At 38.9% G+C, this 144,179-nt stretch overlaps 1 protein-coding gene and 1 non-coding gene across 2 annotated transcripts; one reads left to right on the plus strand and one right to left on the minus strand.

Moving 5' to 3' along the window:
• Positions 1-11,720: 11,720 nt before the first annotated feature.
• Positions 11,721-11,926, minus strand: LOC118622093. The gene has a single exon (XR_004957920.1). It is a non-coding gene; the product is annotated as a small nucleolar RNA SNORA73 family (small nucleolar RNA).
• Positions 11,927-19,188: 7,262 nt separating this feature from the next.
• Positions 19,189-99,071, plus strand: ENPP3 (ectonucleotide pyrophosphatase/phosphodiesterase 3). Its single transcript, XM_036248369.1, has 25 exons — positions 19,189-19,313; positions 22,464-22,539; positions 29,516-29,638; positions 30,996-31,121; positions 34,495-34,555; positions 38,574-38,671; positions 49,475-49,554; positions 51,693-51,812; positions 52,355-52,464; positions 53,685-53,750; positions 54,467-54,539; positions 58,481-58,589; positions 60,681-60,809; positions 61,184-61,215; positions 65,704-65,831; positions 72,366-72,432; positions 74,182-74,269; positions 75,741-75,919; positions 77,409-77,460; positions 78,567-78,721; positions 86,703-86,838; positions 89,536-89,613; positions 90,174-90,306; positions 91,912-92,068; positions 98,901-99,071. The coding sequence occupies exons 1-25, from the start codon at positions 19,236-19,238 to the stop codon at positions 99,069-99,071; spliced, it is 2,625 nt and encodes an 874-aa protein (XP_036104262.1). The 5' UTR covers positions 19,189-19,235.
• The last annotated feature ends 45,108 nt before the right edge of the window (positions 99,072-144,179 follow it).

Below are 144,179 nucleotides of genomic sequence, written 5' to 3' on the forward strand. Positions count from 1 at the left end.
GCTGACCTGTAGCTCTGTCTGCAGCCTGGAGCCAGGAGTTGAATCCAGTTTTGATCACAGGGACCATGTCTTCTCAACTACGGTAACCCCAGTAGAGTGCTGAACTAGAACACTGCAGGTTTTCAATGAAGGTTTAAAACAAACCACCAACCCCCCCCCCCCGCGTCACTGCTGCTTTATAAGTAGAATAATACAATTTTAATTATAATAATCTAAAAATAAAAATATTTTTCAGTTACTGAATACCTATAGCCTATTTGGTGGGAGTAGGGGCTGGGAAGGATGGCAGAGGGAGGCGGATCCCCTGGCATGGTCAGAGCAGATGCCTACGGGCACTGACTGCTGTGCCCCACACCGGTTTATTTCTCCAGGCGTCAGGGTGACATATTTGGGGAACCTAGCCCGCCTTTTTCAAGCTGATTTAGAGGACTCTCTTTTATTGCCATGTAACTAGTAGAGTACATGGCATAACTAGTAGAGTACTTCATCTATGGAATATTTTTCCACCGTGCTAGACACAGTGTTATGTATTTGATGAACTATTGCAGCAATCAGTTTTGCAGAATGTCCAAGCTAGAAGGGTGACAAAGCTAGAGTTAATAAAATGCAAGTTCCTTGCCCTGGCCGGTTTGGCTCAGCCGTTGCAGCGGTTCTCAATCTGTGGGTCGCGACCCCTTTGGGGGTCAAACGACCCTTTCACAGGGGTCGCCTACGACATAACACTAGCAAATTTACAGTTATGAAGTAGCAACAAAAATAATTTTATGGTTGGGGATCACCACAACATGAAGAACTGTATTAAAGAGTCCCGGCATTAGGAAGGTTGAGAACCACTACGTTAGAGCTTCGGCCCTTGAACTAAAGAGTCACAGGTTCGATTCTGGTCAGGGTCAGGTACCTCAGTTTCGGTTCATCCCTGGCCCTGGTCGGGGTCTTGCGGGAGGCAACCAGTCGATGTGTCCCTCTCACAGTCGATGTTTCTTTCTCTCCCTTCCCCACTCTATCTGAGATAAATGGAAAAATATCCTTGGGTGAGGATTAAAAAGTAATAACAATAAATAAATAAAATACAAGTTCCTTAACAATCTATTGTTGTTTTGTATGCTAAACAAATGATCTTTATTGTGGATTATCTTTAATTAGATACTCTTCTAAAACAGTTTTCATCTACTACCAAGCAGATTTTCATACTTTCACTCTGTTTCCAAATCCGTGTATTCTCAGCAAATGCTAGCTAATTGAAAAGGTAAAATTAATTAAAAGTAAAATAGGAGAGAATGATATTTTTGCCATAACCAAATATACATTAATTAATTAATTTTTAATACCCACCCAGGGATATTTTTCCACTGATGTTCTGTTAGAGTGGAAGAGAGGGAGAAAGAGAGAGAAAGAGAAACATTGATAGGAGAGAGACACATCCATTGGCTGCTTCCCAGACAACCCCAACCAGGGCCAGGGATTGAACTGCAACCAAGGTATATGCCCTTGACCGTAACTGAACCCAAGACTCTTTGGTCCACGGGTCGACAGCCAGGACCATATTAATTTTTATATCACGCCTGCTGATGCTTCATTCATTCAATACAAATTGACCATTTTTAGAACGTCTTAATGTGTTTTCCCCCATATTAATTTTTTTAATGTTTTTATTGATTTTAGAGAGAGAAGAAGGGAGAAGGGGAGAGAAAAACACCAACGAGAGAGAGAAACATTGATCAACTGCCTCCTTCATGCCCCCTACCCAGGGTTGAGTCTGCAACCCAGGCATGTGCCCTGACTGGGAATCAAACCAGTGACCTCTTGGTGTGTAGGACAATGCCCAACCAACTGAGCCACAGCAGCCAGGGCTCAATATTATTTTTTTTAATTGATGTATAATTTACATACAATGAAATGCATAAGTTTTAAATGTACAGATTCACAGATTTTGAGAAATGTTTACACTTGTTTAACTACACCTCCATCGAGATACGGAATACGTCTATCACCCCAGAAAGTTTCTGTTGTCTCTTTGCACTCAACCCTCCTCTCAGTGGCAAACACTGTTTAGTTCACACAACCATTAACTAGTTTGCATGTTCTTGAAGTTTATAAAATTAGAATCAAACAGTATATACTTTTTTGTGTCTAGCTTCTTTCATACATTATATTTTGAAATCCATCCATGTGTATCATTTTATTGTATAAATATACAAAGATTACTTATTGATTCACCAGTTGTTAGTGAGGACTTATAAAATCTTTAATTTCATAACTTGTGGGCCAATATTTGAATTTTTTACAAAAAGAGGTTCTATGAAAAGTAAACCTCAGAAGCTGATCTGATTATAAATGCCTAACCGGGAAGGTCATGGTGGGTGGGTAGTCATGTTCCAGCCTATAACTTCTTCTTTTATTTATTTTTTAATAGATTCTCTTTTATTTTTATTTTATATTTTGCAACCTTTTTTTTTTTAAATCCTCATCCCAGGACATTTTCCATTTTTTATTCAGATAGAGCGAGGCGGGGGTGGGGGGAGAGAAAAACATCGACGTGAAAGGGACACATTGAGTGGCTGCCACCCGCATGACCCAACCAGGGCTGGGGACAAACTGCAACCGAGGTACATGCCCTTAGCGGGAACCAAACCCGGGTCTCTCTGGACCACAGGCCGACGCTCTAACCACTGAGAAAACCAGCCAGGGCATATTTTTGCAACTTTCATTTATTTATTTTTGTTACAGTTGTTTCTCCTATTTCCCCCACTGACACCCTCTTCTCGATCCTCCCCACCCCCCACCCAGCATTATTGTCTATGTTCATTGGTTATGCATACACCCATATAAGTTTTGTGGTTTATCTCTTCCCTCCCTTCGTCCCCCTTTCCTCTGAGGTTTGTCAGTCTGTACCCTACTTCTTTGTTTCTGGGTCTATTTTGTTCATTATATTCCACAAATAAGTGAGGTCATGTGATATTTGTCTTTCTCTGATTGGCTTATTTCGCTTAGCATAATACTCTCCAGGTCCCTCCATGTTGTCTCAAAGGATAAGAGATCTCTCTTTCTTACAGCTGCATAGTATTCCATTGTGTATATGTACTACAGCTTTTTTATCTACTCATTTATTGTTTCCAGATCTTAGCAATTGTAAACAGTGCTGCTATGAATATAGGGGTACATATATTCTTTCTGATTGTTGTTTCGGGCTTCTTAGAATATATTCCTAGAAGTGGGATCACTGGGTCAAATGGCAGTTCAATTTTTAATTTTTTGAGAAAACACCATATTGTTTTCCATAGTGGCTGCATCAGTTTGCATTCCCACCAGCAGTGTACTAGAGTCCCTTCTCCACACCTTCGCCAGCACTTGTTGTTTGAGCCATTCTGGCAGTTGTGAGGCGATACCTCATAGTTGTTTTAATTTGTATCTTTCTGATGATTAGTGATGTTGAGCCATTTTTTCATGTCTCTTGGCCATTTGTATGTCCACTTTGGAGAGGTCTCTATTTAGGTCCTCTGCCCACTTTTTGTTTGTTTGTTTTTTTTAACTTCATCTGAGGACATTTTTGCATTTATCTTCAGATAGAGTGAGAGGGAGAGAGGGGGGGAAGAGAGAGAGAGAGAAACATGAATGTGAGAGAGACACATTGACTGGTTGCCACCCACATGACCCCAACAGGGGCCAGGGACAAACTGCAACCAAGGTATGTGCCCTTAGTGGGAACTGAACCCAGGACTCTCTGGTCTGCAGGCCTACGCTCTAACTGCTGAACCAAACCCGCCAGGGCCCATTTAATTGGATTCTTTGTCTTCCTTTTGAGAGTTGTATGAGTACTCTATATATTTTGAAAAGTAACCCCTTATCTGATGTATCATTGGCAATAATACTTTCCCTTACAGTGGGTTTCCTTTACATTTTGATGCTTGTTTCTTTTGCTGTACAGAAGCTTTTTAGTTTGATATAGTCACGTGTATTAATTTTTTCCTTTGTTTCTCTTGCCTTAGGCATTGTATCAGTGAAAATTCTGCTACAGTATGATGTCTGAAATTTTGTTGCCTACATTTTCTTCTAGAATTTTTATGAATTCATGAGTCACATTTAAGTCTTTTATCCATTGAGTTTATACTTGTGTATGGTGTAAATTGGTGGTCTAGCTTCATGTTTTCTCATGTAGCTGTCCAATTTTTCCAACACCACTTGTTAAAGAGGCTGCCTTTACTCCATTGTATGCTCTTGTCATCTTTGTCAAATATTAATTGAGCGTAATGTGTTGGGTCAATTTCTGTGTTCTGTTCTATTGATTCTATGCCTGTTCTTGTGCCAGTACCAGGTTGTTTTGATTACTATGGCTTTGTAGTATAGCCTGATATCCAGTAATGTGATCCCTCCTACTTTGTTCTTGCTTTTCAAGATTGCTGTGGCTATTTTGGGTCTTTGTTGGTTCCACATAAACTTTTGGAGTGTTTGGTCTAGTTCCATGAAATGTATTATTGGTATTTTAATGTGGATTGCATTGAATCTATAGATTGCTTTGGATAGTATGGTCATTTTAATGATGTTAATTCTTCCAATCCACTTTTTTATATTTTTCTTTATTTCTTTTTTCAATGTCCTGTAGTTTTCCGAGAACAGGTCATTTACTTCGTTGGTTAAGGTTATTCCTAGGTATCTTAATTTTTTTTGCTGCAATGATAAGTGGGTTTTTGTTGTTTTCTTTTTAGTTTCTCTTTCTGTGAGTTCATTATTGGTATATAAGAATGCCATCAATTTTTTTATATTAATTTTGTATCCTGCTACTTTGCCAAATTCATTTATTAGTTCTAGTACATTTTTGAAGGGGTCTTTAGAATTTTCTGTGTATAATATCATGTCATCTACAAATAATGACAGTTTCACTTCCTCCTTTCCAATTTGAATCCTTTTTATTTTTCCTACTTGTCTAATTACTATGGTTAAGACTTCCAGTACTATGTCAAATAAGAGTGGTGAAAGTGGGCATCCCTGTCTTGTTCTTGTTCTTAAGGGAAATAATTTTAGTTTCTGCCCATTGAGTATGATGTTGGCTGTAGGTTTTTCATATATGGCCTTCATTATGTTGAGATATGATCCCTGTGTTCCCACATTGCTGAGCATTTTTATCAGAAATGGGTGCTGGATTTTGTCGAATACTTTTTCAGCGTCTACTGATTTGATCATATGGTTTTTATCTTTCATTTTGTTTATGTGGCGTATCACATTCATTGATTTGTGAATATTGTGCCAGCCTTGCATCCCTGAGATAAATCCCACTTGGTCATGGTAACTAATTTTTTTGATATATTGCTGAATTCGATTTGCTAGTATTTTATTAAGGCTATTGGCATCTATATTCATCAGAGATATCTGCCTTTAGTTTTCTTACTTTGTAGTACTTTTATCTGGTTTTAGAATTAGAATTATGCTGACCTCATAAAATGAGTTTGAAAGTCTTCCTTCTTCTTGGATTTTTTTGGAATAATTTGAGGAGAATGGGTGTTAGATCTTCTTTGAATGTTCGGTAAAACTCCCCTGTGAAGCAGGGCCTGGGCTTTTGTTTGCTGGGAGTTTTTTGATTACATCTTCAATTTCCTTAGTTGTTATTGGTCTGTTCAAGTTTTCTATCTCTTCCAGGTTCAGTTTTGGGAGACTGTGTGTTTCTAGAAATTTGTTTGTTTCGCCTAGATAGTCCAATTTGTTGGCATATAATTGTTCATAGTATTTTTAAACGATCCATTGTATTTCTGTGGTGTCAGTTGTTATTTCTCTTTCATTTCTGATTTTGTTTATTTAGGTCCTCTTTTTTTGTGTCTTAGTGATTCTGGCTAAGAGTCCATCAATTGTTTATCTTTTCAAAGAACCAGCTCTTTGTGTCATTGATCTTTTGAATTGTTTTTTAGTGTCCATGATGTTTATTTCTGCTCTGACCTTTGCTATTTTTTTCCTTCTACTTGCTCTGGGTTTTTCTTTTTGTTTACTTTCTAGATCTTTAAGTTGTAGGGTAAGAAAGTCAATTAGGAATTTTTCTTGTTTCTTGAGGTAGGCCTGTAGTGCTATAAACTTTCCTCTCGGGACTATTTTCATTGTGTCCCATAGATTTTGTGTTGTTTTGTGTTCATTTTTATCGGTTTCCAGGAAATGTTTTCTTTCTTCCTTGATCTCCCTGGTAACCCATTCATTGTCTAATCACATGCTATTTAGCCTCCATGCATTTGAATGTTTTTGCATGCTTTTGTTGTAATTGATTTCTAGTTTCATGCCATTGTGATCTGAGAAGATGCTTGATATAATTTCAATCTTCTTGAACTTGTAGAGACTTAGTTTATGTCTTAACATGAGATCTATCTTTGAGAATGTCCCATGTGCACTTGAGAAGAATGTGAATTCTGCAGTTGTGGAGTGTAATTCTCTGTAGATATCTATTAAATCCATTCGATCTAGTGCATCATTTAGAGTCTTTGTTTCCTTGCTAATTTTTTGTCTAGAGGATCTATCCAGTGATGTCAGTAGGGTGTTGAAATCCCCTGCCATGATGGTATTGCTGTTGATTTCTTCTTTGAAGTCCTCCAGACGTTTTTAATGTATATTGGTGCTTATATGTTAGATGCATATATGTTTACCAAGGTTATATCCTCCAGTTGGATAGATCCTTTCAATATTATGTAGTGGCCTTCTTTGTCTCTAGTTAGAGCTTTCATTTTGAAGTCTATTTTATCGGATATGAATATTGCTACATTAGCTTTATTTTCCTTTTTGTTTGCTTGGAAAATTTTTTTTCATCCCTTCACTTTCAACCTAAGTGAGTCTTTTGTTGAAGGTAGGTCTCTTCTAAACCATATATATATATATACACACACACACACACATATATGTGTATATATGTGTGTATATATATATATATAGATAGATAGATAGATAGATAGATATGTCATGCTTTCTTATCCTTTCAGCTACTCTGTGTCTTTTGATCTGAACATTTAATCCATTTATATTTAAGGTTATTATTGATAGGTACTTATTTATTGTCATTTTTGTTTATTATGGTTATGTTTCTCTTCCTTTTCTGCTTATTTTTTTTAAAATATGTTTTTATTGATTTTTTTAGCGAGAGAGAGGAAGGGAGAGTGATAGAAACATTGATGTGAGAGAGAACCATTGACCAGCTGCCTCCTGAATGCCCCCTACTGGGGATTGAGCCCGTAACCTGGGTATGTGCCCTGACCAGGAATTGAACTGGAAGCTCTCAGTCTGTGGGACGATACTCACTCCACTGAGCCACACCGGCTGGGCTTTTCTGCTTATTACAGCAGTCCTTTTAATATTACATGAAGTGCTGGTTTGGTCCTAATATATTCCCTTAGACTTTTTTTTTTGCCTGGGAAACTCTTTATTTCACCTTCCATTTTGAATGATAGCCTTGCTGGATAGAGTAGTCTTGGATTCAGATCCTTGTTTTTCATTACCTTGATAACTTCATGCCATTCCCTTCCGGCCTGTAGTGTTCCTGTTGAGAAGTCAGCCGATAACCTTATGGGGGTCCCTTTGTAGGTAACCTGTTGCTTATCTCTTGCTGTCTTTAGGATTCTCTCTTTTCTTTAATTTTTGGCATTTTAATTACTATGTGTCTTGATGTGGGCCTCTTTGGGTTCTTCTTACTTGGGTCTGTCTGTGCTTCTTGGACTTGTATGCCTTTTCCCTTCACCAGGCTAGGGAAGTTTTCTGTCATGATTTCTTCAAATATATTCTCAAACCCTTGCTCATTTTCTTCTTCTTCTGGCACACCTAGGATGTGGATGTTGTTATGTTTCATGTTGCCCCCACCGTTCTCTTAGGCTGTTTTCCTGTTTTTTAATTGTTTTTTTTTCTTTTTGGTTTCCTGATTGGGTGATTTTATCTACCCCGTCTTCTAATTTATTGATCTGGTCCTCAGCTTCCTCTACTCTTCTGGTTATTCCTTCCAATGTATTCTTTATTTCTGCTACATCATTCTTCATTTCCAATTGGTTGGTTTTCACTCTTTCTATAACTTTACTGATGCTGTTGAGCTTCCTCTTGATTATTACTCTGAACTCTCCTTCTGATATTTGCTTAATTCTATGTCATTCATTTCTTCTCCTGCAGAATTATCTTGTTGTTTCATTTGGGATTTGTTTCTTTGTTTCACCATTTTGGTTGTCTCAGTGGGTTTCAGACCCTGCCAAATTTTCCCTGTGGGTATTGGTGTTCCGCTCATTGTGGCTCCCTCTACTTGGTTTGGGTGAGTGTGGGCGGACCCACGTTAAACACCACTGTCAACCTAGGTAGATTTGAAAGCCAAGGAAAAGTTCCGTTATCCTCTAGCTTTTTGCCTGGAGGCTATTAGTCTCAGTTACTTGATGAGCCTGGATTTGTAGCCCTCAGCTGAATGAAAAATTCCTCAGCTGTAAGATAATTTCCAATGGGTGGGGTATTTACTTACTATCAGACTTGAGATGTTAATGAGCCTCAATTTGCAGTTCTTTGGCCTGTCCTGGTGATGTGGAATCCCTGTGGGAGGGGCCATTGCTTCTCCTGAGGCTCTGGGAAGGGGATTTTTGAGTAAGATGACTACTGTCCTATGAGGGGGGGGATTTAGTATAAGACTCCTGGTGCCTTCCCGTCCAGCTCTCAGCTCTCTCCTGAACCAGGAGCCCTAGACTCTCTTCATATAGTTCCAGTCCTGTCTGCCCTCCCTCTGCTGGAGCTCAAGGTGAGTGGCTCTATTTGATTTGGTGCTTTTTAAACACCTGCTTTCTCAGTGGGAAGTGCACACAGCTCATACAGCCCTCGTTGCTGTCCATGGGCTCTCAGCCTCCCCCATGCACCTCCACAGTTCCTATCAGGCTCAATTTGGCTTCTTCTTAGTCCCTGCTTGTACTGGCTTTCTTCCAGCTGCTCTTCAGTTGGATTTTCTCAATGTTTTGTCTTTATTTTAGTTTTAATTCCAGTTTGGTCCCGGGAGATGGTCTGTGTAGCTTCCATTCACTCCACCACAATCTCTTTTTAACAGATTCTCTTTTAAAATAAGGAGTGTTGGTGATAGGTGCATTCTATAGCCCAATAATTTTTTTAAAATGCTTTAAAACTGAATTCTCCTCTTGGAGACTCACAATGTATATAAGCACATTAAAGGTTCTGAGGACTTGGGCATGGACAACAGTGTCCAGGCATATAACTTCTTTAGTGAATGGTTTTAAGTTAGACCTGTTCATTCTTCTTGTGCATCTAGGTTAAGACTCCTTTGAAATATCAGAAGTAATACCCCTGGAAAGGGTCATTACCACTCAAAAAAGCACATAGTTTTGGTAACTATCCTGTAACCTAATCCCCACCCTGCTTTATTTCAGCCTCCATGTCACCTTACTTATATTCCTTCCTTAATTCCAAATGCATAAAAGAAATTGTAAAACTGTTATTCTATGGAACATGTGAGACTTTTCTCCTGGCATATGTCAACTTTTATAGAAATTATCTATGAGTTTGGATATTTCTTACATCAATGTTTACTTGATATAATTGGCAGTGTTCTGACAAACCCACCCAGGACCACCCTGAGGACCCAGACCAGGTGCTAGGTACAAGCAAGGGCCCATTGTACCCCACTGGCTTCCCACTTTGCATTGGGTAACCTAGGATTTTTCTCTTGGAATCTCAGACCTTCTTGATTTAAGTAGAAGGCCAATACTTTATTTGAGCCCTTCTTAGAGAATCCTCGAGTGGATAGTGGTCGTGATAAACCAGTGATAGAAAAAACATAAAGGTTGTTGCCTTTAATTTCTGGATTTTAATTGAATTACTTAATGAAAGTGAACAAAATCTTTGTAGGTTAAATGAGATACTGAGCTCTCTTGAGCTCCAAAAAAGAAAGGATGCTTGCTCCCCGACTTGAATAATGGGGGCAACAATAGTTATTCAGATCCTGATTCTGAAGTGATGGAGATGTGTGCCATGAAGTGTCCACTGCATAGTGCAGCCAAGCCTGGAGAAGCGAGAGGGAGCCCCAAGTTTCCCTGGAATGGGTGCACCCAGAGAAAGGGGCCCAAGAGAGGGGCCTGTGCCTTGGAAAGTGTCATAGTTTGGGAGGTGTCAGACAAGCTTTCACCTTGCTCAGGTTTTCTTAGGTGACTTTGAATCTGCGAATTTGCCTGAGGGCATAAAGCCATCCAACAGAGATACAGAAGGACAGATGTAAATTGTAAATGCCTTCAAAAGAACATTTGGATCCAGCTGGTTGTCTGTGTCTGTCTATATATGTATGTTGCAAATGTGAGATAATTTTTTACCTGTGGATAGTATTGTTAAAATTAATTTAAAAGCAAGCACTTGTAAGGATTGGATATTCCAAAGTTATCAGAAATGTAGAAACTAATTCAAATGCTTTTCAAGTTCACAAGTTCTAAGATTAATCCCTGGTAAATAAAAGCTAGCTTAAGGTTGTTGGTTTAAGAAAAACAGATGTGTTTATTTTGCCTGGGCTCTACAAAAATAAGTCCATGTTAATAATGGACTTTTATGTCTATGAAAAATGTTTCTAGAGGTTATAAAATATCCAAGCTGAAGTATGCTAATTAATAACTTCTTAGTTTTTATTAGACATTGAGGTCTTAAGGGTTAAAATCTCAATATATGTAGAAAAACTAGGGTATATTGTTTGAGTAAATAATGGTTATGAATTAAATGAATAGCTGGGGCTTTGGGAAACCTAAGATGACCACTTATTTATTCTCTGTTCCCTGAGTCCCCAATTTTCTACTTTTGCATCCCTCTCTACATCATAGTGCATTGCAGCTGGACTTAGATGAAGGAACATATGAGCTGATTTTACCGAAAAGAAGTATCTGGCCTGATGGCCAAGTTCTGATCAAGGCGAAAACGCCAGCTTGGTAATAGCTTCTTTTCACAGTGAGCTCCCAGGAGGCCAAAAGGCTGGTTATGGAAGCATTGGTCACATTCATTTATGACAAAAATGTGGAACTGTGGACACAAAAGTGGTTGTACAGAAAGTAACCTCACAGGATGATCTGACAACAGACTTCCAACTGGGCTGGTCATGGTGGGTAGTCATGTCCCAGGCCTATAGCTTCTTTAGTGACAGCTCTTCAGCTAGCTCTGTCCATTGTTCTTGTGCATCTTGGATCAGACACCTTTGAAATACCAGAAGAAATACTCCTGGAAGAGGGTATTATCCCTCAAAGGAGCACGTACTCCTGCTGACTATCCTGTTATCCCGTTCCTGTCTGGCTCTCCCCACCTCCGTCATCTTCCTCATGTTCCCCTTAATCTCAAATGCATAGGAAAGGCTGCAAAATGGTTGTTCTCCAGAGCATCCGAGATCATATTCCTCAGTATATGTTGCCAGTTTGACTTAAATAAACTTATAAAAATTCTCTACAGGTTTGGATGTTTCTTACATTGACGATCTTGGGCTCCGAAGCTGCTCGTAGGGTATACTGTTGCCCCTTTGGGCCCCTATCGAACGAGCAGCACCCCTTATGCTGACTGTACTATTTGATAAGTTGTAATCCTTGCAACACTGTTAAATGATGGTGTCTGTACTACAATTGTGTGACCAAAGACAACTTAAAAAAAGTTATTTATGTATTTTCACTTCAACATTTCTATTTATTTAAATTTATCTTTATTGTTGAAAACATTACGACGTCTCTCCTTCTTGCCCCCCATTTTTTTTATTTTTATTTCTTTCTAGATGTTTTCTGCATGGTTTATCTCCTCAGTCACTGTCCACAGACTCTGAAAAGCTGTAGGAATATGCAGGTGTCGACTGAAGGCCGGCTTTCTGTCCAACGCTGGGCAAAGGACTGGACACCACGGGGCAGGGCAGAGCCCTGTGCTCTCCTGTGGCACCTGGACAGAGCCTTGGGGGAGTGACCTCTCCAGGTATCCACGTTGGACAGCCTTTTTGTTCCAGAAGCCTGGGCTGACTAGGGCTTGCTAATGCTTAATCATATTACCCATTATTTTCACCTCAAAACCGTACTTGCTTGCCAGCCAAGCCTTGAAAGTCTAGTTGCCTCCACTAATCAGAAAACAAATGATGTAAATTTATGGTCTTGTTAATCCCTAGCAACCCATCTCTTTGATCAACTCCTTTTAACGTTTTCCTTTGTAAACCTGCACTAATCCGCCACCCCCTTTGGAATGTATTCTCAGTTCATGTTGAATACAAATCATAATTCGAATAAACACTCTTAACATTTTTAAAAAATTTAGCCCCATACTTTTGTTTACAGAGGATATTTCTTTTCTTTTCAATTTTTAACTATTTTGAGTAGAGTTATTATGAACATTCTCAAACAAGTTTTCCTGTGGACATGTTCTCTTTTTTGTTGGGTAAACACATAGGAGCAGGAATTTTTGGGTCATATGATAAGTATATATTTAGCTTTATAAGAAGTTGCCAAATAGGTCTTCAAAATAGTGTTACCATTTTTACATTCTAATACTACTAATGTGTGAGTTCCCATGTTCCACATCCTTGTCAACAAATGGTGTTAATCTCTTTACTTTAGCCTTTCTAATGGGTGTGCATTTCCCTAGTAACTATTGATGTTGATGTTTTTAGATGCTTATCTTACAAGCTATTCAGATAACTTTTGTGAAGAGTCTGTTCAAGTCTTTTGCTTATTATTAATCAGGTTAATCAGGTGGTTTGTTATACTCTTATTTATTTGTAGTAGTACTTATTTACTGTCAACACAAGTATATCCAAACGTAGATTTTTTTTTGTTTCAGTCATTGTATTATTATTATTATTTTTTTGTAGAAAGTTTTTATAAAAATTTATTTGAGCCAAACAGAGGAAACACCTGGAAGCAAGATCTAATCAGACTGACATAAATGCTTCAGACAATAACAGTTTGCAATTCTTTTTATGCATTTGAAACAAAGGAGGGAAGGTAAGAAAGATAACCAGGAGGTGGGAGAAAGCAAGGCAGGGAATCAGGTTACAGAATAGTTAAGGTTCTGTGCTCCTTCAGGGTGGTCACGCTTTAGAAGGAGGGGTCACATGATAGAAGTGAGGTCTGAAAACAGGCATTTCAAAGTTGTGTCCATCTAGATGCGCAGAAACAATGGACAGGGCTTCCTCGAGGCAAAGATAAGCTTTTACCGAAGAAAGTTATATGCCGGGGGTGTGACTATGCACATGACCTGCCCAGTTAGGAATTTATTTATGTATGCATTTATGTATCTATGTATGTATATATGTATTATTATTATTATATTTAGGAATTTATGATCAGATCATTCTATGAGCTTTTTTCCATAGAACCCATTTTTTGTCCACAATATTCTGCATACATCTTTTATTAGAAATATGTATGTATGGTGAATGCTTTCTCCCTCTCATGGCTTGCTTTTTTATTTCTTTTTTTTTTTTTTATCCTCACCTGAGGATATTTTTCCATTTTTTGTTCAGACAGAGCGGGAGGGAGAGAGAGGAAGAGAGAGAGAGAGAGAGAGAGAGAAACATCAACGTGAAAGGGACACATCGAGTGGCTGCCACCCGCACGACCAACCAGGGCCAGGGACAAACTGCAACCGAGGTACGTGCCCTTAGCGGGAACCAAACCCGGGTCTCTCTGGACCTCAGGCCAATGCTCTAACCATTGAGCAAACTGGCCAGGCCAGGGCTGCTTTTTCATTTCTCAAATGATATCTTTGATTAGTAGAAAATTTTAGTTTTGATAAAGTACAATTCCTTATTTTTGAAATTTTATGATTATCACTTTAATAGCCTCTGAAATTGGTAGAGTGAACGGATATATTTGGAATGAATGAATAAAGAAATATTGAAATTCTAAACAAAGCTGTGGATAGTGTTCTGGGTTCTGTGTTCTGAACAGATAAGAACTTGTCTTATGGAATCATCGACAAGATGAAAATCACATTGATTGGGAGATCAAGGTTTAGGTTTTGTTTTTGTTTTTTAATATGTTTTTATTTTTATTTGTTGTAGAGAGAGAGGAAGGGAGAGAGAGCTAGAAACATCGATGTGGGAGAGAAACACTGATGTGAGAGAAACATCAATCAGCTGCCTCCTGCTCCCCTCCTACTAGGGATTGAGTCTGCAACTGAACCTTTCAGTCCTTGGGATGAAGCTCAATCCACTGAACCACACAAGGTGGGTGGGTGGGGTTTAGTGGGTTTTGAGAAGGGCAACTTTGACGTAGTCCTGAGAAGTGAACCACTGCATGGTGTTGGCAGAGCAAGCTAGAGGATGGTGTGGGGATGAGGGTCCTGCCTTCATGGGAGACCAGGGATGCTGGAAACCAGTTCTATGTGGATTTGCGAATGAGATGTCAAGTGTACTAACATGAGTGGTTTCCCCAAGGCAGGGGCTAGAGATGATGTCCATAAATGAACTGGAGATGACACAGAGAGGGAGAGTCTGATAAGCACCTGTGTTAAGCTTGCTGGTGACCTGAGTCTATGTTCATAGTTGTAGTTAGACACCCCCACACACCCCCACACTCATATGTGTACTCACACTATTAATATAAGTATTATTTCCCTTTGCTGTTATAATTTTCAAAGTACTATATGTAAGTGTTAAAAGGTGACTCATTCTCCAAAACTCTTATTAAAATATAAAAGTCCCACCCTGGCCGGTTTGGCTCAGCAGTTTGGCTCGGTCGGCCTGCAGTCCCGAGAGACCCGGGTTCGGTTACTGCTAAGGGCACGTATCTCGGTTGCAGTTTGTCCCCCGGCCCTGGTTGGGTCATGCGGGTGGCAGCCACTCGATGTGTCCCTTACACTCAGGTCGATGTTTCTCTCTCTCTTCCTCTCTTTCCCCTCCACCCTATCTGAACAACAACAACAACAAAGAATATATATATATATATAACAGTCCCCCACCTCAATCCTTCCGATCTTCAACTCTCACTCCCTGGAACTCACTGCTTTCAATTATTTTTCTAAATAACCTATTTTATCCAACTATCTCTTGCTTTTTCAGTTTTAGGTGTTACATATTGACTTTTGTGGGGAAAAAAGGAGTTCTGGAATAAGTCATAAATTCCTAACTGGCTAGGTCATGAGAGGGAGTCACGCCCTAGGCATATGACTCCTTAGTGAAAGGTTTCAAGCACCCTGTTCATTGCTTTTGTGCAACCAGATCAACACATCTTTAAAACACCAGAAATAACATCTCTGGATGGTGTGAACCGTCCTTAAGAAAGCACATAACCCTGTAGTACAATCCCTGCCTTGCTTTCTCCCACCTCATCTACTCTTCCTTACATTCCCTCCTGAATTGTAAATGCATAAAAGGAATTGCAGAACTGTTCTTCTCGGGGACATTTTAGATCTTGCTTCTGGGAATTCTCAGTTTTGGCTCAAATAAACTCATAAAAATTCTCTACAGGTTTGGACATTTCTTATGTCAATACTTCTTACTAAGAAAAATGAATACTCAGTGTTCCTGGGTGTTCCTCATGTTCCACCCATGTATCAAAATTTGTTGGTTAGATAATTACAGAGAATATGGATGCTATGGCTATTATTTACATGTTAGCAACACAGTGCCTTGTAATTTTATTTTTCTTTTCTGTCCAATGTTTTCTTTTATTTTTGGTGTTAATAATGGTCTAAATTTTTTTGTTTATTTTATTTTATTTTTAAAGTGATCTTTATTGAATCCTAACATTACATAGTAATTCAAAGTTCTGCCCTTTTATTTTTTTATTATTTTTTTTAGCCTCACCCGAGGACATTTTTCCATTTTTTGTTCAGATAGAGTGGGAGGGAGGGAGGAAGGGAGAGAGAGAAAGAGAGAGAGAGAAACATCGACGTAAAAGGGACACATCGAGTGGCTGCCACCCACTCACACGACCAACCAGGGCCGGGGACAAACTGCAACCGAGGTACGTGCCCTTAGCGGGAACTGAACCTGGGTCTCTCTGGACCGCAGGCCGATGCTCTAACTGCTAAACCAAACCAACCAAGGCTGTCTAATGTTTTTTTCTTTGCTTAGTTTTGAATGTGTTTATCATGAATTCATCCAGAAACCTCTGCTTGAGGTGTTAATGTCCTCTTAGGAAGTTCAGAGGGGACACCACTCCTGGAACCTCTGCCTTCCTCTGCCTGTCTGGACTCGCTGTTTTCTAAACTTGCCTCATGGCTACTGTCCAGACATAGCATCTGGCAATTCTCTTTTTTTCGTCCTATATACATCTTTTGTTAGCTCGGTTTCACGTCTTCCTCTTCCTCAGTTTACCCACTTGTTTCGGGGAGGAGGAATGTACATTTTCCATCAACCTCCTCAAAAAGACTATTTCTTCTTCCCCCAAATATTTTGTTTTGAAAAATACTGAACCTAGAGGAAAAGTGCAAGAATTTTACAATCAACACACATAGTTTAAACATTTTTACAACGTTTGCAATTGCTCTGTCTCTTCTCTTTTTTGCTCTTCTCTCTGACCTTCTCTGTGAATTGAATCTCCATGTGAACTGTTTGAGAATTATTTACAAACATCATAACTTCACCCCTAAATACTTCATCATGAGCCTTCTGAAAGTTACGCATGTAGAACCTGACTTTCATAACCACAGTTCACTTACCACACTCAGGAAATTTAACATTGATACAAGGCTACTATATAAAATAAAATATATCTATACCGCACTGGTTGGTGTAGCTCAGTTTGTTGAACCTCCTTCTGTGCAATGAAAGGTCACTGGGTTAGATTCCGGGTTGGGGCACACACTCAGGTTTCTGGTTCAGTCCCTGGTCAGGGTGTGTATGGGAGGCAACCCATTGATGTTTATTTTTTTCTTTCTTTTTTTTTTTTGTTTGGTACGTGCCCCTAGCAGGAACCAAACCCGGGACTCTCTGGTCCACAGGCCAATGCTCCAACTGCTGAGCCAAACCGGCCAGGGCCAATGTTTCTTTCTCACATTGATGTTTCTCTCTCTCTCTCCCTCTCCCATCTTCTCTCTCTAAAAAATCAATAAAAAATATTTAAAAATAAAATAAAAATATCTGTACTCACATTTCCTTAATTGTTCCGATAACATCCTTCACTTATCATCTTAAAAAATTTTTTTTCTTTATTGATTTTAGAAAGAGAGGAAGGGAGCGGGAGAGAGATAGAAACATTGATGAGAGAGAACATTGATTGGCCGCTTTCTGCATGCTCCCCACTGGGAATTGGGCCCACAACCTAGGCATGTGCCCTGACCAAGAATTGAACCGGCGACCTCTTAGTGCATAGGTTGACAGTGAGTCACTGAGCCACACCAGCTGGGCCACACGTTGTCTCTTTAAAAATCCTGCTGCTATAGCCTTGGTTGGGTGTCTCAGTTGGTTAGAGCATCATTCCCATATGCCATGGTTGTAGGGTTGATCTCTGGTCAGGGCATATAAAAGAATCATGAAGGTATCTGCTTCACCTCCACCCCCACCCCCTGCAGTGTATCCAGTTCCTCTGAACTTTCTCAGTTTGGTTTGTTCAACTACCACCCAGCTCTAGTGCTAGAACAAGGAAGGGCAGGTTCATGAGATAGTAATGAGTGAGTTTTCTATGATTTTAGAAAAGTTTCTTGAATTCAGTGGACACGGGGATGTTTATGATTGGTGGGGAATGTAATGTAAAAATAGCTGCCTTTCGGAGCACAGGTGTTCTAGGCCATTAAACATTAAAATACGCAGAGGGGCCCTGGCCAGTTTAGCTCAGTGCATTGGCCCGCAGACTGAGGGCATGTACCTTGGTTGCAGTTTGTCCCTAGCCCCGGTTGGGGTCGTGTGGGTGGCAGCCACTCAATGTGTCTCTCTCACATCGATGGTTCTGTCTCTCTTCCTCCCTTTTTCCCTCCTGCTCTATCTGAAGATAAATGCAAAATAATAATAATAATAATAATAATGATAAAATATGCAGAGGGAAGGTTTCAGAACCCAGAAAGTGCAGATTATTTTAAAGTTAAGGGAAAAAGAATCGCGAGACTTCCAAGATTCAAGTAACTTAGAAATTGTAGGTTCAGATCCAGGTGACACGGGCAGTTTATTCCAAAGTCTAAATTGCATGGAGGCTGCAGATTTGGCTGGTGTCCAATGCTCAGCTGAACTGTTAGGAATAAGATTCTAAGACTTGAGAGACTCAAAAGAGGTTGGGGTATAGGATTCAGTTAAGGGAATTGCTATAGCAGAAAATATGACAAGATGCCATGTTTTCTATGGTATCTTATGTAGATTCTCTGAGGTTTACTCACATCAAGATCTGAAGGACTAGGGTATTTCTTCATTATAATAGAAATAATCTGAGATCACCTTAGAAATGAAGAATTTATTATCAAGAGTCAGTTAACTGGTACAGTACAGAGATAAGAGTTTATCAGAGGTCCCATAACTTCCTTTTTCTTTTTTATCTTCACTGTTGAAAGTATTACAGATATCCTTCCTTTTCCCCTCCACTGACACCTCCCTCCCCGCTCCTGCCTCCCTCCATAACTTTCTTATTTAGTGTTTTATGTGTGTGTGTGTGTCCCCTCAGGATTGAATGGGGGTGAGGGACATTCTAGCAGTGTGGGAGGCAATGAATTATACAGTAAAAACATAGAGCCCGAGTCAGTGGTGCCCTGGTCAATGGAGCTGGTATAGAACTAAGTGACACTGTGGAGAGTAACAGGAGCCAGCATCTCAGAGTGTTGTTAGGGTATCAGAAATTAAGCATTTTGGAGTCAAGTCACTATATCAAGGCAAGAAATTAAAAATCAAGAAGACAGTCTGGGTAGTGTTGCTCAGTGGATTGGGCGTTGACCCATGGACTGAGAGGTCCCAGTTTGATTTCCGGTCAGGGCACAGGCCTGGTTTGCAGGCTCAGTCCCCGATGGGGGTGTGCAGGAGGTGGTCAATCGATGTTTCTCTCTCACATCAATATTTCTATCTCTCTCTCCTTTCTTTTCTCTCTAAAAAAATCAATAAAAACATATTTTTTTTTAAAAAAGAGTAGATTATTTTTTAAAAAATCAAGAAGACAGTCAGAAACTAAGAAAACAGATCCTGGAAATAAACATTTATATCTCAGTGCTATTGTTACACACTTTTTTTCTTCTCTCTTGATTGGCCAATCACTAACAGGCTGTAATGTTCTCAAACAGTTAAAAGTCAGTCACTTGTAACTCAGCCGTAGTCTCTTTGCCAGACTAGAAAGACAAAGGAGTGATCTGTCTCTGCTAGAACAGACGTATGCTGCTAAAAAACAATGGATTCTAAGCTGACCTTATCAGTGGAAGAAACTGTTAAGAAGAGCACTCTTAAAAAATATAAAATAGCTTGTATTGTGAGTACAGTTCATGTTTATTTTGATTTTACTTCATTGTAGCTTTGTATCAAATGTTAAATGTATACCCTTTATATTTGTGTTACTATTTAAATGCAGAGTTGTAAGTAATTGTGTTCAGTTTTATGAAACTTTAGAGTTGTTAATATTTGTAATCATATTTTACAAGTAAAAAATTTTGAGCAACAACCAATGCATAGTTGATCAGCCTAACAAGTCGGGATCTGTGGCAGAACACTTTGCAGAATTTCTTTTAGTATGATTACAATGACTTTCCAAGTCACATTTTTATTGCATGAATATTTTAAGACCAGAAAGTGAGAAATTAAAATCACTCTTATATTCTTTGTTGAAAAAAAAAAAAAAAAAAAGCTGTCCTTGATTTTATTACATTCTCTTTTCTCTACTATCAAACTTTCAATAAAAGGGGAGCTCTTTCTATTGCTTTGACTTTTTTTTTTACCACTCAGCCATTCCCTGTTCTCTAGTTGTGTTTTTACCATACTGAAGTCACCCCTTGAAAGTCAGTCTTCCCCTGCCCTGCCCCTTAGTCTTTATAACAATAGATAGATATTGCTGAGTATTTTCTCATTTTGAATTCTTTTCTCCTTTTGTTTCCACGATGGCATTAAAATTTCCATTTTTATGATTTCTCTCTCTCTCTCTCTCTCTTTTTGATCCTTACTCAAGGATATTTTTACATTAATCTTCAGATGAAGGTGGAGGGAGAGAGGGAGGGAGGGAGAGAGAGAGAGAGAGAGAGAGAGAGAGAGAGATGCAAGAGAGACACATCGACTGGTTGCCACCCACATAAGCCCAACCGGAGCCAGGGATGAACTGCAACTGAGGTACATGCCCTTGGCCGGGATCGAACCCGGACTCCTTGGTCCGCGGGCGACACTCTTACTGCTGAGCCATACTGACCAGGGCTTTATGACTTTTCTCTTGATCTGCATTCTTGGTTGACAGCTTTCTCTCAGTGCACAACAGTTTTTCACCAAATCCTCTAAAGATCTCTAGACGGTCTCATCTTCTTTCATCCTTTTAAGAGTTCTATTCTCAACCAATAATTTCAAGTGACCCCCTAGCTCTGGTCTCTCTCTTAGTTTCTGTCACACAATTTCAGGGGTCCGTTGGCTGGCTCCTCATCCAGGACCTCAAGCCAAAACCTACTGCCTACTTTCCCTGCACCTTTCCCTGCTGCTGTTTTCTCCTAAATTCCTTACTCTAGCTAATGTCACCACCATTCTCTGTCATTCAAGCATTGTTTCTAGAAATAGATAAACAATGTGTGTAAGCATTGAACCCAGTGATTATAATGTAGTAAATCTTCAAGATATTTTATTGATTCATTATCCTTTTGGGAACTTTTGAGTAACTCTTTTTTAGCTCTGTGTTATTTATTCATTGTATTTATCATATCTTATAAACTCAGGAAATTATAAAGTCCTTGGGAGCAAAACTTATTGTTTATACCACTTTGTATCCATCTCATGGTTTGCTAGTATATATAATAAAGGCTCAATACTTTATAATCATAGTTCCAAATGTACCTTAGTGTTTCCAAATTTTAATATGTTTCGTTAAAAAATTTTTAGGGTATCTACCTGTGTTTTCAGCACTCTTTATTTAGCCAAGCGAAAGCCAAATGTTGGGTTCTTAGTCATTTTTGGAGTCCCCTCTCCACTTTGTAGATAGCATAAGATAGTTTAAGATATATCTGCACCTCAACATCAGGAAGCTTATTCAGAATTACGTATTTAGAGTAAATAATTATATGAGATAAAAAATGAACCTTCCTACTCTCAAGAAACTGACAGAACAATGCATACAGCAAGTCATAAATATATAGAACAAGTACGAAGTCAGCCAGATGTTGTTTATTCTCCAGCAAGTTTGAATTGCCAAGAACTAAAGATAAGATAGGTTTACATGGAAATTTGTCAACTTGCAAATCTATAACAGGTGAGGTTTATCATAGGAAAGTTTCCTAGCGTTTTTGTTTCTTTGCAGTTTTCCTGGTCTTGGTCATCGGTGGCTTTTGCACATCATAACAAGGGACTAAGTGCTAATGATGTTATTTAATAACTGTTTCTGTTCACCTTGTCCTTTCCATCCTCCTCACTGAAAGAACACCTGCTGGAAGGCTACTGACCCTTCAACGAACTTGGAGACCCCATATGAGAATTGTTTTCATAGTATTTTAACATATTTTCCTAATTGTTTAATTCACTTCTATTGTAAACATTAGATTTATTAATTTTTTCAGTTGATTTTCAAAATGCAAATAAACAAAAAACCAATAGTTTATGTAGGTCTTCATTAGCTAAGCAAATTTTGATGTGTGTGCTTTTTTATGAAAGTGATTTGTAAAAAAAACTATATTGTATTGTAAAATACTTTCCTATATGATCTGTACATCTATTGCATTCACGTTCTTTACGGCACTATACACAATTCATGCTCTGTCATCCAGCATCCTTATCATCAGACTTCGTGGATGGGGAGAGACGTGAGTAGGAAGTACTCTCTTCCAATATGTCACAGTCTAACTCTAGTCCAAATACAAAGTCCACTGCATTGTCAGCAGCAGTGATAATGGGTGACACGCACAGTCTGGTCACACATCTTCCAAGTTACCCTTTTTTGTTTGAACTGTAAATCAAAGCAGATTATATGCCAGCTAGATATTTGAACACTATATTTTTGCATATGTCATTGTCCTCTGATGAACAGAGTGTGGAAAAAGAAAACAACCCTGCACATTAGAATGAGGTAGATAACAATTTCACAGTTTTGGAAGGTTTTTAGATAAATAATCTTCAAACGGGTATCTGGTTAAGAAAGAAAAACGGGCAAAGGTAAATGGCTCCCTTGGTTTCATGTGTTTAACTCAGTTTGGGATTAAGCTAAATGGGACTAATGTATTTCCATTGAAAGATCTGTAATAAATGGTATTTTATGTTCTTCCTAAATATTTTTTTAATGGTCAGGCATTAAATAAAGTTACATACCTTTATCGTTGTTGGATTTCGTGTCACGCTTAACTAGAACACTGTGTGCCCTTAAAATTCACTGAGAGAGGCAGTTATCTGCACCTTTGTGTATGTATTTTTAAATTGTAAAGATCACTTTTTATTTTTATAATAGGTTCTTCTCGCTTTGTTGGTGATTGTGACACTTGGATTAGGCCTGAGGCTTGGACTCAGGCAACTAGACGAGCAAGGTAGATACCTCAGCATGTTCTCAAGACATTTTCTTATTTCTTCTTTCTCTTCAGCATCACCTGTCAAAACTTGTACTTGCCTTTGCCCCGAGTCTCCTCTCTCGTACAGGTTCACCTTCCTACCAGGTTTTCCTTCTCTCAGCTCCACGTATCAGGAGCCCACATCTGTAATTAGCTGAGTCACTGCCATTTCTGGACTTGACTCTTTGCCCTATTCCCTCTGCTTCTTTGAGAATCATATTACTCTAGTGTTTTGGTTTCTTTTTTTATCCTCGCCTAAGGACATTTTTCCATTTTTTGTTCAGATAGAGTGGAAAGGAGAGAGAGAGAGAGAGAAACATCGACGTGAAAGGGACACATCAAGTGGCTGCCACCTGCACAACCCAATCAGGGGCCAGGGACAAACTGCAACCAAGGTACATGCCCTTAGCGAGCACCAAACCTGGGTCTCTCAGGACTGCAGGCCAACGTTCTAACTACTGAGCCAAACCAGCCAGGGCTACTCTAGTGTTTTATCCTTACTTTTCCTTACCTTCATAGAAGACTTTGATATTACTATCTGATAATGCACTTGGCCTCCAGTCTATGTGCTCCTTCCCAGGACCTGCTGCCACCTTTCCTGCATCTTTATGTCACATGAATATTGCTCTAACCTTGAAATCTCGTGATTTTTTTGGTTAGGTGGTGCCACATTATTGAAATGTAGTGCAGAATAAAAGCTTCACAATTTTTATTCTTTTTTAAAAACATTTTTCTTTATTGATCTTAAAGAGAGGGGAAGGGAGAGGGAGAGAGAGATAGAAACATTGATGAGAGAGAACATCGATTGGCCGCCTCCTGCATGCCCCCCACTGGGGATTTGGCCCACAGCCTGGGCATGTGCCCTGACCGGGAATCGAATCAGCAACTTCTTGGTGCATGGGTTGATGCTCAACCACTGAGCCACACTGAGTGAGCAACAATTTTTATTCTTAAGAAGCAAAGACAAAATAGCAGATACATTCCCCCAAATGTCAAAACACCTCACATCTCTTGCCATATCTCATTAGTATGAATAGTTAACAAGCCATTTACAAGTGACTCTATAAAAACTGCCTTCTATAATCTTGTTATGTATGGTTTTGGCACTTTTGGTAAGGGGAAGTATGAGATCAAATGTGAGATAATTTATCCCCCTTTTAATTTGGTTGATTAACTTTTGGTCTGACTCCAGAGGGAGACCCTAGGTGAGGTTAACCAATAATTTTCCAGTTGTGTTTTCACTTAAGAATGAACAAGCACACAGTACCTGTAGGGTAACGTGGAAACGCAGCGGAACCAAAGAGGTGGACATTACCTGCAAAACTACTGTCTTTTCTTAGGCACTTGGATGTTGTATTTCTGAACTATAGCACCAGTCTTAGATGTAACAAATGTTGGAAGGCCATTTTAGTAGTATTATTCTGATGTTAGTGCACACAGGTGGGCATCATTTTTTAGTTATTTTATCCCCTAAATTACAATTTCATGGCAAGAGTCATACTAATCTCTGAACAAAATCTCCAGCTCTGACTCTCTCCCTTCCTTTAGTACTACACCTACTGGCCTGCTTCCCAGTTATTGTTCCGTGTTCATTTCCTCATCTCAGGAAATGTGGCCTCGCTCCCTTCCCCTCCCACCCAAGGAATTGGTGTTTAACTTCAGCCCTTCTTTGTCCGTGTCCATGACATACTCATCCCTCATTCTTCGACCACAACGGTCTCCTAATTCTCAACCCTGGACCATTTTCACCATCCTGTGCTCCAATAAACCCATTATGGGCAATATATTTTTTCTAGTATGAGTTTTGTTTTTTTTTAAGTAGTTTAGTTTGAATTTGTATGTGTTCTTAGAAATTTATTGTTTTATGTGCACATATTTTTTTACTTATTCTTTAACAATGGAGGACTGACTATGTGTTAGATATTATTCTTTAAATTTTTTAAAAAATTCTTTATTGATTTTTTTAGAGAGAGAGAAAGGGATAGGGAAAGAGAGATAGAAACATCGATGAGAGAGAACATCGACTGGCCACCTCCTGCATGGCCACCTTCTCCACCACCACTGGGGGTTTGGTCCACGACCTGGGCATGTGCCCTGACTGGGAATCGAACTGGTGACCTCTTGATACATGGGTTGACGCTCAATCACTGAGCCACACCAGCCAGGCTATTTTTTTTTTTTTTTTTAAGAATATTTTTTATTGATTTTTAGAGAGACAGGAAAGGAGAGAGAGAGCGAGAGAAACATTGATGTAGGAGCACAGCATTGATGGGCTGCCTCCTGCATGACCCCTACTTGGGGATCAAGCTCACAACCCAGGTATGTGTCCTTGACCAGGAATTGAATCAACAACCTCCTAGGACATGGGATGATGCCCAACCCACTGAGCCACAACGGCCAGGGCTAGCTACTCTTCTAATTAATATAATTCTAATACAGTGAGTGGTAAAGAAAAGAAAAAAAAGTTCTTCAGAGAGTTTACATTCTAGCAGGGAGGAGAGACAATAAAAATATAAATAAGCAAAAATTTATCATATGATAGGGAAACTGCTAAGGAATAAACAAAACTGTAAAGGGGAATATGAACTATTGAGTCAGGCTGGGGTGGGGCATGCACGTGAAATAACTTTGGAGTAAAGAGCTGAAGGAGGTGAGGGAAAACCAAGGTACTTTGTAAACAAACTTTCAGGCAAGAGAAAAGAACAAGTGCAAAGTCCTAAAGCAGTAGCTTGCCTGGCAAGTTGCACTTCAAGAATGACAAGGAGAACACTGAGCTAGAACCAAGAAGGCTAGAGGAAGGGTAGTCATAAATGAAATCAACTGAAGAGAAGCCAGGTCAAAGCGGGGTTGGTAGGTCTAAGTATGGTATTCAGCTTTCATTTGAGTGTGATGGGAGGTGATTGGCGGTTTTGAGCAGAGGAATAAAATGCTGTGGTTTGCTTTTCAACATGATTATTTAGGCTATATCATCAATAAGTGGCAGAGTGAAACCATGAGAAGTAGAGAGACCAATGAGGAAATAATCATAGTAATACAGACAAACCTTATGTCTTGGACTTGGGTAGTAGCATTGTAACTAGTGGCATATAATTGGATTCTGAATATCTTTTTTTTACTTGTTGACACTATTACAGATATTCCACATATTCCCACTCTTTGCCAGCCTCCACCCAGCCTCCACCCCACCTCCCCTAGCCTTCACCACATTGTTGTCTGTGTCCATGGACTACACATACCTGTTCTTTTTTTTTTTTTTTTTTTTAAATATGTTTTTATTGAGTTTTTAGAGAGAGAGGAAGGGGCCCTGGCTGGTTTGGCTCAGCGGTTAGAGCATTGGCCTGCGGTCCGGAGAGACCCGGGTTCGGTTCCCGCTAAGGGCACGTACCTCGGTTGCAGTTTGTCCCCGGCCCTGGTTGGGTTGTGCGGGTGGCAGCCACTCGATGTGTCCCTTTCACATCGATGTTTCTCTCTCTCTTTCTCTCCCTTCCACTCTATCTGAGCAAAAAAATGTCCTCGGATGAGGATAAAAAAAAAAAAAAAAAAAGAGTAGAGAGAGAGGAAGGGAGAGGGAGAGACAAAAACTGATGAGAGAGAAACATCCATTGGCTACCTCCTGCACACCCTCTTCTGGGGATCGAGCCAGCAACACAGGCATGTGCGCTGACTGGGAATTGAACCAGTGACCTCTTGGTGCATGGGATGATGCTCAGTCCATTGAGCCACACTGGCCAGGCACATATATGTTCTTTGGCTAATCTTTTCACCTTCTTTTATCTAGTTCCTCCCATTCACCTTCCCTCTGACATCTGCCAGTCTGTTCCATGTAGTGATACCTCTAGTTCTATTTTGTTTGTTAATTAGTTTATTTTGTTCATTAGATTCCACATATAAGTGATATCATATGGTATTTGTCTTTCTCTGACCGGCTTATTTTGCTTAGCATAATAACCTCCAGATCTATCCATGCTATCCTGAAGGATAAGAGTTTCTTTTCTTTAAAAATGTTTTTTTCTTTGTTGATTTTAGAGAGAGAGGAAGGGAGAGGGAGAGAGAGATAGAAACATTGATGAGAGAGAACATCGATTGGCCGCTTCCTGCATGCCCCCACTGGGGATCAGGCCCACAAACTGGGCATGCGCCCTGACAGGGAATGGAACCAGCAACCTCTTGGTGCATGGGTCAACGCTCAACTACTGAGCCACACCAGCCAGGCAAGAGTTCCTTCTTTTTTACAGCCATGTAGTATTCTATTGTGTAAATGTACAACAGTTGTTTTTTTTTTCTTCTTTTATCCACACATTGACTTGATGGGCACCTGGGCTATTTCCAGATCTTGGCTATGTGGTAGGTAGATTTTATTGACAGACTGGATATGGAATGAGAAAGGGAGGACCCAAGAATGACCTCAAAATTTTTGGCATGAACATCTGAAAATATGGCATTTTTATAATTAGTTGAGGAAGACTGTAGAAGGAGCTGGTTTAGGGAAAATAATTGGGAATTCTGTTTTGGATATGTTAAATTTAACGTATCTACTAGATGTTCAGGTAGAGACATCAAGAAGATAGTTGGATATATGAAGCTGGTTTTAGAGGGAAAGTCTTGGATGAACGTACAGTGTGGTGGTTACCAGCATCATATGTGGGATTTAAAGCAATGTGACTGGGGTATACTAACCTTAAAGGGTTGGGAAGATGAAGGGGAAAAGCACAGAAGAGTAGGAAGAAGTAGCCAACAATGTGGGAGGAAAGGCACATGACTCTTGTATCCTGGAAGCCAAGTATGGAAAACGTTTCAAAGGAATAGAGTAAATGTAAAATGTAAAGGCCTTTTGTGTAAGTGGTACATAAACTTTTTTCTTACTTTTTCACCAAACATTTTTAAAGATTTATCTAAATGTCTATGCATGCATCTATTCACATGTGTCTGTTTACTTACTACATAGTATTCTCTAAAATGTATTCAACCTGATATTTGACCTATGCCCTCTCCCAGTGCTAGAAACTCAGGTTGACTTTAGTTTCTTAATACTACATAAATTCTGCAGGTTCTCTTAGATGTGTGTGAGGTTTACTTTGTCATATACTCAAGAATTGAATTCCTGGATTTTAGGGTTTACATTTTAACTTGGGTAAATAGTCCCAGAAGATTGCTTTCTAGCCTGCCTTCACCAACCCTTGGAATTATCTGGCTCTCTCATTTTTGGCAGTGTAAAGTTGGATATAGAATGATATCTTTTATTTTAATTTTTGTTTCTCTGTCCTACTGTTCCAATCAGTGTTGGCTGCGGTTTTTGTTTGTTTGTTTGTTTGTTTGTTTGTTTGTTTGGTGTATTATGATCGGTGTTTCCATAGCCTCTCCATTGTACTGGATCTTGTATTTTTTAAATCTGTCTCTCTGTCTCTGTCTCTTACTGCCTGATTTTGTAAAAAGCATCCTGCGTTAGCTCCCTAAAATACGATGCATGCAATATATAACTTGAGTTCTGGACAACCTCATTATCCTAACCTAACACTTGATAGTTTGGCTAGATATTGAATTCTAAGATAAAAATAATTCCCATCTAGAAATTTGGAGACATTACTTTCCTGTCTTCTAGCTTCCAGTGTTGCTTTTAAGAAATTTGGTACCATTCTGACTTGTGATCCTTTATGAACTGCTTGTGAGCTTTCTCTAGAAGCTTTCAAGATTTTCTTATCCTAGTTGATCCCTTGGTGTGAGTTTTACCCTGGGAAATTTGGTGGGAATTTTGAGGTAATAATCTATGCTTTTCTGTTCTGGGAAATTTTATAATATGATTCTTTAAATACATCATCTCCATATTCATTGTTTTCACCTTCTGGCACTACCTCCTTGTTTTAAGGTCAATTAAATAGTAGCCTTAATCACATCTACAAAGTCCCTTTGCCATGTAAGGCAACGTATTCATGTTCTCAGGAATTAAGGCATGGAATCTTTTTTTTTTTTTTTTTTTTTTTTTAAATATTTTTTCTTTATTGACTTTAGAGAGAGAGAGAGAGAGAAACATTGATGAGAGAGAGCATCGATTGGTTGCCTCCTGCACGCCCCCCACTGGGGATCAGGCACACAACCCGGGCATGTGCCCTGAATAGGAATCAAACCGGCGACCTCTTGGTGCATTTGTCAATGCTCACCCAGTGAGCTACACTGGCCAGGCAGGGCTTGGAATCTTTTTAGGAACCATAATTCTGCCCGTCACACTTTTCTATTGAATTTTTTATCACCACCTTTACATTTTTATTTCCAAGAACACCCTGAATGTTATTTCTCTTTTTTTTTTAAATTGTAGCTTGCTTTCTTATTTCATGGATGCAGTATCTTCTCTTTTCTAAGAATCTCAATATTGGTTGTGCATGTGTGCGTGTATGTATGTGTTTAACTCTTATGCTTCTTGCATTGTTCCCTTTTCAACCACGCTTTTATTTTTCCTTGTTTGTTTTGGTCTTTGTCTTTTATGGTGGGTTTTATTCCACTGTGCTCAAATGTCTGATAACCATCTGTTCACACTGAAGAGTAAGGCTTGTTCATCTTTTTTCATCCTATCCATCCTCTGTGTCTACTGTCTCTGTGATTAAATCTTTTCCTCCTAAATTCCTCCAGGTTATGAAGCTTCTATTCTGTAGTGGGAGGTTGGGTGGATGTAGTCACTGCTCCATACCCAGACTTTCAATCAATTCCACTATAGTTAGCCTCTGCCTGTCCCTCCTACCCTCACCTAATGGTACCTAGTGTCTTCGAGTCTGGAATTCAATTTTTCTGGGGGAAAATTATTCATTATTTATCACTGCACTGACAGATCATACAAAAAAAAAAAATGATCTACTTGTCTGTCTGTCCTAGTCTGTGCTAAGTACTTCTGTGTGCTTTCACCATCTAGCTATGAGATATCGGATAACTTCCAAGCATTGATTTCCTTCTTTTCTTCACTCTTCAGGCAGCTGCAGGAAAAAATGCTTTGAGTCTTCCTACAGAGCACTGGATGGCTGCCGGTGTGATGTGGGATGTAAAGACCGAGGAGACTGCTGCTGGGATTTTGAAGAGACCTGCGTGGAATCAAGTATGAATTCCCAGCATAAGTTTATTATCATGTTGGTTGTGCTATTAATGTCCAAATGCTCGCCATACACCTTGTATATTAGTTTACCAGGGCTGCTATAACAAAGTACCACAGACTGGGTGGATTAAACAACAGAAATTCATTTTCTCGCAGTTCTGCAGGCTAGAAAGCCAAGACCTAGCGTTGGCAGGGATGGCTCCTTCTGGAGGCCGAGCGGGAGAGCCCGCTCCATGAAAGTCACCGGCAGTCTTTGGAGTTCTTAGAATGGAGGTGGAGGAATAACAGTTTTCAGGAGATGAAGTGCTATATAATTATATAAGTTTCAGTGGAGTTTTACTGTAACTGAAGTTCATCATCTTGTTTAAATTCATTAGCAGTCATGCTCAGATCTCAGGTGCATAACATTCACTTGGAAAGCTGGGGATTCTCAGCGATTCTGATACCAGTGTACCAGCCACCACAACTTGAGAAACAGTGCTCTCAGTCTGCAATGTTAATTTTCTAAGAAATCAGGGAAGGTGGAGGGGGGTGGAGCTCCTTATATTATGCTCTCTGAAAAGGACAAGAGGGAGGGGAATAACTTAGTATAGATAAGATTTGTATTCCCTTCACTAATCTCCAAAAGTCCTTTCTTTGTAAATAACGGGGAAGGGAAGCACACCGCAGTCATCTATTCAACATATTTTTCTAAGCACAGGGCTGATGTTGAGTTTAGTCGTTGTTTCTTAGCAGGTGTCACTAGGAGGCAGCCCTAGTCTGGCCTCTTGTGATTTTTGGCAGTGAGATTTGTTTAAACTATCTCATACGTAAGTGTTTAGGTTGGGAGACCACCGGTGGCATGGTCGGGAGCTGATCTACCATTTCTGTCACTCTCAGCTGGGAGGTCCCCTGACGTGCCTACAGTCTTACGGATCTGACTGTGTTCCCCTTACTTCCGTTGTCACTGGCTCTTCCTTGCGGCCTGTCCCTAGGCAAGGTGGGACAAAGCTTCTCTTGGGTGACAACAATCACTCAGGGTTAGTAGTACTGTACCATCGGGAGCTCCTACCCTTGGGTGGGAAGAGGGCCAGTGTTTAGAGTTCCTCCAAACTCAGAGGTGTGTCTGCTAAGTAGACTGGAGCTGCAGTTCTCTCTGCCTCCCACACCGAATGAAGAAGAGTTGTGGATTGCCCGTTGTTTGTACTATGTATTTTCATTTATTAATGCAGATAAATGAAGAATTTGATTGGACAATAATACAGAGAGAAATGCAGGACATTTATAATTTTGGGAGACCACCGGTGGCATGGTGGGGAACTGGTTGAATTCTAGTATTGGGTACTTAAAATGCTCAGGACCAAACTGTGTAATTTTACAGCTCGAATATGGACGTGCAATACATTTCGCTGCGGGGAGAGCAGACTGGAGCCCAGCCTTTGCTCTTGTTCAGATGACTGTTTGCAGAGGAAGGACTGCTGTGCGGACTACAAGAGTGTCTGCCAAGGTGAGCAGAGGATGTAGACCCATTTCCTCTGTGAGCTTAGTGGCCCTAGAGCTGGCCTAGGCTGCAAAAATTAAAACAAGTCAGACACGTACACCATCTAGAGAAGAAGACAAAATGTGTTCACTGTGGGGAGAGATGGGTTTTGTGCACTGCAGAGGGAGGGAACTCATAGCACAGATATTACAGGAAAGAAGAGAAAGTTTCAAGTTTCATATTTGTCTGTAGGGCAAGGTTTCTTTTAGTCCAATGATTATGCTGGACACATTTGTGGATGGAGACACCAAATGGCAGATCCTATGGATAAAACATCGTGAAAGAGGTTATTTGGCCCAAATATGAGTTTGTTAAACCAATGTTATTGTTGAAACAACTGTGTCCTGAATAGTTAAATTACATATTAGAATCCGGGTTATTCAACTCCTGATTGCACCTGCTTGCCACTTCATAAATGATGTCAATTTAAAAAAGAACCAATCCCTTTGAACACATGATGGGATTTACAAAAATGCACATATACACGTACAAAAACTTTCTTCAAGCCATACCTCCCCCCTTTTTAATAACACCACACCCAACTGAACTAACTTACACTTTTAATACTTTTGGACAAAAATGAGATTAGGTTAAATTCTAGTTTTTTTAAATAGGAGGAAAATGTTGAAGCATAAACATTAATTATATATTCCCTTAGTAGAAAATAAGTTTTGTACTAATAGATGAATTAGTTTTTACATAAAATATAATTGAAAATCAGCTAAAAAGGGCAATCAGAAAGGAAAACATAAGCCTGAAATGGGAACTCTGTTTTTAAATAATAATTGTTTGATATAGTGAATATTGTATCATTAAAATTTTGTCCAAATTCACAAAGGCAAGTGTACTTTCTAGTTTGCTTATTTCTCTAGTCAGTTCACTGACCATATTGCCTCTGACCTCTATATTCCCCTGCCTTTGACCCAATTTTGTAACTCTTAACTTTTATCTCAAGACTGATCCTCCGGTTATGTGGTAAAATTTTTCACCGAGTTCATTGCATAATATTACACAATTTCACAGGAACAGAAGTAATTGTTATAAGCAGTGTTGAAGTTTACTATTACCACTAATTGAGTAATTTGATAGAGTTAATCATTTTAGTTTATTTTTTAAACAAAAGTAAATATTTTCTCACTCTGGGGATTAACACATTATATTTAAAGATATTAAGTGATTCTTGCCAAAAGTATATCTTCAGGCTGTTATTTGAGGGGATTTTAATAATTTTTGTGTATGAAACCAGCTATTCACTTTTTAAATCTAGGATTTTAAAGAACTTTATGATAAATTTCTAGCATAAAAAGAAGAAAATAGCATGATTTTTTTTTTCATATGTTCATCACCTAGCTTCAGCAATGATCAACTCCTGGCCAGTCTTGTCTCATTGACACAGTATAATTTTTAAAAAGATAAAAACATGAATCTCATGAGCATGTAAAGTGAACACGTCAAAGATTTATTAACCCATTGATGAGATAACCACCTGGGATGTTAAGCTTGCTCAAAGAGAGTCAAAGAGACTAAGTATATATGAAACTAAAAGAATGTTGGAATAAAATGATTAAAACTGTAACTTGATGAGACAGAAATGATGTGCAATTCTACAGAACAATTTATTTGCTGTCAAACAAGAATCAGTTATATTGCTAATAGTTTCTACCAGTTTACTGCTATCTTTAATGAGTTGTAAAATGAATGCCAAAGAATAAGCTAGATAAAGTTATATACTCCTACATAATCAGATAATTCATATGCGAGCTTGGCTCAGCAGTTAGAGCATCGGCCCTCAAACCAAAGGCTCGCAGGTTGGATTCCCAGTCAAGGGCACTTAAGTGAGTTGCAGATTCTATCCAAAGCCCCGTAGGGGTTATGGGGGAGGCAACTGATTAATGTGTCTCTCTCACAGGGATTTCCCTGTCTATCTATTCCCCCACCACCCCACCCTCTCTTTCCCTTCCATTCTGTTTAAAAACAAAAATAAAAAACAGTGGGAAAGTCCTCAGGTAAGGATGAACAAGAAATAAAGAAATAAGAAATACAAATAAATAAAATGTAGTTGATAATCATTTGCCGTCAAATATCTATTGTGTTCAATGTTTTTTGTTTGTTTCATAATATTTATTTAAAATATTGTTTGAAGTATGATCCAAATAGATTCCATACATAGCTGATATATTTCAAGTCCTGTTTAAATAGATTCTCCCTTCCTGTTTTTTTCCCTTGTAACTTACATTTTGGAAAAATGGGGTCGTTTGTCTTGCAGTTTCCATTCTGGCTGTTGCAGATTGCATCCTCAGTGATAGGCAGTCTGTCATTCCCTATATCCCCTGCGAAGTGGTAGTTAGAACCTGAGGACTGTTCAGATTCTGGTGCAATTTGTTTGTTTATTTTGCAAGAATACTTCATTGATGGTGTATTACTTCCATTAAGAGGCACCTCTTATATGCCTGTCTTTTGTAGGGGAGATATTAGCTATTGATGATCATTTCTTAGATCCATTAGGGGTTGCAAATGATGACATTCCTATTCTATCATTTATAGTTTATTTATTAGCTGGAAAGTCCCATAAACAGAAACATCTATGGAATAAGAATTTTTCAAGTTAAGATCTTAAAAATTTGTTCAATTTCCCCCAATTTATATCAATTATTATCATTGGCTGTTTCTTCTTTAATGATTTCTTTTCTCTCTGTCTCTCTCTCTTTTTTTAGATTGAATATCTATATTTATTAAACTTACTTTTTATAACAGAAAAATATTGTCCTTGAGGTAAAACCATTATTAATAAAAGAAAAAGAAATTGTCCCTTTCCTAAAGCTCAAGGAATCCCCTTTGTTTTTCTTGGTAGAGACAGGCTTCCTGGCATTCAGTTAGTGTAGATTACTGAGCTGTGCAAATCACCAGAGGCACTGACCTTGCCAACATATAAAACAACACTTGAGCCCTGGCTGGTTTGGTTCAGCAGTTAGAGTGTCAGCCCATGGACCAAAGGATCGGGTTTAATTGCTATCAACGTACCTCGGTTGTGGTTCAGTCTTTGTCCTTGGTTGGGGTTGTGTGGAAGGCAAGCAATCGATATGTCTCTCTCACATCAATGTTTCTCTCTCTCTCTCTCTCATTCCCACTCTACCTGAAGATAAATGGAAAAATACCCTCGGGTGAGGAATTGAGAATAAATAAATAAATAAAATAAAATAGCACTTGACATGATCTGGAAAAATTTACTCATTGGAGTAACACAAATTGTAGTTTGGAAAGATCATGTCCATTGAACATGTGTTTGTCTTTTCCTGTCTCTGGTGCAGGAGTCTAAAGATTTTGATCTTGTGCTTTTCAGGAGAGACCCCTTGGGTGAAAGAAAAGTGTGCCACAGCGCAGACGTCTCAGTGTCCAGCAGGGTGAGAATGATGAGGGGAATTGTCTTCCTCGTTAACAGGTGGCACATGGGAGCATTGTGAAGAGGCAGGATGGAATTTGCTCTTATTTCTACACAAAAAAGTTAAAACATTAGATTCCTTGTGACTCAAACTCAGAAGCGACTTCTGTTTGCTTTATTGTTTACAAAGCATTTTAATATTACTTTATTATATTTTTGTCTTTAAAATACCTTTAAAAATGGTTGAAGTATTTACACTAACAGGTCCAAGATCCTATGGTCAGGATTAGAATTTAGATCTGAATTATTCAGCCAGAACTTATTTCTATCAACATCCTGACACCTCAAATCAACTCTTACTGAGGGAAAGGGAAGAGGTTTGTCCATGAAGGCCTCACAAGAAGAGGCGGACCTTGAAGAATAGATGAGGAGGACTTTGTCAGGTGGGCATGAGTGCTGAACACGTGAGGTAGCACCTCTCATTCTCATTCCTCCCATGCATCTCCTCCGCAAATTATCATGGCTACTTCTCCACCTGTCCAGCCCTGGAAACATGCCCCCCATCACCTTCCTGAACAGGTGGATTTTCTTTTCCTCCAGTTGTCCCTTCTGCCCTTGACCTAGATCACTCTTCTGGCCCAAGCAGTGGGAGGATGTCAGTGAGGTAGAGGAAAGAGAAGGAATATCTGGCTATAGAAAGACTTGGTAGAGGCATTTTAGATAGCTTTATTTAAAAAAAAAAATGTGTGGATACTGCCTTTTATTGTACCATGATACTTTGGTCTAACCCAACCCTAGATCTAGCTGCCCTCTTCTTCGGCAACTTCTGGGTGGAAGAAGAACAATTTAGAATAGAAAAGAGACTTGAGTATGAGTCCTGGTTTTGTCTGTGGAACTTTGCACTAGTCATTTCTCTGAGCTTCATCTAGGAAAAAAAAAAAAAATAGAGTTAAGTAGATTTTGTGTAAGAATTGTCAACAAAATAATGGCCAGCCTATAGATAAGTTTTGCAAGTTTATGTGAGTCAAAGTTTGAGGACATACAAGGAGACAAAATCTCAATAGATTGAGAAAATGCTCCAGAGAATATGCAGTCTTGCAGCTTATTTTATACATTAGAATCAAAGGAGAAAATGTAAGGAGAGTTACATGAAATCCATTGGTGGTAGATTAAGGAGGAGGCGGGATGTTTGGGTAAAAGGCAAAATGGAGAAACACATACTTCTACATTGGTGGGTACTAGGTAGTTAATAATTGACATTTACAGCATTTAGAGATGGTATTCGGGACAAGGTTCAGATGTTTTGTGCTCTGGGGTCTGCGGTTGTACCTTCAGGGACCTAAAAAAGAAAATTACTCTGATATTTCAAAGATATTTATCCTGGATGCTTACATGGGCAGGGTGCACTGAGGGTGAAGACTGACCTTTGTTTAGGAAGCTATAGTCCTGGAATGTGACTACCTGATAAGGCCTGCCCAGTAGGAATCAGTGATCAGACCATCATGTGGTTACTTTGGTCACTGAGCTTGTGGGGCCTGCCATGTGTCCCCCTCCCCCCTCTACCTTGTCAGGTTGTCAGGATTATTACATAGCTGCTTTTTCATTCATAGAAATAAATCAACACTTTGATCTCAGAGATATTGGACCCTGTTTACAAGATACAAGTTTATTTTGATGGTATATTTAAAAACAAAATTTTAAGTTAGCATTATGCTAACAACTTTATAAAAATAAGCATTTTCCAATGCAAATTGCAATACACTATCTTAATTTTTTTAATTGATTTTTTTTAGAGAGAGAGGAAAGGAAAGGGAAAGAAATAGAAACACTGATGAGAGAGAACATCAATTGTCCACCTCCTGCATGCCCTGCACTGGGAATTGGGCCCACAAACTGGGCATGTGCCCTGACCAGGAATCGAACTGGCCACCTCTTGGTGCATGAATTGATTCTCAACCACTGAGCTACATCAGCCAGGCCCATCTTAATTTTTTGATGAATTTTATATACATTGTTGTTAAAACAGTCCCAATTTTCCATTTTTACTTTTGAGGTGTAGTTCATAGACATTGAAATGCCTACACTTAAGTGTAGAGTATAATGAGATTTGGAAATTTAGAAACCTGTATAGCCCACAGATATAGAATATTTCCAAGATATGGAGTATTTCTATGACCCCAGGAAGATACCTCACTATCACTATAGATTCCTATTCTTAAATTTCATATAAATGGAATTATAGCATATGACCTCTTGTGTTTTTTTAAATGTTTTTCATCACCATTTATTCCCCCTACACCTATACTCTTTCACATCTACCCACCCCACTCCCCATTTTTATCTGATTTATTTTTGTGTATGTATGTTTTTATCTTAACCCAATATTTCTGAGACTTATAAAAATGTTATTGCATTTGTCAGTCTCTCCCATGCGCCTTTGCACAGCATATTTTTCTCAGTTTCAACATTGGTCCTATCGTCAGAGGCCCCTCGCACACACAACTTAGAGGTGTTATCAGACAACCCACTGAGTCAGAGGGAGCGGGCTGCCCCTACCTCGATTCTTGTCACGCTCATTGGAACAAATTCAAACAAGTGACATTGATTGCATTACGATAAAGCCAATTTATTTAAGAAGCAAGCCAATGGGATCTATTTCATCCGGTTTGGAGTGCAGATGGGCTTTTCCTGCTAACCCAAAACAGCCAGTGCCTGGCTGGGGCTCGAGGAGTTATATACCCCCCTGTCTATACATTTCAAAATTCCTCTGCCAAATATCTTGGTTCAGATGAATTCTCAAGGTCCTTTTTACCTTGTTGTGGTCTTCCCAGACTTCATGAGAGACATCTGGTAATTTTATCTTGAGACTGCTGGCTTCTCCGCTTAGGGAGTAAAAAATAAAACTGCCCTTTTCCCACGTTCTCCTTCCCCACCCTGAACTCAACTGTAGCCCTTGGCCACTCCGTTTATTTATCAGTTTCATTCCCTCTCGCCCAAAAAGAGAAGACAATTTCATTCCGTAGTTGAGAACTGTAATTCCTTCCTCCCTTTGTTCTCAGTGTAAATGAATTATTCTACAATAAATTCATAATCTGGGGAGGCAAACGGACTTGTCCTTCAGGCTGTCCTCGCGGTTTCTCTTACATGTGACGGTAGAGAGGATGCTGCTGTTTTTTCCTAGCTTTACTCAAGCACATTGAAAGGAATTGAAATTATCGTTTTTTTCCCTCCAATGTACTTATTTTATCTACTTAACCATCTCTAGAATGGAGAAAAGATGGGAAGCACTTGTTCTCCAACCCCTCACTGATAAAAGAAACAAATGAACGAACAAAAAAGCCCCTTGGGCATTTCAGTGCTGAGCATGGAGTGCTCCTCCTTGGAGGAGGGTGGACACTGCAATTTCTTTCTTTCTTTAATTAGCTCCATGTATATCTATCCGTGTACAATACTAAATATATTTGAAATGACACAGTGTACTAATGTGCTATGTTATAATGATGCCAAAATATTGGGTGAGTGGGTTAGGATCAAATTTTGAGAAGTTAAGAAACTGCTTAGAGTTAAATAAATAGTAAAGAATGAAGCTGAGAATTGAACTTTATGTCTTTCTGAAGCCCAAACCTTTCCCTTTGCTCCATAGCACACTGCCTTGTCATAACTTTTCAGGGCTAGAGAAATTTCACGCATGGTATACCAGGGTCATAATTAGCCTATGCCAAGGAGTAAATGGAAATAAAGTTAGCCATACTAATTTAAACTCTAGAAATCAAAGGGTAGTAGATCTCAAAGGAGAAAGGCCCAGATAATTTATGTAATACTTGTTTTTAAAAGATATCTTCCATTTTATCAGATTACTAAAATACTGGAAGTACTGATTATTAAGGGAAATTACTATTTTTAAAAATAGTAAGGAAAACTTGACTTATAAGTGTTTTTATTCCAAGAATTTTTTAATTTAGAGAATTGTAAGTAATACAGAAAAGTACCTTTTTTTAACAATCAAAATAATGAACTAATTTTTTGTTTTCTATTTTTAGGTTTGACCTGCCACCAGTTATTTTGTTTTCAATGGATGGATTTAGAGCTGAATATTTACAGACATGGAGTACGCTAATGCCTAATATTAATAAAATGAGTAAGTCTTCTATAACCAGAGGCATGCAATCTCTAGGTGGTGTACCTCCCTTTCTGACCCTCAACATCAGTGGTTTGTATTAGCCTAGGTCCTCTCAGGATCCTGATGACTTTGCTACATGATATCTATTTTCATCCTTGTTGGCTCCTCCTTCCGGTGTTTTTGTAGCATGTTCATCTGTTCGTTTATTTGTATTTGTTTTGTATTTGAATATATTTTCTGCTCTATGGAAATCTGCTCATGTATATTGTCTCAAAACTGGCATTTGTCAGACCTGGGTTCTGGGTCCTAGCAAGGTGGATCTGGCCAGCAAGGACAGGATCCTAAAGAAGCCTAAGTAGCCCTGGCCGGTTTGGCTCAGCGGTTGGAGCATTGGCGGGCAGACCAGAGAGGCCCGGGTTCAGTTCCCGCTAGGGGCACATACCAAAAAAAACCAAAAGCAAAAACAAAGAAGCCTGAGTAGACTGGACAGAGCCGGCCCATGCCAATACTTTAGTAGGTAAATAGTCCAGTATCTGTGTCTGGTTTTAGAATCAAAATACCCAGGATCTGACTCTACCATTTACTAGCTGTGAGATCATGAGCAAGTTTGTCTCACCTGTTGGGGCTGTCATCTCTTTATCTGTACGATCGTCACTTCCTACCTGAAAGGAATACAGTGAGAATATGTACGTACAATGGATGATTTTAACTTATCGCTGTAATAATCTTTATCTTGATTATGATAATATACTTCTGTGTTAGGACACTTAGCCTTCCTACAATTTTATAAAGGTAATAGTAAAGAGAAACCGAATACCAAGAACACAGAGTCAAGGAGTATCAGAGGGTTGGCTCCAGGGTCTATACTCTCATTGCCCCCAATTCCTGTCTTTCTTCCACCTTCTATCAGCCCCCACCTTTTTTTTTTCTTTTTTTAACCTCCAAGGTTCTCAAATTTTATGACAATTTTACTGGTTCCCTGTTTTTATTATTCTCCAAATTAAAAAGTTGCTGTTTGACCCCGAGTAAGGCAGTGCTCTTTCTGCGCCTCCGTTTCCTCATTTGTAAAATAAGAAAATTAGATCTAATGATTTTTACTGATAATTCCAGTTGTAAAATTTCATGATTGTAGACAGACAAACTATTTCCACTACAATGCAAGGTGTTTCATCTCTTTAGCTTCTCTCTCTCAGCCAAATCTTTTATTTATTTATTTATCCTCACTCGAGGACATTTTTGCATTTTTTTGCTCAGGTAGAGTGGGAGGGAGAGAGAGGAAGAGAGAGAGAGAGAAATATTGACGTGCAAGGGACATGTCGAGTGGCTGCCACCCACTGCCACCCACATGACCAACCAGGGCCGGGGACAAACTGCAACCGAGATACGAACCCTTAGTGGGAACCGAACCCCGGTCTCTCTGGACCGCAGGCCGACGCTCTAATCGCTGAGCCAAACCTGCCAGGGCTCTCAGCCAAATCTTTAGCAAGGAAATTAAGAGTTTATACTCATCCTGGCTGGTCTGCTCAACAGTTAGAGCATCAGACCGTGAACCAATGAATCACAGGCTTGATTCCAGTCAAAGGCACATACCTCGGTTGCAGTTTGTCCCCAGCCCTGATTGGGGTTGTGCAGGAGGCAACCAGTTGATGTCTCTCTCTCTCTGTCTCTCAAATTGATGTCTCTCTCTTTCCTTCTCTCCCTTCCTCCTACTCTATCTGAAGATAAATGTGGAAAAATTTCCTTGGGTGAGGATAAAGAAAAAAAAAAAGAGTTTTGTACTCCAGCAGAACTGGCTCAAAATTCAGGACTAGTCACATGTTGCTGAGTTACTGTGGCCTGAAAAATTAATTAGTCCTCTCAGTTTCTATTTCCTTATCTGAATTTCCTTTGATAATATAGATATCAAATTCTGTGTCCAAAAAGAAATTTAACTATCCAGGTTGAACTGAGAGCCCCCTTGAAGTAGAATTATTTTATGTTCTCATGCCATTGAGATTGGAAATAATGCTAATGAAATATTGGGCCATTGAGAGCTTTCCCCTAACATTTATAATATTTTTTAAGTCAACCAGACAACATCTTGTGTGAAGACATTACTAACTAGGTCAACTAATGCAACATGGGCTATTAGTTTCTAGGAGGCCCAATTAAGAGCAGATATGACTTAAGAGTTAGGATTAGGACCTTCCCGGAATGGTAGGCTTGAGGTCAGGTACGTGACAGTAGGTATCACTTTAAGGAAATCTAGAACCCATTTCTAATGTCCCATTAAGCTGCCTGGGTTGGGTTGGGCTACAGTGGCTGTGGAAACTGAACATGAACTAATACCACAGCTCAGTGAGTCATATCACTGACTACCCAGGGGACTCTTGGGATTCAACTTTAGTGAGGAGGTGAGGTCATTGTCTTGTCTCAGTGTGAGTAGAAACAAAAGGCCAGGCCCAAGATCAGAAAATGCCAGGTGAGATAGAAGGGATTTGGCTTGACCTGGAAATTAGACTTCCTAGAAAGTTAGGTAGGAAACCAGGGATAGAACAAGACTAGGAGTAACAAGTAGGTCTAGCAGGTAACATATGCAGAGTTTTGAAGATTAATATTAGCAAGGTTTACGTTCGTGAACAGTAGAACACTTAAATTTTCCACCACAGATGCTATTTGCTGTCTGCCTTCTCTTCTTCTTTTAAAGTTTTATTGTGGTAAGAACACTTAATATGAGACCCAGTCTCCCAACAGATTTTAAGTATCTAATGCAGTATTGTTGTGCATAGACATGATGTTGTACAGTAGATCTCTATAATTTATTCATCTCGTGTAACCAAAATTTTATACTTACTGATTAGCAATTCTCCATTTGCTTTTCCCTATAACCCTTGCCAATCATCATTCTATTCTTTGCTTTTAAGAGTTTGACTCTTATAGATACATCATACATACAGTACCATGGAGTATTTGTCTTTCTGTGATAGGCTTATTTTATTTAAATGTCCTCAAGTTTTATATAGTGGTTGCATATTATAGAATTTTCTTCTTTTTTAAAAGCTGAATAAAGTTCCATTGTATATCTATATCACTTCTTAAAAAACCCAGTTTTTGTTTGTTTATTTTATAATCCATTTCTCTGTTGATAAACATTTAGGGTGTTTCCATATCTTAGCTATTATGAATAGTGCTGCATTGAACATGGTAGCGTCAATTTTTTTTGAGATTCTGATCTCAATTATTTTGGATAAATACCCCAAAGTAGAATTTATGGATCACATAGTAACTGTACTTTTAATTATTAGAAGAAACTACAATTTTTTTCCACAGTGACTGTACTATTTTGCAATTTTTTCACATCCTCACCAAAATTCTCCACATTTATCCAAAAAACACTCACCTTTTTATTTTTATTTTTATTTTTAGAATAGCCATCCTAACAAGTGTGAGATGATATTGCATTGTGGTACTGATTTGTATTTCCCTGATGTTTAGTGACATTGATCATCTTTTCTGATACCTGTAGGCCATTTGTATGTCTTTGAAAAATATTCATTCAAGTCTTAGCCCATTTTTAAATTGGGTTATTTGTGTTTTGTTTTTTTCTATTGAGCTTTAGGAGTCATTATATAGTTTAGAAACTAATCCTTTATCAAACATGTGGTTTTGAAATGCTTCCTCCCATTCTATAGGTTGCCTTTTTACTCTGTTAATGATTTCCTTTGCTGTGCAGAAGCTTTTCAGTTTGATATAGTCCTACTAGTCTATTTTTGCTTTTGTTTCTTTTCCTTTGGTGTCACATCCATGAAATCATTACTAAGACCAATATCATGAAGCTTTCCCATTATGTTTTCTATTAGAAATTTTATAGTTTTAGGTCTAATATTTGAATCTCTAGTTATTTTGAGTTGATTTTTGTTTATGGTATGGTAAGGGTCCAATTTCATTCTTTACATCTGGATCCCCAGTTTTCCAGACACCATTTGTTGAAGAGACTAACCTTTCCCATTGGGTATTCTTGGGATTCTTGTTGAAGATGAGTTGCCCATATATGTGTGGATTTATTTCTGGGTTCTCTATTCTGTTCCATTGGTCTATATGTCTGTTTTTATGCCATCATCATCACATTAGTGTTTTAATCACTGTACCTTCATAATGCATTTTGAAATCAGGAATTGTGATGCTTTAGACTTTGTTATTCTTTCTAAAGATTGCAATTTTGTTGTTCCACAGGAATTTTAGAATTTTCTTCTATTTCTGTAAAAAATGCTATGGGGCATTTGATACATATTTCATTGAATCTGTAGATCTCTGTGGGTAGTATGGACATGTATAGAATATTAATTCTTGCAATACACAAACATGGCTGTCTTTGCATTTGTTTATCTTCTTTAATTTCTGTTACCAAAGTTTTATAGTTTTCACTTCTTTAGTTAAGTAAGTCTGTTTCTTTTTAGTAACCCTCACTCGAGGGTATTTTTCCATTGATAGAGTGGGAGGGCGGGAGGGAGAGGGAGGGGTGAGAGAGACACATCGATTGGTTGCTGCTGCAGTCCAGCTGCAGCAGATCCAGGGGGTCCCGAAGGTGGTAAGGCGTCGGCGCTGGGAGACAGATGACTATACGACTCAGAGGAAGTGTGACACTGTTGCGATTTATTGCAAGTTTCTGTGTGCTTATATACTTTCTCTTTTGGCATGAGTTTAACATTTGAGGTTAAAGAAGCAGGGAATTTCATTCCATAATACCAGGATGTTAGTTTCATTTCTGTCAGAATTAATTTATAACATCTTTGTGTTTATAGATACTATCAAAGAAGGCAGTAGAGTAACCTGTAAGGTGAGACAGTTTTCTACAGGCCCTTTGTCTGAGATTAATAGTTGACCTTTATTTAAAATCTAGTTCTGAGTTTTTAGATCAGCTAGTTTTTGATTTACCTCCCTAACTAACTCAGAACAGCATTTCTTATAAAACCTATTCAATTGCAATGATTGAGATTTCTTTTGTTCCTTTGTGCGTAAGCACCAAGGGGGACCTTGGCGTGCCCATCGTTCCATGAAGGCAAGTTTGCATAAGGAACATGTAGTCCGTCTTTGTTAACTATTCTTATTCCATCTTCGTTATATTCTCCTGTAAAGGGCAAGGGAGGGTCAGGAATCCTCTGCATACTTCTAGCCCCTCTAGGTGGATACCATAGTTTTCCTTTTAGCCAATAAGCTGTATAAGGAAACCCTTGAGTAGTGGGTAGGGGTCGATACAATTTTCTTTTATTCTCTTGAAATACTCTTTCTGTCTGGGGAGGAGGCACAGGAGTATAGGGTGCCTCCATTAGTTCTACCTGTTGCAATTCATCCATGAATTGCTTATTAGGGACTTATTAAAACAGTCTGGACACGCAGTGGTAACTGTTTCAGGGGAAGCTGAAGTTTCGTCAGAATTTAACTGAAGAAGCATGATTTCAGATATCTTGTTTGCTATTCCCAGGTTAGTGATATAGTAAAATAACAATTCCCAATATTATAATTCCCGTCATACCGATTACTCCCACCCCCATGCTACATCCTCTTCCTAGAAGATGCATTCCTTGAAGCTTTCCTCTCCATATCCGGACTTTGTCAGATGATATGGTTGGAAGAGGACGTGGCAGGTTGCCTCCTGCACACCCTCTACTAGGGCCTGGGATCAAACCTGAAACCCAGGTACGTGCCCTTGACTGGGAATCCAACCTGTGATCCTTTGGTCTGAGGGCCGATGCTCTAGCTGCTGAGCCAAATCGACCAGGGCTAGTTAAGTTTATTTCTAAGTATTTTATTCTTTTTGATGCCGTTGTAAATGGGATTGTTGTTCTAATTTTCTTTTCAGAGTTTGTTTTTAAAGTACAGAAATACAACTCATTTTTGTATCCTACAACTTTACTGAATTCATTTATTATTTCTAAACTTTACGTCTGGACTCTTTTTTTTTTTAATGTTTTTATTGATTTTTTTTTTTTTTTTTTTTTTTAGAGAGAGGAAAGAAGAGGGAGAGAGAAAAACATCAGTGAGAGAGACATTAACATCCATTGGCTGCCTCCTGCATGCCCCCTGCTGGAGAATCAAGCCTGCAAACCAGGCATGTGCCTGATCTGAACCCAGACCTCTCAGTCCATGGGACAATGCTCAACATAGTAAGCCACACCAGCCGGGCTATGTCTGGACATTTTAGGGTTTTCTATTTATAATATTATATCTTCTGCAAGCAGAGACAATTTTGCTTCCTTTCTGATTTGAATGACTTCATTTTTTCCTTGCTAATTGTTTTGGCTAGGACTTCCAATACTGTAGTCAAATGAAGTGGTGAGAGTGGTCATCCTTGTCTTGTTCCTAATCTTAGTGGAAAAGCCCTTAGCTTTTCATTGTTCACTATGGTGCTAGTTGTGTGCTTTCTGTATATGACTTTTATTATGTTGAGGCAATTTCCCTCTATTCCTAGTTTGTTGAGAGTTTTTGTCATGAAAGGGTGTTGAATTTTATCTAACACTTTTTTCTGCGTCAATTGAGAATATCATGTGACTTTTATCCTGCACTGTGTTAATATGCTTTATTGAATTAATTGATTTTCATTATGTTAAAACATCTTTGCATCCCAGGGATGAATTCCACCTGGTCACAGTATATGATTCTTTTAATGTGATGATGAATCTAGTGTGCTAGCATTTTGTTGAAGATTTTAGTGTCCGTGTTTATCAGGGATATTGGCCTGTAGTTTTGTTTTCTTGTGGTGTCTTTGTCTGGCTTTGGTATTAAGGTAATGCTGACTCCATAAAATGAGTTTAGAAGTGTTTCCTTCTCTGCAGTTTTTTGAGAGAGTTTGAAAAAGATTGGCATTAATTCTTCTTTAAATATTTGGTGGAGTTTGCCAGTGAAAAAACCCTCTGATTCTGTGCTTTTTTTGTTGGAAGATTTTTGATTACTGATTACATTTCCTTATTAGTTATAGATCTGTTCAGAATTTTTATTTCTTTATGATTCAGTTTTGATCAGTTGTTTCTAGAAATTTACTTTTCTCTTCTAGGTTATCCAGTTTGTGGCGTATAATTGTTCATAGTAGTCTCTTATAATTCTTTTTATTTCTGGGAATTGATTGCAATGTTTCCTCTTTCATTTTATTGAAGAAATAAATTTTATTTCATAAAATTTTATATTTATTTATTTATTTATTTTATTTTATTTTTTTTTTCATTTTTTTTTATCCTCACCTGAGGACATTTTCCCATTTTTTTGTTCAGGTAGAGTGGGAGAGAGAGGAACAGAGAGAGAGAGAGAGAAACATCGACGTGAAAGGGACACATCGAGTGGCTGCCACCCGCACGACCGACCAGGGCCGGGGACAAACTGCAACCGAAGTACGTGCCCTTAGCGGGAACCGAACCCGGGCCTCTCAGGACCGCAGGCCGACGCTCTAACCGCTGAGCCAAACCGGCCAGGGCAAATTTTATATTTATTTTAACAAATGTATTTAATGTTGTGTTTTTAGTGTTGATTTTGTTTAATTTTGTTCATTTTTTGAAGCAACTAATTGTTTTTGATTATCTAATTTATTTATTTCTGCTATAATCTTTATTTTATTTGTCTTATGCTAACAGTTTTGTTTGTTTGTTTTTTTCTATTTTTTTTAAGGTGCAAAATTAGGTTATTTGAAATTTCTTAAAAACATTTTTTTTTAATTCTTTATTGATTTTGGAGAGGAAGTGAGAGGGAAAGACAGATAGAAACATTGATGAGAGAGAACATCGATTGGCTGCTTCCTGCATGCCCCCCACTGGGGATCAGGCCCATAACTTGGGCATGTGCCCTGACAGGGAATTGAACCAGTGACCTCTTGGTGCCTGGGTAGATGCTCAACCACTGAGCTACACTGGCTGGACCGATTTTATTTTTATTGTAATATGTTTTTATTGATTTTTTTGAGGAGAGGAAGGGAGAAAGGGATAGAAACATTGATGTGAGAGAGAAATATCAATTGGTTGCCTCCTGCATGCCCTGCACTGGGGTTGGAGCTAGCAACTCAGGCATGTGTCCTGACCAGGAATCGAACCGGAACCTCTCAGTCCATGGGACCGCGCTCAATCCACTCAGTCACACTGGCTGGCTAGGCCCCATTGGTTTTTAGATAGAGTGGAAAAGAGAGAGAGAGAGAGAGAGAGAGAGAAAGAGAGAGAGAGATCGATTGGTTGCTCCCTACACGACTAGGGCCAGAGATAGAACTTGTAACCCAGGTAGGTGCCCTTTACCTGGAATCAAACCTGCCACCCTATAGTCCACAGACCAATGCTGTAACTTCTGGGCCAAACTGACAGAGCACACACAGTAAAACTCTTAAATGCCTAAAGACACAGAGTATTAAATAAAATACAAACTAAGCTACCAATAATGTGAAAACATGACACCTCCCTAGTTTAGATGTCTTAAGTAGAACATACCTGCTGACTATGTACAGACTTAGACGACCATTCTGGATCACCTGCCTTCGAATCAGAGCTATAATAGAACAGCTCACAGAAAACAAGATCTTTTATCATTGTTTCTTCCAGATGTTAGGGATCTAAATTCTGACTGAATAGAATAATTCTGAAAGAACACAGCAAATCAATGACAGTAGTTGCTTTTGCAGAGAAAAACTAGGAATATCAAGAAAAAAAATTGTTGTTGTTGGTTGGTTGGTTGTTTTTTACTATATACAAATAGTTTGTATAATTTACTCTTTAAAAAAAACCCAACATTTACTAAATGCAAATGGTTTGCATAGTTTACTGCTTAAAAAACATTTTTTAAAAGTACCAACACAAAATTTGAAAATATAAATAGAATAAACATATATCCATAGTAACTATGAACTAGAAGAAGGAATAGAAGACTACAAGGATGAATAGGTGAAACAGCTGGAGACTGTATACATACAGTAGAAGTATGTTTATAGTAATGCACACCTACATTTAAAAAGAAATTTCAGCCCGGCCGGTGTGGCTCAGTGGTTGACTGTCAACCCATGAACCAAGAGGTAGCCAGTTAGATTCCCAGTCAGGGCACATGCCCAGGTTGTAGGTCCAATCCTCAGTGGGGGGCATGCAGGTGGCAACCAATTGATGTTTTCTCTCATCGATGTTTCTCTCTCTCTCCCTCTCACTTCCTCTCTCACTAAAATCAATGAAGAAAACAAAAATAAAAACAAAATCAATGGAAAAATATCCTCGGGTGAGGATTGACAACAACAACAACAACACAAAAAAGAATTTTACTGTGTCATTCATATATCAAGGAAATAAAAATAGAAACTGACCTTATCTCTCTGTTATTGTACGATTTTTCCCATGCTTAAATTCTTTTAATTATAAGTGGATTATATTTTATTTCCTTTTCTTATCATATGATGTCTTAACAATTTTAAATGTGTCTTTCCTTGATTGAGGAGATTTATTTATTGGCAGTAATGACTTAAAAAGAAAACGTATTTTAATCTTTACTTATGCCTTATGAGTCCATTTCTAGGGCAGGCCTCAAACTTAAGTACATCAAAACCACTTGGGGGCCTTGTTAAAAATGTAGATTTTTTTTTGAACTCCCTTTTCTTCACTTTCCACCCAGCCCCTCATCCCTGCCAAAGTCCTGTTTAGTAGACTTGATATGGATCCCAGGAAAGCTCTGAAGGAGGGAATTCCTGGATCATATTGGAAACACTGAACTAGCGACTAGGAAGGAGACTAACTCCAAACGCACTGGAGAAAACATTACTTATTTCAAGCTGCAAAGTTTGTTACTCTCTGAACAGCAATCGTTTTCACCGTTTGTTTTAATCTAAATAGAACCTATAATGGTGAAGCTTTCTTTTAGAATCAGAGTAGACAGGATTTAGGGTTGTCCTTCGCAACTGCAGAGGAAATGGCAAAATGCTCTAATGGTTCTGACCTTGAGCAAGGTGAGTGCACAGACAGAAAACAACAGAACAACTGAAAACAAAATTAATGCCATGCTTTGTGGAAAACAGATTACAGGAAACTTTGCTCATTACATGGAAACTACTGAAAGTAATGAGCAGCAAAGTTAGCTCATTTTGTAAACATTACTACAGGACATGGGCTTATACATTTATACAAATCAAATTCCTTTTTAGTTACCTAGTAGCTGTGTTGACTTTTGTTATATTGGATACTTTACATATAAGAAGGATTAGTTGAGATGCAAATGGTACATAAAAATTCTGATGTAATGACCTGGGTCAAACAGAAGGGAACAGCAAAAGCAAATGAAACTGGCTGTGTATTATTTTGGGTATGATTAGCTCAGGGGTTAGCAAGCTGTGGCCCATGGACCAAATCCAGCCTACCCTGCCGGTTATGTATGACCTGCTAAATGCTAAGAATTGTTTTACGTTTTTAAATGGTTAGGGAAAAAGAAGAGAATATTTTGTGACATGAAAAAATTATGTGAAATTCAAATTTCAGTAACTATAAATAAAGTTTTATTAGAACACAGCCATGATTGTTTGTGTATTGTCCATGGATGCTTTTGGGTCTTAAGAGCAGAGTTTGAACTGTTGCAACAGAGATTATAGGCACTTGCAAACCTAACATATTTATTATCGGGCTCTTTAAAGAAAAATTATTTTACAGACCCTCGACTTAACCCACTCTTCTCCTAAAAATGGACATTCCTTGGAATTGAGGAATTCTAGGTGTCAGAATTTCAACTTCTTTCTATCTTCCATCCACTCTTTAGTTAGTTTTCTATTTCTCTGTTCAGATTTTTAGTTATCCCAAAAACTGAGGAAGTAACAACTTCTTAATTTCTCACTATACTTTGTTGCAGAAACATGTGGAATTCATTCAAAATACCTGAGATCTGTCTACCCCACCAAGACCTTCCCAAATCATTACACCATAGTCACGGTAAGTACTGGGCCCAGTGGAAAACTTGACAGGACAGACAGGCAACTGATCATAGCACCAGACGTGCGTAGGCAGGAAATGGGAGGAGGAGCCCGTGGCACACACTTTACAAGCCCGTGTGATGATAGTTCATGGCTTAATTCAGGATGGGAAGGGTCAGTATGAAGGCAATCCAGTACTGTGACGTGATAACTATGAGTCTCCAGGCATTAAGTTAATTCACCTTTGTCATAGGCCTGGGAGACTTTTGGGTGTGAGAAATACCCTTCTCTGATCTTTTGATGAGCCTCCACTTATCTGAAAGGTCTGCTAGGAATGGTAGGATATAAATGAGGACAGCCACTTTGATGTGGGGAATTTCTTTCTTTCCCAGTCTTTTATTATATTTAAATTGATAAAGTTGTTTTATAAAGGAATTAATACTGGCTATGTCTCTTTAGATAAAGAAAGTAAAGCAAGCAACCTCAATGTATGAAAAGACATAAGTGAAATGATCAAAATGAACTCAAAGGAAAATTAAGTTATTTAACATTTATAGATTTAGAGCACTTCTTTTTTTTTTTCCTTTTTATTGATTTGAGAGAGAGAGAAAGTGAGAGGGGGAGAGAGATAGAAATATCAATGAGAGAGAACATTGATTGGCCGCTTCCTGCATGCCCCTCACTGGGGATCGGGCCCCCAACCTGGGCATGTGCCCTGACCGGGAATCAAACCGGTGACCTCTTGGTCCCTGGGTCGACGCTCAACCACTGAGCCACACCGGCTGGACTAGAACACTTCTTAAAAGGAGGCCTCTGCCTCAGCCTTTATTGCCATAGCCTTAATTATGTCTTTACTACTTTGCATTTAGTTTTTTATTGCTGTAGAAAAGTAACTATAACTTATTTGAATTTTAACCCTTAAGTAATTAGATATGTATGTGTGTGTATATATGTACATATATATCCACATATATCCACACATATATGCATATATGTTATGATTTGCAGATTCTATATTTGCAGATTCACCTACTTGCTAAAATTTATTCGTAGCCCCCAAATCAATACTTGTGATATAGTCATGTTCACTTGAGAACATTCATGGAGCAGAAAAACATTCCAACTGTCCAGCTCACATGCTTCCAACTGAGGTCTAGCAAGGCGACACTCTGCCTCTTGTTTGAGCTCTCACGCTGTAAACGTTATTTTCATGGTCTATTGTCAATTCAGTGCCATGTTTTTTGTATGTCTATGCTTTCGGTGGTGATTTTGCTGTTTAAAATGCCCTTTAAATATAGTGCTGAAATGCTGTCTAGGGTTCCTAAGAGCAAGAAGGCTGTGATGCATCTTACAGAGAAAACATGTGTTAAATAAGCTTCTTTCAGGCAAGAGTTATTGTGAACCAACAACATATATTAAGTAATGTATCTTTAAACAGAAATACACATTAAACAAGATTATGTATTGGTCCATAGATAAAATTGTTGTGACCAGAGGCTCACAGGAACCTAACCTTATGGTCTCCCTAAGAGCAATGGTATAGTTATTTGGTGTTGGCAACAAATGTATATACCATGAATAACAAGAATTGACTGTATGTATACATAAAAACATAAATATTCATATGTAGTATATACATGTGTGTATATAAATAAGAGATTATATATTATAACAGCTATTGATTGGAAGCATGTATTCATATTCATATATATATTAATGTTCTGAAATATCTGAAAGTTATTACAACTGCATGAGTTATAAACATTCAGTGAAAATGTGTGGAACGATTGAATGAATGTGACTGGATTAAAGAAATATTTGGATGGATGGATTGATGGATGGAAGGAATGAAGGGAAAATGGATGGAGACTTGGCAGACTCCCTTTTGATATGCTGGTGACACACTTTAACCTGTTTAGCCAGGAAATTTGATACTTAAAAACTTCTATGTAGCAAATTTCTTGATACATGCCATGGTAGAACTAGATATTATATATATATGTATTTGGATTCAGATTCAGGTGGTTTTTTGCATTGAAGTGTATATGACATTCTTCCGAGATATGAGTTACAGATCTTAAGCTATTTCAATTTAAATAATATGTTTTATTGATATATAATTTTATCTTAAATCTTTTTTTGAAATTATTATTTTAGGGCTTATATCCAGAATCACATGGCATCATTGACAACAATATGTATGATGTAAACCTCAACAAGAATTTTTCACTTTCTTCGAAGGAGAAAAACGATCCTGCTTGGTGGCAAGGACAACCGGTATGTAACATTCCGCACGGGGCACCAATGTCACCTCCATTTCCAGTGTAACAGTAATCCCTCTTCTCTCTCCACTTGGAGTTTTACATTATCTTTCTAATTCTAAGGACGGGGGTTAGAAGGTATTTAACCACTATTTATAACCTTTCAAATTTATGATTATTCACCTAAATGACCTTCTGTTGAATCTTGGATGTTGTATAATAAACATATCAATCTGGAAGTTACTTGGAAAGATTATCTATTAATTTTTTTCCTCATTCTGTTTTATAGTTCTTTGAAAGGGAAAGAAAAACCAAAATTTACTAATTAAAAAAAATCTTCTTTCTTACTACTTTACTACATTTAAAATTTTTTTTCAGGTGGATCCCTGGATCATTATATTTTTTAACTGCTACAAAGATAATTTTTTAATAATTTAAATACATTTTAACAGCTAAATACAATTTAAAACTGTTAATATCATTTAGTTTCTAATAAGTGGCGCCATTTCTACCCAAACTGATTATTCCCTTGACTTCGACTTGACTTTTCTCTCACAGATCTGGCTGACAGCAATGTACCAGGGCTTAAAGGCTGGTACCTACTTTTGGCCAGGCTCAGACGTGGCTGTAAATGGCTCCTTTCCTACCATTTATGCGTCTTACAACAGGTAGTGAAGCACATGCAGATATGGTCCCATCTCAGCAAAGAATGATTAGGATTTTTTCTTCTGTGGTTTTAATCTTGATAGTAATTCTATTCTTCCAATGGTGGGTTCCAAATCTTGAAGTCATCATTGATTGCTTCTCTTACCTCCTTCATCCAGTTGTCAGTAAATGCCTGTAGCTCTAATTCAAAATGTGTGCTGCCTGAGACTTTTGATCGCCCCCAGCATTAACACTCTGGCTTGAGCTATCATCATCTTTTGCCCGTATTACTTTGGTGGCCTCTTTATGCATCTCCCTGCTTCTATTCTTGTCCCCTATAAACTATTCTCCATCTACCAGCCAGAATGATTAAAATCCCAAACAGGTCCAATTATGACACTCCTTTGCACCCAAACGTTCGGTGGCCCCTGTTTCACTGAGTGAAAGCTTACAAAGCCTTACCCCATTGTGGCACGACCCCTGTTGTCTCCCAGCCCACCTCCCAGGCCTCTTCTCCCACTGCTGCCCTGGGCGCTCACCCTGCTGGGGCCAGCTCACCTTCTTAGGCCCAGAACCCCGGGGCCTGCTCCTCCTCTTGGGTCTGAACTGCTGCTCTCCCTGTCTGAGCTCATCTCACTCCTTGTATCTGCACACTTGTTCCCCCACCTCCTTCAGGCCATTGCTCAAAAATTACTGTCTCAATTTTGTCTTAGCCTGATCACACTAAGATTTTAAATTCCAAGTCACCCCGCCCTACTTTCTCAGTGTCCCTTTCTCTGCTCTTCTCTCATTTTTCATAGCATATTGTTTTAGTACTCTATATAATTTATGTGTGAGGTTTATTGTTTATTATTTGTCTTCCTTCAAGAGGATATAATCTCTAGAAAGAAAAGCATCTTTGATTTGCTCACTGATTAATTCTTTTCAAAGTGAACAAATAGTGCTTGGCAACAGGTGCACAAACGAATGAAATAAAAATAAACAAAATAAATGAAGGGATAATAATTATTGGGGGACATTGAAGGAGACAAAGATAAGAAGGGAAGAAAACGATATTTAATTTATAGTTATAAATATTGAAAACAGGAATCCTTTAGGGAATACTGAACCCCCTTTCAGTATTTGGACCGTATCTGAACGCAAAATGTACACCCAAAAATATCAACCCGCCTTTCTGAGTACAAATCGAATGGAATTCTTCTTGATTTGGTTCATTGAAAACTGTATTCGCTCTACTTTGCAGTAGTGTCCCATATGAGCAGAGGATCTCTACACTGTTGACATGGCTGGACCTGCCCAACGCTGAAAGGTAGTATCAGAGATGTGCTGGCACAGCGGGACATTTGTGGGCATAAAAGAAAATCATTTCTTTACTTTAAATCATTTTGTTTGGAAAAAAAAAGACAAAAAAACCACAACTTGACATTTCTTTTTAATTGGCACTTTTCAAGAATTATTCCCGAGGGCTCTCGACTTCTTGCCCTTGAGAATGTGGCTGACACGGTAGGATGACAGAGAGAGAGCAGGGGCTATCCCAAAACCAGATGTGGACTGAGAGGGGGGCTGAGGCTGCAGCCGAAACCCAGGTGTGAGGACCGAGGCCAGCAAGGCCATGGCACCAGACTGGGGTCAGAGCATCTGGAGCAGAGCTCCAGGTTAACAGTGCGGCAGAAACCTGACCTTTGGAGTGAAAACCAGAGCGGCAGAGCAGAGCCAGCGAAGAGCAAGAACCCCAGAAACACACAGTGCTGAGGCACACCAGGAGAGGTCTTAATGGCAAGGACAAGACAGATTTTTGTTACTGAGTCAGACCCACGCTTAGATCTGGAAGGTCTTATTTCATTCTCATTTGGAGACTATCCCGCTGGGGCCAAGTGGAACCTCTGGACCCGAATGAGTAGGAGGAGGCCAATGAGAAAGAGAAGAAAATTGCCACAAAGTTGTGGATTCACAAACTTCCCAAATCCAACCTATAGGTTTATCCCAAATCAATAATGTTTTTCTCTGTTTCAATTTTACTCTTAGACCCAGTTTTTATACACTATATGTCGAACAACCTGATTCAGCAGGACATAAATTTGGACCGGTCAGTGCTCAAGTAAGTCATTTTTAAAAAAATATATAAATGTTAGATCATGTAGCCATAACCCACGAAATGAAATGGTATTCTTTCATTCCCACCGAATACAAATGTATTTGATATATATACATGAGGAGATAAAAGAAGTTAAATGTTTGAAAAGACTAGCTGCCTTTTTAATCGTAAAATAGTTAAACGTCTAGAAAGGATATTTACCGTATTAAGCACATCTTGGTTTATTTAGTAAATACTTACTGAATGCTTAGATGTAGCCCTGTTATTTTGTGTAATGAAAACACCTAGGTGAGATACTGCATGTGTCAATCCAACTTGTTAATGTAACTATTTTATTTATTTATTATTTTATTTAATTTTTTTATCCTCACTCGAGGACATTTTTTTCATTTTTTGTTCAGATAGAGTGGGAGGGAGAGAGAGAGAAACATCGATGTGAAAGGGACACATCGAGTGGCTGCCACCCGCACGACCCAACCAGGGCCGGGGACAAACTGCAACCGAGGTACATGCCTTTAGTGGGAACCGAACCCCGGTCTCTCTGGACCGCAGGCCGATGCTCTAACCGCTGAGCCAAACCGGCCAGGGCAATGTAACCATTTTCAGCTGAGTCCCCTGCAAGTTCATTGTGGGCTACCCAGCTATCTATTCCTGCCCAGCTCCGTTTACATGGTTCTTATAATTGGACTTAATATGTTATTGCCTCAGGCAGAATTAGTCCCCTCCTGGATCCCCATTATAATTGAAATAGACTTTTTAATATTAGTTTCTTCATTATCTAAACTATTTTGTTATGCTTTTACAACAGAAATCTAGTTCTTCAATGTTACTTTTTAAAAAAAGTTCTGTCTTCTAAAATCTACTAATACAAAGGCTGTTTGAGTATGGCATTTCCCCACGCCATGGAAACTGTTTAACAGCTATCCTCCGTTGCCCTCAATCGAAATGCAAGCATATTTATTCCAGCAGCATGACTTTGCTATTTATCAGAAATGCCTTTTCTTTTTCTTCTCATTAAAACAAAATGATTTCTAATATAAAGCCGGGCTCATTCTCTCTCTCTCTCTCTCTCTCTCTCTCTCTCTATATATATATATATATATATATATAACTCCTCACCTGAGGACATTTTTCCATTTTTTTTGTTCCGATAGAGTGGGAGGGAGAGAGAGGAAGAGAGAGAGAAACATTGACGTGAAAGGGACACATCGAGTGGCTGCCACCCGCACGACCAACCAGGGCCGGGGACAAACTGTAACCGAGGTACATGCCCTTAGCAGGAAGTGAACCCAGGTCTCTCTGGACTGCAGGCTGACACTCTAACTGCTGAGCCAAACCGGCCAGGGCACTGGGCTCATTCTTACCACTTGAATACTCCAGTCTCTTCGTATTTTAATACCACTCGAAACTGGAGCACAGAATTTAACACTTAATCAGGTTATTCTGACAGTGAATGGATCAATAACTATCTAAAGCATATTCACCATTTCTCCTTTTCTGTTTCAACTGTTATCCATATTTGATATGATTTAATCACTTGAGAGAGTATGCTGTAATCTGCATTTGTCTGATCCCTAGAGTTGACTTAATATTAGGCACCATGTCCTTTTTCTTGTAATCAATGCTCTAGTTTAGCATCCAAGTAAATTTAAGTGTAATTATGAAAACTGCTGCAAAGGCAAAGATCAGGATGCCCTGAGAAGAATTTGAAGCGGTTCCACGCTAGTTGGATGGGATGAGGGCTGGGGCTGGTTAGAAAATTCTCCTCTGAATAACCAAGGAAAAAAGTTCACACACAGCCTGATCAGGGGTGGAGCCGCCCACATTAGAGGATCACACAGAATGAGCAAGTAGACAGACAGACAAAAGGACAGATGGCTATACAAATAGATACCACGGTAGTGGTAAGAATAATAACAGCAGCTAACCCCGTTGTCTGGGCTAGAGTGGGGGCCGGCATCCAATCACTTCACGTCCAGTAACATGTGCCATCAGTGAGTGTGGACTTTGGGAAGGACTGTGCTTCCGTAGCCTGTGAGGGGTTGGGTTGCACAGCCCTTTCCTGCAGGAGCACATGCTCTCCTGGGGAGGCAGTCACACGCACAGACGATTTCAAAACCGTGGCGAGTTGAACAGCAGCAGAATGCCGGGTGCAGGGGCTCTTAGTGTGGTAGGGGGGAGTGAATAGGGTGACTAGGTGAAAGGGAACATAATTATGCTACAACAATTTTTGGAAACTGTGACTCTCACTGGTAGACCAGAGTGTATGGTCACCGTAAGAATAAGGATCAGGAAAATATCTTGGAATTGACGGATTTAGCAATAGATAAGGATGGTTTGCGTTCAAGTGCTGCTCTATCCCTTATTAATGGTGGGGACATGAACATGTTACTTAACTTCTTTGAACCTTGGGTTTCCTGGTCTCTACTACAATTGGAAGTTCTAATAGCACCACCTGCGAATGTTTGCTGTGAGGATTTCATGAGATAAACACCAAAACTCTGAACAGAAATTGGCTAATAGAATTCTGTCTCAAAAAAGAAAAATGAGCAATCATTGTTATTGTACAACTAAGAGAAAGTAAACATTTCTCCCCAAATCCATGGCTATTACACTTTCTTATTCACTGGAAAAATAAATAAAAAGTGATGTCAGTTAAAAGTTTTTCATTTAAAACTTAAATCAGTTCAGCCTGGCCAGTTTGACTCAGCAGTTGGAGCGTCGGCCTGTGGACCAGAGAGTCCCAGGTTCGGTTTCTGCTATGGGCACGTACCAAAAAAATAAATAAATAAAATAAAATAAAACTTAAGTCAGTTCAATGTACTATATTGATAAAGTGTAGAAAAATTTAAAAACACAAAATGTTATAGACAATAAAATACTCCAATTCACTATTCAGAGAAAATCACCATTAATAATATCTTGATATATATATATACACACACACACATATAAATTTTCTGTTCATGTGTGCTTACTAAGAAATGCTAACTATATTCAAAAGCAAAATTAGGATTATGCAATAGTATTAGTGTATATACAGTTTGGTTTTAATTTTTTATGTTTGACCTTGTAATGCGAGATTTTCCTATGCCATTGTGCTTTACAAATATTTTATAATGGCTGTCAAGTATGCCTTCTTTTTTTTTTTTTTATCCTCGCCCAAGGACATTTTTATATTCATCCTTGGATAGAGCAGGAGGGAGAGAGGAAGGAAGAGAGAGAGAGAAACATCAATGTGAGAGAGACACATCAACTTGCTGCCACCCACATGACCCCAACCGGGGCTGGGAACAAACTGCAACCGAGGTACATGCCCTTAGTGGGAACTGAACCTGGGTCTCTCTGAAACACAGGCAGATGCTCTAACCGCTAAGCCAAATCGGACAGGGCAAATATGTCTTCTTAAAGCTGTGGCAAAATTTATTTTTTGTACTTAGATTCTAAATAAATAATGTGATGAATATCTTTGTGTGTAAATCTCTATTTCTACTGTAAGTGTTTATTTAGGACAAGTGCCCAGAAGTGGGATTTTTAGGTCACCGGATGTGCTCTTTTGTAAATCTCTGTTTACACATGACCGTCCATAATGTGTGTATGCCTTTAGAAGTTTCTATGGATTCCCTTCCCCAACAGTGGGCATTATCATGAAAACCGCTGCAGCTGAGTAATGCTTGCTGAGGTTGAACATTTTTCTCAACATTTACTGGACAGTAGTTTATCTTTCTTTGCAGGGGACACAATTTAAACTTTTTGTTTATGGAAATTTAGGGAACTGGTATTTGGTAAATGTGGTAGCCTGGGTGCTGGCCTCTGATTTCCTATTTAAAATGCCAAAAATTTAAGAGAAGAAAATGTGTTTAGTTTTTATTCGATTAAATAATGATTTGGGTAATTAAGCCTTAATTCATGAAGACAATCTAAACTTCCGTTTTCTTCCTCAGGTAATTCAAGCCTTACAGTTAGTAGACAACGCCTTTGGAATGTTGATGGAAGGTCTGAAACAGCGGAACCTGGACAACTGCGTCAACGTAATTCTTTTGGCTGACCACGGTATGCTTTCAAAAATCATGTCTATCATTCATCATCTCGTACAAAAAGAAGAGAGATGTTTTAAATTCTAGACCTAGAGGCTGCTGAATAAACAAAGAATGAGTTTTGGGTAGGCAGTGATGAATAGAGAACTAAAATGTAAATTTCTAGTTTAATTATTCCAATATTCATTCTAAAAATCCACCATACACTTTTTTTTTGGGTAAAATGGAGTCAGTAGTCCTTAATGGATATGGTTGGATTGCTATTCAATCATATAAAAGTGTTTTTGGGCCCTGGCCGGTTTGGCTCAGCGGTTAGAGCGTCGGCCTGCGGTCCGGAGAGACCTGGGTTCGGTTCCCGCTAAGGGCGCGTACCTCGGTTGCAGTTTGTCCCCGGCCCTGGTTGGTCGTGCGGGTGGCAGCCACTCGATGTGTCCCTTCACATCGATGTTTCTCTCTCTCTCTCTGTTCCTCTCTCTCCCTCCCACTCTACCTGAACAAAAAATGGAAAAATGTCCTCAGGTGAGGATTAAAAAAAAAAAAAAAGTGTTTTTGGGGGCTTCTTACCAGCGGGTGATTCATTGATATAGATTGCCTATAGTTTACAGTATTGGCTGGTTTCGCCACGCCCTGTGGATTTTTGTTTTAGTTATGTGAATAGAGTTCTATAAAGTCCCTGTCACTTCACATTTGTCTACTTGAGTTTAACTCTTTATTTCAGTCGACCTGTCTGTCATTCAACAGTTTTTTTAAGTGCTTGCTTAATGCCGAGTACTTTACTAGATGTGGAGTGTTCAAGAGTACAGAGAGCAGAGATGGACTTCTAGGTGCGCTGGTCAGAACTGTGTTCTCGGAAGATAGTCGACATCCTCCAGCAGCTGCGAAGGAGCCCGGTGCGGGGCGAGAAAAGGAAAGGGAGCGTGTCTGCAGAAACTTTATGTTTTAGGGCTTCAAGATAATATGAAATACAGAAATTTATTTTAAAAATTTCTACAAAGATTCCCTAATTGGCCTACTGTTTGAAAATTAAAGGAAATATTTTAATGCACGTTTGGTTAAAAGAAGTTATAAGATGTAAAAATAAATATTAAAAATTAAAATTCAGAACCTTGGCCGTTTTGGTTCAGTGGTTAGAGTGTCAGCTCTCAGACCGAAGGGTCACGGGTTCGATTCTTGGTCAAAAACATGTACCTGGGTTGCAGGTTTGATTCCGGCCCCAGTCAGGGTCGTGCAGAAGGCAACCAATCGATGTGTCTCTCTCACATTCATGTTTCTTTCTTTCTCTCTCTCTCTCTCTCCCTCTCCCTCTCCCTCTCTCTCTCTCTCTCCTTCCCTCCCACTCTATCTTAAAAATCAGTGGAAAAATATCCTAAAGTGAGGATTAACAACAACAGCAAAAAATTAAAATTTAGATGTAGTCTGAAGAATCTTTAAACACAATAGTTAACTATAAAATTGTTTTCAGAGCACATGCTGCTCATATAAGTTTAAATAATACACTTATGAATAGTAAATACCCACTAGCGCTTATTCTCTTCAGGTATTATTTCATAAAAATGCATGTTACTTTTTTATTTTAAAAGGTATCATGTTCCCAAACCACAGAACTTATATGCCTGTATGTATAACCGATGGACATGGACAACAAAGCTGGGGACCAGGTGGGGGGGGGGGAATGGGGAGCAGGGTGTCAATGGGGAAAAAAGGAGAAACAAAAGTAAATTAATAAAAAAAAGAAAACAAAAAAATAAATAAATAAAAAATAAAAGATATTATGTTCCCTTAGGTATAAATCAGATATTATAAAATCGAATTCGCTTCCTACAGAGGATTTTCTTCAAAATTACTCTAATTGATCCACATTGAACAAATGATCTGTTTACAGTTCCTGTCAAGTCTTCTTTTATAAACAGGACCCTTCTCATCCACTGCTAGGACATTGGAGGTCTGCTACTTGGAGTAAAGCGATAGGGTAACCTGCAGAGGTTCTCAGTAAAACTTGACTTGAAATCTATAACATAAAATATCTCCTAGTTGGCAAGATTAAAGACAACCAGTCGTTGCCATCTATATACATTCAGTGAATACCATCTATATTTTTACATTTCAGGAATGGCTCAGACTTTCTGTGACCAGAAGGAATATATGACTGATTACTTTGCCCAAGTGAACTTCTACATGTATCAGGGGCCTGCGCCACGCATCAGAGCCCGAAATATACCTCATGACTTTTATAGCTGTAAGTATGAAGATGCCCATACAGGGGGAAAATAGGTAAAACTGAAAGTAAATAATCATAGCCCCCTATTCTGAAGAAGTAGGGATTACCAGGCCCCTCTTCTGACTTCTTGGGAAGACCACACAGAAGCAAATGAGAAATCTGTTCAGTCAGTCTGTAAAGGCTATGGTAATACCTATATTGTTGGGTTAAAATACATTCTTCTCCATTCTTAAATGCTTAAATAATTTTTTGCGTGAAATAATTTTTTATTTAATTTTACCAGATCATAGTCATTAATAAATGTATGTGTCGAATTCAGACGAGTTGCTCGCATTTTTTGCAGTTGTCAAGTATCAATTGTAATGTGATTTATATTTTTTCTTTTGGAACAGTTAATTCTGAAGAAATTGTCAAGAACCTCAGTGTAAGTAGTCTCCTAACAAATATATTTAAGTGAATGTAACACTCTTAATCTGGGTCTCAAGAAATTTATATTCTATATTTCTGAGTCCAAGCCACGTCACTTGTAATTTATTTTTGAAACCTTCTGTTGACATTCTCTGACATGCATATCAGTCGCTTTTATCCCAGTTGTTTTCATTTTGGAGTTGACACCACAACAGGAGATTAGTTTGGGGGGACCATGGCACTGACTCCTAGTTTTCACTGAAGGGCGACGTGTCCTTCAGAGGGGCCGTGCCAGTGAGTTTCGGCAGCTTCACCTTTCATGTTTCTGTGTTTGTGACTTAGTATCAGAACATCATGAATCACGGAGTCTTACAGAACTTTCTGTACAGGTCAGAAAGATCATCTTTTAACTTCTGAGTGTGATTGCCATTGCTTTTTTTTTATCCTCACCCGAGGACACAGGACACTTTTCAATATTTTGTTCAGATAGAGTGGGAGGGAGAGAGAGAGAGAGAAACATCGACGTGAAAGGGACACATCGAGTGGCTGCCACCCACACGACCCAACCAGGGCCAGGGACAAACTGCAACTGAGGCATGTGCCCTTAGCGGGAACCGAACCCGGGTCCTTCCGGGCTGCAGGCCGATGCTCCAACGCTGAGCCGAACCAGCCAGGGCGCCACTGCTTTTTGTTGGTCCTATATCCCACTGCAAGAAAGTGAGCAGGGCAAATTCCAGACAGCTTAAAGCAATCTGCATTTTTCAAGGTGGATTTCACTACACCAGGAAAGACCTGAAAATAGTCTTGTGTGGTAATTTTAATAGCTCTATATTTAAAGTGTAATTATAAATATATATATCTACTGTATCTATATATTTCAGCTACTGTATTCATGAGTTTACCGTTGCTTGGGATGGGGCTAGATTTTTTAAAAAGTATAGGTGATGTGCAATTATAATAAAAACTGTTGTGATAAAATGTGAATGATTATGGATACACTGGGACCCATTGCAAGTTTGAAGAAGGAATGACCACTAGAGCAGAAATCCAGTTCAGAGTGTTAATCACTCCTTTTTTCTCTTCCACCTTCTGATCTTCTGATCTTGACTAAGCATGCTAGACTATCTCACCCCCTACAGGTCAAGGGTATACCTGCAGTATGTTCGTGCTCATTGGATGGGCAGTTGAGATTTTTTCAATTTGTGGATTCTCTAAATCCATGTGTTGTTTTCCCTTTTATCCCTCACCTCATGATCTGTATAACTGAAGTGCTGTTGGTGAGGTGTGGGAGGGAAATCTCAAACAATCCCACTGGTACAGGGATTGGATGCCATAGGCTTCGGAAATCCATTACATGGCATGACAGATATGCACTGGACCAAGAGCTACAGAGCCCTGGAAAAATGGACTACCACTATACAAAGCAGTCCGTTATTCCCAGAAAAATGTTTCTTGTAGTAACACAACATTCCCAGGACTGCTGCTTTGGGGCCTATGTGGAGCTCATGTTAGACAAACATAACCAAATACAATCTGGCAGCTCCATGAATTAATTGCACAACATTCTAGCTGCACGGTAGACAACAGCATCAACATTTTTCTTAGGATAAAATGACTGAAATTTCATCTCAACTTTAGTGTCTTCATCTCAAATTCTCAAGTGCTGAAAGTAATCATGCATTTCTGCAGGGGTTAGCAGTGTACCTCAGATCTCCTCTCTATTTCCTCTGGCTGCGTACTCGTCCAGGTAGGACAGTGACTTGCCAAATGATCTGTGGTCCTTAAGTGCACATTCTTGTCTCTTGTAACTGAGGAAGCTGTATATTCAGCAACTGCCATCGCGTGCTTGTCTGGAAGGTACAAAAATATTGGCTTAAGAAGGAAGTAATAACAAACACAAAAGTAAAAAAAATAAACATAGAAAAGATAACAAACTAAGCAAGAAAAAAACCTGTGCAATAAAGATTTTTCTCTTCCCCCTTTCATCCTATAACATGCGTTGCTTTCTTACTTTCTACATTTCTTTTAAAATTACTCTTGTTTAATTTCATAGTCTCTTATCCTTTTTTGTATAAACTGAGCATGAGATAATAGTGATAGACTTGAAATATTTATGAAATTATCGAGGCTTAAAATAAATGAGAAAACGAGGAAGTAGAAAAAAATCATTTTCCCACATCTACCTAAGAAATATCCAAACCTGTAGAGAATTTGTATAAAAGTGTTTTGAGGCAAAAGTGATAAGAGTTGCCGAAAAGGAAAATCTCAGATGCCTTGGAATTCTCTTTTATGTATTTGACATTAAGGAGGGAACTAAGGATGATTACAAGAAGGTGGGAGAAAGCAAGGCAGAGATTGGATTACAGGATAGCTAACCAGATTATGTGTTCTCTTGAGAGTGATTTTATGTTTTTAAAAGGTGTGTTAACCTAGATGCACAAAAACAATGGACGAGGTTTACTTAAGACACCTTGCACTAAAGAAGTTATATGCCTGGGGAGTGACTACTATCATGACCTACCCAGTTAAGAATGTATGATTTATTACTGTACCATTTACGATCAGATGAACCTGTGAGGTTACTTTCTGTAGAACTCCTTTTTCATCCATACTCATATTCTTACGTGTATTGTTTTTTTCTCTTCTCAAAGAGGTCATATGGGAGAAAAAGTTCTGTCATAGTCTATTTCTCACTTCCTCACTTTTTTTTTTTTTTGTGCATAAATAGAAACCAGTTTGACTTTTGTTTTTATATACTTTTAAAAAATGTATCTAGGTACAACAGCAATAATTAAAGAAACAACAGCAATAATTAAAGAAACAACATTACTTTCCAATTTGTGAGAAATCTATGAATATTTTACAAATAGAGAGACTATACTAGGTTTCAAAAACTACTGACTTGAAGATTAAGCAAATGTGGATTGTTTAAAGTGTAAACTAAATCTATTGTGAAGGGATTTTGAGTGCAAAGTGATTTTGAAAATTTTTATTCATTCTACTAATGTAGTATATACTTTTCATATATAAATTTAAACTCAAAAGCACCATTCTAAATGTAGACTTACATCTATTATTCTATCTCAAAAAAGGAAGGGAAATTTATTGTGGGTAAACAGGAATAAAAACTTAGAATATCAAACAATGTAATTTACATCATATTTTTAAAGCATTTTTTATTTTTCAATGATAGCTGATATACAATATTATATCAGTTTCAGCTGTACAGTCTAGTGATTAGACATTATAAAACTTATTAACTGATGGTCCCCCAAAATCTCATACCTATATGACACCATACATAGTTATTCAAATATTATTGACTGTATTTCCTATGCTATACTTTACAGCCGCATGACTACACTATAACTACTAATTTGTACTTCTAAATCCCTTGACCTTTTCATCCATCCCCCAACCCCCTCCCATCTGGCTACCATCAAAATGTTCTCTGTATCTATGAGTCTGTTTCTAGTCTGCTTGTTTATTTTGATTTTTAGATTCAATTATTGATAAATATGTATTTATTGCCATTTTATTGTTCATATTTTTTACCTTTTTTATTTTTATTTTTAAAGAAGACCCATTAACATTTCATGTAATACTAGTTTGGTGGTGATGAACTCTGTTAGCTTTTTCTTGTCTGGGAAACTCTTTACCTGACCTTCAATTCTAAATGATAGCTTTGCTGGGTAGAGTAATCTTGGTTGTAGGTCTTTGCTTTTTATCACTTTGATATTTCTTGCCACTCCCTTCTGGCCTGCAAAGTTTCTGTTGAGAAATCAGCTGACAGTCGTATGCTTTTCTCTTGTTGCCCCTGTGTAAACCAGTATGGAGTTTCCTCAAAAAATTAATAGTGAAACTGCCTTTTGACGGAATGCTTCCACTTCTGGTACATATTTGAAGAAACTCAAAACACTAAAATAAAAGAATATAGGCACCCCTATGTTCATAGCAGTGTTACTTATAATAGCCAAGATATGGAAACACCTCAGGTGCCCATCTGTAGATGAATGGATAAAAAAGTGGTAGTACCTATATGTAATGGAATATTACTTAGCCATAAAAAGAAATATGCTAAGTGAAATAAATCAGACAGAGAATGACAAATACCATATGATTTTACTTTTATGTGGAATCTAAAGAACAAAATAGAAACAGATTCATAGATATAGAGAACAGACTGATGATGGCCAGAGTGGAAGGGGTTTGGGGAGCTGGGTGAAAACAGGTGAGGTGAGGGTGTTAAGAATTACAAATTGATAGTTACAAAATTGTCATGAGGATGTAAAGTACAGCACAGGGAATATAGATAATGATATTGTAATAACATGTAAGGTGCCAGGTGGGCACTTGAAGTATCGCGGCGGGGAGGGGAATGCTTTGTAAAGTATATGATTGTCTATCCACTCTGCTGTACACCTGAAACAAATTCAAAGTGATACTGAATGTAAACTGTAATTGAAAAATAATATAAAAAAATAATAATTTATCTGTTTTTCAGTGCCGAAAACCTGATCAGCATTTCAAACCTTATTTGACTCCCGATTTGCCAAAACGACTACACTTTGCCAAAAACGTCAGAATTGACAAAGCTCATCTTTTGATGGATCGACAGTGGCAGGCTGTGAGGTTTGTGTGTCTCTTTACTTATCTCACAGTAATTTTAACAACCATCTTTCACTGTACATTTACTTGGCCTTACCCTGCTGTTATGATCATATACATTTTTTGAGCATGACATTTTTTTGATCTTGTATATGCTGCCCAGCACTTCTGTATTTTGAAATGGGTGTTATTAGGTTGCTGAGTTGAGCTTCCTAATCTCCAGGATATAGATGAGGATGAGGAAGAAGTGCCTTGACCGTTCCAGAGACTGTCAGTATCAGCACATTCCTCCACCCCTCCCCCACCCTCTGTGGGCTCTTTCAGATGGCAGACAGAATACAAAGATGATATCAGTTGTCTTCCAGGCTGGCTCTTTAAGATCTTCGTCATCTTTGTGGTTTTTATAAAAGAGCACGTTAAGACCAAATCAACCAATGGGTTGTCACACTTCTTTTTTTCTAGTTGTGACTGTAATTCATGTTGATTATTGAGCCTTTGCAAAATTTAAGTGTGTTTAAGGAAAATAAAAATTACTGCACCCCCAAATAACCAAAGAATTCATTGACATAAAAAGATTGCATTGACGTTTGGTTGTGCCCAGACCCTGTTCTAAGTGTTTGAGATACAGAAATGATCCCTGCCCTCCTTGTCAAATGGAGAAGACTGATCATCAGCCAGTAAACAAATAAATACACACTTTATGGTAGTTTGTTTCTTATTCTAGCATTTTTTCCATGTGTGTAAGTGGATATGAACAGAATCAGGATCAAATTATGTTTTCTGACCTATCTTATTTTTATGCTTCGTAAAGCCAGGGACGTAGAGAGGACAGTCAGAATACAGTGGCTGAAAGATATGTTTGACAAAGAAAGAGGGGCTGAAGAAAGATGAAGGAGTTGGGCTCTGATTAATATAAGTGTATGCAGGACAAGGAACTGGAAATTTGGCCTAGCATCTTTTATAAGGTACTAAGAAAGCCAAGGTACATTGCTAGACCAGAGAGTGTGCAGTTTCACACCAAGTCACTAGATGGCACTGGCCTCTCCTTTTATTTTTTGTTAATCCTCACAGGAGGATATTTTTCCATTGGTTTTAGAGAGTGGAGGGAGAGAGAGATAGAAAAGGAGAGAGAGAGAGAGAGAGAGAGAGAGAGAGAGAGAGAGAGAGAGAGAGAGAGAGAGAGGTGTCTTGAGAGAGACACATTGATTTGTTGTCTTCTGCATGACCCAGGTCAGGGCCGGGGGATTGAATCTGCAACCCAGATACACGCCCTTGACCAGGAATCAAACCTGCAACCCTTTGATCCGCAGGCTGACTCTCTAACCACTGAGCCAAACAGGGTGGCACTGGTCTCTCTTCTTGAGATTGGAGTTTCATAACCTTTGTGTACCTCAGTCGGCTGTCCCATGGGCTCAGAACAGCATTCTCTGAAAGAAGGTTAAAATATATGAACAAAATTAAGCTTTATTAATATTAAACATATAGGATTATTAGTAGTGTATGTGTATAATATATAAATAAATATATGTCCAAATGTGGGAGCACTAACGTTCTCCAAATAGTTATTGTTAAGAGTATGAGATCAAAGAAGTTAGGAGACCGCTGGTACAAATGAGAAAGTGCCCGTCCATCCCACAGCATGACCTATGGCTTATAAGAGTCCAGCCACCAGAATACCTGTGGGTTTCATGCACCAATACCCAGTCCCAAATTATGAGCTTTGTACATTTAACAGCTAGCAGCCAGATAGAAGGAAAGCAGCCGCTGGAGAGGTCTGGACCAGGCTCTGCACCCAGCTTCTTGGGAGAACTTGGACAAATTGGTATCTCAGGACTTTGTTTTTCTCATCAGTAATGCATCTGTAATGTAAAGCCTGGTTTTAATTTTCTCTTGCTATTAGCATACGAAAAAAACTAAGTTACATCACAGGAAATGTTGACTATCACCCTAACCAGAACAACTGAGGAGTCTCATCTGAAGAAGTCCTGGGGTCACTCTATCTCCAACGGTTAACACCTAAGTCTCAGGCTACCTATTTTCTAAGTTAAAGTGTGCTGACTTCATTTCTAGTGTTTACAATCTGATAACTAGATTAGATTTGCATTTCAAAATTATTGCAAATTTTATCATTTTAGCGTAATCAATTTTTTTAAAATATGTTTTTATTGATTTTTTAGAGAGAGAGGAAGGGAGGGAGAGATAGAAAGATCGATGTGAGAGAGAAACATCCATCGGCTGCCTCCTGCATGTGCCCCACTGGGGATCAAGCCTGAGACCCAGGCATGAGCCCTGACTGGGAATCAAACCAGGACTCTCAGTCCATGGGACGTTGCTCAATCCACTAAACCACACTGTCTGGGCTAGCATAATTCATTTTCATTATTATCCTTATTTTGCCCAAAATGTGTTAGATTTTATTAATTTGGAGAAACTCAATAATTTGATTTATTTTATAAATACGTTTTTAAATTATTTTTTAGAGAGAGAAAGGGCGTGGGAGAGGGAGATAGAAACATTAATGAGAGAGAGAAACATCCATCTGCTGCCTCCTGCACGCCTCACACTGGGGATCAAACCCGGGCATATGTCGTGAATGGGAGTAGAACCGGTGACCTCTTGGTGCACGGGATGATGCGCAACCACTGAGCCACTCCAGCTGGGCGAGAAACCCAACCATTTGAAACCATAGTTGAAGTGGTGTTAAAGTGCGCTTTCAGAGAGACATGAGTAATAACTTTTTATTTTATTGGGAATATTTATTGGAAATAAGCTTTATATTTATTAGAAGCTAACAAATACGTCTCAGGCACCTTTCTAAGAAATGGAAATAGACACAGTTCCCACCCTAAAGATCTTAGCCCCGGTGGGGAGGGAGACGGCAATGTGATGGGGTATAACGACTGCTGTACTGGGAATCAAGTACAAGGCGCAGGTGTGGTCAGAGCCCGCAGGGAATGCCTCCTGGTGAGCATGAGTCCTGCTCTGCGTGGAAGACTCCGGGTGAGTTAAGCTACATGCTACCGCACACAGCGGCCCCTCCCTGTGCGGCAGTGCAGTCTGCCAGAGGCGCTCAGCCAAGACGAGTAGGAGCAGAAAGGTAACCCTCTCAGCTCACCAAGCCCTGACATGGGCAGTGTGTGCAGGAAGAAAGGAAATATTTCTTTGCCGGGAGGCACCCACCTGCTTGCCAAGCAGGCCCTATCTTCTCAGAGCTGCTTCTTCCTGAAATTCTCCTCCAGGTGCAGTGGGGGCACCTTTCAAAAGCCAGCAGCAGTCCTGGGGCAAAAACATGGCAGAAAGAGTCTGGTTTCAGGCAGAAGAACTAGATTTCAGCAACTGCAGGTAGTCCTGTATCGCTGAGGCACTGGGCGAATTCTGCATGAAGGACCTGATCTGCCATGACCAAGGAGTGTGACTTTGATCCGGAAGGAAGGGAGAGATTACCAGTAAAAACAAGGTGGCTGGAGGTGAATACAGTGGGTTATGCATTTCAGAGAGCCTGCTCCAGCTGCCGCGTGGAGGAGGAGGGTCAAGTGAGTGGCAGGGAGGACACTTAGGAAGATGTGGAGGGATCCATTCTTCAGTGTTGTAATAGCCCCAACGGAGGCTGTGCAGCAGGGGGGAAATGATGGTAAGACCAGTTGGGTAGCACATTACCAGGAAAGCAGTTATCCTGAACTCATAACTCAGATTTTTCAGGATAGTACTGGTTCATCGTATTTTTCCCACATTTGTATTCATTAAGACACAAATTCCATTTCCAGCGGTGATAAATAGTGTAACACAGGATTAGGGGGTGTACGTGTTTATAGGAAGATTCTGAAGTTCTGAGTCAGATAACCAATTAGGAAGGGTGTTCAGCTCAGAGGTGATGAGGCTCTAGTTTAGGATGGTGGCAGTTGGGGTGCAAAGCAAGGGGAACATGCGGAAGACACTACAGAGGAAGATAGGACTTGGCAACTGCTTGGGCATCTTGAAATAAGTCTTGCTCATCTCCCGTTTGTGTCATTACCCAGCTGTGACAGAGAGATCTGGCCTTGATCTCGATTTTATTAATTAGACATGAAGAAGATAAAAAAGAATTTGTTCCAAAGGATTTCATATAGTACTTGGAAGTTGCTCTAAATTATGACACATAAAATCAACACATCTTTTCCAAATGACAGCTTTCATTTTTCCATATGTAGTTTCCAGAGCCAAATTAATGGCTGGAAACATGAGCGGAATAGTTAGAAGAGCAACTTTCTCAAGTTTTCATTTGCAATAGGAAATAGAACTTTTTCAAACAATCTTTTTTATCTTTTGGTTCCAAATAAAGATTTGCAATCCTTACTAAAGTTTACTAACTAAGTTGGGTTAGGAGTCATATTTTTTAAAAAAAAACAACACAAAAAACCACAGAGATTATTCTAAAAATGGAAAGACAAATAAAATAGACAAATAAAGGATCACTTTTAGAAAATTTTACTGACAAGTTGGTTCAAAAGACCTTTTCTTTCTTTCATTAATGAATAATCTACAGATTATGAGTAATCTTCCCACAGAGAATTAAATACTTAATTATCCCTAATCATATAGTTCCGTAATGTTGGGGAAGGAAATATCTCTGCAGTAAAGATAAAAATAGTTTTTAAGCAACTCTTACCTTAGACCAACAATTTTATTGGAATTAACTAAGATAAGGATGTGAACTGGAACTTCAGGGTAATCAACTTGAAACCTCTTATAAACAGGAGTCCTGTTTCCTTCTTTCCGGTAGTACTTAATCTCTTCTTTCTTTTCTGTTGGGTAGAGTGGGGTGTGGCCCTCTCAGTGTCATGATTTTTTTTTTTTAATCTTATGATTTATTTTTATTTAAGCTGAGTGAGACTCACTTATAACTTTTTTAAAAGTTGATTTTTTTAAGACACAAATTAAAGTCCTGCTTTCAGTTGAGCCTACAATGTAAAAACAAACATAAATGTTGTGTGTGTGTGTGTGTGTGTGTGTGTGTGTGTGTGTGTGTTTGCCTTGGGGAATGGGGAATGGGGAGGGGGGAAGCAGATGAGAGAAATCTTTGAAGGCCAACCTTTAGAAATAGGAGTCTTTTTTTTTTTTTCCTTTAGAGACTTAAAATTTGAACCAGTATAATGTTGTTGCTTTTTGTAAAAAAAAAAAAAAAAAAAATCAAGGTTCATTGATTGCTATTTCGTTTTCAGTATAAAAACTGACTACATATAAAATACCGATATTGCTCAATTAAAAGATTAAAATATAAAAAGTAGACAAAAAAACAAATTAATTACATTTGAGAAGTGATTCAAGTAATAGAGCAATAACCTATGGAAGAAAATTCCAAAAGTTAAAAAAAAACCCTCTGAATTTACAGAATATACTGCTTGTCCTTACCAAGTGTTAATAGAGGAAAATTGTGTTGGGCTATTTTTAAATATACTGCCTCTTAATATTAACTTGCCTTGAGTACTCTTTATTCATACTTTTATATTATTTTCCTAGACCTCTCTGTTGTAAAATAGGAATCAATATTTTTTTCCAGTTCAAGTAACATATTAATCAAACTATTCTTTTTTTAAAAAAAGCTTTATTGAGAGATAATTTGCATATCACTTAAAGTGTATAAGTAAATGTTTTTTTAAAATACATTCACAGAGTTATGCACCCACCTCCCTAATCAATCTTAGAACATTTTCATCACCCCCGAAAGAAACTCTATACCCATTAGTAGACATTCTTCATTTCTCCCCAATCCTCCCTTAACCCGGGTAATTTACTTTCTGTCTCTATAGATGTTCCTGTTGCCTATCATATGGCCTTTTGTGGAAGTCTTCCACTTAGCATAATGCTTTTGTTCATTTGTGTTGTAGCATATATCAGGACGGCTGGCCCTTGAACAAGCTGTGCTGTTTTTGATCTGTGGTTGGGAGTCGATGGAGGCAGAGGGCCAAGTGTATGCACTGTTCTCTGCCATGTTATCAAGGGACTTGAGTATAGTGGATTTTGTTATCCACAGGGGGCCCTGGAATGAATCCCCTTCAGATACGGAGTATAGTTAAGTTGTGGGGGAGTCAAAAGTTATATGCAAATTTTTAAATGTGCATGGGGAGGGGTCAGCACCTCTAACCCTCCCTTCCTCCCACATTGTTCAAGGGTTAACTGTAGTTCATTTCTTTTTATTGATGCATAATATTCCATTGTATGGATATACCACATTGTATTTATCAGTCATTCACAACACAGGCATTAATGTGAAAATATACAGGTAAGCATGAAGACAAATTCTTTTTTTAATCTATGCTTTTGTTATTATCCTTTAGTCAATGTCTAAGAGTCGAAGGCTTTTGACTTCTTTTTGTAAACCCTGGAATTCTCCTTCCTTCTCTTCTACCATTCTATTTATTCCTCTGGGACTGTGAATTTGAGCATAAAAATAACTATATGTATGCTGTTGTTGACAGAAAAATGTACTTACATAAAAGCAGAAGCTACATAAAAATCTACTGAAGCTTAGTTTGCAATAAGATCTTATATCAAAAGATTGATAATATTATTTCTTTATAGGAGTAAATCAAGTTCATCCTGTGGAGGAGGTGATCATGGCTATGACAATAAGTTTAAGGCCATGGAGGTAACTTAATGCTCTATTTTTTTTAAACAAATATTTATTGAACACCTACTTTGTGATAGGCACTGTTCAGGACTCCTGAGCACAGATAAATATCCCTGCCCTCAGGAAGCTTTCTCTCTAACAGGGGCATATAGACAATTGACAATAATAAAGGAATCTATTATTTGGTATGTTAGAGGATAAGTGCTATTGGAAATAAAGAGAAAATAAAGCAGAGTAGATGAAAATTGGGGGTGTTTGATGGTGCCATGGGGGCAGTATGAAACTTTAAATAAGATAGAAAGGATAAGATTTATTGAGCTGACTTTGAGCAGAGACCTTAAAAAGGTAAAAGAAATAAGCTTTCAAGGGACAAGTGTCTCAGGCAGAGGGAACTGCAGTGCAAACCCTGTTAGGTGGGAATGTGTCTGATGTATTGGGGGCGTGAGAGCCTTCGCAGACCACTGAAAGGCTGTTCCACTGTGCCTGAAGCTGGGTGGAGGGGAAGCAGTGAGCATCCAGTTGGACATGTTAAATTCAAAATATTCATTAGACACAGAAGTAGAGAATATTATATAGGCAACTGAAAGGAGAGTCAACCTGGAGATAGAAAAAAAAAAGAATTTTAGATATGTAATTTATTTAAAAGGCATGTGACTAGATAAGATTGTCAGAGATTAAGTGTAAGTAGAGTGGTGGACCAAAAACTGAGCCCTAGGCATTTTGACCTGAAGAGGATAAAAAGTCACTGACAGAGAGACTGTTTCTAGAACACATGTGGTGTTCTAGAAGCCCAGGAAAGAAAGTTTGAAGGAGTCTATGAGTAAGTTTAGCCGATATTTTCCCAAAGGCAAAACTTTATGATGTTTGTGACCTGATTGTCTTGACTAGTTCCATTTGTAATACACACCACAGACCACACACACACACAAACACACACACACACACACACATACTCCTTTCCAAATAGAGGAAAATTGTGTTAGACTATTTATGAATATGCTGCCTCCTACCACTGTCATGATGAGTTATATGTCTTGGTAAATATTTTAAAACTCTCTGGAGACGGAGTACTTCTTTATTAATTAGGGTACTATTTGATAAATAAGTTAATTACGGTAAGAAAATCTTATGTTTCCAGTTCTTTGCTGATTATCTTAGAAAATTGTGTATATCTCATGACCAGAAAAGAACTGTTCATTTATGCTTGATACTTCTCTTTGAGTTATTTGCAATCTAAAATAATGAGGCTTGTTATGAATAATATGATTATGTTAACATTAATTAACAGAAATGAAAATATTTAGATCTTTTCATCCTAAAAATAAAAACGGGTAAATATTTGAGAAATCAGTGGGTTCATACAAGTTGTGCAAAAATCCAGTGCTCAGTATCTTCAACATTTTTGTCCAGAATTAACACATTTGAGCAATGATGGGAAAGGAACATGAAAAGAGTATATAATGGTGTATGATGAATTTCTAATTGATATTGTTCAGCTTTGGACATTCTCCTGGTCTGTTGACACACGAGGTGCGGTGGAGGCAGGGAGAGTCAGAAGAAGTAGACACAGTGTGGATTACATTTGACTGGGGTTGGTACAACCTCAAGGTAGAAACGATATAAAAGTAATTTTTGGATCTGAAAAGAAATGCTCACAGAGGCCTAAATCCAAATAGAAGAGCTGTCACAGAGAGAACATTGTGTCACTTCCAACATCTGTTCTGAGTTTAATCGACATCGAGTAATAGTGGGATCCTTACCATCCAGGCTTTCTTTTTGGCGCATGGACCCAGTTTCAAAGAGAAGACTGAAGTGGAACCATTTGACAATATTGAAATTTATAACCTAATATGTGGTAAGTATATCTACATAAATCCAACAGCAAAATGTGGATATAATTTAAAAATATATATATTTTGAAATTGGCGCTAAAGAAGACAGAAAGTGAAAAAGATGAGGGAGAATTATTTACTATTCAGAATTATTCATCTATAAGAGTGAATTATTATTATTATTTCTAGTAATGCTAAACTTTAGATCTCAGGAGACCAGCTTTTCTATTAGTTAGATACTCTATGAAAATTTAATTTCATAAAACTCAGATACACAAAATTACTCTTGCAACTTTTCAAAGCGGGAATAATACACCCAGAAACAAGTATTGGCCTGTAATTACAGAGAGAAACTTCTGGCATAAAAGGAGGGTAAGAACATCCTGTTTAGAGAGACACTGGTTATTACCCTCAATGTTATAAACCTTAAATAATTAGAATTTTAGGGAATCTAACCTATATTTCTGCTTACATGCTTACCTCAATCATTGCATTAACAAATTATTTCGCAGGCAAGGCAATGAGTAAGTTAACTTTAGGAATTCAGACATCAATATGCTCACAGTTGTCACTCTTCATCTTGCCAAGGCCTATGGTAATTGAATGCGACTTAGAAACCAAAGAGTATCCATTGAAAAATAATGTGTTGTCGCCTTAACAATTTAAGTTTTTGGTTCCCGAGGTGAGTATGTGGTCAGAGCTGCTGGCCCTTCGTGGGGAGGCTCAGAAGGATTCCAGTCTAGGAGACATTTGTTTGGTCGTTCCCCGAAGGAGCCACTTAAATGACTACATTTGTAAAAATACTTGTGTATTTTGCTTTTATGGGAAAAAAAATTAGAGAAAGCTCTCTAAATATTAAGCAAAACTCACTAGTTTAATTTTTAAAAAGTACCCGTCCTTAGACAATTTTCACATGATTAAGTAAATATACTAGAAGTAAGATTATTTAACTTCTTTAAACTTGTTTTTCCAAAAGTATCGCTTTGTGTGCTAGTAAACTGTCACATGCTTAAGGAACAGAATGTCATTGTAGCAGCGATGCTTTTCTCTGGAGGAACTGAAACAGCTCCTGCAAGTTCCCGCAGCCCGTCCGCCGCAACCACCCCTTGCCATCCTCCCGTGGCCCTCAACCTTCCTAATGCCACACCCTTTCATGCAGTTCCTCATGCTGTGGTGACCCCCAACCATAAAATTATTTTCATTGCTACTTCATAACTGCAACTTTGCTACTATTATGTCTTAGGCGACCCCTGTGAAAGGGTCGGTTGACCCCCAAAGGGGTCGCGACCCACAGGTTGAGAACCGCTGCAGGATGGGGTGATGGAAACTCTGGGGGAAGCACGGCAGGAAACCGAATGGCACATGCAAACTGGGACTGCAGCACAGCAGAATTTATGGAAGGAAGTGAACAGTGGGCGTTTGTTTTCTTCCGTCTCCTACTAGATGTTGTTGCCTTCCACTTTAAATCTACTTTGAACTTATTTTTTAAAACAGATCTTCTACACATTCAGCCAGCACCAAACAACGGTACCCATGGTAGTTTAAACCATCTCCTGAAGGTGCCTTTTTATGAGCCGTCCCATGCAGAGGAAGTGTCCAAGTTTTCTGTTTGTGGTTTTACTGTTCCATTGCCCACAGATACTCTAGATTGTTCATGCCTTAAGCTACAAAATGTAAGTAATAATTTCATGTGGCTATAAGAATGTAAAGGGAGCAAGCTAATCTATGAGCAGGGTGGCTGACAAGCAGGTTTGTGCTCTAGCCTGGATATTTACTAAGTAAGTATACGTGGGTTCATCTGGAAATGAGAGACACATCATAAGATTAAGTATGTGAATTTGCTTTGAAAACTGGAAAGCACTATTTGAAAAGTGTTAATTCTCTTGTGAGTTAACTGTCCCTAACCATTCAAATCAGTAGAATCTTGGCACTCTCTTGATTTCCTGCATAAACCATCTCTCTTACATCTTAAGAATGAGATGGTTGTGGGTGGTTATTGAGAGCAGAAACAGCTGGGAGGGTGCAGGGATTGTGATCCAGGGTCAGGCATACCCACTAGGGTAGGTGCTGTGGTGTCTACTCAGCAAAAATCCTAGCATTCAAAATGGGAGGTATTCCTCGGGTAACAGTGAAAGGTCTCCTGGCAATGTTTGGAGGCTGGCTGACAAACAGTATTGGGAAGTTCATTTTAGTGGGCTGTGTGTCTTGCTGAGTTCAGGGGCAAAACTTTAGATCCCGGGAGACATTCAGCAAGGTGAGATTCCGTGTGAGGAAGGGCCCCCCAACAGCCAGGAAGAAGGACCCCCAACAATCAGAACAGAAGCTCATAGTGCAAGGACTAAGCGTACCTGTGAGAATTAGAGCACACGGGTGGGGCTGGGATTCGGAATGTAATTGGAGCCCAGTTATTAGGAGTCTATGAATCTAAAACTAATGTCAAGGGGCACTTAATGCCAAGTTCAAAATGTGGTTGTAGTGCTAAATAAAGCACCTGCTGCTTCAAGTAAGAATTATTCCTTGTAACCAGGAGTCAGCAAAGACTTTTCATTCTCTGATCCTCAAAATCATATTATACCACATAAATAAACAAATACATACATAAATAACTAGCAAAAAGAGACTTCCAGGGGCAAGAGTCCAGTCAAGCTTCCTAATGAAAAGCAAACACACAGCACATATCTGAGTAAGAGTGTGGATCTCCTACCTACTGTTCCAGATGACCTCAATGGGACCGCCATTTAAAATAATAGTAATAATGAAACATTACAAAGTGGTTGCTTTAGTCCCCATTTTAAAGATAAATTCTGGCTTCTTTGTTCAGTAGTAAAACATTCATGTGATTACTGCAGAAGTGATCTTTTTTAAAAAAATATTTTTTCTTTATTGATTTTAGAGAGAGAGGAAAGGAGAGGGAGAGAGAGACAGAAACATCAATGAGAAAGAACATTGATTGGCTACCTCCTGTATGCCCTACACTGGGGATCGGGCCCACAACCTGGTCATGTGCTCTGACCAGGAATCAAACCAGCTGCCTCTTGGTGCATGGGTCGACGCTCAATCACTGAGCCACACTGGCCAGGCTGCAGAAATGATCTTGATCACCTTTAAAACATGTGTTATTACCTTGACTGACTTTCTTCCCCCTCCCACATTATCTTGCAGAATATTGCTGTAGAATGGGTGAATCAAAACCTAAACCTCACTCAAGATGAAAGTAAGTCAATAAAATACATGTTAAGTCTTTGATGTTTTGACCTAACAAAACACAATTTTACCTTTTTGGAATTCTTTAAATAAGCTCACAGGAACTTTTGCTCATAAAGATTTTATTGCCAGTGTAAGCAGGAAAAAGCAACAAACAAACAAACCAATTCAAACTAACAACAGTAACAAGTCCAGGTTAGTTACAGTGGTTCCAAGAACATAACATTTCATGAAATGGTTGTGCTTCGTCTATGGTCCCCTATTTCCTTTCTTAGATGTGAACAAACCAAACTGCCTGGGTTTAGTCCTACTCGTATTGCTTCTTGGCTGTGTAACCTGGGCCACATCATTTAACCTCTCTGTGCCTCTGTCTCCTCCTCTGTAAGAACAGAGTCTACCTCATGTAGTTATAAAGATTAAAAGAGTTCATCCATGGAAAGAATTTAGAACAGTGCCTGGCCTAGACCAATGTTAGTATTACCTAGCATCTTTTAAGGGTTCTTGTATTACATTCACTAGGCCTGTTTCATCACTTATAAAATGGAGATACCTACTCTATAGAGTTGTTTTAAAGATTAAATGAGTTAACATATGTGTGCCCTTAGAATAGTGCCTGGCACACAGTAAGAGTTCAGTAAGTATGTTGGTTGTTTGATAACCTTTTATAATCTGTTGAGCACAGCATAAATACCCCACAGATTTTAAAACTATCAATAATTGATATATTTTTAGATTTTAATAGCAAATAAGTAAAAATAAACACGTTAGAACATATCTATTATAAAATTGCATTATCTTTCTTGAGAAAATGATTAAAGTAGATCATCTTTGTTATAAAGTTTCTATTTTTAATTTTGAAGTTTTAGCTCTTTAAATCTGTCCTGTGAACTATTAACTGTTTGGCTAAATTACGTATCTAAGTCTTAATTTTGTAATCTGTAGAATGGAATAATAACGTCTACCTCATAGGGCTGTTGTATGTATTAAAAGAGGTTACATATGTAAAATATTTATCAGAGTGACTGGCACATAATAAGCCATCTGAGAACGGTAGTTATTATGCATAGAAGCATTTGCTAATTTCACAAACATTTTTATTTTTTGTTTTTATTTTAGTAACAGAGACAGAGAAACTAAACTTGCCATTTGGGAGGCCCAGGGTCATGCAGAAGAACAAGGAACACTGTCTTCTTTATCACAGGGACTATATCAGTGGATTTGGAAAAGCTACCAGGATGCCCATGTGGAGTTCCTATACAGTCCCCAAACCAGTAAGTTCCTGTGTCCTTTGATCAACACAAGTTGGAAAAAATTTGTAGTTCTCTAATATTTTAAGACTTGAATTTTGATTTTTGGTAGAGTTCCCAAAGGGATCTTATTGGCCTGTGTCTTGTAAGAAAATGTCCCAGGTATTGCTTAAAAGTATTTATAGGTGCTGTGTGGGTGCAAAAGAAGGACACATTGTGTTTTGACTGGAGAAATTGTTTATGGGCCAATTGGCCAATTGGTAAGGCAGGTAGAAAAGAAGATTTCAAAGAGAAGCAACAGGAAGTCCAGAGACACACTATTCATTTTGTATATTCTAAGTACAGGGAAGGGCAAAAGTAGGTTTACAGTTGTTCCTGTGGAAAATACTGCAATAATGAATAAATAATGACACAGAATAAACTCTGTGTAAACCTGCTTTCCCCCGCCCTGTATATGGTGGGTGTGCCTGGAAGATGATGGTAAGTAGATTATAAGGACCTTTGTCTTTATTTGATTATTTAACAAATACTTGACCATCTGCTGGGAACTATGGCACAAGGAACACGGTGCAAGGAAGAGGTAGTTCTTCCCTAACGAATCCAGCATACTGGTAGGTCATGCTAGACTTACCTGTATAGGTGCTCTACGTCACGGATCTCTCCGAACTGAGGGTGAGAATCCAGTTGTTCAAATCCTCTTCCCTCTTCACGATCTGGCAAACTCAGTTGCAACAAATGACAGGGACATTTGACTACCATAAGAAAGAAAATACTAGATCTCCATCTCACACTGTACACAAAATTAAATAGCTGGTAGATTTATAGACCTAAATGTGAACAGTAAATCTATATTTTCCTTTGTGCATATCTTTATAACCTTGAGATAGAGAAGGATTTCTTAGGATACAGAACAAAAAAAAAAATACAGAGGAAATGGATTCGTTTGAATATATCAGCGTGCGACAAAAAGGCAAAGTTATGGATAGGACAATATGTTTGCACTGCGTATCAGAAACAAGATGAGAATCCAGGATAGTAATTAGGATCTAGAATAGCTAATAAATTTCTATCAATAAACAAGAGAATGACAAGAATCTTAGTTAATAAATGATCAAAGGGTATAAGCCAAGCAAGTAAACCTCACTGACGATCAGAAATGTAAAAGCAAAAGTTAAAGTCTGCCAAAAATTAGTTCAAACACTACTTCAGAACAGGGATGGTTTTATTTAATATATCCCAGCACCTTGGACTTGCCCCAGTAAGTGCTTAAGGAATGAATGCGTTAAACGAATTCATCCCAACCATCATTTTTAAAGACATAGAGACAAAGCCCTGCTTTCAACCAGGAGGGTAAATACATAGTCAGGAAGCTGTTTGTGTGTTTTGTTTTGTTTGTTTGTTTTTATAGAGAAAAGCTTAATATTTTAGACCCAAAGATTCTTATGACAAACCTCAACCTATTACTGTTCTTGCTAAGGGTACAGATGTTCTACTTCTTTTATGGAAAGGAAGTGATTGGTTTTATCTGGTTTATTTACTCTTGTTCCAACTCAAGATTCTTGGAGAACATGAGCATGGCTTCCCACTACTAATTAGAGCTTTGTGTGTTCTGAAAGCCAGCTGTGCTGCTGACAATGGCTTAACTGTGGTCCGCAGAAGAGCACTAATGTTGATTCCCAGTGTGGGCAAATATTCTGCAGTTACCTGAGTTCATCTGTATGGGTCATGGTGAAGGGGTTTAGGACAGGCCTCCCCAAGATATACCACTTTGGCATGTGAATTATTTTGAACTGAAGGCAATAGCTACCCTGCAGGCTTATGAGAAACTTAAATTAGGGGACTTGTCCGTAATAAGAGTCATCACCAGAACTTTTTATGACCTAGCTATAGAGCAGGGCAAATTTCTAATTACCGAACATCTGCTCTTCCCATCCTGTGAATGAGCGTCTTCCCCTCTGAAGCCTCGAGGTGCCTTACCTCATCCTGAGCTCAGAATGCCACGTGCACCTCATTTTCCCTTTCTGCCTCTGAACCTCTCGAGGATGTGGGGTCCCCATACTGATGTCATTAGATTTGGTTTTTTCTCTTGTTAATCTGCCTCATGAAGATTTGATTATTAGATCAGCTGCTAGAACCTGGAGGGTAAAGGAAGGTTCTCCCCCCGCCCCCCACAATGGCAGCGCCACTCTCTTAATGGGCACAATGTTTAGTTGTTTGGGATTTTCTTCAACAGACTGTGAAACGCGCTGCGAAGCATACTGAGAAATGACAATATGAAGTTACTGACTCCTTAAAATAATATCTGTTATGTTTTTTTGAGAGGGGCAATCTATTCAAGCCCAGTCTTACTATCCACATCTCTGTTCTGAAAGGTCTAGGTACCAGGAACTGTGTGGAATGTTTATGATTTTACTACTTTCTCCTGCTGTCTCACATTCCTGAATTTCCATGAGTTTCAACGGAAACCAAGGGAGGGGAGAGTTTAAGTGGACTCAGACTGGGAGTTCAGTACAATTCTCTTTTGTTATTGTTTTAAAACTAGCTTCTTTGTTACCAGAAGTTCCTGTCCTTTCTCGGAGCCCACAGAACCCCTTGTGTACTTCTCCCTACGTGCGACAGGATGGAATTCTAGCAATTTTCTGCTTTCTATTTCAGAAATTACTCTGTTAGTATGTTGTGGCTCAAGAAAATTACATACAAGGATGTTTTGAGATTCACATAAAAATGTTGTAAATCAGCTTTGTGTTTGAAAAATCAGACTTTCAATGAGCACTTTTGGGAACATGGACCTAATTGGCTTTGTGCTTTTAAGTTTTATGGAACTTTTGTTTTTCTGTGGTTTGGGTGGGCTTTTCTAATTGTTGTTGTTGTTGTCTCAGAAGAGTTCTGGAGAAACGGCTGTGATTTGTAATCACGATTCTACAACTGTCCCAAAACCATTAAGATTGATCAGACGTACGTGGGTGTTGCTTCTGGGTTAACTTAGTCGGAAGATGTGAAGTGTTTTTCTTGTTGCTAGATGAAAAACTGAAAATAAGAGCAAGAATATAGATTATTATTTAGAATCTATACTTTATATATATTTTTGCCTTTTCATTTTTTATTGAATATATTGGGGTGATATTGGTTAATTAACATTATATAGTTTTCAGGGGCACAATTCTATAAGATATCATCGTATATTATATTGTATTCACCACCCCAAGTCAAGCTTCCTTCAGTCCCACCTTACCCCCTCTTATCTTCCCCCTACTAAGGTTTATAAGTTTAATATGAAATTAAAGGACTTTTTCAGAGAAGAAAATCTAGCATACTTTGAGAAATGTATCCCTTTCTTTCTCTTTATCTATATATGTATATATCTCCCATGTCATTGAATTTTAAAAAATATATATGTGTGTGTATGTGTATATATATATATTTGTGTATATATATATATATATGGAGAGAGAGAGAGAGAGAGAAAGAGAGAGAGAGGGAGAGAGAGAGAGAGAGAGCGCGCGCCCTTTTGTTTTTGTTTTGTTCTTTTTTTAGAGAGATAGAGAAAGGGAGAGAGAGAAAAAGAAACAATAATTGGTTGCCTCCTGCACACCCCTTTTGGGGATCAAACCCCCAAACTCGGGCATGTGCCCTGACCAGGAATCAAACCAGGACCACTCAGTCCATGAAATGAGGCTCAGTCCACTGAGCCACAGTGGCCGGCCTCATTGAATTTTTAAGTCTTTCTTGTTCCTAAAGCTTGTTAGCTCCAATATTATAAGTTATGACCCAATTATGTTTTATGAGTTTTTAAAAACTGGAGACATTATTGTGTATTTTAAATGTATGTATATATGTATGTATGTATTTATTTATTTTTATCCTCACCTGAGGACTATTTTTTGTTCAGATAGAGTGGGAGGGAGAGAGAGGAAGAGAGAGAAAGAGAAAAACATTGATGTGAAAGGGACACATCGAGTGGCTGCCACCTGCACAACCAACCAGGGCCAGGGACAAACTGCAACCGAGTTACGTGCCCTTAGCAGGAACCGAACCCGGGTCTCCCTGGACCGCAGGCTGACGCTCTAACGGCTGAGCCAAACTGGCCAGGGCAAATGTTTTTATTTTTAACTATAAGGAATATTTTCCCTGTAGAAAAAAGTCACATTACATGACCAGAAAAATAATTTTAAATGCATATAGTTTCATTATCCTACCATAAGGCAAGATCATAGCTATCTAATCATCAATAACTTTTAGCTTTTATATTTAGTCTACAGGTAAAGAGAGTCTATAACTTCATTGGAAATAATTTTATCCCCTGTTCAAGTTAGAGTTGATCCTCACACCAGACAAAAATGAAAACATCTCAATTTCCTGTCTACACTCATCTCCTACTTCTCTTGAAGGATTTTGAGAGAGTTTAGATTTTATCCTAGTGTATAAGTTGTATTTATTGTTTTCTTGACTTTCTATCTCCTGGCTTAAAAAACTTCAAAGAATTCTGAAAAGATGGCAAGATTGGAGCTGTTTATATGTGTGTGGGGAGGAGCGGGGTGGGGTAGGGAGTTGATGGGTAGGGAGTTGACGGAAATGATGTGACCTTACCTCCTCGCCACCTTTCTAGAGGGCTGCCTATTACAGTCTTACCTTTGTAAAGGAGGCCACATCCTGTCTGTCTTAGTCTTGATGCACTTATATTCAGGGGTTGAAGTTTGCTTTGTAAGAAACAAGATTTTCAGTTAGCATAAAATGTGTAAACTTTCTTAGTATTTTCTGGCTAATACCATCCTGGTCCATTTTCCCCAATCCCAAATCTGTGCCATTTTTGAGAAAATAGCAAACATTTTGCTCAACTGATTGTTTGATCCCAACTTTCGCAGCTGCAGACTCATTAAAAATTGTAACAAACTTCCTTCCTTAACATTTTTATAATTTTAACTGTTGAATACAGCCATTTCATTTCTCTTCCATTATGGAAAATACATCTATAGCTACATTTATATACTGTACATTTCTTCAAGTAAAACTTAACTAAACATGTGAAGTGTTAGAGTAAAATGATAAAGATGTGTGGAAGGATACATCGACTCACTGTATTTTGGACCTCCACAGGGCTGAGTTAGGAAGCGATAGTCCTGGTTCTCCCATTTCATATTTTTATGTGTCCATTTATGCCAACGGAAAAAACTTAGCCACGCAGAACTGTTTGCTATGATGGATTTTTTTTTTGAAAGAATATAAACACATGTTTTTAGCTTTCCGGTGTCTGTCATCAGGAGAGTGAAATAAATGGTGAGAGCTAGTCCACTGCCTCTAAAACAAATGTCTTCATTTTTCTTGGTTTACTTCTTGTTTTAGTGGATTATGTCACTCAGGAGCTTGCTGAGAAAGGAAGAAGATACATTTCTGAGACTGTGTGTCTCAAAAGGTTCTTATTCTATCTATATGCTTAATTAATGGTTTAGCTATAGAATTTTAGAAATAATTCTTTTTTGAAAATTAATAGGATATGAGACTCCCTGGACTGATCCTCTAATGTTTTTACTTGTTGCCTACTTTTCTCTCTCTCTCGTCTTTAATTCAACGTTTTGAAAGACATCGGCATCTTTTTATAGATCTTATTGAATATTTTATTTCTGCTGTCATAGTTCTAAATCCCAACAGCTCTTTCTGTGATTTATTTCTTTTTCTTATTGCTTTCTGTTCCTTCTATGAAGATGCTATACATATTCTCATCTCTCCAAGGAGCTAGTTTTCCCCTGCTCTCTGCATTGTCTCTCCTTTTTTTTTTTTTAATCCTCACCCAAGGACATTTTCCCATATTTTGTTCAGATAGAGTGGGAGGGGGAGAGAGAGAGAGAAGCATCGACGTGAAAGGGACACATCCAGTGGCCACCACCCGCACAACCCAACCTGGGCTGGGGACAAACTGCAACTGAGGTACATGCCCTTAGCGGGAACCAAACCTGGGTCTCTCTAGACCGCAGGCCGACGCTCTAACCGCTGAGTAAAACCGGACAGGGCTGCATTGTCTCTTTTTCTTCTTGGTTAGTCCCCTTCATTCCCCCAAATGTCTGATGGTCCCTGGCTGTCAGATCCCATTTTAATGGTGAGGCACTAAGCTGCATGGTTGGGCTTAGCAGCAGATAGGCTTTGCTATGGGTTGATCAGATGAGAACTAGATGTTGTGTTGGGGACTCTCAATTTTAAGTATCTAGTTTTACTTTTAGGTTTATTTGTTTCCCCAAAAGGGGCATTTTTAATCAGTCACATGGTGTAAGATTGGCAAGCTACATAGGGACAATGAGAGTGGGGGAATCTTATCATTCAGTATATAGATTTTTTATTTCATTCCATTGCTTTCAATATGGTGCACCTGCTCTCTGGGGTGTCTTGTGTCCTTGAGTCTGATCATCCCTTTGGTTCAACCTCTCCAGTGAGTGAAGATTCTGTTTAGTGTGTTCTCAGACTTTCAACCTATCCTCTTCTTTCCAGCTCTATACATATCCCCTGTCTCAAAGAGACATCAAGTTCTACCTTGGGGTTCTGCAGTAGGAATCTGCTTTTTTGTGCTTTCCCTAACCAAAGACTTTTAGTTGCAGGTGTTCACTGGTCTACTAAGTCAGGTTACAGTTGTAAACAAGTATATTTGCCTGATTTCCACGTCTGAAAGTTTCTTATCATCCCTTACGCATCTTTATTATTGCTGTCCTTTTAATAAGATTTCAAAAAAGAGCAGAGAAAAGTTTGTTCAATCAAGTTGAGAGGTCTGCTCAGCTCCACTGCAGTGTTTTCCAGCTGAACTGTTGTAGTATGTTAGAGGATCCATCCTCAGTTTGACTTTCCCCAGATTTCCCTTGTCTTCGTCTCCTACTTGTTCTATATCTCATCATGGTACTCTCTGTCTATGAACGTAACACACAGTGCACGTTGCCTTTTCCTTTGTGAATGGATCTTGTATATTTCATTTTATTTTTTCTCAGTTTTATTGAGATATAATTGACTTGTAACATTGTGTAAGTTTAAGGTGTTCAGTGTGAAGATTTGACCAAATGATTACTGCATACATTTTATTTGTTTTATTAATTTATTTTTGTTACAGATATTTCTCCTTTTGCCCCCATTGACACCCTCTTCCCTACCCCACGCCCCCACTGCATACCTTTTAGATGCCATAGCTAATATTTGCTTTTAGCGCAAAGCAATAAATAGAGGAAGGATATCGTAATTTAATATTCATTTTATAAATTATAAAATTTGTTAAGAAATATATACATTGTAGACAGTTTGGGCATATATATCAAAATCTCTGAAAAAAATGAGTAGCAAAGTGTTTACTTACTCATGATCATATGCTAATCAAAACATAATGATAATGTAATACCACATTACCTTAAATACTGGGGTTAGACACCACATTTATAGGATGCTTACTAGTGAATAACGTATGGTATTAGTCTTTAAATAAAGTTACAAGGACATTACTTTAAAAATTCTTATACTTCATGATGAATAAAGCTAAACTTCATTGAAGTTTCCAAATAAATAAGTTTAAACAATGTACGCTTCTTTGAATTAATCTTAGGTTGATTAGAAGTTCCTGCCCAACTGAAGAATGATATCCTTAGTTCAATATGTATTTTTTAAAGTTTATGTTTTCTTTTCAATTTTTATTTGCAACTACAACATATATCACCACCTAAGGTTAGATCCTGAAAAGAATTTTGGTTCTTAGCAGTAGCTCCCATTATTCCTCTGCTCTCAATTCAGGTTTTGTACTGCAAATATTCCCGCCCAAGGTGTATTTGATTTGCCCTCCTGGTGTCCCTAACCAGAGAGGAACCACAGAAGAAAACATTGCTGAAGACATCCATTTTCATTGCTTGCGTAGACCTGATTCACTAACAAAATAGGAAAAAGGTTAAATGACAAACATTCTAGGGAAGTTACAAACCATATAAGGTGATGGGTGAGCCACAACTGTGGGCGTAATTTTTTCTTTTTCTTTTCTCTCTTTCAACAGGGAGACACATCACCTCTTCCTCCCACTGTCCCAGACTGTCTGCGGGCTGATGTCAGGGTTGCTCCTTCTGAGAGCCAAAAGTGTTCCTTCTATTTACCACACAAGAATATCACCCACGGCTTCCTCTATCCTCCTGGTCAGTATAACTCTTTTTTAGAGCAACAGCTTAGAAAGCCCTCATCAGCTGGATGTGGGCATGTGCCTTAAACATATGCTCGCCAGCGAAACTATCTGCTTGGGTTGAAGTCGCTGCCCAGGAGGCTTCCAGTGGTTGTGGGCTGGCCTGCAGCAGAGCAACAGCTATAATAAAGACTAATAAATTTCGCAGCGGGAACTACGCATCAGCCCTAATCTGGCCCAGATGTTCAGAAAGTTCGGCAGGTTTAAGTTTAATTTTAAAACTGAAGAATCTTTGGAGAGGGACACAAGCGTCTAAAAAAACATTTTTTCTGGCCGCTGCCCAAGAGAAGGGCTGTATCGAGAATGCAGCTGTGCTGGCGAACAGAAATCCAGTTGGGATTCAGGTCTCTGGCTTTATATCCATCGATTTTAAACTGTGGATTAAGCAGCCGAACGAATTTGAAGTTTTTTTTAGAAAGCATCTCTCTTGGGAACATGCAAAAGCCAGTGTGACTTTTCGAAAACTCATCTCTCTTCCTCGTTGAGCAGGAAATGTCGTTTCCATTAAGTCACCCATGAGATTTTCAGCAATTTCAGCTTCTGGGAATGGGTTTACTCCTGATATTTGGCTTCATTTTTCTGGAAGCCATGACCAAAGAGGTCAACTGAGAGATCTATAATTTCAAGATGCTGAGTTTCAGAGTTGGGGGAAAAAAGCTTATGACAGCAAGTGGCATTACAATGTAAACTTCTAACACAGAATTAGGATAAAGAAATTGATATACCTTATTAAAATATCTAGAGATAATTAGAAATACCAAACTTATGCAAGCCCTAGGATAAACCTTAAAGACTTCTGGCAATTTATTTGTAAAATATTTTTAATTGGCATATAAAATGGTTTCTATTAAGTGATGGGATGTTGGTTGGTACATATATGTTTGCCTCAACAAGGGAATGAAATTATAACTAAACAGCTTACCTTCAAAATAGTAAGGATAAAAAGAAATTTTCTTCTAACTCTCCGTTATAAATTCTGTTAAAAATTCTATTACAGCCCAGCCAGTGTGGCTCAGTGGTTGAGTGTTGACCCATGCACCAAGAGGTCACCGGTTCAATTCCTGATCAGGGCACGTGCCCAGGTTGTGGGCCAGATACCCAGTGAGGGGCATATAGGAGGTGGCCAATTGGTGTTCTCTTTCATTGATGTTTCTATTTCTCTCTCCCTCTCCCTTCCTCTTTCTCTAAAAAAAAATCAAAGAAAAATTTTTTTTTTAAATTTCATTATAAGCTAACGCTTGTTTTTTTTTTCTCTGAAAAGGAGGACATGTTATATTGCCCTCCCAACTTTCATGGCTTAGTGAAAAAGTAGAAAAGCCTTACAGGGGATCTGAGGACCATGAACAGCATGTAAACTCTTAAGTTAAAAACCAACAACATATATTCCCCTTGCCTTTGGTACCCTCCCAGGGACCTTACATTTAAGTTTTAGTTAAGATATCCAAGGGTAGTTAAAATATAAAAGCCATTATAATATATGTTTACAGGCTTGCAGCTTTTTAAGTCCTCACCATTCTTCCGTGAGCTAGATGCCATGAGACAGATGACGCCGGAGGGACGCAGCACCGGGCCGCAGCGGCGCAGCTGGCCGGCCCTCGTGCACACACCCGGCGCTCGCCACTCCGGATGGCATGTCCCCGAGTCCTCAGGGCAGGTGTCACCAGCAGTCTTCATTGAGTTGAAACTCATTTTCTTAAGAACATTTTATTTTTGAAAGTTTTTAGAGTAGATTATTATTTTGTGCACATTCAGTAACTATGCATTCGTAGTGGTGGTGTACTTGTGTCCTAGAGCTGGTGTAACAGACTTGGTGGCCTTAAGTGAACAGAAATGCATTCTCTCACGAGCTGGAGGCCAGAAGTCTGCAGTGAAGGCATCTGCAGGCTCATGCTCCCTCTGAAGGGGAATCGAGAGACTTCTTCTTTACCTCTTCCAGCGCCTGGGGGCCCCAGGTGTTGCCTGGCTTGTTGCATCGCTCTGATCTCTGCCTAGGCTTCACACGGCCTTCTCCTTGAGTTTCTCCTCTTCCAGACCTTCTTCTCTTTATAAGAACGCTAGGCACTGGATTTAGAATTCACCCTAAATCCGGGATAAGTTCATCTTGATATCCTTAACTTAATTACATCTACAAAGATCCCATTTTCCTACCTATCACATTCGCAAGTATAGGAAGATTAGAACTTGGACATACCTTCTTTTTTTTTTTTTTTTATCATCCTCACCCGAGGACATTTTTCCATTTTTTGTTCAGGTAGAGTGGGAGGGAGAGAGAGGAACAGAGAGAGAGAGAAACATCGATGTGAAAGGGACACATCGAGTGGTTGCCACCCGCACGACCGACCAGGGCCGGGGACAAACTGCAACCGAGGTACGTGCCCTTAGCAGGAACTGAACCCGGTCTCTCTGGACTGCAGGCCGATGCTCTAACCGCTGAACCAAACCGGCCAGGGTGGACATATCTTTTTGAGGATCAGCATTTAACCCACTATAGGTATCAAGACTGCTTACATTACTGATGGCCCCTATTGGAGAGTACTTAGTATTTTTGTTAGAACTGTTAATTTGCATTAGTATTTAATAGTAATTTGCCTATTATGTAATATGTCATATTTTCTCTTATAGCTAGATTTAATAAAATTTATTTGTTTTGCAGCAAACAATAGAACTTCTGATAGTCAATATGACGCTTTAATTACAAGTAATTTGGTCCCTATGCATGAAGCATTCAAAAGTAAGTATATATTTAAAAATACCTAAGTGACTTTATAATCTTACAAACTAAACACATCTTTTATTGCAATTTGTTCTTGATATTGAGTCACCTAATTTTAATGTTTTAAATATAGGAACAGGAAAGATCTCTGACATAATTGCTTTTTAACTTACTTCATCTTTAGGTGACTTGTTGCTAGAATTTTGATAATTTGTTTTTTATGCTAATTTAACTGTGAAGAGATATTCACAAAACGAAATTTTACTGGCACTCACCATAAGTAAATGAGGTGTTTATCCCTCGAGTCATAAGTTAGTATGTGTGTACTGACCATTTTATTAATACTCACTGTCTCCAAAGCATAATTTCAAGACTGCAGTACATCCACAACAAAAAGCTTTTTATCAATGTGGCTATTTATTTTTGTTGCATGGAATATTTTGCAGAATTACCCTATCACCACTGATCATTATCGAAGCAGAATTTGATGCTATTTAAATGTACCTGTTTATAATAGAAAATATTTCCATGTTTGACAGGGGTAAGATATTTTTAACACCTTGCTCTTTTATTTTTAGAAATATGGGATCACTTCCACAGTGTTCTTCTTGTAGAACATGCCATGGAAAGAAATGGAGTAAATGTTGTTAGTGGACCAGTATTTGATTATAATTACGATGGTCATTTTGATGATCCAAGTGAAATTACAGAGTAAGTCATTTGAAACCAAAGGGATTTTTTGGTTTAGCAATTGGGCATTATGAGGGGAAGCCTCAGTATTTTAAGTAAAAGCTCAGTATTCTAAACATTACATAGTATATTTATATAAAGATGTCATTATTGACTGTTTTTAACTAGTCTAAATATTTAGCAAAAATTTTATATGGCAAAAATTTAAACTAATGGGAAAGAAATAATGATGTCTGGGAAAAGTTTAGCAAAATTTATATTTGGAAAATTTCTAAACTAATGAGTAAAAAAAAAAAAAAAAAAGTGTGATTTTTGTAAAGGTTAAGGAGATGGGGAAGACACTGTACTACTGATAAATATAAAACCAGCCCAGCAATAAATTTATAAAACAAGTAGTGACAATTGATAATATTGTCCAATGAAAGTATCTCCCAGGATACTTTCATGTAGTAGACTTCATGTTGAGAACAAGTCCTACATAACTACATTTTTGTACTAAACCTGGTCATGATAGGTTGCCAAGAATTACCTTTGAATGCTACACAAAGAAATAGATTTAGAAGTTTCTTCCATTATTTATTTTTATTATCAAAACATATAAAGGGCCAAACTAAACAATTGTATTGTTTAAGCCCAGATTATGTAAGTAAAGCAATGATTTCTACCTATATCTTCTGATAAAGTAATATGTGTGATTACTAAGTGTGTAGCCCTTTTCTATTTTGTTTGCCTTATCCTTATTTCATTGTTTATTGATTCTGTATTTCACCATTTAATAATTATGCAAGAACTTTGGTAGCACTTTTGTAGGCACTTACATATATTTCATTTACTCCACAAGACATCCTATGTTAGATTCCATTTGCCCCCGTGTAGAACTGGAGAACTGAAGCAGAGATTAAGCAGCTTGCCTACGTTCCACAGCTAGGAAGTGCTAAAGCCAGAATACAGAGCCAGACAGTCTAGTGCTGAGTCCGCGTAGAAATTCTAAAGTCACAATAATATGTTACTATTTATACAAGCTCATATTCCTTTTAGAAGCCTCATACTAGGAGCTTAAATTTATTTTGCACTTAAAACTTTCAAAAACACTTTCATATTTGTTCTCTGAAACTGAAGGACTGTAGTATCAGTTGTATGGTTTCATCCCCATGTCTACACTATGAAGTTGGTACATGGGATCACCTCCTTGTTAAAGTCGAGGAAACTTAGTAAGTCATAGACTGTTTTAAGAGGATTGGAACACAGCCAAACATCCGGTGGGAGTGCACAGCTAGAGTTGGAGTCTAACCCGGGCTTCTTTCTCCGCCCCGCTCTTCGACAATGTCACTGCGAAGTACTAAGTCAACAAAACTGGGAAACACAGGAGGTATAATACCTTGTTCTGCTTCTCTGTGTATTCTGATGTCTCCCCATATTGTTAAAATAACCAAGCTTGGACTTCTATAAAGCTCTGTTCTGGCTCCTTGATATCTAAAAGTATGTGAAACATTTTTGTACTTTCTATTCATTTATTTTCTTTCATTATATTTCTACCTTGGCATTTCTTTAAAAATTTATAAAGACATTGATAATCTTTAGAAATAAATGTATTATAACATCAAATCTTTTCCATTATGTTTTTAGGTATGTAGTCAATAACAGTGTTCCCATCCCAACACACTACTTTGTGGTGCTGACCAGCTGTAAAAATAAGAGCTATACCCCTGACACCTGCCCTGGGCGGCTGGATGTCCTGTCCTTTATCATCCCTCACCGACCTACCAACATGGAGAGCTGCCCTGTGAGTATGCTGCAGGAAAATCCCTGGGACCTAAGGAAATGATTAATCTGAGCTCATCTGGGCTCTCATAAAAGTGGCTCCGACTACAATATATTTATTCTTTTAGGTGTTTCATGGATAGAGTTGCATGAAAAATAACTTCATTTAAAAACCTTTCCTTAGACTATTGACCTTTATGCAATACTAATTTAAATATGTAGCCCTGGCCGGTTTGGCTCAGCGGTTAGAGCATTGGCCTGCGGTCCTGAGAGACCCGGGTTCGGTTCCCGCTAAGGGCATGTACCTCGGTTGCAGTTTGTCCCCGGCCCTGGTCAGTTGTGCGGGTGGCAGCCACTCGATGTGTCCCTTTCACATCGATGTTTCTCTCTCTCTCTCTGTTCCTCTCTCTCCCTCCCACTCTACCTGAACAAAAAATGGAAAAATGTCCTCGGGTGAGGATAAAAAAATAAATTAAATAAATAAATAAATAAATAAATAAATAAATAAATAAATAAATAAATATGTATATGCCTGCATGGACATGTGTTTTTATATGCATGTCTTGTGTATTGTATTTATACATATTATTGACACTAACTAATAAGGGAAAGGGGTAGTACCTTATTAATATTTTGATTCTGAACACAGACTTTAAGATTCTGTCCCAAAGTTGACACTAGATTAATGTTTCTTAAACGAATGTACAAATATAAAAAACTTCATCAACTTGAAACACGAGGTCTGAAATTAAATGTACATATATATAAAAATATGAATATACAAAATAAGTTAAAGTAATATTCCTTTTCTAACATCATGTATTAGTCCACTTCAAAATATTTCTGGATTATGGCTAATTATATGTAAATAGTTACTTCAACTTGCATACATGTTTTTTTTTTATTTTTTGTTTTTTTTTCCTCACCCGAGGATATTTTTCCATTTTTTGTACAGACAGAGTGGGAGGGAGAGAGAGAGGAAGGGAGAGAGAGAAACATCGACGTGAAGGGACACATCGAGTGGCTGCCACCCGCACGACCAACCAGGGCCGGGGACAAACTGCAACCAAAGTACGTGCCCTTAGCGGGAACCGAACCCGGGTCTCTCCGGACCGCAGGCCGACGCTCTAACTGCTGAGCCAAACCAGCCAGGGCGCGTACATGTTTTTTATAGAACAAAAAATAAATGGCCTGGCTGGTTTGGCTCAGCATTAGAGCCTTGGTTTCCCGCCCCCCTGACCAATGAGTCACAGGTTCGATTCCAGCCAAGGGCATGTACCTCGGCTGCAATTCATCCCCAGCCCTGGTCGGGGTCGTGCGGGAGGCAACCAGTCGATGTGTCCCTCTCACATCGATCTTTCTCTCTCTCTCTCTTTCCTCCTCCCACTCTGTCTGAAGATAAATAGAAAGATATCCTCAGGTGAGGATTAAAAAAAAATGTATCCTGATAACTGTGTTTTACTGAAGTTATTCAACAAATATATTAAGAAACTACTAAGTGCATAGTATTGTAATAGAAACTTTTTAGAATACACAAAGGAGGAATACATTGTCTCCACCCTTAAAAAGTTCACATATAACCCTGGCCAGTTTGCCTCAGTGGTTGAGCGTTGACCTGCGGACCAGAAAGTCCTGGGTTCGGTTTCCGCTAGGGGCACGTACCACAAAAAAAAAAAGTTATTAAAAAAAAAAAGTTCACATATAACTTTGATACATAAATGAGATACGTAAGTGAAATATAAATAAATGTAAATGAAATGCAGACATATAAAATAGTATAAATGAAATATATAAATGGTCAGTCAATAATAGAAGAATTATTTTTCAAATTAAAAAGTAAGAGATATCACAAAGTTAGGATTAATAGCCAAACAAGAATTTAGTGCTTCAAATTCAAGACACATTTTGCTGGAGTAATCATCAATAAGGGTTACATAAAGTGTGGTGGAAGTAGGCCAGGGTCCTGAAGGATGCGCAGAATTTGAACAGATTAAGAGGATTAGGAAGAAGCTTCCAAGAAGGGAGTGAAGAATGAAGAGGATTTGATAATTTATTGAATGCAAGAGCCACAGGAAAAGGGAAAGAGACTTGAAGATGAACCAGAGATTTTAAATGTAGGTCATTAGGAAAAAGAAAGAAGGAAATTAGGACTGAGAACTATTTGGGCAGGTAGATGGGATAATTAGGTTGGGGCATGTCCAGTGTGTAGAAATGGGCATTCACATGGAAAATCTCATAGGTTATTAGAGACTAGAAATTAAAGCTTAGGTTCTAGGCCAGATTGGGATTCATCTCTGTTCTTCCAGGTGTTCACCACATGCCTGCCTTCACTATGCCATGTGCTATGGGGGATACCCAGATACTTCAGACAGGAATTCTATCAAAAGGGGCTCATCGTCTAGCACTTAGAAACCTAGAGCAATAGAAGAAGAGATAAGTAGCACAAAGTGGGACAGACCAAATTGCTTAGGATTTCAAAGGAAAGATACACCCCAGCAGGGCAGGTAACATTTTAACAGAGTCTTGAAGATAAGATTTGAACTTAAGTGTTTGAATGGTCTTTTACTGACTAGAGATAGAGGGCAAAGGGTAGAGGCGACACAGTGGGTCACTCATAATCCTAGAATGAGAGGAGTTTCCAAACAAGGCGCTCGCAGGAGATGTTGTGTAGATGAATTTCTTCCTATTTCTCTTGTTAGAGTTTTATTTTAGTTGAGACAAAGTCTTCACTTCCTCTCCCAGCGGCAGACATTGGTGACTGACAGAAAGAGGGTGGTGCTCTTGACTCCTGAATGAGGAGTAGATTATTGCTTATCACAGGGGTTCTAGGTAGCCATTATGGATTGATTAGAATAGATATGCAAAATAAAAACTATTTGCTATCCCTGGTCTAGGCCCTAATAACCTTCTATTAGGACTTTTAAAAATAAATCTTAAGTAGATTCATTGTCTTCTGTCCTCCCTCTCCCCTTCACCTCTGTACAATACAACCAACTTACTTAAAATTTAGTTCTTTATTATCACATACTTTCTTACTCTCAAAATTTACTTATCTCCCTCAAATAAAAAAGAAAACAAGCAAACAAACACAAATCTCCCAACCTGTACACAATTTACCTTCAGTTGACCCTTGCAGATCCAAGTTCTGGGTCAACTAAAGTTGTTGATTTTTTTTTTTCTTTATTGATTTCAGAGAGAGAGGAAGGGAGAGGGAGAGAGAGATAGAAACATCAATGAGAGAGAACATCGATTAGCCACCTCCTGCATGCCCCACACTGGGGATTTGGCTTACAACCTGGGCATGTGTCCTGACTGGGAATCAAACTAGCAACCTTGGTGCATGGGTCCAATGCTCAACCACTGAGCCAACCAGTTAGGCCAACTAAAGTCCTTGAAATTACTTGAGTTTCTTTACCTCGACTTCATTGCTCATGCTATTCTCTCTTTTAGAATGCCCTTTTATTTCTCATCTGCTAAAAATTTTACTTATACTTCAAGGTAAAGTACAAATGCTACAAAGCCTTCCCTGATCATCCAAAGTGGAGGTGATCTAAAATTAATAGGACATCTTCTCTATTGAGTAGGACAACATCACTAATAAACTGGACATTTTCCAAAATTTTAAGAAATTTTCAGTTTAGTAATAAGGATATAAAATCTATAAAGACATTTTTGAGATATGTGATGAGTATAAAGTGAACTTAAACCAAGCTATTATTATGAGAGAAATTGTGAAGCTAATAAGATATGGCTGTCAGTTAGGTATGGGGAGGGAAAGGCGAGATGAGAGAGTCAAAGCTGACTAAAATCAAAGCATGACTGGCCCGGAAATATGTAAGACAATCACTTGTTTTGGGAAGGATGAATTTGCTCTTGATGGTCTTCAGATTGGATATCTAGGAGGACATATGAGAAGCAGGATAGAATAAAACTTAAGTGAAAGAGTTTTGGAGTTGGAAATCCTGGGTTCAATTGTTGGCTTGACCTCTTTGGGTAAATATCTAAATGTAATTTTCCTCAGTTGTATTAAAAAAGTGATCTCCCTCATGAGATTGTTTTGAGGATTAAATGAGATACTTCATATAAAATTCTAAGAATTCTCAATAAATAATAAGCTAATGGTGGCCATTATAAAGAAATCACTTCATATAATAAAGTTTACATTCTAAAGTCAACATGATGTGAAATTGTACACAGGTAAAATCCTGTATAATCAAATCACCCAAAAGCACAGTACATATGCAAACTGTGCCTTAATAAGTCCAAATTAGTCAATACTTCCTCCAACCTTAGAACAGAAAATTGTGCTATAAACATACAATGGAATAGTTGACTTGCTTTAAGGAACATGCTGTGTAAAAAATCTGCATTATTAAACATTCTAACCACTGAATCTGGGGAGTTCCCACTATCAGAGGTGTAAAGGAACAGATGCCAGTTGTAAAAATGATAGAGTCACAGTTCCACCTCACGCTTGATCCAGGGGACTAGATTCCTAATGCTTTATTTATTTTCTTTTTCCCCTTGCCCCTTCCATCTTTTCTGCCTTCCTTTTCTGCTTCCTCTCAATTTTGTATTCTTAAATTCCTCTCAGATAAATGAAAATGTTGCCACAGGTCCAAGTGAGTATCATTATTGTAAGTTACCCAGCAGATATTGAACAATACAGATATGGAACTTGGAAGGAAAATCACCACTATGGAGATAGATTTGCTATTAAGCCATCGAGTGAAATAAGATCAAATTGAGGGAAATATCTATGCTTCCAGAATGGAAAATACTAGAATCAATTGAAGGTGTCATCAGACAAATAAGCAGTTAGAGCTATGGAAATAAAAGGAGGAACTTTCAGAAGCTTGGGATGATCAACTAATTGAAAGATCTAAAAAAACATACATTCAACTAGGTCTTCTCTCACAAAGCAGTTTTGTTAGTGTGATAGCAGCAATAACCAAACTGTGAGTGGTTAAGAAGAGAGAGTAAGAAAGTGATTAGAGGAGAAAAATACTGAAACGGATATTGTCTCAAAAAACCAACAAGTAAGTTGTATTTGGGGGATATTAAATACTTCTATTTATTTAACAGTTCTAATACATATATAATCAAATATATAAAAATCAATTATATATCGTCAAAAGCATATATTTAAATACAGCTAATGAAATCTGTACATGCAAGGCTGCTGTTCTGTTGGGATGCACTGGTACAACTAGAACAGTGTCTATAGCTGGGTCTCTTCAGATTGGTTGGTGCTGGTCAACTATCTGGTATTAAAAAAGCTTGAGTATTACCTCTGCCTAAGTGTAGTTTTGTGTTATACTTTAAGGTCATTTAATTGCAACTTTAAAAGAGTGTGGACTGTCAGGTGTTCAGTAAACATTTAGTTGGATAGATACCAAATAAGCCAGGAGAGAGAAGAGTAATGTAAACCCAGTGGGAGAAAATGTTTTGAAAAAAGTAATAAAAAACATTAAATGCTACTAAAATGTGAAATAGTAAAGGCAGGGGGGAAAAAAGAATGAATTAGCATCTCATTGGAGATAGGAGCTTTAATTGGTCCACTGCGTTTTGGTTTTAAAACATTAACTTCCATTATGAATCTCTCACAAAGAAATGCTTTAGTGGTTAGGAACAAAAAGTAATTTCCTCTTACACTTCCTCTGACTCAAACAGTAGCTGCCTATTTTGAGCATGCATATTTAAAAAACAAGGAAACCAGTGTGCTAAAGTCAAATGTGAGTTATTAAAACACACTCATCTAATTAAACAAACTTTTAAGCTTTCTTACTTTAAAAAATTTAATTGAAAATTACCAATATGATATGAATATTAGAAAATTAATAAATTTCTTAAAAATTAGAAATCCATGACTCTAAATCACTGAACGTATTTTTACATAGTAGAAAACTTATTAAAAGTCAAGTGCCCAAGAAATATCTAGAAAGATAGCTGCCCACAATAACGCAGCGATAAAACACTCTTCCACACCATGGTTTGGGAAGGATGTGGGGAAACAGAGGTTATCTTTTACTGCCAATGGACGTGCAAATTGCTATAAACACTTCGCGGAGCGCTAGGTTTATATATGGTAAAGTTAAGATTGCATGAACTCTCTGATCCAGAAATCTTATTTACATAGGCCAGAAACTCATGTTCTTGAACATAGGAGGCTTGTGTCAAGTCACTCATCACAGCATTATTTATAATGCCCCAAATGCTATCACAATGGCAATAAAAATGAAATAAACGGTGCTACCACAAAACACAGCTAAAAACAGATGATTTAACTAGACCTAGAGATATCACTGTGAATAGGTTACAAACATAATGTTGAATGAAAAAGTAATTATCGAATATCACCTGTATCACTTATGTAAACTTGAAAGCTCAAAATCAACAGTATATATTGTATATTGATGTGTACAGACTGGATTCATATTGACTCATGAAATGATGAGCTCTAAGTAGAGAAACATTAGGGATGTAATAACTTCATCTGTAATGTTTCCTTTTTTAAAAATTTACATCTGACGTGGATATAAACGTGGCTAAACTTGACTTGGTGGTCTGTATTTGTTATAATATACTTTATACTCTTGTTTTTCATTTTATTTTAATAAAACTTTTTAGCTGTATCAAATTAAGATTTAAAACAGTAAAATACCCCAGGAACAAATATCGAATTCATGCCGTACACCTGAAACAAAGAGAATACTGTATGTCAGTCATACCAACATTTTAGAAAAGCAAAACAAAAATCATAGAAAAAAGGACAACTTCTAAGTAATGAAAGGGCTTTCTATTAATGACAAATTATGCTCCATGGAAAATGGTCATTTGTTTCTCCTTTTTAGGAACATAAACCAGAAGCCGTTTGGATAGAAGAAAGATGGAAAGCCCATGTCGCCCGGGTCCGCGATGTGGAGCTTCTTACTGGGCTCGACTTTTATCAGGACAAAGCACAGCCTGTCTCTGAAATTTTGCAACTAAAGACATATTTACCCACATTTGAAACCATTGTTTAACAGTCAAACAATATGTAAATGATGACAATATGTAAATGGCTTTTTCTGTTGACGGATCATAAAATAAAGTTTTTTATTTTTCCCGAATTCCTCTGAAAGCCATGTTTTATTATTTTCCTTGTTCCTTTCTCTCTTTTACTTCTTTTGGAAAATGTATTATTTTAAAGTTACTTTTTTTTTTTTTTCTCCAGAGATGGTGCTACATTATACCTTCTTTATTATGTTTATTACCTCATTTATCATCTTTGGCTGTATTTTCTGCCCAGCATTATCTAATCAGAAGGGAGTAGAAAAGTTGGTCTCATTTTGGAATGGAATTGGTTCTACAATTAGTGTTGTCACAAAACGTCTTACATTTGGCAATTAGGCAGTATGCCTTGGCTGGTTTGCTCAGTGGTTAGAGCATCGGCCCACGGACCAGAGAGTTCCAGGTTTGGTTCCCGCTAAGGGCACGTACCTCGATTGCAGTTTGTCCCCAGCTCCTGTTGGGGTCGTGTGGGTGGCAACCAGTCGATGTGTCTCTCACGTCGATGTTTCTCTCTCTTCCTCTCTCTCTCCCTTCTCCTCTATCTGAAGATAAGTGCAAAACTGTCCTCCGGTGAGGATAAAAAAATTTTTTTTAAAGGTAATATTTATTAAAATAAAAAAATGCACATTATGTTCATTCAGTAATTTCACTTGTAAAAACTGTGCCAAAAGATATACTTTACACAAATGCATGAAAACACCATCTTTTATAGTAGCAGAGACCAGAAAACAACCTAAATTTGGTTGACCAAATTGTGGAATTTGTTTAGACAAACAACAAAATAATATTTCACTACTATAAAGAAATAAGTTTATCTATATATGGCCATTATTCAATGAAGAACAAGTAGTGAATAGTATGTACAAGATACTATAATTTTTCAGGGGTCAGCAAACTTTTCCCATAAAGGGAAAGATAAAATACTTTAGATCATACAGTTTTTGTTGCAACTACTCAACTCTGGTGTTACATCAAGGAGGCAGTCATAGCTAACACATAAAAGGAATTAGAGTGGCTGGGTTTCAATAAAACTTTTATTTACAAAAACAGATGGAGGGCTCGATTTGGCCTATGTACTATAGTTTGTCAACCCAAATCATATAAAGCTGGGTGGAGAGAGGCAGAAATTAAAAGCAAAAACAGAGGAGACACAATGTTTTATTTTGTACCCTTTTTGGATTGCTTAAAATAAAAAAAATACCCTCTGTCTATGTATCACTTTAATTTTCCAAGATGTGGTTATTAGAGAGATCCCAGTACTTATTTGAGGGGCAATACCATTGGTCAACTTTTTGGATTACCAGATAGGCATTGTTCCAGATTCTTTGCTATAAAGACCAGCTCAAAAAACAAAACAAAACAAAAACAGTTCAGTTCTTCCAGGGGACACAAGCTTTGCTGGTGATGAAAAATCTTGTGGCACAAGCTTAAAGGAAAAAGCAAAAACAAACAAAAAGACAAAAAAAAATTCTTTTAGTATCTTAATTGAAATATGGTCATTAATTACAAGTAATTGAAATTTTAGCTTAATGCCATTGGATTGAAAATCTTTTTCTCCACTTGCAGGATTTAATTTTAAATTTTACGCAGTGAAAAAAAATATACAATACAGCCCTGACCAATTTGGCTCAGTGGTAAGAGCATCAGCTCTTGGACTGAAGGGTTTCTGGTTTGATTCCCGGTCAAGGGCACATACTTGGTCGCGGTCTTGCAGGAGGTAACCAATTGATGTGTCTCTCTAACATCAATGTTTCTCACTCTCTCCTCCTCCCTCCCTTCCATTCTATCTAAAAATCAATGGAAAAATATTCTCCGGTGAGGATTAATAAAACAAAATATACAATATAATACAAAGAGGCCGAAAGACAAGACACAAATTAGAAACTATTTCCAGCTACATGGTAAAATGTTAATATCCTGTATATAGATAAAATCCCTCTAAACAATGTTCCCCTGTCCCACTGAGGCCTGGACACTAGATAAGATCTCCTGGAATTTTGACCCCACTCTGGGGGGATAAGTGGAGAACAATTACAACCCTGAACTGAGTTTTACTCTGGATGCCCTCATTGCTTCTGAGTTTCTCTGAAAGCAACTACATCATTTTCTAAATTATTTGCAAATGGTTACTTAATATAGAGAAAAACTAAAGTTAATTTTTTTTGCATAGATATTATGATATTCTATTTTCTTTTTGTATACTCATTAACCCACTAAAAAGAAACACATATGTGTAAAACTATTTGGGAGGAAGGACACCAATAATTAGCAGGTCATAAAATTTTAGGGGATTTGTAATTGTTACTTTTTAACTTTTAGTACATAGTCTAGTTTGATAATGAGCTTGTTTTATTTTAAAATTTGAAAGTGTTGCATTTACAAATATTTATTTAGAAAGAATTTCAAAGATACAGAAAGGTTGCAAGTCTGCTATAAAGAACTCTTGTATAACCTTCACCTAGCTTCACCAATAGTTAACATTCTAGCTATGTATCTTCATTCATATATATATGTATGTGTGTATGAATATATATATGTGTTTGTGGGTGTGTGTGTATATATATTAATTAATTAATTAATTTTTGTACCCTAAATTAAAAAAATACAATATAGTCATCATGCCCATTTACTCCCCAATACTGCAGTGTGTATTTCCTAAGACCAGGGACATTAACTCACATAACCACAATAAGGAAGTTCAGTGTTGATACAATACTATTATTTAATGTATAGATCTAATTCAAAATTTTCTCATATTTTCATTAATGTCCTCTATAACTTTCATTCTAGGATCCAAAACAGAACCATTCACTACATTAAGTTTCCTTTGTCTTTGATACAGTAAGTCAGGTGTTCAATACATCAAAAAAAATCTCTACCCGTGGAATTTAGGGTAGGTGGGGAAAAGATCCTTGTATAAAGGATATTGTTTTAAGTCCTTTACAACAATTCCTTAGCTTTTACCAAGTCATGTTGACATTTTTTAAGAGTCCAAGTGATTTCTTTTGTAGACTGTCCCTGAGTGTGGGTTTGTTTGACATTTCCTCATGATTAGGTCTCTGTGTGGCATTTTTCGCAGGAGCACATCATGGCTTTTATTGTGTAAGGTTACATAAATCAGTGCCCCACCACCCAAGGTTACATCTAAGCTCAAACAATGCTTAACTGTGATTTATAAAAAAGGAAAAAGGTAAAAAACCATCTTCACAGGACGTCTTAAGAAAGGAATATAATCTATGTGTTCTTAAGATTATTGTAAAGGGACTTTCCCATGTCTGCAAGGCATAACAATATGTTTTCTTTCCTAGGGTCATAATGACCCTGAGAACCCAGAGATAGTCCAAGACTCTGTTCCAAGAACCGCTTACAGTTGCTTGGCTGGCGTGACTTGCTTGCAAGTCAACTCCGGGCGAGAGTCCCTGGCTGTGTTCTGATACTCAGGAATCCATCATACATGATAGTCCATTGTTGTTCACCTATGGAAGGATGTCTTGGTTGCTTCCAAATTTTGTCAATTATAAATAAAGTTGCCATAAACTTTCATGTACGGATTTTTGTGTGGGCTTTTATGTAAATTTTCAGCTCCTTTTGGTAAATACCAAAGAACATGATTTCTAGATTATTCGGTAACAGTATGTTTAGTTTGTGTGTGTGTGTGTGTTTTGCAATGTTTATTAATTTATTTTTGCTACAGATGTTTGTCCTTTTTCCCCCATTGACACCCTCCTCCCAATCCCGGCCAAGCCCCCCCAGCATTGTTGTCTAGGTCCATTGGTTACGCATACATGCATATAAATTCTGTGGTTTATCTCTTAACCCCCACCTGTCCCCCTCTTCAGAGGTTTGTCAGTCTGTACCCTACTTCTATGTCTCTGGGTCTATTTTGTTCATCAGCTTGTACTGTCCATTATATTCTACAAATAAATGAGATCATGTGGTATTTGTTTTTCTCTGATTGGCTTATTTCACTTAGGATAATACTCTCCAGGTCCCTCCATGTTGTCTCAAAGGATAAGAGATCTTTCTTTCTTACAGCTGCACAGTACTCCATTGTGTATATGTACCACAGCTTTTTTTTTTATCCACTTATCTATTGATGAACAAGTGTGCTGTTTCCAGATCTTAGCTATTGTAAATAGTGCTGCTATGAACATAGGGGTACATGTATTCTTTCTGATTGATGTTTCAGGCTTCTTAGGATATATTCCTATAAGTGGGATCACTGGGTCAAATGGCAGTTCAATTCTTAATTTTTTGAGGTAACACCATAGTGTTTTCCATAGTGGCTGCACCAGTCTGCATTCCCACCAGCAGTGTACTAGAGTCCTCTTTTCTCCACGACCTTGCCAGCACTTGTTTGATGATTTGTTGATGGCGGCCTTTCTGACAGGTGTGAGGTGATACCTGGCAGTTGTTTTAATTTGCATCTCTGATGGTTAGCGACATTGAGCACTTTTTCATGTTTCTTAGCCATTTGTATGTCCTGTTTGGAGAGGTCTACTTAGGTCCTCTGCCTACTTTTTAATTGGGTTCTTTGTCTTCCTTTTGTTAAGTTGTATGAGTACTCAATATATTTTGGAAATTAACCCCTTATCTGATATCTCTTTGGCAATTATGCTCTCCCATAAAGTGGGTTCCCTTTCCATTTTGATGGTTGTTTCTTTTGCTGTGCAAAAGCTTTTTAGTTTGATGTAGTCCCATGTATTACTATTTTCTTCTTTTCCTCTTGCCTTAGGCATTATATCAGTAAAAATTCTGCTTCATGTGATGTTTGAAATGTTGCAGCCTACATTTTCTTCTAGGATTTTTATGGATTCATGAGTCACATTTAAGTCTTTTTTTAAAAAAAATATATTTATTTTTGTTACAGATGTTTTCCCTTTTTCACCCACTGATTCCCTCCTCCCCTTCTTCCCACCCTGTCTGCACCCACCCCCTCTTCAGGGTATTGTCAGTCTGTACCCCACTTCCATGTCTCTGGGACTACCCTGTTCCTCAGACTGTTATGTTCGTTATATTCCACAAATAAGTGAGATCATGTGATATTTGTCTTTCTCTGGCTTGTTTCGCTTAGGATAATACTTTCCAGGTTCCTTCATGTCGTCTCAAAGGATAAAAGATCTTTCTTTCTTACAGCTGCATAGTGCTCCATTGTGTATATGTACCACTACTTTTTTTATCCATTTGTCTACTGATGGACACTTGGGCTGTTTCCAGATCTTAGCTATTGTAAATAGTGCTGCTATGAACATGGGGGTACATATATTCTTTCTGATTGGTGTTTCAGGCTTCTTAGGGTATATTCCTAGAAGTGGGATCACTGGGTCAAATAGCAGTTCAATTTTTAATTTTTTGAGGTAACACCATATTGTTTTCCATAGTGGCTGCACCAGTCTGCATTCCCACCAGCAGTGTACTAGAGTCCCCTTTTCTCCACACCCTCGCTAACACTTGTTGTTCGATGATTTGTTGATGGAGGCCATTCTGACAGGCGTGAGGTGATAACTCATTGTTGTTTTAATTTGCATCTCTCTGATGATTAGTGATGTTGAGCATTTCTTCATATGTCTCTTGGCCATTTGTATGTCCTGTTTAGGGAGGTGTTTATTTAGTTCCTCTGCCCATTTTTTAATTGGGTTCTTTGTCTTCCTTTCGTTGAGTTGTATGAACACTATATATATATTGGAAATGAACCCCTTATCTGATATATCATTGGCAATTATGCTCTCCCATATAGTGGGTAGCTTTTCCATTTTAATGATTGTATCTTTTGCTGTGCAGAAACTTTTTAGTTTGATGTAGTCCCATGTGTTCATTTTCTCCTTTGTGTCTATTGCCTTAGGTGATGTATCATTGAAAATTCTGCTGCGTATGATGTCTGAAATTTTGTTGCCTACATTTTCTTCTAGGACTTTTATGGATTCATGAGTCACATTTAAGTCTTTTATCCATTTTGAGTTTATTCTTGTGTAGGGTGTAAGTTGATGGTCTTGTTTCATTTCTTTGCATGTAGCTGTCCAATTTTCCCAACACCATTTATTAAAGAGGCTGTCTTTATTCCATTGTATGCTCTTGTCACCTTTGTCAAATATTAATTGAGCATAATTCCTTGGGTCAGTTTCTGGGTTCTCTGTTCTATTTCATTGATGTATATGCCTGTTCTTGTGCCAGTACCAGGCCGTTTGATTATAATGGCTTTGTGTTATAACCTGATGTCCAGTATTGTGATCCCTCCTACTTTGTTCTTTTCAAGATTGCTGTGGTTATCCGGGGTCTTTTTTGGTTTCATATAAACTTTTGGAGTATTTGGTCTAGTTCCATGAACTACATTGTTGGTATTTTAATGTGGATTGCATTGAATCTATAGATTGCTTTAGGTAGTATGGACATTCTAATGACGTTAATTCTTCCAATCTATGAACAAGGTATATGCTTCCACCTTTTTTTTTTATTATTTTTTTATTTTTTTTTCCTCACCCTAGGATATTTTTCCATTTTTTGTACAGATAGAGTGGGAGGGAGAGAGAGGAAGGGAGAGAGAGAGAAACATCGACGTGAAGGGACACATCGAGTGGCTGCCACCCGCACGACCAACCAGGGCCGGGGACAAACTGCAACCGAAGTACGTGCCCTTAGCGGGAACCGAACCCGGGTCTCTTTGGACCGCAGGCCGATGCTCTAACCACTGAGCCAAACTGGCCAGGGCTGCTTCCACCTTTTTATATCTTCCTCTATATCTTTTTTCAATGTCCTGTACTTTTCTGAGAACAGGTTCTTCACTTCTTTGGTTAAGTTTTTTCCTAGGTATCTTAGATTTTTGCTGCAATAGTAAATGTGGTTCTTTTTAGTTTCTCTTTCAGTGAGTTCATTATTGGTGTATAAGAATACAGTTGATTTCTTGATGTTAATTTTGTATCCTGCTACTTAGCCAAATTTATTCATTAGCTCTAGTAGATTTCTGATGGAGTCCTTAGGGTTTTCTATGTACAATATCATGTCATCTGCAAATAATGACAGTTTTACTTCCTCCTTTCCAATTTAGATCTCTTTTATTTTTCCTTCTTGTCTAATTGAGGTTGCTAAGAATGGACAAATTTCTAGAACACACAGACTCCCCAAACCAGAAAAACATTCTAGTACTGTGTTAAATAAGAGTGACAAAAGTGGGCATCCCTGTCTTGTTCCTATTCTTAAGGGAAATGTTTTAGTTTTTGCCCATTGAGTATGATGTTGGCTGTAGGTTTTTTATATATGGCCTTTATTATGTCGAGATATAATCCCTCTATTCCCACATTGCTGAGCATTTTTATCAGAAAAGGGTAGTGGGTTTTGTTGAATGTTTTTTTAGCATCTATTGATATGATCATGTGAGTTTTATCTTTCACTTTGTTTATGTGGTGTATCACACTTATTGATTTGTGAATATTGTACCAGCCTTGCATCCCTGAGATGAATACCGCTTGGCCATGGTGAATAATTTTTTTGATGTATTGCTAGTTCTGATTTGCTAATATTTTATTAAGGACTTTGGCATTTGTGTTCATCAGGGATATTGGCCTTTAGTTTTCTTTTCTTTTAGTGTCTTTTTCTGGTTTTGAAATTAGAATGATGCTGGCCTCATAAAATGAGTTTGGAAGTCTTCCTTCTTCTTAAATTTTTTGGAATAGTTTGAGGAGAATGGGTGTTAGATCTTCTTTGAATATTTCGTAAAACTCCCCTGTGAAGCCGTCCAGGCCTGGGCTTTAGTTCGCTGGGAATTTCTTGATTATCTTCAATTTCCTTAGTTGTTGTTGGTCTGTTCAAGTTTTCTATCTGTTCCTGGTTCAGTTTTGGGAGACTGTGTGTTCTAGAAATTTGTCCATTTGCCTAGATTGTCCAATTTGTTGGCATATAATTGTTCCTAGTATTTTTTTTTAATGATTCTTTGTATTTCTGTAGTGTCAGTTGTTACTTCTCCTCTTTCATTTCTGATTTTGTTTATTTGGGTTCTCTCTCTTTGTTTATAGGTGAGTCCATCAATCTTGTTTGTATTTTCAAAGAACCAGCTCTTTCATTGATCTTCTGAATTGTTTTCTTTTAGTTTCTATGTCATTTATTTCTGCTCTGACCTTTAATATTTCTTTCCTTCTACTTGCTCTGGGTTTTTCTTTTTGTTTGCTTTCTAGTTCTTTAAGTTGTAGGGTTAGAAAGTCAACTAGGATTTTTCTTGTTTCCTGAGGTAGGCCTATAGTGCTATAACTTCTCTGTCAGGACTGACTGCTTTTGCTGCATCCCATAGATTTTGTGTTGTTGTGTGTTCATTTTCATTGGTTTCCAGGGAGTTTTAAATTTTTTCCTTGATCTCCTTGGTAACCCATTCATTGTTTAATAACATGCTATTTAGCTTCCATGTGTTTGAATGTTTTTGCATGTTTTCATTGTACTTGATTTCTAGTTTCATGCCATTGTGATCTGAGAAGATGCTTGATATGATTTCAATTTTCTTAAACTTGTAGAGACTTAATTTGTGTCCTAACATGTGATTTATGTGTAAGAATGTCCCATGTGCACTTGAAAAGAATGTGAATTATGCAGTTTTGGGGTGTAATTCTCAGTCAATGTTTATTAAAACCATTAGATCTAGTGCATCATATAAAGTCTCTGTTTCCTTCTTAAATTTTGTTGAGACTCTAGAGCATCTATCCAGTGATGTCAGCGGGGTGTTGAAGTCCCCTACTATGATTGTATTGTTGTTGATTTCTTCTTTGAAGTCCTCTAGAAATTTTTTTAATGTATTTTGATGCTCCTATGTGCATATATATTTACTCAGGTTATATCCTCCTGTTGGATAGATCCTTTCAATATTATGTAGTGGCCTTTTTTGTCTCTAGTTATAGCCTTCATTTTGAAGTCTATTTTATTGGATATGAGTATTGCTACATCAGCTTTTTTTTTCTTTCTGTTTGCTTGGAAAAATTTTTTTCCATCCCTTCACTTTCAACCTATGTGATTCTTTTGTTGTGATGTGGGTCTCTTGTAAACAACATATATATGAGTCATGCTTTCTTTTTTTATTATTTTTTTATTTTTATGAATTTTTATTTATTTTTTTGTTACAGATATTTTACCTTTTTACCCCATTGGCACCCCCCCCCCCTCCACCCTGTCCCCAGATTAGTTGTCCATGTCCATTGGTCATGCACACATGCATATAAGTTCTGTGGTTTATCTCTTCCCATCCTCCCACCCCCCATCCCCTCTTCTGAGGGATGTCAGTCTGTGCCCTACTTCCATGTGTCTGGGTCTACTGTATTCCTCAGACTGTTATGTTCATTATATTCCGTATATAAGTGAGATCATGTGGTATTTGTCTTTTTCTGCTTGGCTTCTTTCACTTAGGATAATACTTTCCAGGTCCCTCCATGTCGTCTCAAAGGATAAGAGATCTTTCTTTCTTACCGCTGCATAGTACTCCATTGTGTATATGTACCACAGCTTTTTTATCCATTCGTGTATTGGTGGACACTTGGGCTGTTTCCAGATCTTAGCTATTGTAAATAGTGCTGCTATGAACATGGGGGTACATATATTCTTCCTGATTGGTGTTTCAGGCTTCTTAGGGTATATTCCCAGCAGTGGGATCACTGGGTCAAATGGAAGTTCAATTTTTAATTTTTTGAGGTAGCACCATATTGTTTTCCATAGCGGCTGCACCAGTCTGCATTCCCACCAGCAGTGTATTAGAGTCCCCTTTTCTCCACACCCTCGCCAACACTTGTTGTTTGATGATTTGTTGATGGCGGCCAGTCTGACAGGTGTGAGGTGATACCTCATTGTTGCTTTAATTTGCATCTCTCTGATGATTAGTGATGTTGAGCATTTCTTCATATGTCTCTTGGCCATTTGTATGTCCTGTTTGGAGAGGTGTCTATTCAGCTCCTCTGCCCATTTTTTAATTGGGTTCTTTGTCTTCCTTTTGTGGAGTTGTATGAGCACTCTATATATATTGGAAATTAACCCCTTATTGGATACATCATTGGCAATGATGTTCTCCCATACAGTGGGTTGCCTTTCCATTTTGATGATTGTTTCTTTTGCTGTGCAGAAGCTTTTTAGTTTGATGTAGTCCCATGTGTTCATTTTCTCCTTTATTTCTGTTGCCTGAGGTGATGTATCAGTGAAAATTCTGCTCCGTATGATGTCCGAAATTTTGTTGCCTACATTTTCTTCTAGAATTTTTATGGATTCACGGGTCACATTTAAGTCTTTTATCCATTTTGAGTTTATTCTTGTGTAGGGTGTAAGTTGATGGTCTAGTTTTATTTTTTTGCATGTAGCTGTCCAATTTTCCCAACACCATTTATTAAAGAGGCTGTCTTTACTCCACTGTATGCTCTTGCCACCTTTGTCAAATATTAATTGAGTGTATTGCCTTGGGTCCATTTCTGGGTTTTCAGTTCTGTTCCACTGGTCTATATGCCTATTCTTGTGCCAGTACCAGGCTGTTTTGGTTACAGTCGCTTTGTAGTATAACCTGATATCTGGTATTGTGATCCCACCTACTTTGTTCTTCTTTTTCAAGATTGCTGTGGCTATTCGGGGTCTTTTTTGGTTCCATATGAACTTTTGAAGTATTTGTTCTAGTTCTATGAAATATGTCGTTGGTATTTTGATGGGGATTGCATTGAATCTATAGATTGCTTTGGGTAGTATGGACATTTTAATTATGTTAATTCTTCCAATCCATGAACAGGGTATGTGCTTCCACTTTTTTATATCCTCCTCTATTTCTTTTTTCAATGACCTGTAGTTTTCTGCAAATAGGTCCTTTATTTCTTTGGTTAAGTTTATTCCTAGGTATCGTAATTTTTTTGGCGCGATGGTAAATGGGATTGTTTTTTCAGTTTCTCTTTCTGTGAGTTCATCATTGATGTACAAGAATGCCGTCGATTTCTTGACGTTAATTTTGTATCCTGCTACTTTGCCAAATTCATTTATTAAGTCTAGTAGATTTTTGATGGAGTCTTTAGGGTTTTCTATGTACAATATCATGTCATCTGCAAATAATGACAGTTTCACTTCCTCCTTTCCAATTTGGATCCCTTTTATTTTTTCTTCATGTCTGATTGCTGTGGCTAAGACTTCCAGTACAATGTTAAATAAGAGTGGCGAAAGTGGACATCCCTGTCTTGTTCCTGTTCTTAATGGAGTCATGCTTTCTTATCCATTCATATACTCTATGTCTTTTGATCAGAGCATTTAATCCATTTACATTTAAAGTTATTATTGCTATTTACTAATTTATTGTCATTTTTGTTTATTATAATTATGATTCTCTTCTTATTTCTTCTGCTTATTACAGCAGTCCTTTTAACATTTCTTAGAGTGCTGGTTTGTTGCTAATATATTCCCTTAGCCTTTTTTGTCTGGGAAGCTCTTTATTTTACCTTCTATTTTGAAGGATAGCCTTACTGGATAGAGTAGTCTTAGATTCAGATCCTTATTTTTCATGACCCTCATTACTTTATATCATTCCCTTCTGGCCTGCAGAGTTTCTGTTGAGAAGTCAGCTGATAACCTCATGGGGGTTCCTTTGTAAGTAACCTGTTGCTTATATCTTGCTGCCTTTAGGATCCTCTCTTTGTCTTTAATTTTTGGTATTTTAATTATTATGTTTCTTGATGTAGCCTGTTTGGGTTCTTCTTGCTTGGGGCTCTCTGTGCTTTCTGAACTTGAATGCCTTTTTCCTTCACCAAGTTAGGAAAGTTTTGTGTCACTGCTTCTTTAAATATATTCTCTAATCCTTGTTAATTTTCTTCTTATTCTGGCATACCTATGATGCAGATGTTGTTACATTTTTATATTTATTGCCCCACCATTCTCTTAGGCTGTTTCCTTTTTTCTTTTTTGTTTTCTGGTTGATAATTTTTTCTACCTTGTCTTGTAATTCACTGATATGGTTCTTGTCCTCCTCTACTCTGCTGGCTTGTCCTTCCAATGTGTTCTATATTTCTGCTATGTCATTCTTCATTTCCAGTTAGTTGGTTTTCAATGCTTCTATATCTTTACTCATGCTGTTGAGCTTCCTCATAATTATTACTCTGAACTCTCCCTCTGTTATCTTGCTCAATTCTTTTTCATTTATTTCTTCTCTTGTCAAATTATTATTATTATTATTATTATTATTTTTTTTTCATTTTGGATTTGTTTCTTTGTTTCACCATTTTGGCTGTCTCAGTGGGTTTTGGAGTTTGCCAAATTTTCCCTGTGGGTGTTGGTGTTCTGCTGGTTGTGGATTCCTCTACTGGGGTTGGATGAGTGTGGGAGGACCCACATTAAACACCACTGTCAAGTCTTACTTTCCAGAATAGATTTGCAAGTCCAGGACAGGTTCAGTTATCCTCTAGTTGTTAGTCTCAGTTACACGATGAGCCTGGATTTGTAACCCTCAGCTGAATGAAACATCTTTCAGCTGTAAGAGGATTTCTAGCGGGTGAGCGCTTGCTTGCTCTCAGACTTTAGATGTTAATGAGTCTCAATTTGCATTTCTCTGGCTTGGCCTGGTGATTTTGAATTCCTGTAAGAGGAGTGGTTGCTTCTCCCCAGGGCTCTGGGTAGGAGCTCCTTGGATAAAATGGCTACTGTCCTGTAAGGGAGTGATTCAGTACAAGACTCCTGGTGACCTCCCACCTAGCTCTCAGCTCTCTCCTGAGCCAGGAGCCCCAGATTCTCTCCACATAGTTCTAGTGCAGTCTGCCCTCCCTCTGCTAGAGCCCAAGGTGAGTGGCTATAGCTGATTTGGTGCTTTTAAAAACCCCTGCTTTCTCAGTGGAATGCACACACCACTAATACAGCCCTGTGTTGCTGTCTGTGGGCTCCCAGCCCACCCCCTCACACCTCCACATTTCCTACCAGATGCGATTTGGCATCCTCTCTCTGTCCCTGGTTTTACTGGCTCTCTCCAGGTGCTCTTCAGTTGGTTTTTCCTGATGATTTGTCTTTATTTTAGTTATAATTCCAGTTTGGTCCTAGGAGATCTTTTGTGTAGCTTCCATTCACTCCACCACCATCTCCATTCTATCATATGTTTAGTTTTGTAAGAAATGGTGAAACTGTCTTCCAAATGTAAGTTCTTCATTTAGGTTCACTGTTTTGCATGTATCTGTCAATTCTTCAGGCATCATTTGTTAAAAAGACCACCTTTGCTCCATTGTCTTTCCTTTTTTTCTTTCTCCAAGATCAGTTGACTCTATTTATGTGGGCCTATTTATGGGTTGTCTACTCTGTTCCATTGATCTACTTGTTTATTTTTTCATCACTACCACTCTGTCTTGATTACCATAGCTTTATAGTAAGTGTTGAAGTTAGGTAGCACTAGTTCTCCAAATGTGGTCTTCTCTTTCAATATCATGTTGGCTATTCTGGATCTTTTGCCTTCCAGTATTAACTTAGAATCAGTTTGTTGATATTCATAAAACAATTTGTTGGTATTTTGATTGACATTGCATTTAACCTATAGATCAAATTGGGAAGTACTAATAAGACAATATTGTCTTTCTATCCATAAACATAGAATATTTATCCATTTATTTAGTTCTTGTTTCATTTTATTCATCAGTTATGTAGTTTTCCTCATTTAGATCTTGTATATATTTTGTTAGATTTATACCTAAGCATTTCATTTTGGTGGGCACTAGTTAAATGGTATTGTTTTTAATTTCAATTCCACTTGTTCATTACAGATATAAAGGAAAGTAATTAACTTTTATACATTGATCTTGTATCTTGAAACCTTGCTATAGTCACTCATTAGTTCCAGGAGTTTATTTGTTGATTCTTTCAGATTTTCTACATGGGCAATCATGTCATCTCCAAACAAAGGCATTTTTATTTCTTCCTCCTCAGTCTGTATGCTGTTTTTTTTTTCTCATTTCATTGGCTAGAACTTCCAACATAATGTTGAAAAAGAGGGGTGAAAGGGAACATCCTTGCTTTGTATTTGATTTTATTGGGAAAGTTTTTCATTTCTCACCACGAAGTATGATGTTAGCCATGGCTTTTTGTAGATATTCTTTATCAAGCTGAAGAAGTTTCCCTCTGTTCCTAGTTAACTGAGGTTTTCTTTTTTAAAAATCAGGACTGGGTAATGAACTTTGTTATATATTCTTTCCTGTATTTATTAATATAATTATGTGGTTTTTCTTTTTTAGCTTGTTGATTATAACTATTAAATCTTATTCAACCATGGCCCCTGGTCATAGTTCTCCTTTCTTTTTTTTTTTTTTATCCTCACCTGAGGATATTTTTCCATTTTTTTGTACAGATAGAGTGGGAGGGAGAGAGAGAGAGAGAAACATCGACGTGAAGGAACACATCGAGTGGCTGCCACCCGCACGACCAACCAGGGCCAGGGACAAACTGCAACCGAGGTACATGCCCTTAGCAGGAACCGAACCCGGGTCTCTCCAGACCGCAGGCCGACGCTCTAACCGCTGAGCCAAACTGGCCAGGGCCACAGTTCTCCTTTCAATATAATATTTGAACATGAGATTTGGAGAAATGTTAATCCATGCTACTTTGGTTCATATTCAAATGTTTTGTTGTTGTTGTTTTATGGCCTCATGGGAACTTAAAATTATTCAGGACAATACTTGTAATTTAGAGATTTATAAAACCATTTCTATCAGAAAGTGTAACTTATTGGAGCAAGTAAGAAAATGACTGTTTGGCATTTCAATAAATACCTTGAGTTTTTTTTTGTTTGTTTTTTTTTTACAAATTTGTACCCAAGACATGTGTAGCTGAGAATTAATGGAGACTCATGTGGGTGGTGAACAATCGTCACCCCAGTCTTCTTGAGTTATTTTTTGACTTTTGAACAATAGAATTATATCATCTCAGGTAATATAATATATTTACTTTTTATTTTGCTGACATTAAAATATCCAATCAATTAATTTTTTGATAAATTTTTTTTATATACATGATAATTTAATACAACAGCATTGCTTGCTTTTAAATAGAGAGACCACATGCCCAGCAGGTGTGTCTCAGAGGTTGAGTGTCGACCTTTGCACCAGAGGTCACAGGGTTTGATTCCTGGTCAGGGCACATGCCCAAGTTGTGGGCCTAGTCCCCAGTGAGGGGAATGTAGGAGGTGGCCAATAGATGTTCTCTCTCATTGACATTTCTATATTTCTTTCTCTCTCCTTTCCTCTCTCTCTAAAGTCAATGAAGAAAAAATATTTAAAATAATAATAATAAATAAATAGACCACATATTATTGCTATTTTTAGTTATATGTATTTTGGTAGACAGGCATAGAAGAGGGACATTTTTGTGAGTTCCAATGTTACTGAATCAAGGATTACAGTGAATTCTTTTTTGTAGAAAGAGAACTTTCCAATCAAAGTGAGGTCAGCTAAGGTCTTGGGAGCAGACTTAGAAAGAAGGGAAATGCTGAATGTTGGCTTATTTTTCAGACTTAGTTAAAATTCTGGAAATTTATTTTCTCAATCCATGTGTTTCTTAAAAAATAAAGAAAGAAAGAAACGTTCAGGGTTTTAGTACCATAGTTGGAATTAAGGCAGCTCAGTGTCTGTTTTAGAAAGTATCAGGGCAAGTAGAAATAGATGGACGGGGATGAGTGGGATAAAGAGGTGCATCTATTGATGTGCCAATAATTCTTCTTTAGCCACTGATTTAGCTGGAATTTAGTATAAGAATATCAATCAGTGTTTGATCATTTTGGAATAAGTAAATGAAATTTCTAGGAGTCTGTATTTCTCCTTTTAGATCGGGCTGATCTTGATGCTATAAATCTCATCTGGTTTTGGCACTAGAGCTTACTTCCAAATTATACTCGAGTTCTTTGAAAATCCTCTTGCCCTAGGGAAATCTCTTTCCTTCCTCCACCTCCATCCCCGCCCCTGCATCACCACTACCCCACCACCACGACTTGTCATCTGTTTACTTTGGTAGGGCTGGGCATGGGAATGGAAACAGGACATAAACTGAAACAGTTTTTAAAAACACAAACAAGGTTGTTGGAAGACACAACTTCCTTTTTACACAGCACCCTTGGCAGACCACAATCACTCCCTCAATCGGTGGACTCACGCTTGGACAAACTTTCAGACAGGAACAAACCTCAGCCTTCCAGTGACAGAGAATTCTTGCCGTTCTGACTTGTCCCAAATCTGCAGTGTAAACGTAGCTGAATGACAGCCAGGCAAGTAAGACACTGCACTTAGCGCTAGGCTGGCTCTGCTATCCCCAGAGGGCACGTTTCTGAATGTGTAGATTCAAGATTCATAGATTTAGAAGAAACCTGAAGAGGCTAGCTGATCCATTTCTTACAGTTCACTCTATTAAAGAATAATACTCTGTATCTCTAAGGGATGAACAAAGGCCTTCAACTTTTTTATATATATTTCTTGAGATTGAGAAATTTCACGTAACAATTAGCACAGTGTCTTGTCTATTTAATGGAATACCTGTAATGTTAGTGTACAATAGTGCCCTAAGGAATCATCTTTTCCCATTTCAGTGTTATGAGGTGAGAGTAAATTGACAAGAACTTGAGTTCCTAAGTTACAGACACCAGGGTTTAAATCCTGGCTTTTTAGCTGTGAAAATTGGAGCAGGCTTCTTAAACTCCACAACCCAGTTTTCTCATCTGTATAAGGGGGATCATTTAGTACCTACCTCACAGCTGCTGCGGAGATTCACTGAGTTACCAGATGGAGGATGTGCGCAGCAGAGGCTGTAACACGGTGGCACGTCCTCTCTCAATCATGTAGAAAGCATTACATTTGAACCAACCAGACAATTATTTCTGTGTCACTTTGGTTTACGCACAGTCTTAGTGACTCAAAGTTGTGAATTGTGTCAGGTTGACCTTTGCCCTATGATTTGGAGGTTTAACGCCTATATTTCCTGCCAAGATGAGTTAGTCACATTAATAGCATCCTCCACCACGGTTTGTGGTCGCCCCGATCTTTAAATCTGGCTGGCCTCTGTTACAACCCCTATTCACTGCTTAGGTCCAGGAATATTTTTATAAGCTATGACCACATTAGCAATTCAAGGGGGAAGAAAAAGAACCATGGCAGGTTTATCTTGTTACTTTAGGATACTGAAAAGAACAGAAATAGATTGGCCACAGTGGTTCAGATCAAGTGGTCTTGGCAATAGATTCAGATCCTCCATATCTCTTGGGATCTCATTTCAGAAAACTGGTTTATTCTGTAGAGATTTCATAAGTTATCACCTCAGATTCTGACTTCAGGGTCTTATAACATTTAAGCAGAGTTTTCCATAAATTAAGGGAGAAATTTAGCCCTGGCCAGTTTGGCTCAACGGTTAGAGCGTCAGCCCGCGGACCAGAGAGTCCTGGGTTCGGTTCCCGCTAAGGGCACGTACCTTGGTTGCAGTTTGTCCCCGGCCCTGGTTGGGGTCATGCGGGTAGCAACCAGTCGATGTGTCTCTCTTGCATTGATGCTTCTCTCTCTCTCTTCACCCATCTCTCCCTCCTCTGTATCTGAAGATAAATGCAAAAAATGTCCTCAGGTGAGGATTAAAAAAAAAAAAAGAAGAAGAAGAAAAATTTAAAGTGGAGTCTTTAATTCATTACTGTGATAATAAATGTTTTCCTTTCTTGCTGTCACTTTGCATCTGAAACCAACTACCTCTTCCTATCAATCAGCAACATGTCTTGACTATTCAAGGTCTTCTCATTAAATCTTTTTATTCAGCTTATGCTTTTGAGCTCCTACTGTATTCCAGGTATTGTTCTAGGGGTTTTGGGTAATCATGAACAAACTCAACAAAGATCCCTGCCATTTAGAAAGGTATATTCTAGTGGGAAAGACACAATAAATAATAGATGCAACAAATAAAATTAAATTATATGTGTTAAAAAGTGGTAAGTGCTATGGAAGAAAGGAAAAAGTGAAGTAGGATAAAAAGGATGGGGGATAATGGTTTGTAGGGGTGGGGGGCACATTGCAAAAACTATGAAACAGGTGATCAAGTTAGGTCTCCTTGAGAAGGTGAGACCTGAGCAAAGACTTGGAGGAGATGAGATGTTAGCCAGGCAGATATATGGACGCTGTCAGGGCACATGCCTGGTGTGCTCAAAGAGCAGGAGAAAGCCAGCATGGCTATCAGAAGAAACGTATTTTCCTCTCATAACTGCCATAACCATTTCCTGGGATCCACCTTGAGAATAAAAAAAGAGATATTTTTTAAGTTGCAACCAACTCAGAAAAGTGATCAATATCTTACTATTATTTTTGTGTTTCATAGTACTCTGAGTCTCCCTGTCCCAAAATAAGCTCTCTTCGTAGGCAGAGACAAATGATAAATGGGGTACATCAAGTTCTAGCTGGCAACAAGTTGTTAGCAATATCCCCAAACGTAACTCTGCCTTTTACCCTCTAGTCAAATTATAACACTAGGATAAACCATGTGAAACTGCCATTCTTATAATTCAAAAACTGTTAAACATTGTTAGTTTTATATGGTTTAACCTATATCCCATTTGGTAACATAAAGATAATACAAAGAGTGTTGATTGCTAGAGACATACTTTGGCATTGTCATATTTTGTCTTGTGTCATGGAGTTATGATTTCTTTGTGAAACTTTTTTTTCCTTCAATTTATACTATGTATTAAACACCATCACATATCTCCTTATTGAATTCACAATCTTTTGATACAGGTTTGATTGTTCACAGTTCACGTATAACAAACCTGACAAGAATGGAGTTTGAATGATTTATGAGACCACAAAGTTATTAGAGTGCTGAGCCAGGATAGAATACATTTCCTTAGATCCCAAGTTCAGTGCTCATGCCATCTTCCCACAATTACAGTCTGTTACTATTAATTAATCAAAATGTTTAGGGAGTCATAAATTTCTATGGCTTATAATCCAGCTAAGGCAGCGTCTCCTAAAGTGACATCTGTGGAATCCTACCCTCCAGGTGTGATAATTCACTTTATGTGTTAACTTGGCAGGAGCTACTCTGGACGTTTCTGTGAAGGTGTTTTGAATAAGTTTTACATTTAAATTGGTGAACTTTGAGCTCGGCTGGTGCGGCTCAGTGGATTGAGCCTTGTCCCATGGACTGAGAGGTCTCGGTTGGATTCCCGGTCAGAGCACATGCCCAGGTTGCGGGCTTGATCCCCAGTACGGGCTTCCAGGAGGCAGATGAGCAATGTTTCTCTTTCACATCCACGTTTCTATCTCTCTCTAAAAAAAAAAATTAATTAAAAAAAAAACATTAAAATTTTTTTGAAGTGGTGGACTTTGAGGAGGGCATAGTGCCCTCTATAATGCAGATGGACCTTACCCAATCAGTTGAAGACCTAAATAGAACAGAGGCTGACCTCCTCAAACAAGTGAAATTTTTTTGCCTTCAGACTTCTCTGCAACATCGGCTCTTTGGACTTGAACTATTGGCTCCTTCATACATGACAATTATATAAACTCTGTACACATATAATAAAATATTTGTTTTGTTTCTCTGGAGAACCTTGACGAATTGACCTGGGATATTCCATTAAAAAAGGGTTTATAGGTTTGAAAAGTTCTAAACATTATTTGTTTTTCAGAAATATATACCGTGCACATTAATATATCAAAGGCTCTAAGAATATTTTTTTGGTTAAAAAAAAAAAAAAGATTTTGAATTTAATCAAAAACAATAGGTGCCGGCAACCTGTGCACGTTGTTCAAGTGCTCTAAAAAAATGCACTTTTGGAAATGTGGATGAATGGAGCGATCGGTCTAAACTGACACCGCACGAGGACCTGGCAAGTGCTTTAGGCAAAGCGCAAGGAAGAAGCACAGCAGAGCCGTTGGAGGCTCGGCTCTTGCCCCTGTTGCATAAACTGTGAGGTTCATTTTCATGGGTAAAATGAGATAGTTTAATCGTCGTTGGAAGGATTAAGTGACAGAACGCATAAAACGTTTAGAAAATGAGAAGTTCTGTTTTTATGATTTACTTGCTCTGAAAATTACCATGAGCTTATATATCTCAATGTGAAAAGAACGTAGACTAATCTCAAAAATGAGATTGCAGAAAAAGAATGCATTTTATTGAAAATATAAAACAATCTGCAATTTCTAAAGTGTAATTTTTAAATTATGTTATGATTTAAAATGTAGTATTATAAGATGTGTTATTCTAAGGAGAAAATAGCAACCGGCTCCTCCAGACTAAGGATTTTTAAATTTAGGGCTGGGGTGGTGTGGTCCTTCAGCCCGAGGAGTCGTGGTGGTTCTTGATTGGTCGGGGCTGGGGTCTCCCGAGATTTTGATTGGTCGGGACTGAGGTCTCCTGAAACTTGTTTTTCTTGTCGAGCCACCTTTGCAGTTTTGGGTGGGTTAGGGTAGTTCCGTCATTCCATTCCGCCCGACTTGAGTGATGGGTTTTGGTTACCTGGAATGAGAGGGTTAGGGTAAGGTTAAGCAATAAGAGGCTTGGGGCATCAATATGAAAGTCAAAGATTTAAGAGGCTTGGGGCAGTAATCTGGAAGTTAGAGCTAACAACATTGTTGGCGAGAGAGCTAGTAAAACACTGGCTGATGGATTTTGTTTTTGTTTTGTACCTGAACTTCAGAACTTCTGTCGACATCACTGCTTTTAAAAAGTAATTTTGGTGCATCTATTGTATCACATTTACGTAGATGCCTGGGAGCAATCTCAGGGTGGAAACCTGTCTTATTCACCTCTGTACCAGTAACTATCAGTGTGTTGGATTGAGAGGGAGTTTAGTAATTGCTAAGTAAACTTATCTGTTCCCATTTAAACTTTTGTTAGAAAAGCACTAAAGTTTTGGCTATACTGAACTACGGCTATGCTTAGAGAGACTTTAGATGTAAGGATAAAATAACATGATTCTGCTCAACTTTAATCTTTCTTCTAACTCAGTTCTTTTTCTGGGATCTCAAGAGATGATAGTTGCCTAAGACCTACTGGTAAAATTTTGAGGATAAGATGCTGATAATGGGAGAAGAGCCCTGGGGTGGTCCGGGGAACACTCGCTCCCTTCATAGGTCTGCTTTGGGGAATGTGTATTCAATAGGTACGTCTAGGACAACGGTGGAACGTGGCAGGGTGGGTGACTTAGGTTTGAGAAGAGATGACAAATGAAGAAGTCAGATGTTAAAGTATAAAATTGTCATTGTCTTTATTTTAAAATAAGAATAACCTAGATAACATGCAAGCATGCATTTTGAAATCCCAAAACAGCAAGGATACAAGTGGAAGAATTAAACTCTTATGTTTCAAAAAGCAGTAAGAGAAAAACAGTACACCGCACCATTAGACTGGAAACCAGCTGTGTGGAGGTTTTAGCAGTGCCAATGAGTAGAAAAAGTTTCCATATAATTTCAATAACCAAGTAGAGTCAGAGTGACTCAAGACATGTCTGGAGTTTCAGCTTATTTGATGGAAACTTTGTAGGCTGGCTTTTCCTCATTCCCACTCCGACTTTACAAGCCAGAGCCCACATACTTGGAAAGAGTAACTGGGCAATTACTAAATGGTTGCTGAGTGATGGGGTAAATAGTTGGAAAAAAAGCTTGAATTTGGATTTATGACAGCTATCAAGGTAAGTCTTCTTACTCTCATGTTATAGACAGTTTTCTATACTAACAGGACACGACTATTAAAGCAAGGTAGAGGTTTGCTATGTATTTCCAATGAAAATGCGCCTCGATCAGTCAAATGTGCTATACAAAAGTATAGAAAAAATAGTTTAGGTTTTCAAAAAAGTTTTCTTAATAACATACTTAAGACTCCACGTGTTCTCAGAAGCCACTGCAATGTCTGTATGAGAAGACAGACAGGAGGAGGCTCCGCACAGAGAGACTTAAGGCCAAGAGGCCAGAGCTGTGTCCAGGGGCTCCAGAGATGTCCAGCCAGTTTTCATCAGATACCGAAGCTCAGGGCAGACAGGTTGAGAGCAGAATTGAAAGAGGCCATGCCACAATATTTTATATTTATCTATGCGTGTTTAAGGCTATCTGACTCTATTGAACATGTATCCATCAGGTGAAAATAATATTCTTTTAGCTGCAGAATGTCACCACCAGAACCACCACCACACATACACCTGTTTGGCTGGGTGAATATTTTGATGAGTTGCTTGAGATGAAGCATAGAACATCCACAGGCCAGACTTAACGAACACAAGTTATAGACCTGCTTTGTATTGTGGTGGTGATGGCTGTTGTTTGTGAAGGGTATTGCTGGTGACCTGCCCGTGTATCATTTTGGTAACTGAAGAATTCAAGCCAAGGACTGGGTTTGAATGTGAGGAAAATAAGGAGAATTGTCTTCAATTGGCAGGCCGGAGAAGGGACTGCGGGACGAACAGGGAAGATGAGCTTTTCTCAAGTCTCTCTAGGTGAGACGTGATATAATTTCGTTTCCACATTTCCCCTAGAAATCTTCAGTATAATCGGTGTTGCTCAAGAATACATTGTAGTGTTGGATTTTGTTTGGGGATGTGGTGAAAGCTGAGTTTGGCTTCAGAACAAGCACAAGGTAAGAAGAGAAACCACCGTGGAATGTCGGGCACCTCCAGATTACTTAGACTTTCAGGTAGTGATCCAACTCCTGATGAAAATGCCATTTCAGTCTCAGGTCGTCTGCCGTCAATACTTTCCCTACAAACTTAGACTGTCGAAGCAAAAAGATGACTACTTTCTTAGGTGAGAACGTATTTCCCCTTATATGCTTTATGATTATATCTGTATGTCACTAACAAACATTTAAACCCATGGTAAACTCTTAATGGGAAAACCAGAGCCATTTTGTAAATGGGTATTTTGGGTGTAAAGATAGATGAGTTAATATACACTTGCACTTAATTTAAAATATTACTTTTAATAGTACTTTAAAACTATAAACCACTTCTTAGTTTTTCTTGTTATAAAGCTATAAATATTTACTATAAGCAGAGAATACAGAGAAGCAAAAGAAATAACACTCAAAACACTAGAGTAAATCACTGTATACACCAGATTCATAACCTTCCAGTGCTACCTGTATAAGGCTGTATTCTGCATTGATTTATCTGTCTCCTGTATCCAAGTACTGTGCTAAGCAATCTACATACAATATTTCATTGAATCTTTTTTTACTCTGTGAGGTAAACGCTGTTTTACACATGTGACAATATTTGGCTATATTGCCTTTGGGGGTTCTCCAAAGAGCAGTCTTCTTATTTATCCATGGCCAGTGACAAATGACATAGGTAGTCTTCATTGTTAGTCATATTACAGCACTCACCATAACTCCAGCTGTCCAGACACTAGTCTAAGAGGAAGAATTTCACAAGGGTATTTCGGGAATGTAAAGAAATCCAGACCAAAGCCAAACGTCTTAGTCTACTGAGGAAAGAATTCAGGAATATCTAATGTGCAGAGAGTTCTATCTTCATTGATTGGAATATAGTAGAACACATCCCCATGTTTGGCCTGTTTTAAAATATGAAAGTATTAGGGTTGCTGGAAGAAAAGCTGAACCATCCCAAATAAAACTGTAGTGTTTGAACATTACATATTTTTGGTATATTTGTTAAAGCACTTAGCATTACCCTAATTAATATAATTATTGATAACAATTATGGTTTAAAAATGAATGTAGATGACAATATGCTGAAGTGAAAATGTCTTATGCTATAAAAAGTTTATAATATTACATTTTCCAGCTTTAACAAGTTATGTACTAGTTTATCATGTTTAAATTTCTTAACAAACTCTCTGCATATTTGGGGAAAGTGAAAACGTTGTTCCAAATGAAATTGTTAAAGGCAAAATGTATGAAATATGATTCACTTGTGAGGCTTCCAAGAAACCGTTACTCCCGGGTTTCCTTCCACATGGTGATTCACTCTTCCAGGATGTTTAAGCAGGTGGGCGGCAAAGAACGGAAATCAAGAGCAAGAGTAAGAATTAAAGAATGGCCCTGGCTGGTTTGGTTCAGCGGTTAGAGCGTTAGCCTGAGTCCAGAAAGACCCGGGTTCGGTTCCCGCTAAGGGCATGTACCTCGGTTTGCAGTTTGTCCCTGGCCCTGGTTGGGTTGTGTGGGTGGCAGCCACCTGATGTGTCCCTTTCATGTCGATGTCTCTCTCTCTCTCTCTTCCTTCTGCTCTATTTGAACAAAAAATGAAAAAATGTCCTCGGGTGAGGATTAAAAAAAAAAAAAAAGAATTAAAGAATAGAATGTGTCTTATTTTACACATCAGTGTTTTTCCAGTTTTCCACCTAATGTATATCCTTGATATTTTCACTCATTTGGGGGAACTACTCGATTTTTCTTTTTTCCTTTCTACTCTATGATTGGTGGTAATTCTCCTTGAGATGGAGATTATCAGGAACCATTGGGGCCACTGGAGGGGTTGAATCTTTTTAAACAACGAAATTTTTCATGTGCCTGGAGGTTTACCTCTAGGAAGCAGTGTTTAAAACCATCTAGGCCAGCCTGTGTGGCTCCATGGTTGAGCGTTGGCCCATGCACCAGGAGGTGGCTGGTTTGATTCCCGGCCAGAGCACATGCCCAGGTTGTGGGCCTGATCCCCAGTAGGGGGCATGAAGGAGGCAGCCAATCAATGCTCTCTGTCATCGATGTTTCTCTCTCTCTCTTCCTCTCTCTAAAAATCAATAAAGAAAAAATAAATAAAACCATCTATACTTGAATGACTGCTTTATAAAATGTATTACAGCCTTTCCTGCCCCTTTAAACAGGTTATTCTAAACATAACCAAATATTTTCCTAAAGACCCTGTTCATTTTCATGACTATAAATGCACTCTGCCCTTTGGTCGGTCTCTTTAAAAAAAAAAATAAATTTGTGATTCTCTTCATTTGTGTTTTCCATGGCTGCCCCCCCGCCCCGACTCCCTCCAGCCCCAAACCCACCATGTGCTCTCCCTTGGTTTTAAATCGTTGACTATCACTTCTTCCTCTGCTCTTGTGTCACTGCTTAGACCAGCCCTGCCTGTCACTTTTTCCATTTGCATAGCAAAGACTGTGTTATGGGCTAAATTGTGTTCTCTGCAAAATGGATGTGTTGAAGTTTTAGTCCCCAGTACTTCAGAATGTGACACTATGTAGAAGTAAGGTATTTGAAGGTATAATTAAGATAAAGTTATTAGGACGGGCCTTCATCAAATATGACTAGTAATTTTATAAGAGAAAATTTGGGCACAGACACTTAGAGGGAAGACAGGGTGAAGATGAGGGGAGAAGACAGCCATCTATAAATCGAGGCAAGAGGCCTGGAGCCCTGCCAACACCCTATGTGGGACTTATAGTCTTCAAACTGCGAGAAAACAAATTTCTGTTGTTTAAACACCCATTCTGCATTAATTTGTATGGCAGCCCTAACAAACTAATACAGGTTTACTCAAGAGTCATGTAACGAAATTAGTCAACACCATAAAAAAACTAACTATAAATAAAATGTGAAAGAGTCCAAGAATATATCTTCTATAAGTAGTTCTTAGGAGTGTTATGATATGAATATTGATTAGCCTGAGTTCAAGTCATTCTATTCTTCTTTTTTAAATGTGAGTATTCATTCCATTACCTATTCAGTCAATGAATATTTATTGAGATCTTCCATGTACCAGCTATTGTGCTAGACATGGCACAATGAGGTGCTGGTATAGCCCTCAGGAAGCTTACAGTCTCAGTGGGGGAAACAGTCATGTAAGAAACTAGTTACAGTAAAGCATTACAGGTGCATAGGATGTTGGTGAGACTCAAAGGAGGAAGTGATTTATTTTACCTAGAATCTTTTTAGAGAGGTGGTAATTTTTGAGCACCTAGAAGGAAAAAGAACACATTATACTTGGGGCATGCTATGGACTGAATTGTGTCTCCTCAAAATTCATCTGTTGAAGTTCTCACCCCCAGTGTGATGGTATTTGGAGCTGGTGGGGGGTCTTTGGAAGACATTAGGTTTAAACGAAGTCAGGAGAGTGACCCTCATGGTGGGATTAGTGATCCTGTAAGAAGAGACACTAGGGCGCACCACCCCTCTCTGCCACATGAAGATTCAATGAGAAAGCAACTGTCTAGAGAGGAAGAGGAGAGTTTTCACCAGAAACTGATCATACTGGAACCTTAATCTTGGACTTCTAAACTCTAGAAAATAAATTGCTGTTGTTTACCCAGTCTTGAGTATTTTGAAGCCTGAACTGGCTGAGACAGGGCATGAGGCACAGGGCATAAGCACAGACTCAACTAGAACTAGAAGGCTTAACCATTTATTCATTAATTTATTGGTTCACTCACTTATTCATTTGTTCTATCAATATATACTATGTGTCAGAAACTATATTAAACCTTGGGAGTAATGAACGAGTGAAATCTTTGCTCTCACAGAATTTACATTCAAATGAAAAGAGAGACCATGAACTAACAAGCAAATAAACAAGTTACTTTCAGATTGTGAAAGTGTTATCAAAACAAAAATGAGATGAAATTCCAACTTAACTGGACATTCTGTATTTTTTTTTGGCAACCCTAGTCGGAAAGCACAAAGGAAGAGCTGAGGCAGCTATTGTAATTATTCAGAGAGAGATGACAAAGGTCTGAAAAGGTAGGAAGGTGGAGGACTGAGTAGAAGAAAAGCGATGCAATAGTTGATTACTCTGCACGGGTACAGGACAAGAGGGTGAATGGACAGGGAGGAGTCAGAGGGACTTTGTTTCTGAATTGAGTGGATATGTTGCCTGTCTCTTAGAGGCACAAAAGAAAGAGCAGATTTGGGGAAGGAAGGAATGAAATTTTGGAAATGCTGAATTTAAAAATGTCAGTGGTCTATTCAGATGAAAATATATAGCTGGTAATTGGAATTACAGATCTGGAAGTCAAGAAAATTCTGGGTAGAGAATTCTGGGGTGCTGATCTGTGAGTCATGGGCACATTGTTGTCTGGTAATGACCACATAGGAAGTGCACATTAAGGTGAGCAAGGGGCCAGGACAGACCTTATGATAACTCTCATATTTAAAGAGCAAGGAACAGAAGAGGAGCAAAGAGGAGGAGAAGTGATAGATTGTGATACCAAAGAAAAGGGAAGTTGAGAAAGGAAGGTTGTGATTTCCCATTTTAGGCGATAAGAAGGACCAGCTGACCTGAAAACATCCTTGCTGAGTAACACCGAGATATATTAGATAGCAGATAATAAGCATGCATTGAATGTGTAGCTATATTTGCAAAAAGTAAGAGACATTTCCATGGTCTACACACAAAGAAAGAACTCAACACCTGAATGGTGAGTGTGTGAGCTTGTACTGTTGCCACCCTGGGGAGTTTACCATTCTGGGGTGAGGGGCTTAGTTTCTGTGAAGGAGCAGGAGATGAGACCTTATAATTTAAAACAAAATTAGAAATAATCTACATAAAAAGACAACTGCATAAACAAATTGTACATACAGTGGCATAACACCAAATGCAGTTACAATTATGACTACATGGATTGCTGGTGATGAAATGGCACCAAGTGGAGTCAGATCAGACCTTGGTTCAGCAACCTTGGTACTTGAATCCTGGCTAGGAAAGAATTCAGAGTCAAGACTCAAACTAGAGAGAACGTTTATTTAGAATGTCACAGAGGTGAAAGAAGTGAGCCGTAGAAGAAATGGCGCAGGAAACAAGTTACAGAGGCAAAACAAGGGCCCTTGGAGCTTAGGAGAAAGAGAGGCAGTGACAACATGCTTGAGGAAGGGGGTGGGGAAAGCATGGGTGTGCTCTACAGAGAGCCACACTGGGTCCTCCGACTTGAGTGAAACCTCGGTTCTCGAACGCCTCGGTTTTCGACCAAATGGAGATTCGAGAAACTTCTGTCTCGGAATCCGAACAAATATTTGGAACTTGAACTTCCGAGATGAGCCGAATGGCGTTCATTCGGCCCAGCGCGCCTTGCTTGCATCATCAGTGTGAGTGCAGAGAGAGTCACGCTTTGGGGAGTCACGCTTTCCTATTGGTTTCATTGCTTCGGTTCTCGAACAATTCGGTTCTCGACCATCCTCCTGGAACGAATTATGTTCGAGAACCGAGGTATCACTGTATTTATCTCAGGGGAGAACCCGATAGAATATTCATCAGCTTTCCTGATGTGTCCTCTCAGGTTCATGGTCTCTACTGATTGGTCAGCACCAGGGCAGGGGTTATTAGTCAGTGCAGCTGGTCCTGATGTCAGCCTTGATGTCGCTTGTCTGGTTTTGCTGTCTTTTTGTGCCTGAAGCTGATATATAGCTGAGGCCTAGATGTATTTGATGTGGTCAGAATCTCATTGTCCTGGGAGCTTAATGCTTAAGGGCTATTCTCCAGCCTTCTTGTTTGATCCCCCTCTAAAAGGGTCTAACCCACGTGACTAGTAACATGACAGAGGAAGAAAGGTCTGGGTAGGGTCTGAACCACATGACCAGCGATATGAAAGGTCAGGGGGTCTAAACCACATGATCACTGATATGCTAGGAGAGTAAAGGGGGCAAGGTCCTTGTCTTGTCCAATTTGCCCCTTGATAGGCACCTGGGCTGTCCACCCTGGTGACCTCTGTATCTAGTCCATTATCCTTGCTCTGCTCATGCCTGTCTGCTTACCATAGTATCATTATGAGTAAATCTGAAAAGCAATATTCAAATAACAAAGAAAATCTTACAATGATACTCTAGTGTTCCACTTAAAGAAAAATGTAAACGTGCAAAGGATTAAATAGTTAATATATGCATAAGTGATAAAAACTGTAAACCATCTATGATATAGTCATGTTACTGGTTACCTTTAGTCAGAGAGAAGGAAAAAAGGTTAAAGAGAGGTATCCAAGAGCTTCCATGGTATTTATAATGTTGTATTCCTTTAATAAAAGGAAAGAATTGAGGTAAAATGTCAAAGCTAGGTGGTTAATATATGGGGCTCTGGGGTGTGCTGGAAACATCTTAACATAATATTTTAATAAATAAGAGAAGAATTTGAGATATCAGCTACAAGCTATCAAAACCAGAGGGAATGCATGATCACAGAGTATAGGTGTGTACATGCATGCACACATAGGTGTGCATGCATGTGTGAGTGTGTGAATACATGTGTGTATGTTGAGAGAGACTGAGGGTATTTATGTAAGTTGTGTAGAAGGTGCCAAGGTATATTATTCCATATGAGTGAATACATGAAAAAATAAATAAAAGATGGCTTTAACTTTCTGTCAGCTGCTGAGAGAAAAGAAGCCAAAGGGCTTGAGATGTGGTGAAATTTAAGAAACAGTTCTGTGGGGTATGAAAAAGGACGCTGACTAGAGGCGAGCTAGTCAATCAACCATTTGATCATGTGGTCTTGAGTTCTGGAAGGTGGGTTCACCAGACAGTTGAATTGAAAATATATGAAATATGGTGTGCGTGTGTGTCTCTCTAACTACCCATGTCTTTTATTTCTTTATTTATTTTTTATCCTCACCCAAGGATATTTTTGCATTCATCTTCAGATAAAGCGAGAGGGAGAGAGAGAGGAAGAGAGAGAGAGAGAAACATCCATTTGAGAGAGACACATTGACCAGTCGCTACCCACATGACCCCAACCAGGGCTGAGGACAAACTGCAACAGAGGTACGTGCCCTTAGCGGGAACCGAACCCGGGTCTCTCTGGATCACAGGCCAACACTCTAACCGCTGAGCCAAACCAGCCAGGGCTACCCATGTCTTTTAAATGATCATTGCACTGCTGTTGCAATCTCATGGAGACCAGGAGATATGACGGAGTGTTCACATCCTGCCTCTCTTATCTATACAGCCAAGTAACCACAGGGCACAAACAAGCCAGTTAGTTTTTATAAGCGTCACTCTCTCCCAGATTTGTTGTCTAGGGAATCAGGTGGTATGTCACAGGGCTTGGGAAAGTAGAGGCCCTTAAATGATCCAATTCTGATTTATTAAAGAAAAAAATTAAACGTGGCCCCCCCCCCCCCCCAAAGCAATAGTTAAAATTAGTAAATGGCAAAGGAAGCCAGGGCTAAATCAGGTACAGAGAACATGATGTTATCTAAAATAATTTTAGTTATTTTAAGTATGAAGTGACTTCTTGTGTATGAAGTTTGGTTTCACTGTTTTTACTGTGGCAAAACCAGTTAAATGGCGCTTCCTCCTGCTGGACTGGAAAAGTGAGTGTTTGCTGTCCTGTGTATGTGGGAACAGCCGGGGTGCTCAAATTTGGATCAGAGATATTCCCTGATGGACAATATTGCTTCGGGGTTAGACACGGAGGCGCTGCACTAATCCCAAGTTACTTATTCTCTACGTGTAGAAATGCGGATGAAAATGGTATCTGCGTATTATAGGGTAATTGTGGTGGGAATTACATAATTGGAGGTTTACAAAGGACTCAGAGTGGCTGGCACATAATAAATGTTGTCCAAATATTAGATTAGTAAATACGCTCCGCAGTCCTGAGCTGTAACCAACCGATGCAGATGAGCTTTCCCATCAAATGCTGCCTCTGTTTTCTCACCAGCGCTGCACACTGCGAAGGCCCCTGGGACTCTCCATTGTTCTGGGATAATAATCTAACTCTGCTGCTGTCTCATTTTACAAGTTTGGGATGGCGACAACAGGCTGACAATCATTTACATTATCTACTGACGCGTAAGAGCCCCAGGAGAGGGGCCTCCCGACAAAACTGAGGGCCTCTTTCCTCCCCTCGGAGTGTTTCGGGGCGTATCGGTTTGCGACGCTAAGCGCTCTAGGGCACTTTCAAACGTGGCTTGTGAAAGCAGTGCTGGAAAAATCTTTCTGGAAGTCAGTGTCTTAGAAACCTTACTAAATGTGCTGGCTGCAGCTTTGCTAATTTATTTTGAGGTAAAAACTGGCAAGTGCTGAAAAATGTATGAATGATTCTGTTGTGTTGTTGCTTAGTGTGGTGGTGCACTAAGGAGCTACCTACATGTTCGACAACACTGACTGATAAATAAATGATGGTGTGTTCATGTATTTCAACCTACAGGGCAGTAAGAGAAATTTTTATTTTCATATAAAAATTCTTCATCGTATATTAAGTAAGAAGCAAGTTACAAAACTGTGTGTAGAATTTAATTTTTTTTTTTTAAAGAGTGAACTTGTATATGTTTGTATTTGAATAGAAAAAACCTTGGAAGAATCTGCACAAAATTATTAATGGTAATTATCTCCGGGTAGTGGTATTTTGACTGATTTTAATTTACCTATTTTCTTTCTGTTTATCTGTTATTTCTGCATTTTCTTCAATGATCACGAGTAGAATGCACTGAGGCAAAAAAGGAGAAAAAATATTTTAAAGAGGCATTTCATCAGTTTGACCAGTTCTGTCATCAGTTATTTGGGAAAAAAAGTTTCTGTGCATTCCTAGAGGGCTGTAGGGGAGAAAAAATATCCCTTTATCGCCTAGGTTCTGTGGCTGAGCCTAAGAATTAAACTGACAGAAAACAGATTAGCAGGAGAAAAGCATACACATTTTACTTAATATTTTTATGCATACATGGGAGTCTTCAAAAGAAAAATGACCAGAAGAACTCAGTAGGCCCCAAAGCTTTTTTTTTATTTATTTTTTGTATGTGCCCCTAGCGGGAACCGAACCCGGGACTCTCTGGTCTCTGCTGCTCCAACCACTGAGCCAAACCGGCCAGGGCCCCCATAGCTTTTATATCTTTTTCAACCAAGAATGATGAGCTGGGGGGAGGTGATAAGACAAAGGGGTTTGGGCTAGGAGCAGTAACTAGAGACAGTGACTAGAAAATACTCGGGAAAGCTAATGAAAGTTAGGGATTATTTTAGTAGGATTGTCTGTGCACGAGTCTCTGGTGATGAGAATATTCTTCTCTCCCTGGTGCAGAGAGGGCGCCTTTCTCATGGAAAGTTTTATGGTCTGTCTTCAGATATAAAGGGAGAGTCAGAGAGCCCTTCCCACATCTCTTGTTTCTGCAGTGCCTCTAGCTCTGGGTTGGTGTGTCTGAACCCCTTCAGGGCTCTGGCGGGCCTGAGGAATGTCATGTTTTCTTCCTGACTCCACGGCTGAGAGTCACTTGCCTGTGGATAGTGGAGCTGCTGGCGTGGATAGGAACGCCAAGAAGGGGTACAATGGACAGGAACTGCTTCCCACCTCCCACCCCTCCCTCCCACTTCATTCTCAGCCGGAGAGAGGATCTCTGTTGCACAAGGTCAAAGGTGCTTCACTATCTAAGGTCTCAAGAGGGGGAAGGAGAGAACAGCCCTTATCTCGACCTAGTCATCAGTGGCGGGCTCTGACACCGCAACGCTCCCTTCCCGTAAAAGAAAGATCTCGGCTGAAAGAACACCTTTGAGTTACTCCCAGCAGACAAGTCTCCCTGACGAGGAAAGGATTTGAAGTCTTTGCTAACAAGTCCTAGAGGTGTTGCCAACAGGTCTCCTCAGGCTGTTTTCAGGCTTTTCTGGAAGGTTTCCAAAGCCACAAAACCTGAAAAAATAAAAATGAAAAAGAACAGAAAAAGACTGGATTCTCTCCCCAGTGTGTGCGTGGCCACCCTCGCGGCTGTGGCCGTGGCCGTGGCTGTAGGTGAGCCCACCAGAAGAACTGATCTTCACCTAGTGCTCACTGTTGCTCCTGCCGGAGGGTTCTTTAAAATAATAATAATAATAATAATAATAATATATATTTATTTTTTCAGTTATAGTTGATTCACAATATTATATTGGTTTCAGGTGTCCAACCCAGCGATCAGACATTTATACAACTTGCGAAGTGATCACCCTAATAAGTCTAGTGCCCACCTGGCACTGTACATGTTTATCACGATATTATTGACTGTATTCCTTCTGCTGTGCTTTACTTCCCGTGACCATTCTGGGACTACCAATTTGTGCTTTATAATCCCTTCACCTTTTCCATCCAGGCCTCCAACCCCCTCCCATCTGGCAACCGTCAAAATGTTTTGCCAGAGGGTTCTTTCTGTTTTCAGTGGCCAGAGCTTCCAGGTGCCACTCACTCACTTCCTACCTGGGGTTTTCCTTTTCGTTGGAATACCTCAGACTACATTCAGGCATCCGTGCACCTACCCGAGGTGGGAGGAATGTGGCTGGGAGAGCTGTTTTAGTGGATACTGCCGATCTATGGTTTTGGGCCTGGTACCACTTACCAGACAATTATTTAAGCAGAATTTCTAAGCCTCCGTCTCTGCTGTGGTAAAATGAGAATAAAAACAGTGCCACTTCAAGAGGTTACTGTGAGGATTAAATTGAATTGTGTCTTTAAATGCTGGCATATAATAAATATGTAATAAAAGTCCATGTAAGCAGAGAACAGCTATGCAGGAGTTCAGGATTTCATTTTGGTTTGAGAAGCGGAGGAAGGGCAGATTGGACGACGTTTACGACTAGAATTCACTGAGTCGGGGATGTGGCCACCCCTCCCTCGCCCTCAAACAGAGTCATCTAGGCAGTTACTTTAGTAAAAGTACTTCTTTCTATTCCAAAACCCCACACCATAGTATTTAACACAGCAGTACCGTTCATGAAGGTGATGTTTTGGATGTCTGTTTTCTTGAATCGTTCTTAAATTTATGCCCTGTAACCACAGAGCCTCAGATGTGCCGACATCTGCTGGGAACATTACCAGGGACAAAGAATGCTTCTCCTCATGCTGTTCGTTTCCTCGTAAAGGGAACACCAGGAAGCTCAGAATATTCAGGTTATTTGAGAATAGTAGGAAAAAGTGAACTCTTAAATACCAAAAATAAAAGCCACTGAATCTCCTTAAATTGATCACTACCGCTGGCAACAGCAAATTGAAAGTCATTTGCAAAATATGATAGCTTTCAAAGAACCTTTTCATGGTTTTCTGAGGTCTTTCTGAAAGGGTTGCTTTCTTCGTGAACATGGCTGTTCCGGAGGGTTCCTACAAAGCGAGATGAGCAGGAAGGTGAGCATGGCTCATCGGGGAATAGACGCTTGATTCAGAAATGTTGATTTCAGGGTGGCGAACACACAGTACAGTATACAGATGATGTGTTATAAAATGGTACACTTGAACCTATATAATTTTATTAACCCCAATAAATGCCACCCCAATAAATTCAATTATAAAAAAGAAAAGATGTTTGTTGAACTGGAGAAATCTGCCTGACTTTCCCACCCAGGCATACCAGTTTTCTCCTTTTCAAAGCAGACCCTAGGTTTTACCTCCCTCAAGTCCCGTGAGGGAGCCAGTGGACAGCTGTGTGCAGGCTGGTACTGTGCCACACACTCGGCTCTGAGACGGGGCGGCTCGGGCAGCACATCGGGCTGCAGTCCCTGCTTCCTTCACAGGACACGCCTCTTGTGATCACTGGAGTGGGTGCTCTCTCAACTTCCACCTTTTAGCCAAACACTTGCCCAAAAGACAGAATACTTCTGCTTTTCTCCTCTGATGCTTCACTGCCCTTAACCACTCTAAACTGTTACGACGACCATCAGGTAACAGGAGAGCAGTGATCCGGAGCCTGGGGAGAAGAAACTGGCCACGCAGCAGTGACATGTCTGTGTTCCTGATGGGCCTGGAGAGGCGGTGTTTGTGTGCCTCAGGGATGAGCACTCCACACTAAGCGTGAGGAGCAGGTGCGATCACGCGCCAGAGGAGTGCTCCACTCAGAGGGGGCGCAGCTGCTCAGCCTCCTTTTCCACCCCGCCCTGCAGCACCCTTTCTGTAACAGAGGCAGCTATTATGTGTTCCCTGCATCTTTTTTCCTCTGTGGGCAAACACCTGTTTTTCCTTTGCAGTTGCTTCTCCGACGGGAGTCTGTGTACGCCTCCCAGTCTTTGCATTGTCCTGGCTTTAACGGCGTTCCTTTCCATGTCAGTTGCGGTGTGTGGGACAAGAGCTGGTACTCCAGGTGAGGGGAGTGTCACCGAAGGGAGTGGCCTTTATATTCTCTCTGAACCTTTCTCCCGCGTGTCAGACCAAACTCGCCTTCATGGTTCACTCTGTGTGCCCTCGATCTCTATCAGCTTGCAGTCTCCTACAGATTACACCATTCATTTGCCAGGAGCCTGCCGTTCAGTCATTGAAAAGATACCTACATTTTTAGTAACCCACGAAAGGCTCGGTCAAATGACTTTTGGAGATCCAGCTGTGCTCTGACAACGGCACAACAGACACATGGAAGACGCTCAGGAATGACTTTTGAGTGAATGGATTGCATTGGTTCATGTTACCCCCTGAGACTAGTTTTTTTTTTTTTTTTTTTGTACAGATAGAGTGGGAGGGAGAGAGAGGAAGGGAGAGACAGACAGAAACATCGACGCGAAGGGACACATCGAGTGGCTGCCACCCTCATGACCAACCAGGGCCGGGGACAAACTGCAACCGAAGTACGTGCCCTTAGCGGGAACCGAACCCGGGTCTCTCCAGACCGCAGGCCGACGCTCTAACCGCTGAGCCAAACTGGCCAGGGCAAGAGACTAGTTTTAACATATGTCTTTTAAGGCCAAGCTATGGCTCATGCCATTTATTGTAGGGACTATAAAATAGATTCAATCTTGAACTTTCCTTAAAAGTCTTCCCCTAATTAAAAAAGTATGTCATTTAGATATGATGAAATAAAATATAAAATAGATTGAAATAGTTGGAAGGCAGCAGGTCTTAACTATCAAAGTATTGCTATTTCTTAAAGAAGCATGCATTTATTCAGTGCAGAGAAGAATGATGAGCCCGTCTAGGCACTGGGGACCCCTTGGAACAGATGTAAGTGAATTGTATCCCATCTAGAATTCATAACCACCTCTCCCATCTTCCCCAGGTCACTGTCTTGTCTAATATTCTCAGTGACATGGCTGAAAAACACCTGTGATTGTAAATTCTCCTCTATAGTTCTTCCACTCTTGAATTAATTGACTAAAAAGTCAACAGCAAACACATCCCCACAAAAATGCACCTCTGGAGCAATTGAGAGCAACCACAATCCCTGATTAAAAACCTATCAATGTAAGTGCCATTGAGAGAATAAAGAAATACATAAGGATCTTGCCCTAAACTGGCAGAGGCTCCAAACGGAGGGTCGAATATCTCGATGTATACGGTAAATCCTCTGGTTGCTGGCAGATAGAGGGTGTGTGGTCCTCGTGAACGCTCCCTAGAGGAGCCTCTCACAATGGTATTCAATCTCGGCGGGCTTTGGGGATGGTCGGGGTTGTTTCTCACCTCTGGCCAGCTTCTTCACCTCTTTCACCTTATCTGCTCTGATCATCCTTCACTAACGCTGCTCCAGCCGCCTGGGCCTCCTGGGCCTCCTGGGCATTCCTCCGACAGGCCAGGCAAGCTCTAGCCTCTTTCTGCAACACTCTTCCCCAGATGTCCTCCCGCACCTCCTTCAGGTCTTTATTTAAATGTCACCTTCTCAGTGAGGCCTTCCCCGGCCGCTATGATTACAACTGCAACCACCTCTCCCGAATATACTTTCTCCTCCTCCTGCTTATTTTCCCCCACAGAATTTACCACTTGCCAGTAAACTGCATGCCTTATTTGTTTATTTTCCTTGCTGTCTGCATCCCCCAGCTAAACTCTCAATGCCAGGAAGGCAGGGATTTGTGTCTCTTTCAGCCACTGCTCCCTTCCCAGTGCCAGCCGAGGAGGAAGCTACCAATATCTCTCTGTCTGATACATGGATAGATGCTCATAAACAAGCGGGTGGAAGGCTTTGGTGATGGTAGCAATGGTTGAGTGGAGATTAGAATAGTTTGAAAGGTAGCAAGGTGGTGGAAATGACCATGAGGTGGGCAGATGGAGGGACTGAGAGGATTTGATGGGCCTGGTAGGATGAATGTGTTTCTGACTTGCTGGCTCTACACGGTAAGTAGAGGACTTGCCGTGGGCTAGTGATAGGTGGTACGATCCTGTCTCTGTTGAGCACTTCTGAGCAACCGCGTCACTGGATTCGGTAAGAGCACTGCTTTCTGTCAACAAAACCCTGAGGAAGACAGCCCAGGAGCCAAGGGCCACTAGGAGGGAGGACATTGTTGGATGTCAGAGCACGGATGTGACAGCCGTAGGAGGGTAGGAGTGCAGAGAAAACCCTGGAGTGCAGCCAGAACCTGGGCAACCTGAATGCTTTGGGAATATGGAACATCACTTCATACCAAGGCACTGTGTTCTCACAGCTTTGCCATGTGTCTCTCTGTAACACCCTTGCCCAGATACATCTCGCCTCTTACTGCAGCTTATTTTATTTTATTTTATTTTATTTTATTTTATTTTATTTTATTTTATTTTATTTTATTTTTATCCCTATTGACCAAGGGATGTTCCATCTTGTTCTACTTGCCTCATTGGATGCAAAATCCTGGTTTATCTTGCTCACCAGTTTCTGCTTCTTTCTTTGGTCTAGAAAAGTCATGCTGTCCTGAGAGGGGAATGATGTCAGGGGTAAGGTTCAATAAAGCAAGGCTGGAAAATAAGTAAGCCAACTGAGTTCAGAGTCCCTGCTGACCTCTGTGTCACCCTCATTTGTCTGTCATTTCAGGTGCCCAGTGCTCTCGTCCTCTCTCCTTCTCTCCTGTCAGAACCAGCTCTCAAGTTAGCACAGACTTTTCCCCACTAAGATTTAAGTGCTAGATAAAACATTCTGTTATTCCTGTCAACAATATTTGCATCTTGGTAAATGAAGTGTTAATACAGATGCCCCTCAATAAAACCATTGTAAGTTGAAAATATCATGTCAAAAATGCATTTAACACCGAACATCATAGCTTAGCCTAGCTTCCCTTAACATGCTCAGAACACTTACATTAACCTACAATTAGACAAAATCATCTAATACAAAACCTATTTTATAATCAGTGTTGAATATCTCATGTAATTACGTAATAACACGGAACACAATATCCAAAAGCGCTGGCAACAAAATCCACTGTGGAGCATGCGTTGTTTGCCCTCCTGATCGCGTGGCTGACTGGGAGCCTGGGCGCATTGTCGTTGCCCAGCATCACCAGACAGTGGCATACCGCTTGTCGCTAGCCCAAGAAAAGATCCAGTTCAGAATTCGCAGTACGTTTTCTACTGAATGCACATTGCTTTAGCACCATCATGAGGCCTCAAGTAAGCTGAACTATTGTAAGTCAGGGACTATCTATAGAGGAACATAAAGTACCAAGCCAACCAGAGGCATTTCTAATGGAGTAATTATGTAATTTCTGCATCTGCTGGTGAGTGGTGGGATGCTGCTCTCTGGGGGCTTTGGTTTCTGACACCAGAGTCTATGTGAGAGCAGAGAAGAGGCGCGGCCGCCCTTGCCTGACACTTTCACTTCTGTGCTTCCTAAGGCTGGGGGTCTTCAGGACTCCCCAAATCTCGATCTATGAACAGTAGATGCTCTGGTTTTTTTCATTTTTTATTTTTTATTGAAGAACAGACACCAGAACATGTTTAGACTTTACATCTCTGGAATCACCATGGATTAAGAAGAAATTTAAGTATTCAGTAAATCTTAGGTATAGAAATCTAGCCAATTTATTATCCTTTATATCAATTCCTGTTGGTTATTCTCAGTGGTAAACTGACTTCCATCTTTATTTCTCCATAAGAAATAATCAATATTATACGATGACATGTATGCATTAATATTTCCATATGGGTTTATTTTTTGTTTAGTTTTGTTTGTTTCTGAGAACTATTAGTGCAGAGCTGTATTTCAGGGACTGAAGACTCAGAAACAATTAATCATGGAAAATTCTTTCTGGTTGCAGTAATGAAGTCTGATTTCAATGTATTTTTCTATGGTTACTGAGCACAACACTGAAGTGAACTCACACTGATACTTTTGAACAAGGTTCCCCTCCCTGTCTTCCCTCCTACTTTTCTCTCAGGAGATTGGTAAGGAAGAAATTGCTCCGTCTGGGATGGCTGCCACCTTGTCTGCAAACTCTCACCCAGAGCTCCATCAGCTCCCTCTCCAGCTCACAGCTCAGCCTCACGGGTGACCCCCCCCCCCAGGAAAACCCCAGGAAAACTGCCCGAGGGAAAGGAGGGTGGGAAGGCTGTGCCCTGGGCCAGGGAGCTGATGGCGGATGGATTTCTCTCCTTTGCACCTTGGGAAGCTGGTGGTCTTACTGACATTGTCTCTCAGTGCAGGCACTGGCTCTGGTGTGAAAATCAGGCAAACTCTCACAAGCATCTGAAAGGATGACAAAGAAAGAACAGCATTTCAACATTTCAAAATCCATGCCCCCCCCCCCCCCCGGAAAACCAAATGAACAAAACATAATTTGAAATTTCAAAATAAGCTCTTTTATTTGGTTTTCCAAATATAAAATAGTATCATAATATTGTATGTCTATTTTTGTTTGAAACACATATGCCCCCTTGAAAGTCTGATACACGCCACAGAAGATCTTGGATCTGAAGTCTGGGTCATCTCACCAGGGGTCCTAGTTCTCCTAGGGCTTGGGAGGGGGTATGGAATTACCCAGCTCCCTGCTCAGCAGGGGGTTAAATGTTATAAACACTCTTGGTATGTTGGTTCCACTAGGATTATGTGGCATGCCACCCAAGGGAATGGATTTGGCAGTGATCCCAGTGATTTGATTAAGGGGGACAGCCAACGGAAATAATTCAACTTGATAAACATGTTTTCTTTCTTCCTTTCCAGTTTGCCTGATGTTTTTGAAATAAAGTGGATGATTCACAAATTTAAAACTCGTGCACACCTAACACTGGTGAAAAATGTAAAAACATGGGATGCTATGCAAGCCACGTAATTCTTTTTATGAGCTTATTTATTTCCCATTGCAAGCTTGTCATTATGCAGGAGAATCATTTTAAAGGGCTGTTTTTAACGGGATGATATCTTTCAAGGACTTCTTCCTACCATTAGTCAAAGATTTATATAAAAACAGCGCAACCTTCACTAATTCATGATAACACAATTTTGTATTATTATATCTAATTATATTATGTATATCATATAATAACACACTCTGGGAAGAAAGAAACAAGAGGTATTAAGGGTGGGGAAAGAGAATCTTATAAAGGGTACCTGAATGTCGCTTTCTATCCGAACATTAGTGTCATTTGGAATAACAGACTCCAAAGAAGTGACAATGGGCCAGAATATGGTAAAAAAGGAAATAATGTTAAGCAACAAATAAATCTTATGTGATTTCTTTCTTTCTTTATTTCTTTATCCTCACTCGAGGACATTTTTGCATTTGTCTTCAGATAGAGCGGGAGGAGGAGAGCGAGGAAGAGAGAGAGAGAAACATAGATGTGAGAGAGACACATCGAGTGGTTGCCACCCACACGACCCCAACCAGGGCCGGCGACAAACTGCAACCGAGGTTATGTGATTTCTTGAGAAACGAAGATCATTATGGTTGGGGGGAAGAAAAGGGAGGATAGAGCTGTTGATCTGCATATTTTAAAACAGACACTGACTTTTTAAACTCAAATTTTACTTTGAAATAAAGGGTCTTTTTTTGTATAAACTTTTGTGTACTTAGAAATTTACATGGCTCCTCAGACATGTCTACAAACTTTACGAGGAAGGTCCTTTGGCCCTGGCCAGCGTGTCTCCATTGGTTGGGCATCATCCCAGCACCAGCGGGTCGCCACCAGTTCGACTCTCAGTCGGGGCGTATCCTCAGGTTGTAGTTAGAGCTCTGGGGGGGGGGGGGGGGGCGCACGCAGGAGGCAGCTGGTCGACGTTTCCCTCTCAGAGATCTTTCTCTCTCTCTCCCCAGCCCCCTTCCTTTCTCACTAGAAGTAAAACAAAACAAAACAAAAAACAAAACACAATGCCCTTTGGAGCAGTTAAGAAAAACCAGTTTGCCTTGTCTGTTGGTTATGCCCTGCAGCTTCTTTTTTCAGGGTAAAAAAATTATTTTTCAGTAGTCATGGTAAGAAATTAGAAATAAACATTAATCTAAACATACAATGTTTAGAAGTTACGTTTGCCAATGCTTATTTAGTTTCAAACATTAAAAAAAAAAATTCTAAGAATTAGGATTTGGTGAAAGGAAACAAAAGTCCACCCCACAGTGGCAAACTCACCCTGTAGGAATAAACAGTTTGCCTGCAGTTTATAACTATTTCATAGTAACTTACAATAGGAACATCGTCACAGCCCAAATGGGCCCTTAAACATTTACAAAGGCTTTCGTATCTAGAATGTGAATTAATATTTTGAACAGCCTTTTTTTCAAGATAGGCAGAACTGATAGCATTGTTATCCTCACTTTTAAAATGTGGAAATGACTTGGAAGTGAAATGACGTGGCTAAGGTGATCCAACTATTAAATAGAGAAACTACGACTTTAACAAAGGTGTGCTGATTCCGCAGCTTTTTCTCACCACAAAATATTTCTTCAACTTCCTTTATTTACAAACAGCTGCAGACCTCCCCCTTCAACCCCCAAATATAAATTACATTTGGGGACAGTCCAGTAGGGACTCACAGATATTGGGTACAAACTAATCATGCTCTTCCTTCCTGCCACCCTCTCCTCTTCTCTTTACCCTCTCTTCATCCAAAAATCTCCCAATAAAATATCTGCAACAAAAGGAGGAAGTTGCCCTGGCCAGTTTGCCTCAGCAGTTAGAGCGTCGTCCCGTGGACTGGAGAGTCCTGGGTTTGATTTCCACTAAGGGCACGTACCTCGGATGCAATCTGTCCCCGGCCCCAGCTGGTGTCTTGTGGGTGGCAACCACTCGACGTGCCTCTCTCACATCGATGTTTCTCTCTCTCTCTTCCTCCCTCTCTCCCTCTTGCTTTATCTGAAGATAAATGTAAAAATGCAAAAAAAAAAAAAAAAAAAAAAAGGAGCAAGTTGTGTGAGTAATTATATTTTAGGAAGCAGATTGTCTAAATGCTGGAGTCTGAGAAACAACTATTTTTTAATAGATCTTGTGATCACCCTCAGATTCCATAGACACATAAATACTTAGGATGTCTTCAGCGCATCATAGAAATGATATAAAGAAAGCAAAACAATAGAAAGTTGTATGAAATATCTACACAGTAATCCAAGCATCCTGACTCAGCAATAACTTTCCTTGCAGTTGCTTCAAAAGGGTCAAACATATAGCTTCCCATTCTTTCCAAAGATGACCAGAAGAGTTAGGCAACACTTCTTCTTTTACTGTGATGTGCCTGTGTTCTGCTTTGTGTCCATGCCTTTTCTCTTAGAAGAATGTATCTCACTAGCCTTCAAAAGCTCCATGTTCTCTGATGGAAAACAGGACTCCAAAGAAGCAGAATGTGCTCACTCATCCTTTTTAAAGACTAGTATTCCCACCATGAAGATGATGCTAAGACCTTGCAAGAAAACACATGCCCACTTAGAATGTAATCCCCTCAGACCTCCCGCACCTGCCAGCCAGACAAATAACTAGAGTCAAGTCACAATTTGGGGAAGTAATATCTAGCTGGGGGAACTGCTGGGCCCGCTAGGGAAGAAAGGGACATTACACTAACTGTGGACTCCAACTAACATAGATTGGCAATTTCTGAGAGAACTTTTGGGAGCGTGCCAAATCAAGTGGGATGGACTATCTTATATTTAATATAGTAAAATAAGAGTTTATTGATGCGGAAACCCCCTCTCTTGACACAGGATTTAAACTGGCAGGGTCCACTGAAGATGGTACTAATACATTGCTAGACTTAGAATGGTTTTGGGAACTTTGGGGAAATGATGGCTCACACTCACTTAAGTAGAAATTCCAGAAGTCCATGATAAAAGGTGGAGCAAGAAATTAAAATGTTCATAGATGTGGGCATGCTAGAGTGAATATACTATGTAAGGCCAGAAAGCCCTCCAGTTGTAGGAGATCCCAGAAGAACACAGTAACTAAACCCATAAAGAATACATTGCTGAGGGTGTAACAGTGTTGTGTAGAGTTCAATGACTTTTTTTTTTTTCCTGGAGACTATTCTTTTCTAAGAATAAGGACAGATTTATAGAACTGGGCTGCCTGAAAATCACAGGAAAACAGAAGCCAGATGATGGCATTGAAACTTTAGAAGCATTGAAACTTGATCGTCATGAACAGCATTGTAGGAGTGGAAAATAGAAGAACCTGAGCCATCAAGAGCTATGAAGATGGTTAATGGAGCATGATATTCCTAGGGCAAGATAGCTGGGCAGACAGCAAGGGTATTGTTCAATGTAAACTACAAAAGAAATAAAGAAGGATTAATTAGTAGGGTTAGGGCACAGAGCCCAATAAAATATCACAATCCCTAGCTTAGTTTCCAGAACTGTAACAGCTTTCAGACCCATAAAATATTGACTGAAGAAGAGGCTGGGTCCCAATGAGGATGGACCACCATTAACACCACAGCAAATGGATACATTAGTGATTCTTTCCAGTTCTTTCTCAAAGGAATCTATAGCCATTTACTAGGTAACTATACTCTGGGAAAAGGGTTATACCCAGACATTTTGAGAACCACTGAACCTAAGATCTGACTTGATATTGATAGTCAAGGACCCGAAGTCTCATCCCAATGTCTCTGGTAGAGTAAGGGCATATGTTGGCTAAGCAATAAATGAAGTCCTGGCCTTTGTCTGGCTCATCTGGGCCCCATAGATCAACAGAATGTTTAGTTCCTTGGTCCTTGAATTTAGAATCAAAGTGAACACACTTGGTAGTTGTCAGAAGCTCATTTGGACTTTTTGGTCAGTGTAGGAAGAGCTATCCTATAGTGGGAAGGCTAAGTAGAGGCTTCTAAAACTGATCCCCCCCAGCCGAAATAGCAAGACTAAAACAAGTTCACATCCCAACGAAAATGGCAAAACTTTGTGCCACTCTCAAGTACCTAAAGGTTTCCTGGGTGGTGGTCTATTTCATGTCCAAAATTAATTTACTGGCAAATTAAATAAATGGTCCCTAAGAAAACCAGACAGATAGACCATGGCAGATAAAAATGAACAACTGCCAACACAAATAACTCATAATCCCAATTAGGGCTGCTGTTTTATATGATAGTGAGCAGTGTTGGCTTTTTGGGGTGGTATGAGGAGAGTTGATAAAGATGAACAGAGTTACATTTAAAATCAAGAAGACCAGTCATGTCTTCAAGTACAACTGAATGATGTTAAGGATCCAGCTAAAGTTGAAGACCATGGATTAATGGGGCCAGCTGTTTTCTGATTGAGTTGTAATGCTCAGAAGCATAGAAACAACTGTATTCCTTTACTGAGGCAGCTTTAACAAAGTACCATAAGCAGGGTCGAAACAACTGTCTTTATTTACTGAGGAAGCTTTAGCAAAGTACCATAAGCAGGGTGGCTTAAAACAACAGGACTTGATTCTTTCACAGTTCTGGGAAGCTAAAAGTTCCAAAGCCAGGTTTCGGTGTTGCCCTAGAGGAAGTTCCTTCTTTGCCTCTTCCTAGGTTCCTGACTCCCAGCAATCATTGGCCTTACTTGGTTTGCAGAAACACAAGCCCAACCTCCATGGTGGTCTTTCCTGTGTGTCTTCCCATTGTCTTCTGGGTGTGTGAGTAGAAAGAATCTCGGTTTCCTCCTGTTTCTCCTTGACTCTCACACACTACCACACACACAACACTTCTGATACAGATGCGTGGGTTTTTCTTACATCAAGCAATTTTGTGACACCAGCTGGGTGTTTTACAATTTAGCTCATATCCCACAGGTTAAGGGCTCAGTCCCAACAGACTGCTCCCCGCACCTCAGATGTCAACAGCAAGTAGAGGTAACAACACTAACCATAACTTTTGTCTAACTTGGCTACAAATCAGAGGTGCTAGCAAATTGATTAATTTGCTAGAGTGGCTCACAGAAAACAGGGAAACAGTTAGTTTACCAGTTTATTGAAGGATATGATAAAGGATCCAGATAAACAGCCCGATGAAGAGACACCTAGGGCGAGGGCTCAGAAAGTCCTGAGTAGGGAAACTTGCGTCACCCTCCCAGTACGTGGACGTGTTCGCCAGCCTGGAAGCCCTTCGAACCCTGTACTTGTAAGATTTTTTAATGGAGGCTTCCACATGTAGGCATGAATGATTTTTAACTCAATTTGCTGTCCCTCTCCTTCCTTTGGAGAAGTAGGGAGGACAGGGCTGAAAATTCCAGGT

The sequence above is a fragment of the Molossus molossus genome, unplaced genomic scaffold, assembly GCF_014108415.1.
Source record: "Molossus molossus isolate mMolMol1 unplaced genomic scaffold, mMolMol1.p scaffold_m16_p_8, whole genome shotgun sequence".
Classification (NCBI taxonomy): Eukaryota; Metazoa; Chordata; class Mammalia; order Chiroptera; family Molossidae; genus Molossus; species Molossus molossus.

Excerpts from the sequence above, each read along its gene's own strand:
- ENPP3 (XM_036248369.1), top strand. The coding sequence starts at position 19,236 with ATGGATTCTAAGCTGACCTTATCAGTGGAAGAAACTGTTAAGAAGAGC. Across the intron at positions 19,314-22,463 it reads AATATAAAATAGCTTGTATT|GTTCTTCTCGCTTTGTTGGT; the intron begins GTGAGTACAGTT and ends TTTTTATAATAG. Across the intron at positions 54,540-58,480 it reads TTGGACCGGTCAGTGCTCAA|GTAATTCAAGCCTTACAGTT; the intron begins GTAAGTCATTTT and ends TTTCTTCCTCAG.